The sequence below is a fragment of the Salvelinus namaycush genome, chromosome 9 (genome assembly GCF_016432855.1).
Source record: "Salvelinus namaycush isolate Seneca chromosome 9, SaNama_1.0, whole genome shotgun sequence".
Taxonomy (NCBI): domain Eukaryota; kingdom Metazoa; phylum Chordata; class Actinopteri; order Salmoniformes; family Salmonidae; genus Salvelinus; species Salvelinus namaycush.
This window is the reverse complement of record NC_052315.1, coordinates 19,508,401-19,634,135: the sequence shown is the minus strand read 5'-3', so window position 1 is coordinate 19,634,135 and position 125,735 is coordinate 19,508,401. Positions and strand designations below refer to the sequence as shown.

At 44.8% G+C, this 125,735-nt stretch overlaps 4 protein-coding genes across 6 annotated transcripts; 2 read left to right on the top strand and 2 right to left on the bottom strand.

Moving 5' to 3' along the window:
- Positions 1 to 7,127: 7,127 nt before the first annotated feature.
- Positions 7,128 to 13,220, bottom strand: LOC120053184 (voltage-dependent calcium channel beta subunit-associated regulatory protein-like). The gene is made up of 6 exons (XM_039000346.1): positions 13,204 to 13,220; positions 12,576 to 12,747; positions 12,026 to 12,196; positions 10,980 to 11,214; positions 10,062 to 10,263; positions 7,128 to 8,993 (listed from the first exon to the last, which is right to left on the bottom strand). Exons 1-6 carry the CDS (start codon positions 13,218 to 13,220, stop codon positions 7,475 to 7,477), a joined length of 2,316 nt encoding a protein of 771 aa, XP_038856274.1. The 3' UTR covers positions 7,128 to 7,474.
- A 1,409-nt stretch (positions 13,221 to 14,629) lies between these two features.
- Positions 14,630 to 25,456, bottom strand: LOC120053800 (voltage-dependent calcium channel beta subunit-associated regulatory protein-like). 3 transcript variants are annotated; one of them, XM_039001056.1, is made up of 6 exons: positions 25,377 to 25,456; positions 24,244 to 24,473; positions 23,285 to 23,357; positions 21,391 to 21,539; positions 18,112 to 18,173; positions 14,630 to 15,985 (listed from the first exon to the last, which is right to left on the bottom strand). In XM_039001056.1, exons 3-6 carry the CDS (start codon positions 23,330 to 23,332, stop codon positions 15,693 to 15,695), a joined length of 552 nt encoding a protein of 183 aa, XP_038856984.1. In that variant the 5' UTR covers positions 23,333 to 23,357; positions 24,244 to 24,473; positions 25,377 to 25,456; the 3' UTR covers positions 14,630 to 15,692. The 3 variants fall into 3 exon arrangements, with proteins under 3 accessions (XP_038856984.1, XP_038856985.1, XP_038856986.1); XM_039001057.1 differs by having other exon boundaries at positions 24,244 to 24,420; positions 25,377 to 25,442; XM_039001058.1 differs by lacking the exons at positions 24,244 to 24,473; positions 25,377 to 25,456 and having other exon boundaries at positions 23,285 to 23,905.
- Positions 25,457 to 26,236: 780 nt separating this feature from the next.
- On the top strand, positions 26,237 to 48,991 carry LOC120053799 (ATP synthase subunit delta, mitochondrial-like). The gene is made up of 5 exons (XM_039001055.1): positions 26,237 to 26,463; positions 27,440 to 27,593; positions 41,977 to 42,065; positions 46,238 to 46,381; positions 48,594 to 48,991. Exons 1-4 carry the CDS (start codon positions 26,347 to 26,349, stop codon positions 46,358 to 46,360), a joined length of 483 nt encoding a protein of 160 aa, XP_038856983.1. The 5' UTR covers positions 26,237 to 26,346; the 3' UTR covers positions 46,361 to 46,381; positions 48,594 to 48,991.
- A 16,550-nt stretch (positions 48,992 to 65,541) lies between these two features.
- On the top strand, positions 65,542 to 97,072 carry LOC120053798 (midnolin-like). Its single transcript, XM_039001054.1, has 8 exons — positions 65,542 to 65,815; positions 68,262 to 68,490; positions 71,764 to 71,851; positions 72,076 to 72,138; positions 82,266 to 82,793; positions 83,978 to 84,110; positions 84,324 to 84,653; positions 93,518 to 97,072. Exons 1-8 carry the CDS (start codon positions 65,740 to 65,742, stop codon positions 93,778 to 93,780), a joined length of 1,710 nt encoding a protein of 569 aa, XP_038856982.1. The 5' UTR covers positions 65,542 to 65,739; the 3' UTR covers positions 93,781 to 97,072.
- The last annotated feature ends 28,663 nt before the right edge of the window (positions 97,073 to 125,735 follow it).

The window sequence follows — 125,735 nt, the reverse complement described above, 5'->3', positions numbered from 1 at the left end:
ATTTCACTGACATAAATTAATTTGGTCTGCTTTTCACTTCTCCAGCTTCTTTAAAGAACAGCTGTAATTGGTTACATGAGTGTGCTGTTGCAGTCAACCCTGCAGGCTGCTCTAGAGCCACAGCCCTGTACTGCAGATCGCTTCACCTTGACTTTGATGTATTATTCTTACTGGTCTATTGGCTGGTGGGAGGGTTGGCTGCAGCCTACTTTGATAAGATGATATGTGGCTCCTGCTGTGACGGGCTTGTTTTAGTAGAGCTGGCCTGGCCACGGTATTGATCCAGGGTGTTACTTTATCCTGAACTCGAGCACAACAGAGGAATCTTCACACAGACCCAACATGCTTCTCAAACTATGCAACAGTAGATTTTTAATAAAACCAAGAGCAAAATAGAAAGAACAGAAGTTATAGCTTTGCTGTAGGGTGGTAAATAAATCCACACGTTAGTGCTAGTCTAGGGTTGCAAAGGGAGGGTTTATTACTAAAATCTTTCTAAGTTTACCAGTAAACAACCATCATTTTGGTAACTTTAAAAATTTTGGGGAATTTTATCAGATGACATCTAGTGGCCTTTTTGGGTTCTTCAGATTATAACAGGTGTGGTGTAATTATCTCTGGCCTTCTGTGGCTCTAACAAATGTAGACTATAAAATAATCATATAAGATGATTCTAAAATAAAAAATAGAATGACAAAGCTGTAAAATATTATCCTAAATATAAACCATCAACTTAGTGAATACCATTGGTGTTTAAATATGAGGGTCTCAGCATGAAATATCCTTTTTTTTGTGCACTTATTTATTTATAGAAATATGTCTTTGTTTGAAATGTTTTGTCGCCAAATTGGTGGCAGTTGTGAAAAAAAGTCAATTGTTGCAAGAGTTCCATAGTTGATTTTAAATAATGCCATTGTTGATTAGATGCTTTTTTAAATTAATTTGGCTATTTTTCTTAAATCTTACAGTATGGTTTATCTACTAGAAACTCATGGACAATATAAACATATAATAAATGAATAGTATATATGAATACATGTTTTAAAAGTTACCATAGATTCTATTAATTACTGAAGATTCCGGTAACTTTTGGTAAATTACCAGTAGTTTAGCAACCCTAGTGCTAGTGGTTTATTATTTATTATAGTGATAATGTGACTAAGATTTACTCCAATGATTAAAATAACCTATCAGGGAATCTGATGGAATGCTGGCATTTATCATTCTGTCATATTTGCTGATATTGATGGTGGCTAGGTGATAAGGTTCTTATGGGCTGGGTTTACACAAGCAGCCCAATTTTTTTCCCACTAATTGGTCTTTTGACCAATCACATCAGATGTTTTCACAAGAGCTCTTTTCCAGAGCTGATCTGATTGGTCAAAAGACCAATTAGTGAAGAAATATCTGACTTTGATTGCCTGTGTAATCTCAGCCATGAAGGCTGAGACTGCTACCATACTTTCCCTCCCCTCTGCTATAGACTGGGAATCCTTATCACTGTGGAATCATCATTAATTGATGTGCTTTGGCTCTGGTGTATACAGTGCATTCTGTATTCTAAAATGTATTCAATTGTTTTTTTCCCTCATCAATCTACACACAATACCCCATAATGACAAACCAAACACAGCTTTAGACATTTTTGCAAATGTATAAAAAAACAAACTGAAATAACACATTTACATAAGTATTCAGACCCTTTACTCAGTACTTTGCACCTTTGGCAGCGATTACAGCCTCAAGTCTTCTTGGGTATGACGCTACAAGCTTGGCACACCTGTATTTGGGGAGTTTCTCCCATTCTTCTCTGCAGATCCTCTCAAGCTCTGTCAGGTTGGATGGGGAGCGTCGCTGCACAGCTATTTTAAGGTCTCTCCAGAGATGTTCGGTCGGGTTTAAGTCCACTCTCTGGCTTCTCCACTCAAGGACATTCAGAGACTTGTCCTGAAGCCACTTCTGCGTTGTCTTGGCTGTGTGCTTAGGGTCGTTGTCCTGTTGGACGGTGAACCTTCGCCCCAGTCTGAGGTCCTGAGCACTCTGAAATAGGTTCTCATCAAGGATCTCTGTACTCTGTATCATGGTTTTATCAGACCAGAGAATCTTGTTTCTCATGGTCTGAGAGGCCTTTAGGTGCCTTTTGGCAATCTCCAAGCGGGCTGTCATGTGCATTTTACTGAGGAGTGGCTTCTGTCTGGCCACTACCATAAAGGCCTGATTGTTGGAATGCTGCAGAGATGGTTGTCCTTCTGGAAGGTTCTCCCATCTCCACAGAGGAACTCTGGAGTTCTGTCAGAGTGACCATCGGGTTCTTGGTCACCTCCCTGACCAAGGCCCTTCTCCCCCGATTTCTCAGTTAGGCCGGGCGGCCAGCTCTAGGAAGAGTCTTGGTGGTTACAAACTCCTTCCATTTAAGAATGATTGAGTCCACTGTTCTTGGGGACCTTCAATGTTGCAGATCTGTATTTGTGTTCTTGGGGACCCAGATCTGTACCTCGACACAGTCCTGTCTCGGAGCTCTATGGCCAAATCGACCTCATGGCTTGGTTTTTGGTCTGACACGCACTGTCAACTGTGGGACCTTATATAGACAGGCGTGTGCCTTTCCAAATCATGTCAAATCAATTGAATTTACGACAGGTGGACTCCAAGTTGTAGAAACATCTCAATGGATGATCAATGGAAACAGGATGCACCTGAGCTCAATTTCGAGACTCATAGCAAAGGGTCTGAATACTTACGTAAATAAGGTATTTCTGTTTTTTAAATTTGCAGAAATTTCTAAAAACCTGTTTTCTCTTTTTCATTATGGGGTATTGTGTGTAGATTGATGAGAACATGATAATTTAATCAATTTTAGAATAAGGCTGTAACGTAACAACATGTGTCGACCCTCAACACCTGGAGGGAACAACACACTGGAGTGGGAAGGAAAGATGGGAGAGAGAAGTGAGGGAGGTTGGAGGAAAGAGTTGCAGTCACCTTGCCTTTCTCCTCTTCTCGTCCTCCTCCTATTTTTCCTCTGAGTACCATTAAAGGTTGAAATGAGACAAACCACAATCATTAATGCTTCATTCATTTATTTACTGATTGGAAAACCCCAAAATATCATTTTAAATTGTTTGGTTCCTCAAGGCTCAAATAGGTATGGGTCAACAAAGGCTAAGTTGTTTATAAAGCTCTACTTTTTTGAACCAGTTCTTTGAGAAATTGAGCAGTAATGACTAACAAGCAGGAATACAGAAATATATATATTTTTCTTTCATGGAAATAAATCTCACAATCATAGCATATCAGTTAGCATTGCATGACTCCTAAACAAAGGTAAATGTCATAGAATACAAAACCTCTAGAAGTACCAGTGCTGATTTAAATGTCTATGTTCTGCCTCAAACAAAGTGTCGACCAACAACCATGGAATCATTTGGTACAGTAGTTCTGAGAAACATGGAGATATGTATTAAAATGGTTCATTGTCATGCAAACCTATGCACCGTAATGCATCAATGCATTGGACAGGCTACTTGTTAGTATACAAAAAGTATTTGACCAGTGTCCCCAGTTACGTCTACACCTAATAAAAGACATACACTACATTAGCTCCTCCAACATTGTGCTTGTATCTCACAACAAAGTAACTTTTTGTACAAATGTACTAATTTGTTTGCCCCTCTAGTCTTTTTCATTAAGTTGGTGTTATCACCCCGTTTCTTCCATCAATTCAACTAAATGGCAGAAATTATGCACTATTCCTCTCATTTCTGACAATAATCAGAGAATGCTAAGTAACCAGTAACCTCAAAGGCATCTGATCTTGTTTGTTTCTAAGATGACTGGCTGAAGGATCGGTCTTCTTCCTTCCTTGATGATGTTCCAACACCTCCATAAAGGCACCTGGTAATGACACAAAATGGTGCTGAAACATGTGAAGCCCCTGGGTTTCCCATGGTGACGTAATGTGTACTGATGTGTGGGCTAAGTGAAGGAGACAGAAAGGAAGGATATCACTAGCCTCTCCACGCTAGAAGACAAATCCAAGCCCTCTCACCACCTTTCATCTTGACCATTGTTTGTCTAATGAGGGAAGGTGCCTTCTGCCTGTGAGTCCACTCTGCTATAACAAGGAGCTGTCTGATATCCATGTTAGAGGAAACAGATCTGATTCCCCAGGGCTGTGAAGTAGCACAATCACACCCAAACATAGGGAAATGACAGCTAGACATATCTCCCTCTTTCCCAATTACAGAAATGTCTATCTTTATTGCAATGGCAGGTAGCCTAGCAGTTAGAGAGGCGAGCCAGCATCCGGAGGGTTGCCAGTTCGAGTCCCAGGTCTGCTGGGAAAAATCTGTCAGGAATGGAGCTGGCAACCGGAGGGTTGCTAATATCAAATCCTAGATGCCATTGCCTGCCGTTGTGCCCTTGAGCAAGGCACTTAACTCCCCCACAACAACTGCTCCACAGGTGCCCAGTGTGGCAGCCCCCTGCTCCAACCTGTGTGTGTGTATGTATATATATGTATTTGTGTGTGTACAGGTAACTGCCAAAATATAGGAAACACCAACATAAAGTGTCTTAATAAGGTGTTGGGCCACCATGAGGCAGAACAGCTTCAATGCACCTTGACATAGATTCTGTAAGTGTCTGGAACTCTTGGAGGGATGTGACATCATTCTTCCATGAGAAAGTCCATCATTTGGTGTTTTGTTGATGGTGGTGGAAAACACTGTCTCGCGTGCCGCTCCAGAATCTCCCATACTGTAAGATTTAAATTGGGTTGAGATCTAGTGACTGAGATGGCCATGGCATATGGTTTACATCGTTTTCCTGCTCATCAAACCATTCAGTCAACACTAGTGCCCTGTGGATGGGGGCATTGTCATTCTGTGGGAGCGTTTCCATGGCAGCCAAAATAATGGCCTCCCCAGCACTTTTATACATTTATTTATTTTAAATTGTTATTTAACCTTTATTTAACTAGGCAAGTCAGATAAATGACCCAAGCATGCTTGGATTTTAATCGTTTAACTCAGATACCACACCTGTGTGGAAGCACCTGCTTTCAATATACATTGAATCCATCATTTTGGCAGTTATCTTTATGCGTGTCTTTCGGAGTGGTTGGGTTAAAGCAGAAGTCTAATTTTGGTTGGACCTTGTGACCAATAAAGTGATCTTAATCTTAATTGTGTTACACCCTCAGCCAGAGACCAAGCAGAGAGGACTACTACTAACGGAGAGGGACTCCCCTTCGTTTTTTTGATTCATATTCAGCACCTTTTCCTGCAGCACTTTCCTCTGAACGTAAAGCAATAACTAGCTTCTGAGGAAACTGGGGATAAAGTTTACAGTAATGTACTGTTAAACCAAAGTTTCTTTTGAATTTACGGTAACATACCCTACCTTTGATTACAGTAACTTACAGGTAAGTGGCTGCCAGTAAGTTACCGTAAAAACAACAGGATTTTTTTACAGTTTGGGTAAGACAGCTGGAAGCCGGAGCTGCTGCTGCTGACTGTGGCATGTGGGAGAAGCAGCACACTCCCAGCCATTACACAGCTAAGTGCAAAATAGTTTCCAAGGTACTTCTGGAATGGACATGCCATTCCTTGCCTTCTTTTGGCCCATAAAACATAATCTGATAATGCAGTTATACTTGAATGGCAGCATTGGGTGGCAAAGTCTACACAGAGGAAGTCAGAGGAGAAAATGTGGAATTTGTTCTGGTTTGGAAGTGCAATCCTTATAGCCCAGGGGGATCGCTGCTGCGTTGTCTACTTTCACAGGAGAAGGAGGGGGAAAAAAGAATATAAGCAAACAAAAAAAGCCTGTTCAGTGAACCCATGCACGAGAAAGCATGAAGAAATTCAATGAACGCAAATGACTGCGAGAGCAACATTGGCCCCATTCAAAGCCTTAATTTAAACTATTACAGCTATAGACCTGCACTAACCAACACTGTTGGGGGAGGCCAAGGGAGCCTGCCTTTGATATGTGCTCCTAACAGAGTTGTCAGTAACACTATTGCGATCCCTCTATTTGCAGACAAGGTTTTTCTGGCACAGAAATTAGGCAAAAACCTGGAATTTAACTCTCACCCTGGCCTCCTGTAAGCCACTTATTGTCACAAGCAGAGGAAATATAAAACGAGGATAGACACATTTAAATCAAATCTGTCAACAATAAATACAATGGCATTGAACAACATGTCCTAACAACCATAACTTTTCTGGAAAGCAGTTTTCCCCTTTAAGAACATCTTTGAATAGAAACATGAGTCCAGACATTCAGCAACAAGGACATTTGATGAAGGATAATGCTCTGATCCAGAGTGGATATGATGAGGCTGTAATTATATAAATGCTGTAATATAGTCAGTGTCCAAATTAGGAGAGCCTCGGCCCGCGTCATATCCATTTAATGATAGCGTATGAGAAACAATTCATCTTCTCCATCAAATTCATGGTTGACTGTTTTCTGTTCCTAGTACCATAGATTCTGATTCAATTACATAAAGATTCAACAGAAATCTGTCCGAAAACATTCAATCATACATTACAATTTACGGAATTGCTTCAATTAATGACCAATACGGTACTGAAGTAGTAGATTACTATATTCATATGTCCCGAGAAACATGTGGACAATGTGAAATTTGTCTTCAAAAAAATATCAGGGATACCTAATCATTTGTGAAACAATTATGATAAGAGTCAAAATGCCACATGGAAAGAATATGATATATGTCAATGGCCAAAGACAACAGATATCCAGAGCCATATGTAACAAATGAAGTGATGAAAAAGTAATGTAAACGTAGATAAACCTATTTTGATATTCAGCCAGGACTGGCCTATAGGGCCCAGGTAAACTTTGTATCCAGATCTTTAGATGTTTAATAGCACCTGGTTTCACAGTGGATAGACTAGTGCAGAGGGCATACTGGCTCTTAAAGGGAAAATCCAGCCCCCAAAAAATCCATAATTATTCTACTTTTTTTTCATTAATCGGCTGTTGATACAGTCCCAAAATGTTATTGGCCTTTCAAGAAGCAAAGCGTCATCATGATGATGTGGCCGGTGACACTGCTTCTTGAAAGTCCAATATCTTGGAATCCTGACTACTGACATGCAAAACATTTTGGTACAGTATAAACAGTGGACTAATGAAAAAAAATACCAAAAGATAGTTTGAGTGGCGTTTCCCTTTAACATCGTCACTTCTCTCAGAGGAGAAAGGAATCATAGCAGTCAGAGACACCACGGTACTGTAGACACTATCTAGGGGTGGATTCTTCAGCTAGCCTACATGATACTGTATAGTGTAGCCTGTTTTCATGTTACGGGTCTGGAACATGCTAATTCAGACAGATACAGAGACATCGCAGATACAGAGACATCGCAGTTACCTGGCGCAGACTGAAATCAAATCAAACACAAAGATCAGGGAGGAGTGGAGGAGGACTGGAGACATGCTACACTGGGCTGTGGTCGGGGGAGGCGTGAGTGACTGTCACCACACACTCAGTCACCGCCGCCGGGTCCTTTGTTCGTCGCAGGCCCGTGTACAGCCGCTCGTCCAGGGTGGCGCTCAGCTTGTCCGTCAGCTCGGCTGTGATGGTCTGTGGGCCGTAGCCCTTGTCAGGGGGCTGGGGGGGCTCGTCAGGTGGCTCAGTGGGGTGTTCTGCCTGCCTAGTGTCCTCCTCGGACTGCTCCCATAGCAGACCCTCTCTCTCCGGGACAGGGGGAGGGGGAGGGGAACAGGACGCCATCCCTTTGTCGTCTGTGATGGTCACGGTGCTACTGCCACAGCTACTGCTGGGACTCTCTCTCCTGTCTCCTTCCTCCACCTCGGCACCTTCTGCCCCTCCCGCCACCACCGCCTCAGCCTTGGGCGTCTGGGGGGTGCTGGGGGTCCCCTCGCTGGCCTCCTCGTCAGGCGCACTGATGATGCGTGGAAGCGTGCTGTGGTAGCCTGTATCCAGCGGGTAGTTGACGCTATCGCCTCGTCGGAGGGGGTTCCGCTGCCTCTCAAAGGAGTGGTACTGGTAGCGAACGCCTGGGTCACTGTACTGCTTGTGGCGCTGCCACTGCTTGCGGAGGTGGATGCGTGAGCGATGTTTCTTCGGCGTCTCCTGCTGGTCAAACTGGGGGTCGTGGCGGAGGAACTCATGGAAGAGCGCGTCCGTCTTCTCGTCGATGCTGTAGTCACGGTGGTGAATTGATAAGGGAGGGTGGGGGTGCGGCTGCGGCTGCGCCTCTCGCGGGGTGAACATCTGACCGTACGGAGACCAGCCCAGGGGAGACCTCGCCGTTTCTATGGTCATGCCGCCCATTGCACCTGTCGGCGTCTCCTCGTCTGGCTCTTCCTCGAAGATGCGGGCTTCGAAGCTCTCGACCACCGTGCCAGTGCGCCCTGCACTGGTGAAGTAGTGTCTCTTCTCCAGGGCCGACCTGTCTATATTGCCACTGCTGCCACTACTGCCAAACAGTCTCAGCTCCTCTGGCGCCCGTGATGGAGCCTCTATAGACGTATAGCCACTGTCCATCTGCATTAACTTACGGTTCCCTGACTCCCCGTCACTGCCCCTCTCTGACTCCACACTGTCCTGCTTCCTCCCTTTCTCCTTCTCTCCCATCCCTTCATCCATGGGCAGCTCCACATCCCCCTCGGGCCCATCCCCGATGTCCTGGGAGAGGTAACTGGGCAGCCCCCCCCTCTTGGTCTGCCCCCTCAGAGAGCAGACACTGTCAGCATCGCTGCGGACAGAGTCCCTGTCGTTGTTGTTGATCTGGTCTGAGGAGCCGTACTGCTCCAGGGAGGCCCGGAGCGTCCAGATGTCTCTGTACAGGGCCTGGTGGTCTGATGCCGAGCTTTCCTGTCTAAAGTCCCCCAGGTTCGCTGCCTCATCCTGGGGCTCCGGGGACAAGCCGATCACCTCCAGCCTCTGGCCCCTGCTGCAGCTGGGTTCCACCACCACCTCCACCTCTAACCTGTGGTGACACACACAAGTACGAAGACAGGCGCACGCACGCACGCACACACACACACACACACACACACACACACACACACACACACACACACACACACACACACACACACACACACACACACACACACACACACAGACACACACACACACAGTACAAGAGTCAGTCACAGAGCACTCTCATGATGCCCATACACACATCTGATGTCTGATGTTTGCAGCCGCTGTGATTACAAGTGGTCACCATGACTTGCAATGGTATTAGCATGTTTTCCACGAACCACTGAATTGCAATGCACCAATGTCATGTGCTTTGCAAATGTGTTGAATTTCCCTACATTATGATCTTACTGGTCACGGTTATTTAGGAGGAAAATGTTTTATTTGTACAATTTCCGAAAGCTAACCAAACAAAAACATAATTACTTTTACGAGACGTGCTTGTGTCGTCATGTGCATTAGTAACACAATTTAACTTATTTACATTTGTTTTTACCTACACTTGTATGTTGACTCCATATTGACGTTGAGGTTTTAAGTTTTGACTGACTTTTCTTAGAAGATGTACAATCATCGCAAATTGAATTATGAGGCATTTCAGGCCCCAAAGTGAACATAATTGTACATTCGCAAACTCCATTAAAAACGAGGGCTGAGGGGCTTACGTTGCAAACTTCCCTTGCTTGGCTAATCAGTTGGACCGACGACAAATATGGCCGCAGGGATTCCCCCAAGGGCATAAGCGAGGGTAAGCGGACGAGGGTGTGTCTTTTATGAGTTGAAACGGAGTCATTGACCCTGACAACTATTCCTGTCCATGACATCACTCTGCGTCAGCGATGGAATGGGCTAGCTGTGGGTAAAAGTTGCCGGTAGGCACAGATCTAGGATCAGCTTACTCTCCCCAAATCCTGACCTTAACAGGAAAAAAATATGCAAAACTGACCTTCTATCAGTGTCTAAAGGCAACTGTGACTAATTCTTCCGTTAAGGAGAGAGGCACTATCTACCGTAGTGATGACGGAAGCAAAGCAGTGGGGTGGAAGGATGGCGAGGGAATTAAAGATACCTGCCGAGGGAGGGTGGTGGCGTGGAGGGGGAGGAGTGGGGCAGGAGGCAGGCCGAGGCGGAGGGGCGGCAGGGGTGATAGGTGGCGTCCTGGGTGCTGGCAATGTACTGGATGAGGTCAATGTGGTGGGCGTCGCTATCCTCCTGGTCCATGCTCTCGCTGGCAGCGCGCTGCCGCTGGAACTGCCTCCTCTTAGGGGACCCTGACACACAGAGACAGAGGACCTTAGACATTAGTCCGAGGGTACAGAGGGACATGGGATGGAAAAGGACGTTGGCACAAACATTCACCATAGTGAATGTTCAGCATATCTGAAGACAGCATCAAAATTGATCTGGAGGTGACATATGTGTCACAATGATGTTATGAAGAAATCCCAGCAGGCTTTGAGATATTTTGGGGGTGTTAGTCCTGTGTGCTCTGTTGTTCCCTGAGTATAGGGGAAGCGGGAAAGGGAGTGGTATGTGTGTTTGTGTATGAGGGGATCTGTGGGGAGGCTTCAGTTAGACTCACAATGCCTTGGAAGAGAAGAGCCCTACGTCATAAAGCCATCTGTTAGAGTGTGAGCACAGTGTGAGAGCCCTGTGTACATGTTTGTGTGTTATTGTGCACTATGCACCTTGCCAGTCCGGTGAAGCCTCTTAAAGTGGGACCTCATTCTTAAGAGGCATTGTCTTTTTCCACAAGGGAACAGGAGCCGGTTTCCCAAAAGCATCTTAAGGCTAAGTTCATTGTGGTTCTAATGATGAACTAAGCCTTAAGATGCTTTTGTTAAACCAGGCCCAGATAGAAATAGAATTTGTACACTAAATCCAAAAAACAAACGATCATGTAAATCCAAGCTGATGCTCCATCAATCTGTACATAAGCATATCATCATAACATAATAATATATATTAAAAGCCAAGTGTCCTGTACCTCTGGTGTCCAGACTGGAGGCCCGCTGGCTGCTGTCTAGTTTCCACTTCTTGATCTTGAAGTATGGGCTGGCTCCCTCCAGGCTGGCATGGCGCCTCAGCTTGGTGAAGAACTGCAGCACCGGCCCCTGCCCCACCCCTGCGCCAGGAGATGCACCTGTCACAGACGTCACCGACGCCCCTTCACTCAAAGACGGACTTCCCCCATTCCTGGAGCCAGACACCATCACCTCAATCTGGGGGAGAGAGAGGGAGGGGATATAAAAGGGAGTTGTCCATATTGTGTGGACAACAATAAAATATGACAGATACTCTAAGGACAAATGGAAGTTGATATAAATATGTGATTTTAATCTCTCTCCTTCCTCCCAAGGTTAAGAAAAACAGAAATTATACAATTTTCCATGCAACTGTTAACTTTCTCCTATTTTACCACGGTGAGCAGCCAGGAGCGATGAGCAAATGTGGGGAGCAGCAGTGTCTGTAATCTCCCCTGACAAGGCTGTTCCAGAGGCTCTCCCTTATTTATCCATCATCCTCCACCACTGTTGTCATTAAGACAGAGAGACTAGGGACACTGTGGATGCACACTCCTTACTTCTCCTCTCACACATCAGAGGCTTCATAATAACCTCTTGGCTTCAATGTTCACTCAAGCTTAGTGTGTGCTACTGTGTGTGTGCAACAAATTTGTATATTTGCAATCATGTCAATTCTCTATTTAAATTATCTAACTCTAATTCTATATGCACATTTCAAAGCTGATCCAAGAAATTAATAAAATAAAAATTATATTCTCTATTCAGACCCATCATACACATGATTAGTGGCTAATTGTATTCCATAGTAAAATGTTAATTAAAACATAAAGGTTTAGATTCAACCCAACAACGCTGTCATTCAGCCCTGTCATATGTAGGTAGACACTTTGTATGTGATGATGAATGATTAACCGAGTCCCTTAACGTAGTGTTCAATATTGCACATAATATAAAATGTAATTGGTTGATTGTTGGGTTGATTGACAGATAGGGGTAAGTGACTCACGCTGCTGCTGCTGGGCTCCTTGGGACCCGGTGCCAGGGGACTCTCACTGAAGCTGGTGTCCACCACCGAGTTAAGGGTGTCCCCAGGGAGGGCTGAGCTGGGGCTGACACTCAGACTGGTCAATGCTGTCTGGGGCAGGGGACACAATGGCCGTCGGGCACACAAAGCCGGCTACACACACACACACACACACAAACGCAAACATATGCGCAAACACATGCACATACACAGAATACACACCATCAAGGCACAGCCAGGAGGATACAAATACACAGACTGAATTCTACATCGGGACTGGGAGAGGTCGTTAGCCTACTAGCTAGTGACAAATCAAGTTCAAGCAAGTCCATCGCAAAATGACTGAGAAACCTCAGACAATTGCAAAATCAATGTATATGGCCCATTGGAATGAGGAAGCAGAATTATCCATAGGCTGCATTTGATAGGCTTGATACATGTTGTGGGCCCCACATTGATGGATGGCCTAATGGGCCCAGTCATGACTAATGATGTATCACTGCTAATAGCAGCACAGTAGACCGGCTGTCACCTGGAAGATGGAGAGGCTGGACTTGGCGGCGGGGCGGGTCGTCATGGCGATGCTGTTCTCGGATGACTCACACTCGTGGATGGTGACGATCTTGAGGGCCAGCGGCGGGATGTGGAGGTGTGTGAGCCGCGCATTCTTCAGGTGGTGGAAGTCACCCTCAGTCAACGTAAACCTGAGGTGGAAAGGGGTTGAAAAACATGACAAACAGTTCAGAGAGTTGGAGGCTGACACAATAGAAGTGCTGCTGTCACTTTCAAGGAATGTTATTCTATCCTACTCCCTGGGACCTGCAGGGAGTGAAGGCTTTTCTTCTCAACTATCACTACACCTGATTTCACTAATCATCAATTGTTTCATTTCAGTACTGGGCAGGAACACACTGAGGAATTCTCACTTCAAACTCAAGGCTCAGCTGTATTGTGTATTTTGCCCTACAGAGTTTGTCTCAACCTCATTTGCATATCAGACTGAGGTGGGGCTCAAGCAAAGAATTAAGACAGTCAGAGAGAGAGAGAGAGAGAGAGAGAGAGAGAGAAAGAGTTAGAGAGAGGGAGAGAGACAGCGCATGAGTGGAGAAGGACCGCCTCCTCTCAATGAAGCCACGGAAGTTCAAGGCCGACCTCAGTACCTCAGTACCGCAAGCATGGTTAGCAGAAAACAGGATCCCCCATTATAGTGAATGGAAAAATGGTAATCTTCACGGTCAAAGTTTGTGTAAATAAAATAAAAATCAAAGACAATCATGGTACCAATAATTGCTTCTAAAAAAACAGATATAAACTACATACACACAAGTATGTGGACACCCGTTCAAATAAGTGGACTTGGCTATTTCAGCCACACCCGTTGCTGACAGGTGTATAAAATCGAGCACACAGCCATGCAATCTCCATAGACAAACATTTGCAGTAGAATGGCCTTACTGAAGAGCTCAGTGACTTTCAACATATCACCGTCATAGGATGTCACCTTTCCAACAAGTCAGTTCCTAAAATTTCTGCCCTGCTAGAGCTACCCCGGTCAACTGTAAGTGCTGTTATTGTGAAGTGGAAACATCTAGGAGCAACAACGGCTCAGACGCAAAGTGGTAGGCCACACAAGCTCACAGAATGGGACAGCCGAGTGCGTAAAAATCGTCTGTCCTCGGTTGCAGGACTGTCTCTGAAACTGTCTCTGGAAGCAACGTCAGCACAAGAACTGTTCATTGCAAGCTCCGTGAAATGGGTTTCCATGGCCGAGCAGCCGCACACAAGCCTAAGATCACCATGCACAATGCCAAGCGTCGGTTGGAGTGGTGAAAAGCTTGCCGTCATTGGACTCTGGAGCAGTGGAAACACGTTCACTGGAGTGATGAATCACACTTCACCATCTGGCAGTCCGATGGACAAATCCGAGTTTGGCGGATGCCAGGAGAACGCTACCTGCCCGAATGCATAGTGCCAACTGTAAAATTTGGTGGAGGAGGAATAATGGTCTGGGAATGTTTTTCATGGTTCGGGCTAGGCCGCTTAGTTCCAGTGAAGACAAATCTTAACGCTACAGCATACAATGACATTCTAGACAATTCTGTGCTTCCAACTTTGTCGCAACAGTTTGAGGGAGGCCCTTTCCAGTTTAAGCATGACTATGCCCCCTGTGCAGAAAGCGAGATCCATTAAAAAAATGGTTTGTTGAGATCGGTGTTGAAGAATTTGACTGGCCTGCACAGAGCCCTGACCTCAACTCCATCGAACACCTTTGGGATGAATTGGAACACCGACTGCGAGCCAGGCTTAATTGCCCAACATCAGAGCCCGACCTCACTAATGCTCGTGGCTGACTGGAAGCAAGTCCGCGCAGCAATGTTCCGACATTTAGTGGAAAGCCTTCCCAGAAGAGTGGAGGCAAAGGGGGGACCAACTCCATATTAATGCCCATAATTGTGGAATGAGATGTTTGACGAGCAGGTGTCCACATACTTCTGGTCATGTAGTGTATGTCCTTAAACCAATTAATTAAAAATCGCACAAAGAAGAAGTAATAAGGATAATTTATTTGCTAATGGCAGCCTGTAGTACTCCGGTCGCCCTTCAACTTGATTTACTCATTAAAGGGGGTAGCACTGTGCTAGCCTGCAACATCACTTCCTGGTGTAGCTAAAACTGCACGGTATCAAAGATTGTCTATTATATTGACAAGATAGTCAAGTGACCGCTCTAAGAATGGAAATACATGTCCTCAAAGATGGAAGGCAAGCAGGAGTAGGCAAGATCAGGTGGGACCATTCTAACCAATGAGAGGGTAGATATGCGTATGAACAGCAGGCCATAGAGATAGATATCGGAGTCATCTTTGTAACTGTACCATTATAGCATCTGTGACAGTGCCATTTAGGCCTTCTTATTTTTCATTGGCTGATTGCTCCCAAGTCATAGGAATCCCCACGCAGTTGCCTACTTTAAAATGGTGGAAGCCCTCAATGGCAATGTCCATGCTACAGGCACAACTCCAATATTAAAAGTAGTTTTTTTTCAAAGTTGCATTCTTGACAACCTAACTATTCCGAAACTTCTACAAGCCTCACGTAGCAAATTAGCAATTACATTTTTTGTTGACCAAATTCGACACTCACTTATTGACCTCCATAAAAAAAATCCAAACTTCGTGGGCTTATTTTCATGGACAGATTTTGGGCTGAGTAAAACCTCTCGCTTCACCTCTTCCTCTCTGATTTCATGTCTCCCTGAGAAGCCATCATAACCGACATTTGGTTTCAATGCACTATTGAGGCTTCACATAGGAATGAATGGTGTCATGTGATCGATGGCTTTGTCCATTCATATATTCAGTCATTGGATCATACAGAGCTTTGTTACCATACCATACATAATACATTATGAAAGTAGGCTACACTGCACAATTATGTTATGCGAGTATGTCTGCATTTTGGAAATCCTTTCTATGAATAATGTGTGTATGATGCATCTTCAGAGCATCAGTCCCTATTATTACCCTATAATAAAGCATCATAACAGCTCTTCCAACAGCCTTTATAATGTATTACACAGATGGCTCTTACAAAGTGTCTCCATAATGTCTTCTAATGTAACAAAGTAAGAGCCAATCTTTTCACAGGTTTTAAACACACAAACAGCTTGTTGCTAAGGCCGTCGTTGTATTATATTGTAGAATATGAGCGTATTCAGAGAAGTCTACTGCGGGGGAGTGAGTGGGTGTCTGGCGGAGGAATCTGCCTGACCTACGGCCTTTCTCCTGGGCCTTCTTGCCGTGGTCGAAGAGTGCCACCTCATTGAAAGAGACGCGGCGGCCACCCTGGGTGCCTGTGGACAGGAAGCGCTCTGTCTCCATGTCAACGTGGGAGCTGGCGGCCGATAGGCAGTCTGACTCGTCTACACGGATGGTGATCTGTCCTGGGGGGGTGGGAGAGGGAGGGAGGGAGGTCAGGGCCTGGCGGAAGGTTTGTCCCAGGAAGAATCTAACCTACAATCCAGGCAAGCACCATGCTAAGTGTGTGCATGTATATATGTATGACATGCACTTTTCAAAATAGAACTTTGTTTGTTCTAATATATTCAGGACAAAGCAGATCTGATATTGTGTACTAAATGTCCCTTGCCTGTAATTACTTTGTCTCGCTTAATGAATGTAAATGTACTCCCGAATTATCATTCCCAGGAGAGAGCTGAGATCCTCAGATAAACCACATTGAAATGTCTGTATATACAGTGCATTCGGAAAGTATTCAGACCCCTTGACTTTTTCCACATTGTTACGTTACAGCCTTATTCTAAAATCGATTAAATTGTTTTTTTCTCATCATCAATCTACACACAATATCTCATAATGAGAAAGCAAAAACAGTTTATTTATTTTTTTGTGCAAATGAAACCAAAAAATAAAAAAACTGAAATATCACATTTACATAAGTATTCAGACCCTTTACTCAGTTCTATGTTGAAGCACCTTTGGCAGCGATTACAGCCTCAAGTCTTCTTGGGTATGACGCTACAAACTTGGCATACCTGTATTTGGGCAGTTTCTCCCATTATTTTCTGCAGATCCTCTCAAGCTCTGTCAGGTTGGATGGGGAGCATCACTGCAAGGCTATTTTCAGGTCTCTCCAGAGATGTTCGATTGGGTTCAAGTCCGGGCTCTGGCTGGGCCACTCAAGGACATTCAGAGACTTGTCCCAAAGTCACTTCTGCATTGTCTTGGTTGTGTGCTTAGGGTCATTGTCCTGTTGGAAGGTGAACCTTTGCCTCTGTCTGAGGTCCTGAGCGCTCTGTAGAAGGTTTTCATCAAGGATCTCTGTACTTTGTTCCGTTCCCAGTCCCTGCCGCTGAAACATCCCCACAGCATGATGCCGCCGCCACCATGCTTCACCGTAGGGATGGTGCCAGGTTTCCTCCAGACGTGACGCTTGGCATTCAGGCCAAAGAGTTCAAGCTTGGTTTCATCAGACCAGAGAATCTTTTTTCTCATGGTCTGAGAGTCTTTTACGTGCCTTTTGGCAAACTCCAAGCGGCCTGTCATGTGCCTTTTCCAGAGGAGTGGATTTCTTCTGGCCACTCTACCATAAAGGCTTGATTAGTGGAATGCTGCAGAGATGGTTGTCCTTCTGGAAGGTTCTCCCATCTCCACAGAGGAACTCTGGAGCTCTGTCAGAGTTACCATCGGGTTCTTGGTCACCTCTCTGACCAAGGCCCTTCTTCCCCGATTACTCAGTTTGGCCGGGCGGCCAGCACTAGGAGGAGTCTTGGTGGTTCCAAAATTCATCCAATGATGGAGGCTACTGTGTTCTTGGGGACCTTCAATGATGCAGAATTGTTTTGGGACCCTTCCACAGATCTGTGCCTCGACTCAATCCTGTCTTGGCGCTCTACAGACAATTTCTTTGACCTCATGGCTTGGTTTTCTCTGACATGCACTGTCAAATGTGGGACCTTATATAGACAGGTGTGTGCCTTTCCAAATCATGTCCAATCAATTGAATATACCACAGGTGGACTCCAATCAAGTTGTGGAAACATCTCAAGGATGATCAATGGAAACAGGATGCACCTGAGCTCAATTTCGAGTCTCATAGCAAAGGGTCTGAATACTTACGTAAATAAGGGATTTTTTTTTTTTTTTTTACTGTTTTCTCTTTATCATTATGGGCTATTGTGTGTAGATTGATGAGGGAAAAACATTTGAATTAATTTTAGAATAAGGCTGTAACGTAACAAAATGTGGAGAAAGTCAAGAGCTCTGAATACTTTCCGAATGCACTGTACATGGCATGACTGTGTACTGTAGCAGAGGAGCATGGCTTCACTTTCACAGAACCTTTTGTTCTTGGGTTAGTACAGTACATGGCAATATGGCCAATGCCCATGGGTGTTTACTGGAGACGACAAAGAAACCCAGATGAAGGCAAGCCGAAACATTTGTGACTTTAAATCAATCATTTGCATTGAAGCGAGAGTGTTTTGTTCAGCTTCTATACATTATTTTTCAAGCGTTGACAAATGAGAAACAGGGGGTTTTGATTTACCATGTACTGGCTGAGACTCCTCCATGTAGCTGGTGTTGGTTTTCTCAGGGTCATCGCTGGCCCTGCAGCACAGAGGAGCACCGATCAATGCACAGACATCTTTACCCCTGAAGTCTATAGCTACGTCTCAAATCACACCCTATTCTGTATGTAGTGCACAACTTCTGACCAGAGTCACATCAAAAGTTGTGCCCTACATCTAGAATAAGGTGTCATTTGAAATATAGCCATATGCTTAGCCCTAGACTGTAGGGCTGACAGGAGCACATATAGAGGACAAACATACTCTAACAGCAAGGTCAATCTGACTAGTAGCAGCATAATCAATGCACATGTAAATCATGTCAGGTGACATGGAAACCTTCAGGGAAAATGGGCCTCTTGACCTCTTCAGTAGAGAATGGGATGTTACTTCTATACTATGGGTTTTCTTTCTAATACTAATACTGAGTATTATTTCTTCTAATAAATATTACAAATTAGATCTCTATTAATGCCTACTATGATACAAATGAAATATATGCAGTTCTCTTCGTAATAACTTCTCTAAGGGGAGGAATTCTCCCTATTATATTATTTGTAATTGCCCTAAATTCACTGATGCACTGTGTTTTTGACTCCCACCACAGCCTTATTCTGGAGCAGGAGAACAGCTGAGATCTCTTCTCTGTCATAGTGTCTGTGGTTCCTTTATGCTATATTAGAATGCTGTTCATCGACTACAGCTCAGCATTTAACACCATAGTACCCTCCAAACTCGTCATTAAGCTCGAGACCCTGAGTCTCGATCCCGCCCTGTGCAACTGGGTCCTGGACTTCCTGACGGGCCGCCCCCAGGTGGTGAGGGTAGGTAACAACATCTCCACCCCGCTGATCCTCAACACTGGGGCCCCTCAAGGGTGCGTTCTCAGCCCTCTCCTGTACTCCCTGTTCACCCATGACTGTGTGGCCATGCACGCCTCCAACTCAATCATCAAGTTTGCAGACGACACTACAGTGGTAGGCTTGATTACCAACAACGACGAGACAGCCTACAGGGAGGAGGTGAGGGCCCTCAGAGTGTGGTGTGAGGAAAATAACCTCACACTCAATGTCAACAAAACAAAGCAACGCCTCTTCAACCTCAGGAGGCTGAAGAAATTCGGCTTGTCACCAAAAACACTCACAAACTTTTACAGATGCACAATCGAGAGCATCCTGTCGGGCTGTATCATCGCCTGGTACGGCAACTGCTCCGCCCACAACCGCAAGGCTCTCCAGAGGGTAGTGAGGTCTGCACAACGCATCACCGGGGGCAAACTACCTGCCCTCCAGGACACATACAGCACCCGATGTCACAGGAAGGCCAAAAAGATCATCAAGGACAACAACCACCCGAGCCACTGCCTGTTCACCCAGCTATCATCCAGAAGGCGAGGTCAGTACAGGTGCATCAAAGCGGGGACCGAGAGACTGAAAAACAGCTTCTATCTCAAGGCCATCAGACTGTTAAACAGCCATCACTCTAGAAGAAAAAGAAACGCACACCTATTAAGGCGAGGTGCTGGCTAGCGGAGTAGAAAACTTGAAAATAAAGGAGAGCCGCACACTCTAGGAGCTCAGATGCAAAAATGTAATTACCAATGTTTCGACAACCAAGCTGTCTTCTTTAGGGTATAATCACAAACACTGCGGGTTGACTCGTTTATATAGTGTCAAAAGACACACAGGTGTCTGTAATCATGGCCAAGAGTGGCCTAATATCATTGGTTAATTCTCAAATATTAAAATGACATACAAAGAACAGAATACAGCCATCACTAACATTGAGTGGCTGCTGCCAACATACTGACTCATCTCTAGCCACTTTAATAATGAAAAAATGTATGTAATAAATGTATCACTAGCCACTTTAAACAATGCCACCTTATATAATGTTTACATGCCCTGCATTACTCATCTCATATGTATATACTGTACTCTATACCATCTACTGCATCTTGCCTGTGCCGTTCGGCCATCGCTCATTCATATATTTGTATGTCCATATTCTTTGTCATTCCTTTACACTTGTGTGTATAAGGTAGTTGTTGTGAAATTGTTAGGTTAGATTACTTGTTACATATTACTGCATGGTCGGAACTAGAAGCACAAGCATTTCGCTACACTCGTATTAACATCTGCTAACCATGTGTATGTGACAAATTAAATTTTATTTTATTTGATATTTCAGTAAAAAGCCACGAGAGGGTGTGGTATATGGCCAATATACTATGGCTAAGGGCTGTTCTTAGGTACGACGCAACACGGATGACTTATTGCTATTATAAACTGGTTACCAACGTAATTAGAGTAGTACAAATAAATGTTTTGTCATACCTGTGGTTTACGGTCTGATATACAATCAGCATTCAGGGCTCAAACCACCCAGTTCATAATATCTGTGTGAGAATGACTTTAGGGATTTCTCTGGCTGCCCAGCTCTGTGCTTTCATTTCCTCTATGTGTGTGTGTGTGTGTGTGTGTGTGTGTGTGTGTGTGTGTGTGTGTGTGTGTGTGTGTGTGTGTGTGTGTGTGTGTGTGTGTGTGTGTGTGTGTGTGCATGCGTGCGCTGCAGCTAGAGCTTATGACAGTGTGAGACGCAAAATGAATCAGCGTTGATGGCTGCTATGAAATCTCATTACACTCATCATTTGTACCAGTCTGCACTACTCTACCCCGGCCAGCCTGCAGCCTGCCACTGCCTGACTCTGCTGCTGTGTACTGAAAAGAGAGGAGCATGGAAATGGAATAAACATATCATATACAAATAGAAGTCTGTATCTCTTAGACATAACATATACAGAAAAGGTGCTATTTCTAAATGAAGACGATTAAAAATCACTTACAAATGAATATAATGATGTTTCCATGTTAGATCAACAATGGTCTGTAGACAGACAATAGAACTCAATAATAACAGAATGCACTGTACAGTCTTTTTTTTACCATACTTACAACATGCATTGTTACATCTCTGCATGCACTCTTTATGTCAGAGGGATAGACACACATGTGCATACAGGATTTGAATGGTCTCCATCTCACTCATAGACATGCATAGTCACTAAACCATGCATACTAGTGCCGTGGTTACTGTACCACCAACGGAATTTTACTCTGCCCGGAGTACCCTCTCATGTGCATTTTACCACTAAGCCTATGGTCTCATGAGTCTTTTCAAGTACCCCGTGTGGATAGGCCAAGTACCCCCAGGGTCCTAGTACACCTGGTTGGGAACCACTGGACTAGTGGTCTGACCTGGCATGGCGGCAGTCTCCATCACAGCAACGTCTGCAGACGATCAGCAGGACAGACAGCAGGACCAGTGTTCCCCCCAGGAAGATGGACAGGAGCACCAGCAGTAGGACATAACCACCCTGTTGTTTACCAGGCTCAAATGGGACCCCCTGGAAAAACATGGGAGAGAGGATGAGGGAAAGCAGGAACTGTAGAGACTAGAGACAAACCTGTAGGGATGTGAAGGACTGATGGAAGAATGGAATATAATAGAACTAATCAAGGTGGTTAAACAAGGGATAAAAAGAAAAGAACCCTTGGAACTTTAAAACATGTCCCCCTTCAGACAATTACCTTTCATCTCCATATATTATTCAATCTATTGTTTGAGATTGAGGTTTGGTAGATCATACCCTGCCTGTGTGTCATGCTACTGTGGTTAGCGGTGAGTGGGCGGAGGGAGAGTATGCACAGGTGTGCTCATTGTTCTGGGGTTGAGACGATAAGTGCACGGCTATAAGATCCTGAGCGGTATGGGGGTTTACTGAGAGGGAGACGGGGCGGAGACCTGAGTCACTAAGACTGTGTGTGTGTGGAGGGAAGAGAAGAGCAAAAACACAGAGCCATGCATCTTCCCACATGAACATCAAAGCCCAGAGAGAAGCCACTTGTAGAAGGGCCTCTTGGCTAACTGTTCCCCTGGTCCCTTTGTGAGCAGGCTATTCAGGTGAGACAAGGCAGCAGGAGCGCTAAATGGAGAAAAAAAAAGCAACACTGCACTTCTCTACACTTCCCTCTGTAACAGTTTTTCTTTTAATTGCTTTATCTTGTTAGAGAGCAATTATTACACTCCATACATACTTCTACCTATTGCGTAAGACCAGGAATGGTTAGTCTCATCACAAAAAAAGCCACATCTCAGTCAGGAAGTGTTCGGATGTGAAAAACAAACAATGCTACGAGAAAGGCCTCCCTAAACAGCCCACTGGGCAGAGGCATTACCTTACCAATTACAGCATGCAGCTTAAAGCCATTGATTTACCCCCCACTGGTTTGTAAACCATGAATCTATAAACGCCACAGAGGTATTAATCCATTGGGGCCTGTGCTATTAACCTGTCTGCACCTAAGACAGGAAAATATGCTCTGAGGGGTGGGCTGGAACTGACTGAATACAAAAGGGAGGAGATTTTAGGGTGTCTAGCTGTCTGACTAAGACACAGTTTAGGTTTTATCAAAAATGTCAGACTCTGAATGAGGTTGGACTCGATAGAATTATGTGTAGTCTATCTAAAAGCTTTTGGATCAGCCAAGGCAGAACGCCTTTTCCACTGGCAAGATAGTAAAATTTTACCTTGCCAACACCACAAGTCACTCTGGCTCTAGGGTGTGTGCTGTGTGTGGGTAATTGAAAAGGCAACATAGCTGAGCATTGGCATCTGCTCTGTTGATGCCCTACTATCAAAACAAATGCTTGGAAACTAGCTAGTTCAATCAGAAACGAATTTCTGCAGCTTCTTTGATCCATGGCATTGTTAGATGCAAACCGCTCAAGAGAAGCAGCAGTACACAGCTGTTATACAGTGGTATGCTGCTCATGTACATCTGTTTAATACCACAGACACATAGTAACCAAGGTTAACAACTGTACCATACACTCAGCAATATGCATGTTACCCCAGCGTTAATGACCGCTGACACTGATGTCAGATTGTAAATTCTCTAAAAGGGGAAATTAAACTCGAGATTAGATCAGGGATTCAATTATTTCAGGCACAGACCAGGATGTTCTCTCTATTAGCCAGTCAGGCTGTATAGAAGGAGAACACAGTCAGCTCGAGCAGTTAGCAGAGCACGCACACACAAACACACACAACGGAAGGAGGATGAGGAGGGGGTCTTGGCAATGACTTACGGTGGAGTTCTCGGTGAGGTTGATCCAGACGGTAGACTCATTGCTCATGGTCCAGGCGAGCGTGAGCGTCCCCCTGAGACAACAGACAACAGGAAGTTAGGAAGCTCCCGGAACACACCACAAAACACTCCACAGAGATTTGGACACCGGTTCTGCTCTCCTCACTGACACACATGCAGTCAGAACACAGGCAGCTGGGTAGAAATGTTTGTTTGATATCACAGATATCTACTGTAAATATATCTGCAGATACTTGTTCCTCTTTAAAATAATTGATGAATATGGAGAAAAGCGAAACAGAATAATACAGGCCAGTCATAGGCCAACTTTATCAACTTGTTAGAAAAGTGCCTTTTAAACTGAACAAACACAGTAAAGAACATATACCAATATATATGTACATATACTGTAACTTCACATATTTGTTCATACATGAATGACTACAAATGTCAACATCTCCAGACATGAGAGACTATAAAAGATTGTGGCAAAAAGCAGAACCAAAACTAGCTTGTGCCTGCTGAATGGTAAAAGAGTCATTAGCCAGGCGGCCAAGCATCCATGCTGTAAATCTCTCTCTCTCTCTCTCTCTCTCTCTCTCTCTCTCTCTCTCTCTCTCTCTCTCTCTCTCTCTCTCTCTCTCTCTCTCTCTCTCTCTCTCTCTCTCTCTCTCTCTCTCTCTCTCTCTCTCTCTCTCTCTCTCTCTCTCTCTCTCTCTCTCTCTCTCTCTCTCTCTCTCTCTCTCTCTCTCTCTCTCTCTCTCTCTCTCTCTCTCTCTCTCTCTCTCTCTCTCAGTGCCATCACATTACTGTGAGATAACTGTGGTGGTCCAACAGCTGAGGCCTGATGCGTTCCCTCACACACAGCAGATCATAGCCATTACTGCTTCTGACCACACACACACACGCGCACACACACGCACCTGACATGTGCTGGAGCTGCCTGTCGGAGTGTCTTACCCTGATGGAGGGCTGTGTGCAGCAGCTCTGGATGTTGGTATCTCCCTGCTCAGTGCTTTCTCAGCTCCCTTGCTGCATTCTCAGCCTGCCTCTGCCCACCCACCTGGCTGGCCAGCCTCCTCAGGGCTGTTTTGTCCTCTCAGCATAGGCTTGCCTAGGCTCTGACCAGAAGCTCAGCTGCTTAGGAAGCAACAACAACAAGGCATAGGCAATCACCCATGGCTGTGCCTCTGCCCAGTCGTGATTCATAGATTAGGGCCTAAAGAATGTATTTAAATTGACGGATTTCCTTACATGAACTGTAACTCAGTAAAATCGTTGAAATTGTTGCATGTTGCGTTTATATTTTGCCTATATGTTATGTAGCCTACTGTAAAACCATGCATGCAAATAAGTCACTCATTATTTATAGTTCACCACCTGTCTGAATGCTGTTACATGCATAATCATCCATGATGTCTATGATTTACAGTGTGACTGCTCAGTTGACTGCTTTGGTGGTAGTAAACTGAAAATGATTATTGATCATTCTCCGCTAGTCTTTTACATCTCATATCAGCCTTCTCTTCTCTCCCTATCTCTGCTGCATTCCTCATAAACTGCTACGCAATAGACATTTCAAAATACTTTGAATCCCAAATGTTACCTTATGTTGTTTGCCTTAGTTGTTATAAAGATCACATAACATCTGAATTTGATCGTCTCTTTCTGATATTTCCTTTGTACAGTCCATGACGTTGGGATGAATTGGATTTGATCAACAGAAAAGTATAGCGATCGCTAATAGCGTATCGACTGTATATTCCTATAGCAAGAACGCGTCTCTGCGCGTGCCTGATAATCTACAGGCTATTCTATTCTATATTTGATTATATTTATGTCAAATAATTTTTGAAAAACGGCCCTTGCGCTGCCAGCTGTTTCCATTCTTTCTACAGGGACTGTCTGCAATATCACCGATTTAAACTGGTATTCAATGAAAACAGTGGGATGGATTTTGAAATCTTCATGCCGACAGTAATCGATTAAATAGAATACTAAAATCTCCTGATTTTACTGTGGAACCGATAGGCTAAGGTTTGATGTCCATCACAAACGTGAATTTGCATTAAAAAGAAAGAAATGCCACTCACCTAATTAAAATTGAGGTGGTCCATGTGAGGGAACTTAGTCAGAAGCCAATAGCGCCAAAACCTTCGCGGAACACTTAAAGTCTGATTTAAAAGCAAAAACTATTTATGAATGAAACCCTATGGCTGAAGACACACCCACCACCCGGGACGCACCACGTGACGTAAGTGATTGAAGAGCTGGAGGAGGCGTGCGCTGAAGATCATCAGCATCCATCCCTTCAAAGGTAGGCTGTTTGGGGGGGTGGGGAGACCTTATGAACACGCTTCTGGTGGAACAGAATGAAAATATGTAAATTCACATTAAATTCGGAATGAAGAATTCTAATAGGGCTAGAATAATGGTTGATACGTTTCCGTTCTGAATTTCCTTATGTAATACCTAATATTACTTATTATTTATAATATTATATATAGAGCTCTAATATTTTATTATATGGGCTATACTTTATATTGAACATTATTATCTGAGCAACCATAGTGGATACTGTAGTATCAGGCTCTGTATTATTTTGCAGCTTTTGGTAAAACAGAATCACACTTTAACTTTGATTTTGTTCACCTTGGTGGGTCAGTGATGATTTTATCAATCGTCTCATCAGTGGAGCCTGTTTGACATTCTAACGGCGCCACCCCCTGGCTGTGAAATGTTACACACTACCACATATGCCTTCACTTTTTCAATAAATCTGTCTATTTACAACGGCAGATAACCAAAATATGAAATATTCCGTGTTAAAGATCACACCGAACAAGACACCTTTTCAGATTGAACACTGATGTATACGAATCCTTGGATTGAATGTGTTGCCTCTAGAAAATAACTACATTTCCCGTCATCCTTTGAACACTCATACGGCATTGTGGGTCGGTTCAATCAATGTCCTTGTCCTATCAGACGCACACTGTTTGACTGACTTCGCGCAAGGGCTTGGGAATTCGTTTGTACTTGAATTATATTCATTCTAACAAAATGATGGCAGCCAGGTTTCTCCGTCGCTCTCTCCCTGTATTGAGGCAAACAAGATGCTACGCCGACGCGCCTTCAGGTTCTGCCCAGATGTCCTTCACATTTGCCTCGCCAACTCAGGTAAAATAGTCCGTGGTTGACAAGGCTTATGTTATTGGCCTACGGTAGGTTCCTAGCTAGCTATCTCCATTGATATAACGTCACTCTCTTAATAATAAAGACACATTATCCAACCATACTTATGTAGTTAGCGACAAATGCCTGTGGCGTGCACACCGCTCAATGTCTAGCTAGTTTAACTTGGTAACGTTAGCGTACCTACTTTTTATCTGTGTATGTAACAGTTAGTTGTAAATTGACGCTCGTTCGTGTATATTCTTCCAACCAAGCCTCGACAAATCAGTTTGGCATGCCTAAATTGTTCTGTGTAACAATGTGTCCCTGTGTTGCCACTTGCTAGCTAACGTTAGATTGCAATAAATAACCTGTTTGTCAAAGCTAGTTAACGTTACCACAATGGGTCACAGGCCCTTGCACTTTCTTATTATTTCACCTTGGGACTAGAAATGGATTACAGAACTCTTCAATTGTTAGCAACCATTTCTGATTTAATAATTAGATTGGCTAAATCTTTAGGAGTGTGCTGACTCCACCTTCTTAGTCACCCACATAACTAACTAACGTTAGCTATTCAGTCAGTTAGCTAGGTACAAGTTAGCGTTATAGCTAGCTAGATGTCACTGAAGTGTATCTGACAGTAATTTACTAGCTAGTTGGAAACAGTCTTACCTAGTTACATAACTCAAGTCAACATTAAATATGAATTGAAGAGAATTCTGTTTGCTTTTCAACCTGTCAGACAATAATGGCATTATCTAAGGTATGATAACATAACTGAAATGTACCTTACCAGAACCTCATTGACAACTAAAATATAGTAACATCTCATTAAATATGCATGGACTTTATCCATTAGAACAATTATCTAGTACTGCATGCAGATACTGTATATTTCCACAGATAATATTCAACTTCAATTCTAAGAAAATCAATAATAGTCAATGTACTGTAATGTATGTGTTTCTCCTTCTCCCAGGTGTACTTCAAGGAGGCCAGTGTGAAACAGGTTGACGTACCCACGCTGACTGGCGCTTTCGGTATCCTCCCTGCCCACGTCCCCACGCTGCAGGTTCTCCGGCCCGGAGTGGTCACCGTGTTCAACGATGATGGCTCCGCAACAAAGTTCTTTGGTGAGATTTTGCTTGATGGCTCAGTGGTCTGATAACCTCATATGATTTTATGCATCAAACGTAAAGGGCAAAGAGGAGGCGCATCAGTGTACCGGTTGGCCGCATGGGGTGTGAGTAGCTCTGTTTTGTACTGTCAACTGTGGTTATATGTAGAAACCAGATTACAAAGTTTTAAAGCAAGCCTCTTGATTAATCAAGTCCCCAAGAAACTGGGAGAGTGAGCAATCTGTTTGTTAAACAGCGCCGCGACATGAATCCAACAGACCATTGCCGCCTTCGAAGGAAATGGCAACTTGGAGACGCAAACAAAAGTTATGAACAGTTAAATCTGTCCAGGAAAACATAGCTTTAATACTCTCAATGCACACCAAAACTGCTACAATTGTTGGGGGGGAAATTAGCTGATTCGCTCAAAGACAGAGGATATTGTGTCATACGCACAAACAATGCGTGCGCATGAATTAACAAAATTAGCCTTTTGGGTACAAGGTTGTGAACTTTAGAAGAATTGGACCAGCAAGAAAACACAATCCGATGTAACATGAGAGCATTGTCCTAACCAGAAGGTTATGAAAAAGGAGACCTTCCAGCAACTTGGTCAAACTGATATCAGAGGAACTTGTCGTGGGTATATCACCAGAGGATCTGGAAGGATACCATTGGATCGGAGTGAAACAGAAGAATGCTAAATACCCACTCATGGGTATCATCAAACTATGGAACTATCAGACCAAAGTCAAGGGGGAAGTTGGTCAAAATCCAGGGCCAGACTATTTGATTTGTCCAGGACCTGTCTGCTAAGGAGGAAAGAACTGGGAGCTGGAGAGGGACATGTTTGGCTTGTGAAAGTGGGCAAGAAGGATTTATCTATAAACAATCATTATATTTTCCTTTATTGCTATGTCAAACAAGATGACTGATTTAGGTCACCTGCCAAAATAAGAGTTATTTTTTGGGGTTTGCTCTAATATAGCATGATTTCTATTGCTATCTGAACTCCAGAGTTGACATCTGAATGAATGAAATCTGAATGACAATGAAATCTGGGATGTCTGAGGTGTTTACCAGGTTTATTTGCAGTGTTTTTCTTTTTCTTTAACCTGTAGTTGTTAAAATTAAAATATCATATTCATGTTCAGAAATGTTATTTTCTTTCTTGTAAATACTTTATGGGATTTTTCTAACATTTAGTGTTTATTTTTTATTTTTACTCAGATTTAACTTTAACTGAGTGTGAGATTATCATTCCCCTAAAGTATGCATAAAAAAGATCCCAAATTATGTAATCTGTCTGCTTTCCTCTGTCTACATTTGTAATGGTAAAAGGTCTTTATTTTTACGTTTACGCATTTAAGAAATGTAGCTCTGTTCGTTCTCCTTATTCTGTCGCTAAGTGCATTTTCAACAGCATTTTCTGTTGGTATAATTCTGCATGATACAGGAGAATGACCCTATATCATGGTTCTTTGAAGACTGTATATTTTTTTGAAACACGTCTTGGTACGTTTTTATAAGGTAAAGAAAATACAATTTCTGAACTTAACAATTTTAAAAGCTTCTATAGTTTCTTCAGATTTATATCAGTAGACCAAGAATCACTAAAAAATAGATATCACCCAAAAATAAATATTAGGCGCTGTTAAAAAGTTCCACGCGAAAGTATGGACTGCTTTCCCGTAGAATTTGAGTTGACATTCTGGGACAGAAGAAGCGCCCCTATTTACTCAAATGGCGTCACTCAAGTCAGTGCTTCTGAGTTCCATGTATCAAACCGTTATATTAAAACCAGGAAAATCTGGAGTCCTCTGCAGCTTTCAGACCCATAAGTGGCAACCAAAAGAATGAAACTCATAAACAGAATGGCAAGTCTTACCATACAAGAACATGTTTCAATATAATAGACTAACAAAATGAATGTAGTTTTATCAATAATGGTTGTTGCCGAAAAGGCTTTCGACAGTCTTGAATAGCCTTTCCTATTCTAATCTTCAACTTTTCAGCTCAAATGATACATGTCATAAAAATACACTCTGATTTTAAACTGCTTTAGAAATGGGCACGAGACAGGAATGCCCTCTCTCCCTCGTCCTATTTGCACTGGCAATTGAACCGCTTGCAGAAAGAATTAGACAGGACCCAAACGTAACAGGTATTGGTAAAGATTAATATAAACTAAGCTTATTTGCCAACGATATAACTGACTGATATTAAACTCAATGCCCCCTTTTTTTATATATATTTTGAAAATAACTTTATCCTGAGATGATAAAAAAATAAACTATAGGAAAAAGACAACCTCAGGATCTACAGCAATCCTTCAACACTAGAACTGCCTGGCCTTTCAGGCTATAAGTACCCGCTAGAGAACATTGCCTGGCGTCTACTTAAGCATATGCATCAGATGCATATTATCCTGAAAGGTGCAGCAAGCATAAGCGCCAATGCTTAATAAATAAAGGATTAATAGCATGAATAAATAAACTGCAAAAAAACAAACGTCCCTTTTTCAGGACCATGTCTTCCAAAGATAATTCGTAAAAGTCCAAAACTTAACAGATCTTCATTGTAAAGGGTTTAAACACTTTTCCCCATGCTTGTTCAATGCACCATAAACAATTAATGAACATGCACCTGTGGAACGGTTGTTAAGACACTAACAGCTTACGGACGGTAGTCAATTAAGGTCACAGTTATGAAAACGTAGGGCACTAAAGAGGCCTTTCTACTGACTCTGAAACGCTCCAAAAGCAGGGTCCCTGCTCATCTGCGTGAACATGCCTTAGGCATGCTGCAAGGAGGCATGAGGACTGCAGATGTGGCCAGGGCAATAAATTGCAATGTCCGTACTGTTAGACGGCGCTACAGGGAGACAGGACAAACAGCTGATTGTCCTCGCAGTGGCAGACCACGTGTAACACCTGCACAGGATCGGTACATCCGAACATCACACCTGCGGGACAGGTACAGGATGGCAACAACTGCCCGAGTTAAACCAGAAACACACAATCCCTCCATCAGTGCTCAGACTGTCCGCAATAGGCTGAGAGAGGCTGGACTGAGGGCCTGTTGTAAGGCAGGTACTCACCAGACATCACCGGCAACAACGTCGCCTATGGGCACAAACCCACCGTCGCTGGACCAGACAGGAATGGAAAAAAGTGCTCTTCACTGACGACTCGCGGTTTTGTCTCACCAGGGGTGATGGTCGGATTCGCTTGTATCGTCGAAGGAATGAGTGTTACACCGAGGCCTGCACTCTGGAGCGGGATCGATTTGGAGGTGGAGGGTCCGTCATGGCCTGGGGTGGTGTCTCACAGCATCATCAGACTGAGCTTGTCATTGCAGGCAATCTCAATGCTGTGTGTTACAGGGAAGACATCCTCCTCCCTAATGTGGTACCCGTCATGCAGGCTTATCCTGACATGACCCTGCAGCATGACAATGCCACCACGCACAGAATGAGCAGTATGGATGATTTCCTGCAAGACAGGAATGTCAGTGTTCTGCCATGGCCAGCGAAGAGCCTGGATCTCAATCCCATTGAGCACATTTGGGACCTGTTGGATCGGAGTGTGAGGGCTCGGGCCATTTCCCCCCCCCCCCCCCCCCCCCCACAGAAATGTCTGGGAATTTGCAGGTGCCTTGGTGGAAGAGTGTGGTAACATCTCACAGCAAGAACTGGCAAATCTGGTGCAGTCCATGAGGAGGAGATGCACTGCAGTAGTACTTAATGCAGCTGGTGGCCACACCAGATACTTACTGACTCTTGATTTTGCCTCCCCTTTGCTCAGGGACACATTATTCCACTTCTGTTAGTCACATATCTGTGGAACTTGTTCAGTTTGTCTCAGTTGTTGAATCTTATGTTCATACAAATATTTACACGTTAAGTTTGAAAATAAACGCAGTTGACAGTGAGAGGGTGTCTTTTTTTTTTGTTGCTGAGTTTATTAGTGGGAATATGTGTTTGGGGAAAAAAAGTTATTTGTTAGTCAAGGATATGTTTTGTATAATTCTACTGTCCTAGAAAAACAAGGCCTAGAATTTATTTTAGTTTCCTTTACAATAAAAACATTAGTGTAATCCATTTGATCAACTTTATTTGTAGATTTGATTAGTTAAGTTAAACAGCTTCTTTTGACATGGTAGAAACAAAAAATGTATTAATATAACCAGACAGGTGCCCAAGTTAAATTTATTTTCTGTATTCCTAAACAAAAGCACCAGTGCATGAACAATTGTAAGGGATGAATTACATAAATGGCATATTTTTGCTTAGTAGCCAGAGCAACGCTGCTGTGTGAGCTCTTGTGCTGAATGCATGGACAGCGCGCATATACTTGCAAAAAGTGACATTTGGAAATAGAGCTGCACGTCTTGAATTATGACAAAGGTAAGTGTCATAAACACCAGATTTTGCTTTCTAATACTATATAGAAATCAATGTTTTACCTCCATGTGACTCTGAAGGAGGATTTGATCGGGATGATCCTTTCCTTCATCTTTAAATTTAAAGGTGCGCCCATCTCTTTATGTACAATTTGACAGCTGTTAAGCCTAATATTGTCACTCATCAGATTGTCAATTTAGACTTGTCTATAGGCTCTCTTATTGTGTGAAATTAGTTTCGATGTGCAGGCTAACTGGCATATTTTGATTCCCGCTCAAGTTGGATTGTAAGGCGTGCGTACTGGCGGTAGAGAAGTCAGGCGCAGGAGAGCAAAGACTGTTCCAACGGCGCAGTTTAATGATAAAAGTCACTGTGAACAAAACACAATAATCATAATGGGACAAAACCCCAGACATAACATGCACAAGCACTTACAAAAAAACAATACCAGACAAGGACATGTGGGGAACAGAGGGTTAAATACACATGTGCTTCTACACCTGCATTGCTTGCTGTTTGTGGTTTTAGGCTGGGTTTCTGTACAGAACTTTGAGATATCAGCTGATGTAAGAAGGGCTATATAAATATATGATGTAATTGATGGGATTGAAACCACGTGTGTTGGGAAGACAAGACAAAAACAAATGGAAAATAAAAGGTGGATCGACGATGGCTAGAAGATCGTTCCGAACAAGGAGAGGGACCGATTTCGGAGGAAGTTGTGACAGTACCCCCCCCCCCCCCAACGCGCGGCTCCAGCAGTGCGTCGGCACCGGGGACGACCCGGAGGGCGAGGCGCAGGGCGAACCGGACAAAGACGGTGGAACTCCTGCAGCATTAATGGGTCCAACACGTCCTCGACCGGAACCCAGCACCTTTCCTCCAGACCGTACCCCTCCCACTCCATGAGATACTGAAGGCCCCTCGCCCTGAATCCAGTATGGAGCGAACGGAGTACGCCGGGGCCCCCTTGATGTCCAGAGAACCTCCCGCACCTCAGGCTCCTGGAGCGGGCCAGCCACCACCGGCCTGAGGGGAGACGCATGGAACGAGGGGTTAATACGGTCATCGGGTGGAAGCTGTAACCTATAACAAACCTCGTTCACTCTCCTCAGGACTTTAAATGCCCCACAAACCGCGGTCCCAGCTTCCGGCAGGGCAGGCGGAGGGTGCAAACACCGGGGCCTCTCTGCGGTGGCGATCTGCTTTCTCCTTTTGGCGCAGCACGGCCCGCTGAAGGTGAACACGGACAGCCTCCCATGTCTCCTCTGCGCGCCTGAACCATTCGTCCACCGCAGGAACCTCGGTCTGACTCTGATGCCATGGCGCCAGAACTGGCTGGTACCCCAGTACGCACTGGAAGGGAGAGAGGTTAGTGGAGGAGTGGCGAAGCGAGTTCTGTGCCATCTCGGCCCAGGGCATGAGCGCCGCCCACTCCCCCGGCCGGTTCTGGCAATAAGACCGCAGAAACCTGCCCACATCCTGGTTTACTCTCTCCACCTGCCCATTACTCTCGGGTTGAAACCCTGAAGTAAGGCTAATCGAGGACCCAGGCGCTCCATGAACGCTTTCCAGACCCTAGACGTGAACTGGGGACCTCGATCAGACACTATATCCTCAGGCACCCCGTAGTGCTGAAAGACGTGGGTAAACAAGGCCTCCGCAGTCTGTAGGGAGACCGGGCAGAGGGAGGAGACGACAGGACTTCGAGAACCGATCCACAACAACTAGGATCGCGGTGTTACTCTGTGAGGGTGGAAGATCGGTTAGAAAATCCACCGACAGGTGCGACCAAGACCGTTGTGGAACGGGTAAGGGGTGTAGCTTCCCTCTGGGCAGGTGTCTAGGAGACTTACACTGGGCGCACACCGAGCAGGAGGAAACACAAACCCTCACGTCCTTAGCCAAGGTAGGCCACCAGTACCTCCCGCTCAAACAGTGCACTGTCAAACCGATCCCAGGATGACGTGTGGGCCCAATAGATCAACCGGTCACAAACATCAGACGGGACGTACAGACGGGAGCGGGCTCTGCATGTAACGCCTGCTCAATGTCCGCGTCCAGCTCCCACACTACCGGCGCCACCAGGCAGGAGGCGGGAAGTATGGGAGTGGGATCCATGGGCTGCTCCTCTGTGTCATACAGCCGGGACAATGCGTCTGCCTTCACGTTCTGGGAGCCTGGTCTGTAGGAAAGGGTAAAAAACATGGCCCACCTTGCCTGGCGAGGGTTCAATCTCCTACCTGCCCGGATGTACCCCAGATTGCGGTGGTCAGTCCAGATGAGGAAAGGGTGTTTAGCCCTCTCAAGCCAATGTCTCCACGCCTTAAAAGCCTTGACGCAGCTAACAGCTCCCGGTCCCCCACATCATAGTTTTTCTCCGCTGAGCTTCTTCGAGAAGGCACAGGGGCGGAGCTTTCTGTGGCGTACCCGAGCGCTGAGAGAGCACAGCTCCTATACCAGCCTCGGACGCGTACACCTCCACTATGAACGCCAAAGAGGGATCTGGATGGGCCAGCATGGGAGCCGAGGTTAACAACCCTTAGGTGACCAAAAGCCCTGTCCGCCTCAGCCGACCACTGCAAACGCACCGGGCCCCCCTTCAGCAGTGAGGTAATGGGAGCCACTACCTGACCAAAACCCCGGATAAACCTCCGGTAGTAGTTGGCAAACCCTAAGAACCTCTGCACCTCCTTTACCGTGGTGGGAGTCGGCCAATTACGCACGGCTGAAATGCGGTCACGCCATCTCCACCCCTGAGGTGGAAATGCGGTACCCTAGGAAGGAGACAGACTACTGAAAGAACAGGTGCTTCTCAGCCTTGATGTACAGGTCATGCTCCAACAGGCGACCAAGCACTCTGCGCACCAGGGACACATGCTCAGCGCGTGTAGCGGAGTATATCAGAATGTTATCAATATACACCACTACACCCTGCCCGTGCAGGTCCCTGAAAATCTCGTCTACAAAGGCCTGGAAGACTGATGGCTTATTCATCAACCCGTACGGCATGACGAGGTACTCAGTGCCCTGTGGTGGTACTGAAAGCTGTCTTCCACTCGTCTCCCTCCCGGATACGCACCAGGTTGTAAGCGCTCCTGAGATCTAGTTTGGTGAAGAAGCGCGCCCCGTGCATTGACTCGATCGCTGTGGCTATGAGCGGTAGCGGGTAACTATACCTCACAGTCATCTGGTTCAGACCCCAATAGTCAATACACGGGCGCGGACCTCCCTCCTTCACAAAAAAGAAACTCGAGGAGGCGGGTGAAGTGGATGACCGAATGTACCCCTGACGCAAGGATTGAGACATGTTTCCATAGCTTCCGTCTCTGCCTGTTACAGGCGTGACTCCTGGGAAGTGCAGCATCTACCAGGAGATCTATCGCGCAATCGTCCCGTCGATGGGGTGGTAATTGAATTGCCTTCTTTTTAGAAAGGCGAGAGCCAAATCGGCATATTCAGGGGATATGCGCACGGTGGAGACCTGGTCTGGATTTTCCACCGTAGTAGCACCAACGGAAACCCCTAAACACCTCCCCGGGCACTCTCATGACTACCCCGTGAGAGCCCTCTGTGGCCAAGAAACAGTGGGGTCATGACAAACTAACCAGGGTAGGCCTAGCACCACGGGAAACGCAGAAGAGTCAATAAGGAAGAGACTAATTCTCGCCTTGTGACCCCCCCTGTGTCACCATGCCCAGAGGAGCGGTGGCCTCCCTGATCAACCCTGACCCTAATGGTCGACTCTCTAAGGCGTGAACGGGGAAGGGTACAGCCACGGAAATAATGGGGATCCTTTAACTCTGGGCGAACGATTTATCTATAAAATTCCATCCGCGCCTGAATCGACGAGCGCCTTATGCTGGGAATGCGGGGAAAACTCAGGGAAAGTGACACACACACACATGTGCAACAGAGGGCTCTGGGTGAGAATGGTACCGGCTCACCTGGGGTGGTGCCAGAGCGCCCTGCCTGCTGCCTCGATACCCAGAGGAACCAACCCGGCACTGACCGGCAGTGTGACCTCTGCGGCCACAGATGGTGCACGAGCTGGAACCCCCTCCAGTCTCCCTGCACACCGCCCCTCCCAGCTCCACAGGTATTGGAGAGGGGGTGTGAGGGGATGGAACCAACAGACCCTGATTTGAACGTCCGTGGATAGCCAGCAGGTTATCCAGCCGGATGGACAGGTCCACCAGCTGGTCGAACTTGAAGGTGGTGTCTCTGCAGGCCAACTCCCGACGGACGTCCTCGCGCAGACTGCAACGATACTGGTCGATCAGGGCCCTGTTGTTCCATCCCGCTCCGGAAGCCAGGGTCTGAAACTCCTGGGCGCTCCTCGTCCCCTGCCTCAGATGGTAGAGGCGCTCACCTGCCGCTCTACCTTCGGGCGGGTGGTCGAAGACTTCCCGGAAACGGCGGGTGAACTCCTCAAACTGGTCCAACACTACATCTCCCTCTCTCCACACGGCGTTGGCCCACTCCAGGGCTTTCCCGGGGAGGCACGAGACGAGGGCGGACACCCTCTCACGTCCCGAAGGAGCCGGGTGGACAGTTGCCAGGTATAGGTCCAGTTGTAATAGGAACCCCTGGCAGTTCGCAGCCATCCCATCATATTCCTGGGGAAGGGAGAGACCAATCCCACTGGGACCAGGAGAAGGAGGGGTGCGTAGTGGAGATAACGGTTGTGCTGGTGGAGGCGCTGGGAGAACTCCCTGTCTCTCCCAGCGGTCCATTTTCTGGACTACGCGGTCAATGGCGGTGCCAAGATGGTGGATCATTGCTACGTGCTCCTCCACCCCTATACCTGGGGTACCTGCTCCTGCTGACTCCATAAGTTTGGTCCGGTATTCTGTAAGGCGTGCGTACTGGCGGCAGAGAAGTCAGGCGCAGGAGAGCAAAGACTGTGTTCCAACGGCGCAGTTTAATGATAAAAATCACCGTGAACAAAACACAATAATCATAATGGGACAAAACCCCAGACATAACGTGCACAAGCACTTACAAAAAAACAATACCGGACAAGGACATGTGGTGAACAGAGGGTTAAATACACAACATGTAATTGATGGGATTGAAACCAGGTGTGTTGGGAAGACAAAACAAATGGAAAATGAAAGGTGGATCGGCGATGGCTTGAAGACCGGTGACGTTGACCGCCGAACGTCGCCCGAACAAGGAGAGGGACCGACTTCGGAGGAAGTCATGACATGGATAGAGTCAAGGATATGTCTTGCATTATTTTAAAGGCCTATTGCAACATTATGTTTTAATTTCTATTAGGATACATTTGATTTTATTTATGGTTACAGTAAATAAAACAATCCTGTAACTGCTTATTTTTACAAAGTTAAACGTAAAAGAGAACGGTATCAACCCGCAAGGCGCGCTGTCAAATGTATTTGTTGCTGATTTTAATAGGCATAATTCACTCATTACACAATTTATCTTTCTAAGTTTAAATCAACCTCTAATCAACGGCCAATTTTAAATTTAATTGTGAAGTAACGTGCACAATTATCACCTGTTCATCCATTTGTCATTCAGCGAGGAGTGCGACACACTAGCGCCTGGATGGGTACCAACAACCTACAGCACATGATATCTAAAGGCGTCCTAAAATTCAGAATCAAATGGCATAATGATCCATAGTATTTCTGAAATTCGCCCACATGGAAAACCTGAAGGCATAGAAACTGTAAATGACTTAATATGAAATAACATTTCAATGACAGAATTAAAAAGGAATTTTGGACTGACCAATGTAGACATTTACAAATACAGCTGAAGTCGTATGTTTTATTTCTTTCGTCACATTCCCAGTGGGTCAGAAGTTTACATCCATCAATTAATATTTGGTAGCATTGCCGTTAAATTGAACTTGGGTCAAATGTTTCGGGTAGCCTTCCACAAGCTCCCCACAATAAGTTGGGTGGATTTTGGCCCATTCCTCCTGACAGAGCTGGTGTAACTGAGTCAGGTTTGTAGGCTTCCTTGCTCGCACACGCTTTTTCAGTTATGCCCACATTTTCTATGGGATTGAGGTCAGGGCTTTGTGATGGCCACTCCAATACCTTGACTTATTTGTTCTTAAGCCATTTTGCCACATTTGGAAGTATGCTTGGGGTCATAGTCCATTTGGAAGACCCATTTGTGACCAAGCTTTAACTTCCTGACTGATGTCTTGATGTTGCTTCAATATATCCACATAATTTTCCATGCTCATGATGCCATCTATTTTGAAGTGCACCAGTCCCTCCTGCAGCAAAGCACCCCCACAACACGATGCTGCCCCCCCCCGTGCTTCAAGGTTGCGATGGTGTTCTTCGCAAGCCTCCCCCTTTTTCCTCCAAACATAGTGGTCATTATGGCCAAACAGTTCTATTTTTGTTTCATCAGACCAGAGGACATTTCTCCAAAAAGTACAATCTCTGTCCCCATGTGCAGTTGCAAACCGTAGTCTGGCTTTTTTTATGCCGGTTTCTGCGCAGTGGCTTATTCCTTGCTGAGCGGCCTTTCAGGTTGTCGATATAGGACTTGTTTTACTGTGGATATAGATACTTTTGTACGTGTTTCCTCCAGCATCTTCACAAGGTCCTCTGTTGTTCTGTGATTGATTTGCACTTTTATCACCAAAATACGTTCATCTCTAGGAGACAGAACTTGTCTCCTTCCTGAGCGGTATGACGGCTGCATGGTCCCATGGTGTTGATACTTGTGTACTATTATTTGTACAGATGAACGTGGTACCTTCAGGTGTTTTGGAAATTTCTCCCAAGGATGAAGCAGACTTGTGGAGGTCTACAATTTTTTCCCCGAGGTCTTGGCTAGTTTCTTTTGATTTTCCCATGATGTCAAGCAAAGAGGCACTGAGTTTGAAGGTAGGCCTTGAAATACATCCACAGGTACACTGCCAATTGACTCAAATTATGTCAATTATTCTATCAGAAGCTTCTAAAGCCATGACATAATTTTCTGGAATTTTCCAAGCTGTTTAAAGGCACAGTCAACTTAGTGAACGTAAACTTCTGACCCATCTGTAAACAATTGTTGGAAAATGTATGTGTCATGCACAAAGTAGATGTCCTAACCAACTTGCCAAAACTATAGTTTGTTAACAATACATTTGTGTAGTGGTTGAAAAACAAGTTTTATTGACTCCAACCTAAGTGTATGTAAACTTCTGACTTCAACGGTACATGCAACTTTTATCACAAGTTTGAGCTGAAATCTTTTGGACATCAGAGCAATGTGGAGGGAGTCAGAAAATAATACTAAAATGATGGGTCAGATATATAAAAAACCTTGCAGAAAGCCTATCCAACTGAAGATGGAGTGTTGGAACATAATTAACTAAATTAAAGTTAACAAAAATGTAAGCTCTGTATGTTTCATGAGATAGGAAATGGGTTGGACTGTACTTTTCTCATCAATCATTTTGAAACTTTTGCTTCACTGGAAATCAAGTGATCCTCCATTGTTGCGACTGTGGAAGAATCAAATGCATTATTATTTGAATATTGAAAAGGTTGTGGGTAACCAAGGCAGTGGAGCAGTTCGAGGTCATATGGAGTAGTCTTGCAGGTGCTGGCAGCATGTGGGTCTGGGCAGGGGTGATGTTGTTGATGTTTGTGTGCGTATGTTTTATAGTGTGTAAAATCTCTTATCACACACAAGTCTATGCTGTGAGACCAGGATGCTTTTCAGGATCGCCCAGTCCACAACACGACCCATAGGCTCTGTCCCTAACCTCTAGCCCCTTGAATGAGCTCTAACTAAAAGGGTTAGAGCTCGATAGGTGTAGCAACATGGTGGGAATTCCACTGTTTTTAACCCTTTATAAAATGGTGGGTGAGTCTGTCTGACCTCTGACGTTTATGGCAAGAGGGACTAGTGGTCTCACCTAAAATGTATTTGATTCACTACGGCTAGATTTTTCCTCTGACACCCATATGTGTACAAATACCAGTGTGTGTGTGTGTGTGGTAGGCCGATACATAATTTTGGAAGCTTTGATTACATTTTTAATGACCTTGTGGTATCAACTTAAGTATCTGATTAATAAAAGCAAAGATTTCTAAGCTACTTACGTACCAAATGGGGACAGTGCTTGCGCATGCCTTCTGTGTTTCTAGGTGATCGCAATGGTCAGTTCCATATCAATAACTGGCCATTTTAATGTGGACAATACGGCAGGGGTCAGTCCTGTCTCGAATTGTAGGGAAGACGATGACTGCATCCTTGACCTGGAGAAATATAACTTAGCCTACATTTGAAAGTGTCACGCTACTTCCCCTGCTTTGAAATCCACTACAACAAAATGGCACATTTGCAAAAGTGTCTGCACTAATCATTTTTAAAGGGTGTATGTGAAACGAGGTTAGGGAGTAGAAATAGACGGTAGTATGAATATCTATCGTTATGTGGATCCATACCAGTATACCTTAAGACTACATATTGCCCGTCCTTACTTTAAAGTCCCAGTGCAGTCAAACTTGTATTTTTCCAGTTTTATTTATATAGAGATACACCTCTCTCCATTCACGGCGAGGTTGGAGTAATACTGTGCAATTCAGAAAATGTATAATGCCCCTTTTTGCTGTTTGTACAAATAAAAATAAACTGCCTGAAATTTCAGCCTGTTTTGGTGGGATGGAGTTTTGGCATTTCTGGTGATATCACCATGCGGTAAATTATTTAATAAGCAAATAACAGTTCAAACCCATCTACTAATAACCGTTCCTTTTCATTTTTTTCCACTCAAACCCAGTCTTAGCAACATTATTGCTTGATTGTTCTTTGCTATTTTTTACAATTTGTTTTTAATTCATCACAAAGGGCTTTAATTGTTACCCAGAAATGATTTGATATTGAGAACTGCTTCATTGGACCTCTTTTAACATGGAACTTCCAGCAGGGGTCAGACCTGTCTTGAATTGTGGGGATGACTGCATCCTAGACCTGGAGAAATCTGACTTAGCGTAACACTTTCAAATTGTAGTCTACTTCCCTGGATTCAAATCGGCTAAAAGAAAATTCTGCATGTTAGTGACAGCACTGAACTTTAAGAGACTGTTGCAATCTGTGCATGAAGGCAATGCATTTATTTAATTTCAATCGAGTAAGTTGTCTACATGGTGCTGGGTGGAATATTTTATTTATTTCACCTTTATTTAACCAGGTAGGCTAATTGAGAACAAGTTCTCATTTACAACTGCGACCGGGTGCTGCTATGGTGACCAGTGAGCTGAGAACGCGGGGCTTTACCTAGCAGAGACTTGTAGATGACCTGGTGACGAGTATGAAGCGAGGGCCAGCCAACGAGAGCGTACAGGTCGCAGTGGTGGGTAGTATATGGGGCTTTGGTGACAAAACGGATGGCACTGTGATAGACTGCATCCAATTTATTGAGTAGAGTGTTGAGTAGAGTGTTGGAGGCTATTTTGTAAATGACATCGCCGAAGTCAAGGATTGGTAGGATGGTCAGTTTTACGAGGGTATGTTTTGGCAGCGTGAGTGAAGGATGCTTTGTTGCGAAATAGGAATCTGATTCTAGATTTAATTTTGGATTGGAGATGCTTAATGTGAGTATGGAAGGAGAGTTTACAGTCTAACCAGACACCTAGGTATTTGTAGTTGTCCACATATTCTAAGTCATAACCGTACAGAGTAGTGATGATGGATGGACGGGCGGGCAGGTGCGAGCAGCGATCGGTGGAAGAGCATGCATTTAGTTTTACTTGCATTTTAAGAGCAGTTGGAGGCAATGGAAGGAGAGTTGTATGGCATTGAAGCTCATCTGGAGGTTAGTTAACAGTGTCCACAGAAGGGCCAGATGTATACAGAATGGTGTCGTCTGCGTGGAGGTGGATCCGAGAATCACCAGTAGCAAGAGCGACATCATTGATGTATACAGAGAAGAGTCGGTCCGGTATGATGGGTGGGTGACTGAATGGAATAGGTTGCTTTACTCAAATTCTGTCTGTTTTTCAGTGAGCAGTGGGTCAATCACAGTGAATGCAGACTCCTCGGTGCAGCTGCTGGCTGAAGAGGCTTTCCCCCTGGACCAGCTGGATGTGGCTGTAAGTATCCAGCACCCACTCATAGACCTATTTATTATCTCTATGGCAATGGGTGGGCAGGCTTGTCTTCCAGGCCACTGCATCACACCTGATTCTAGTAATCAACTAATCATAGTTGTATAGTTGGACTGGGGTGTATTCGTTACGGGAACCGTTTACCATTTAAGAACCAAAATGAAACGGAGGTTCCTACCTGAATTTATCAAATAGAAACTCATTTGCTTTTTCCTTTTGTAGTAAACGGTTTCTGTTGCTAAACATTTTGCAACAGACAAAATATTTTGAAACAGCATCGGCGAAATGATTACACCCCTGGGGCGTATACAATTCTGTTGCGAAACATATTATTTAATGGAAGCAAACAACTGATGGACCTACCTGAGTTTGTCGTGTTCTTTTTTTCAACTTTTTGGCTAATGGTTACACACCTGGTGTAGTGTGTTAGAGCTGGGCAGGAAGAAGGGCCGCGGAGGGATACCTTACGTTTCCTGTGCCAATGGGAGCAGATTGCCCTTAAATCATTGAACCAGAGCACTCACAAGATGCTCTTCATCAGAGCAATAACAATTGCATGAACATTTCCCATCCTCTACATTAGGATTGCTTTGTTCTCTGAAAAGCTAGGCTAGAGTTGTGATTGGCATCATTCAGCCCATGCAGTCAGTCATTGATTGAAACCCCTTTTATAAAGATGTTAACTGTGTGCAGCTCTGCTCAGTCAGACCTTAGCCATAGTTTTGCAAAAGGAAACCTTCCATGAAATGACGAAATCCCTTACTCAACAGAATTCTGCACAGCATTGGCTCAAATGTCAGTCAAAATATGTATTTGTGTGAAATGTCCCTAAGGCCATGTTGCTCTTTACTATTCACAGCCCCATCAGCCGACTAAACACGTTCATCGTAGAGGAGCTCCCCCCCGCCCTCTTTCTCGCTGACCCTGTCCAAGAAGGGCACATACTGTCAAGTTGACTCCAAAGAAATGGATGACTTTTTTTTCTTTCTCTGAGAAACCCTGCTGTTAATAAGGCAGGAAAGGTCAGTCACTGTTGAGTTATAGCAGATGTGCCAAGTTCCCACTGGGAGACCTTTAACTCCCAGCTATGTTTGGCATTTCTATGCTTTAATCGCTACTGTAACAAATGGGCCTTTCACAGGAAAGAGGAAATGTGAATTTGTAATGCTAGTCTCTCTCTTCCAGACCTGCCAACATGCACACAATTTCAGGTTAAAGTACGCTGGAATGAAAAACTAGCCTAAAATTGGCTTCTCATTGTCACCTTGTGGTTTTTGACCCAACTGTCTGAAGTTGGAACTGAGCCAATCGGAAGACTTGGGCGAGGAAAAAAAATCTCTAGCTCTACCCTCCTGCCCCCCCCGTCTTAATACTGTTTTGCTCCCTCGAGCTCCACTTCGTCCATTTATACCACTGTGATGAAAATAGATAGGGAAAATGGACAACGAGCCTTTTGCTAAATACTTTTTCCATAATTGGGTCTTAGTCGAGCACAACCACTTATTTCGTACTTGTCTCCTTCGCTAAGGCATCATTACGACGAAAGTAGTTAGCTACGGCGTTTAGTAAACTAAGAGAATACTTTCTTGTGAGCACTTAATCTCCGCAACAGTAGGTGTGAGCGCGTTGGTGAGAAAGGAAACGTGGTGTTGCGATAGTTCAATGCGCATTGCTGCATGGATGGAAACAGACATGGCAGAGAGCTGTTCTGCTGATACCGTCCTTCACAAAAAAATCATGTTTGCCTACCTTTAAAAATATATATATATATTAGCCCCCTAGAGTCGTTGTCTGCTCCCCGTGGGAATTGAATTAGCATAATTAAAGAATCCCCATCAATCTTGTCAGTTTAAAATATTTTTTGCATGGGCTGCGTCTCAATCCACCACATCTGCCGACGTTGCCCGTCTGCGGTGAAAGGTGACAGAACTAGAGCGGTGTTCTCACAAAAAAGTCTGTAGAGTCCGAAAGATTTGGCTCCCATGAACAAGATGTCAGTGAGAGCCTCACGATAGTGCTCTATGACCCCCACAAGCATCATGGGACTCGTTTTGTAGTCGGTACAGCCGATCTGCCAACTTCTGTATGTAGTGTCCGAACAGATTGGGCACACGTTAAGTTTGCTGAAAATTAACGCAGTTGACAGTGAGAGGACATTTCTTTTTTTGCTGAGTTTATATATGGAGATATTTTAATGCCTAAAATAAGGGGTTAAATGCTTGTCAGAATAAATACAAATAGTGATCCTTATCTCTCAGCTATAGGACAGACACTTCAGAACAAACTTCCTATTTCCATTTTTTTTTTTTTTTATCGATGTATGAAGCTGTTGTTCAAGGTTTCTATGGGCGAATGGCACTAAGGCCAAATTCTATGTTTCATCAAATAAAAACAGTCTGATACTTTTTAAGGGGTCCTAAAATTCCAATAGTCATATCATGGATCATTTAGCGATCTTAAAACAATTCCATATTGTCTTAATAGACACCGCCACGGCTTAGATTCTATTAATGTATTTTTTGTTCACGCTTATTGCCTGTTGTGCAATTCAAGGACCTAAATAAAAACGTTGACACAATTATAAATTAATATTTAGAATATTATCTTGTCAAAGGTATGTTTACTTCAACTTTTGACAGCCTATGGATTTTCCGAAGGCACAATTTTATTTTTCCTACACTTTGATCTAGTAAAGCAGAAACGTACCAGGTTTGTTTAAACTTCCTATTCAATTAGTCTATCTTGCAAGGAGAGGACATGTTACGCTGACCATATTACCGCCACACCGGCGGTCACAAGTTGTGACAGCGGTCAAATTCCCTGTGACTGACTGTTTAGTCACGGTAATTAGGCTTCTCCAAGCTCTGATGCTGCTGCTGGTCATTAGTACCCAACTTGCTAACTGCCTAGTACTCAACACACTATCAAATTGGTTGTTGATCATTGCTAGACAACCATTTTCAGGTCTTGCCATAGATTTAAGTCCAAACTGTAACTCAGCCACTCGAACATTCACTGTCTTCTTGGTTAGCTACTCCTGTAAAGATTTGTCCTTGTGTTTTTGGTTATTGCCTTGCTGAAAGGTGAATTTAATGTCCCAGTGTCTTGTGGAAATCAGACCGAACCAGGTTTTCCTTTAGGATGTTGCATGTGCTTAGCTCCATTTATTTTTTTGTCCTGGATAAATTCCCTAGTCCTTAACGATTACAAGCATACCCATAACATGATGTAGTCACCACCGTGCACGAAAATATAGAGTGGTACTCCAGTAATGTTGTATTTTTGGGGCAAATCCAATAATGCTTGGTGTTCATGGAAGAACAAAAAGTGAATTTCTTTCATGTTTTTATGCAATATTACTATAGTGCCTTGTTGCAAACAGGGAGCATGTTTTTGGAATATTTGTAAAATTGGCAAATGTCTACAATAGGCTACTAATGATGTGATAGTCAGTTCACCAATGACAAGGCATGTTGAATGAATGGTAGTAATCACACCTAACTTGATGGATTAGGTCAGGGATGGAGATCTGGAACAAGCCCATAGGCCTAGTTCAGTTTCATAGTACAAATTGCCTACAGTAAACTAGACTACTACATTGCATCCAGTAATTTAATTATTAATTAGAATAATCATTTCCCCTACATTTAACCTAGAACAATGAGTTATTGATACCACCTCAATTTCATTTAGGATTAAACCCACTGAAAATAGTTTGTTTGTCTGGCAGAAGCATAAAGAACAGGCTGTCCTTTTTTTGTACTATGTTCTTTGCTCAAAGATTCATCCGTACAGGATTGGATTATGCAGCTTTAGCATCGCTGAAGCAGTGTTTCCCAAACTATGCTTACAGGGACCCGCCGCCTAGCTCTGACCCTTGTCTAAGGCTGTGTTTACTCATGCAGCCCAGTTCTTTTGCCAAATTATTGGCATTAGAGTTGAATTGATTGGTCAAAAGACCAATGGTGAAACATTTCAGAATTCGGCTGCCTGTGTAAACGCATCCCAAAAACTATTAGCCTTAATTGGTTATTCAGTTGAATGTAAAAAAAATTGACTGGTACTGTGCTAGCATATTTAGTATGCATGATGTCCAGCACTTCGTAGTATGGATATTGGGATATGGTTGTTGTGTATCTGACCTCTCTGATCTTTAGGCTGCCAAGGTCAACTTGGAGAAGGCCCAGTCTGAAATGGCGTCTGCGTCTGACGAGGCTGCCAGGGCCGAGGTTCAGATCAACATAGACGCCAACGAGGCAATCGTCAAAGCCCTGGAGTAGGCCGTGCGACTGGTCTCTGTGGTACGTATTGCAACCATGTACCTCTGTGAGGTGGTAGAAGTGTAGAGAATATGAGCTTCACATCTGATCTAGACGCTGTTGGAAAAGCTTTAAAATGCATCCAATCCTCGCTCATCTCCTCCTTGCGATCAGTGTGTATTTTAGCGGTCAGTGTGTATTTTAAAGGCTTACACTTGCCGAGCTAATCGCCTACCAGCTATTTTTTATGAAAGCAGACAACACATAGTGACTTAATGGGTGGTGACATGTTATACACATTTCAGCCACTAGGTGCAGAGTAGATCTTGTTACCAAGCTTTGACGTTGGCTAACAGAATTGCCATCATGCGTTCTATTTGAAGGAGAGATTTCCATGACTTGATCACTGATCTCATGCAAGTGAGTTCAGAGCTTGTTTCAGTATGGGCAGCGCTATTGAGTACTTTCACCATTCTGAAGTAGTCAACTAGGTGGAACCATAGAGAATGATAGAGGCCTCTGGTAGCCAAAAGGCTTTATTGGCATGGGTAGCGCCATTGAAGGATTATAACGTTTTAATGTAGTCAACTGGGTTGGACTTTCTACTTCATTGGCTGATCCATCCTGGTGACCCTGTTGGAGTCATGTCCAACCGGGTCATCAGGAGGGATCGGACAATCAATTTTCAGCGAACTGAAAAGAGCGACCCATGGATATGTGTGCTTTGGGGACCTTAACAAAATGTGACTGGCTGAACGGGTGTTGTATGTGGAGGACGAGGGCTGCAGTAGGTATCACAGATGGGCGGGGAGTGAGCCCTAAGAGGGTTTTATAAATACGCATCAACCAGTGGGTCTTGCATCAACCAGTGGGTCTTGCAATGGGTATACAGAGAAGACCAGTTTACAGAGGAGTATAGAGTGCAGTGATGTGTCCTATAAGGAGCATTGGTGGCACATCTGATGGCTGAATGGTAAAGAACATCTAGCCGCTTGAGAGCACCCTTACCTGCCGATCTATAAATGACGTATGGTCATCTGAATCTAGTTTGGCAGCTGGGGTGAAAGAGGAGCGATTACGATAGGGAGAACCAAATCTAGATTTAATCTTAGCCTGCAGCTTTGAGATGTGCTGAGAGAAGGACAGTGTACGTTTGAGCCGTACTCCCAAGTACTTTTATGAGATGACTATCTCAAGCTGTAAACCCTCAGAGGTTTGTAAACACACCTGTGGGGAGAGGGGCATTTTTCTTAACAAACCACATGACCTTTTGTTTTGGAGGTGTTCAGAACAAGGTTAAGGGTAGAGAGCTTGTTGGGCACTAAAAGCTTTGTTGTAGAGCATTTAACACAAAATCTGGGGAGAGGCCAGCTGAGTATAAGCCTATCATCTGCATATAAATGGATGAGCGTGTCTTATTGCCTGAGCTATGTTGATGTAAATTAAGAGCATGGGGCCTAGGATCGAGCCTTGGGGTACACCCTTGGCGACAGGCAGTGGCTGGCACAGCAGATGTTCTGACTTTATACACTGCACTCTTTGAGAGAGGTAGTTAGCAAACCAAGCCAAAGACCCCTCAGACACCAATACTCCTTAGCCAGCCCACAAGAATGGAATGGTCTACCCTATCAAAAGCTTTGGCCAAGTCAATAAAAATAGCAGTTTTTTGGTGTCAAGTTTCAGGAGCTCCTTTAGCACCTCGGACTAGGTGACTGCCTGCAGAGAGAAACTTTGTAGAGGGGCAGGGGGAAAAGAGGGAGAAGCATCGGGTATAGTTGCATTAGAAGGGGTGGGAGATTAGGAAATATTGGACGGACAAGGAGGCATGGCTGTGGCATAGGAATCCTGACTTAATGAAGTGGTGAATTGAGCTCAGCCATGTGGTTGTTACTGACAAGAAGCACATCAACTTTAAGGGACATGGGAAGCTGTGAGGAGGGTTTATTTTCTTTAGCCGTTTTCCAGAACTTGGGGTTAGACCAACAGAAGTGGAGTAACTGCAGGGGCTGGACCTGTTTTTTAAATTTATTTGTGTTTTCTTTATGGGGGCGTGTTTTGTTTACAATACCACTGAAAATATCAAAGGTCCAAGTGTCCTTGACCGAAGGGATCAAGCTGAGTGTATTCCATTTTATCTCTATGGTTCAGTAAGTATTTGAACAGGGTCTTTAGCACACCCCAATGTTATGTCAGACTGTTTTTATTTCTGGATGACTGTATACTTACCGTAATCATATTTTCGCCTTTGTTCCAGGTGTCGTGTTGGTATAAAGGAAATGAAAATTCTCCAACTGTTTCCTGGACCAGTCAAGTCAGTAACTGCAAGATCTCATGCTTGCTTTGTACAGTGGAATGAAATGACCAATAAATGTATTTGGATTTACCTGCCAATAATTCTGTATTTTTGTACCTTTTTATGTAGGATTCAATGACTGGTATTGTGTGCTACATCTTGTAAGGGAAAAGAGACCAAACATAGTACAATGTGTACAATGTATTTTTCCTGTATTTTGTGGTTATACTTAATGCAGTTCTCCTTTCCGCCACTTGGTGACAGTGTTTTCGTAGACCAGTCACAGCAAGTAGCAAATGGAGCGAAGTCTGTTCCATTGTGGTGAGACAAACCCATTAAACCAAGGGTAGCTGTTATAATCACCTTTGTTGTTTTGGCTATGTTGTGATTTCTCAAGCGTTATAATTAATTTAAGGCATCAAATGTTATTTTTGTCCATACTGATTTTGGTGGTATGCTTGATTTTGTTTCACATTTTGAAAGCAGGTGGTTAGCTTTGGTGTTACTCAATGTCTGTAATGTATGTGGAGGGGGGGGGGGGGGGCTGTTGACCGTTTAAAGATCTCCATCACTCCCTCTTTGTCTCTCGGTGTGGGCATGTTCTGTGAGTCAATATGGTTACCTCAGGTTTCTTTGGTGCTACCTATTAAAACAGCAAGTAGTGTAAAAAAGGCCTCTGGTCTCAACCATAGGTTTCATCTTAACAGGAGCACTCCAGAGTTTTAATCATGTTCTGACTCAAGACTTTCAGTCCTCCAACCACAACCGGTTTTATGAATGTCCGCTCTCGCCAGGCCTCTTCTAATTTACTTTAAAAATATATATATATTTACTAGTGAGCAAGTACAGTTGAAGTCAGAAGTTTACATACACCTTAGCCAAATACATTCAAACTCAGTTTTTCACAATTCCTGACATTTAATCCAAGTAAAAATTCCTTGTCTTAGGTCAGTTAGGATCACCACTTTATTTTAAGAATGTGGAATGTCAGAATAATAGTAGAGAGAATGATTTATTTCAGCTTTTATTTATTTCATCACATTCCCAGTGGGTCAGAAGTTTACATACACTCAATTAGTATTTGGTAGCATTGCCTTTAAATCTAACTTGGGTCAAACGTTTCAGGTAGCCTTCCACAAGCTTCCCACAATAAGTTGGGTGAACTTTGGTCCATTCCTCCGGACAGAGCCGGTGTAACTGAGTCAGGTTTGTAGGCCTCCTTGCTCGCACACACTTTTTCAGTTGTGCCCACAAATTTCCTATGGGATTGAGGTCAGGGCTTTGTGATGACCACTCCAATACCTTGACTTATTTGTCCTTCAGCAATTTTGCCACAACTTTGGAAGTTGGCTTGGGGTCATTGTCCATTTGGAAGACCCATTTGCGACCAAGTTTTAACTTCCTGACTGATGTCTTGAGGTGTTGCTTCAATATACACTGCTCAAAAAAATAAAGGGAACACTAAAATAACACATCCTAGATCTGAATGAATGAAATATTCTTATTAAATACTTTTTTCTTTACATAGTTGAATGTGCTGACAGCAAAATCACACAAATTATCAATGGAAATCAAATGTATCAACCCATGGAGGTCTGGATTTGGAGTCACACTCAAAATTAAAGTGGAAAACCACACTACAGGCTGATCCAACTTTGATGTCATGTCCTTAAAACAAGTCAAAATGAGGCTCAGTAGTGTGTGTGGCCTCCACGTGCCTGTATGACCTCCCTACAACGCCTGGGCGTGCTCCTGATGAGGTGGCGGATGGTCTCCTGAGGGATCTCCTCCCAGACCTGGACTAAAGCATCTGCCAACTCCTGGACAGTCTGTGGTGCAACGTGGCGTTGGTGGATGGAGCGAGACATGATGTCCCAGATGTGCTCAATTGGATTCAGGTCTGGGGAACGGGCGGGCCAGTCCATAGCATCAATGCCTTCCTCTTGCAGGAACTGCTGACATACTCCAGCCACATGAGGTCTAGCATTGTCTTGCATTAGGAGGAACCCAGGGCCAACCGCACCAGCATATGGTCTCACAAGGGGTCTGAGGATCTCATCTCGGTACCTAATGGCAGTCAGGCTACCTCTGGCGAGCACATGGAGGGCTGTGCGGCCCCCTCAAAGAAATGCCACCCCACACCATGACTGACCCACCGCCAAACCGGTCATGCTGGAGGATGTTGCAGGCAGCAGAACGTTCTCCACGGTGTCTCCAGACTCTGTCACGTCTGTCACATGTGCTCAGTGTGAACCTGCTTTCATCTGTGGTGAGCACAGGGCGCCAGTGGCGAATTTGCCAATCTTGGTGTTCTCTGGCAAATGCCAAACGTCCTGCACGGTGTTGGGCTGTAAGCACAACCCCCACCTGTGGACGTCGGGCCCTCATACCACCCTCATGGAGTCTGTTTCTGACCGTTTGAGCAGACACATGCACATTTGTGGCCTGCTGGAGGTCATTTTGCAGGGCTCTGGCAGTGCTCCTCCTGCTCCTCCTTGCACAAAGGCGGAGGTAGCGGTCCTGCTGCTGGGTTGTTGCCCTCCTACGGCCTCTTCCACGTCTCCTGATGTACTGGCCTGTCTCCTGGTAGCGCCTCCATGCTCTGGACACTACGCTGACAGACACAGCAAACCTTCTTGCCACAGCCCGCATTGATGTGCCATCCTGGATGAGCTGCACTACCTGAGCCACTTGTGTGGGTTGTAGACGCCGTCTCATGCTACCACTAGAGTGAGAGCACCGCCAGCATTCAAAAGTGACCAAAACATAAGCCAGGAAGCATAGGAACTGAGAAGTGGTCTGTGGTCACCACCTGCAGAATCACTCCTTTATTGGGGGTGTCTTGCTAATTGCCTATAATTTCCACCTTTTGTCTATTCCATTTGCACAACAACATGTGAAATTTATTGTCAATCAGTGTTGCTTCCTAAGTGGACAGTTTGATTTCACAGAAGTGTGATTGACTTGGAGTTACATTGTGTTGTTTAAGTGTTCCCTTTATTTTTTTGAGCAGTGTAGATACTTTTTTACCTGTTTCCTCCAGCATCTTCACAAGGTCCTTTGCTATTTGTTCTGGGATTGATTTGCACTTTTTTTCGCACCAAAGTACGTTCATCTCTAGGAGACAGAACGTGTCTCCTTCAGGAGCGTATGACGGCTGCGTGGTCCCATGGTGTTTATACTTGTGTACTATTGTTTGTACAGATGAACGTCGTACCTTCAGGCGTTTGGAAATTGCTCCCAAGGATGAACCAGACTTGTGGAGGTCTACAATTTTTTTTTGTAGGCTAGTTTCTTTTGATTTTCCCATGGTGTCAAGCAAAGAGTCACTGAGTTTGAAGGTAGGTCTTGAAATACATCCAAAGGTACACCTCCAATTGACTCAAATGATGGCTTTAGAAGCTTCTGATAGGCTAATTGACATGACATTTTCCAAGCTGTTTAAAGGCACAGTCAACTTAGTGAATGTAAACTTCTGACCCACTGGAATTGTGATACAGTGAATTATAAGTGAAATAATCTGTAAACAATTGTTGGAAAAATTACTTGTCATGCACAAAGTAGATGTCCTAACTGACTTGCCAAAACTATAGTTTGTTAACAAAACATTTGTGGAGTGGTTGAAAAACGATTTTTAATAACTCCAACCTAAGTGTATGTAAACTTCCAATTTCAACTGGATCTGTTGATAGACAGAGGCCCCCTTGCACTGTTTATTCAACAACTGTCATAACCACATTCTCAGCAAGGTTATACTAAATGGTATACAGAGTACAGTCCTGTGATTCACAGTAGTGGAAACACCAGTTTCCATTAACATGGGATATTTTTTTAAAGCCTCCACATCTTGCATACTCTATTCTCCTCCCCTACTGGTCTGTTGGCTGTGAACTACTCTCTACGTATTAGTTTCTTAGTAGTGACTCCAGTTTGTGACGCTGTGGATCGAGATGTCATCTAGAGGGGTATGTCACTTTTTTGGGAATTCCAGTTATTGTACAGATGGAAGGGGAGGACATTTTGGGATTTGTCCTGTGGCAAATGAATGAGATCTGAGGAAGCTGTAACTGAATCAAGTGAATGCAGAGAACAGGGGTAGAGGGTTCTTGTTTTGCAATAGCATTGCTCAATGTGTCATAATATGATGCCATAGGCTGGTTAAACGTTTTGTCAGTCCCCCTTAACTGCACCAGGCTTATTGAACTTCTATTTCAGTCTATGCTGGTAGATGGTGACTCATTTACTAATCTCGTTTAACCCAGAACTAAAATCTTGCATAAATGGTACCGTAGCTATGACCAAATGATGTTTATATAGGAGATAAGTCATCTCATGAACAGACTAACTTCAGCCCAAAAGCCACTCAAGTGTCTCTTGGGTATAAAGGGTGCACTGGATACTTGTTTGTAAGACCTCTTTATTGGTATAAAAGCAATGTACATTTAACAAAAATATCAGTGCAACAAGTGTTGGTCCCATATTTCATGAGCTGAAATAAAAGATCCCATAAATTGTCCATACACCCAAAGCTTATTTCTCTCATTTTGTGCACAAATTTGTTTACATCCCTCTTAGTGAGCATTTTCTCCTTTACCAAGATAATCCATCCACCTGACAGATTTAGCATATCAAGAATCGTATTAAATGGAATTACCATTACACAGCACCACAGCACCCCGCACCTTGTGCGGGGACAAAAGGCCACTAAAATATGCAGTTTTGTCACAACACAATGCCACAAATGTCTCAAGTCATGAGGGAGCGTGCAACTGGCATGCTCACTGTAGGAATGTCCACCAGAGCTGTTGCCAGAGAATTGAATGTTAATTTCTGTACCATAAGCCACCAACATCGTTTTAGAGTATTTGGCAGTACGTCCACCGGCCTCACAACCGTGTGGTCGAGCGGTTTGCTTATGTCAACGTTGTGAACAGAATACCCCATGGTTGCGATAGGGGTATGGGCATGCATAAGCTACGGACAATGAACATAATTGCATTTAATCAATTGCAATTTGAATGCACGGCGATACCGTGACGAGGTCCTGAGGCCCATTGTGAGGCGCTTTTTTAAGGTATCTTAAACCAACAGATGCGTATCTGTATTCCCAGTCACGTGAAATCCATAGATTAGGGCCTAATGAATCCTCTCTGAGGATGTGCAATACAAAATGGCTGAAAGGGTGTGTCTCTGTCTGGGTCTAGGCGTGGTTGTGACTTGGCTGGGGTCGATGTGTAAAATATCCCTGGCTCTTCCTGGGGCTGCTGACAATGTTTTTGTTTCAGTGTTTCATTCCAATAGGACGGGTGTCACATTCTAGAGGGATTTGGGGAGTGCCAGGGTGAGGCTGTGGGCACAGGGGTCTAGAAGTGTGTTAACCCCCTCCACTTACTAACACTTGTGTGATTCACTGTGTAAGTGGGGGCAAGCGCTCATCGAGCAAGCAGTATGTCCTTTCATGCTCCCACTAAAATAGTAGGCCTTTGTACATTTAGATTTAGTCAATAAATAGGTTGGTAGAAAATTACTTTGCAGCAGCGTTAAAAATATAACATTGCCCCAACGTTAATTTGCCAAGCCATTCATGTCCATTTGGCCAGTGATGTCATCATGTTGGGAGGGAGAGGGGACTTTGCGATGAGCAAACACTTTCATGTTTTTGTATGTCCTAGTAACCTTTTCATCCTGTGATGTGTTATCATTACTGATCACGCACAGTCAATTATACGTGTTATTCACAGCGTATTACTACCATTATACTGCATGGCGGCCTGGCCCATTGGGAGAGCCTCTTCTAGGGCGACAGGTAGCCTAGCAGTTAGAGCATTGTGCCAGTAACCGAAAGGTTGCTGGTTCGAATACCTGAGCCGACAAGGTGAAAAATATGTCAATGTGCACTTGAGCAAGGCACTAACCCTAATTTGCTCCAGGGGCGTCGTACTACTATGGCTGACCCTGTAAAACAACACATTTCACTGCACCAATCCAGTGTATGTCACAATAAAACACACAGAGAAAGAACCAGTCAAAGGTTTGGACACACCTACTCATTCCAGGGTTTTTCTTTTTTACTGTGCCTTGCAAAAGTATTCATCCCCCTTGGTGTTTTTCCTATTTTGTTGCATTACAGCCTGTAATTTAAATAGATTTTTATTTGGGTTTCGTGTAGTGGACGTACACAAAATATTCCAAATTGGTGAAGTGAAATGAAAAAAATAACTTGTTCCAAGAAATTCGAAAAAATAAAAAACAGATAAGTGGTGCGTGCATCCCCCCCAAAAATCCATTTTAATTCCAAGTTGTAAGGCAACAAAATAGGAAAAATGCCAAGAGGGGTGAATTCTTTCACAAGCCACTGTACTGTTTTCTACATTGTAGAATAATAGTTTTGATGTCTTCACTATTATCACTATGAAATAACACATGGAATCATGTAGTAACCCAAAAAGTGTTAAACAAATCAAAATATATTTTAGATTCTTCCAAGTAGCCACCTTTTGCCTTGATGACAGCTTTGCTCACTCTTGTCATTCTCTCAACCAGATTCACCTGGAATGCTTTTCCAACAGTCTTGAAGGAGTTCCCACATATGCTGAGCACTTGTTGGCTGCTTTTCCTTCACTCTTCAGTCCAACTCATCCCAAACCATCTCAATTGGGTTGAGGTTGGGTGATTGTGGAGGCCAGGTCATCTGATGCAGAACTCCATCACTCTCCTTCTTGGTTCAATAGCCCTTACACAGCCTGGAGGTGTGTTTGGTCATTGTCCTGTTGAAAAACAAATGTTAGTCCCACTAAGCGCAAACCAGATGGGATGGTGTATCACTGCAGATTGCTGTGGTAGCCATGCTGGTTCAGTGCGCCTGAGTTCACTAGCCTTTTGTCTTAGTAATATATTTTGGCTGTGTGAAGCTTTCCTGTCCAGTTTACATCCCTCTCCTTGGCTCTTCCTCCTCCAACTCTCCATCAGTCACTCCCATATGAGCTGTCCATTTTCCTCTGTATCAAGGTTACAGTACTAAGCTGTTCTGGTTGCTCTCTCTCTTTCCATAACACAGAGCACCACAAAGGAATGCATTTGTGTTACACACACCCAAGCGTGCGTCACACAGATACACAGGCACGCACACACAGACATCTAGGACTCTCAAGAGAGTCAAGTGATGGCTCAGACATGTCAGTGTACTTTTAATAGCCTGGTAGGTCCAGACAAGTATAATGTGGTTATATGATTGGAAGGAACTTTTATTGGGGGGTAGTGCCAAAGGGAACGGATACCAGGGGGAACACCTTTATGGGTATCTTGTTTCTCTTTTCTGGCTCATGAGTTATTTGGAAACTTTTGACAAGCAGTGAAGTTCAGTGGACTTTAAAACATAATTTACCCACGATGCGTGGTCTGTCACTCACGTCACCTCCTCCGCTCCCACTGGCTAGCTAGGTGACCCTCCTCTCCCTGTGTGACTGAGTGCTCAGTGGTTCCCCAATCACATGCCTCTCTGCTGAAGCACTTGGAAAATATGTCATCGAGCTAGTTTCCACCGAGGACAACCAAGGCAGGCAAGCAGGCATAACTCCTTTAACACACTTAGACCAGCTCTGGCAGGGCTCAGATTCCAGCGCTGTCCTCCTCACGCCTGCATGCAACCTCCGTCCGACAACTTCCAGTCCAGGGCACAGTGGCGCTGGCACCAATGTCAGCTCCGGAGGCCTGTCGTGTGGCTGTGGCCCGGCACTAAGGGCACAGAGGAATACGGTTATCACAGTTATCACATGCTGATTGGCCAGTGACATTGTGTGGGAAATGACAAAAACAATGATGACAGGGACACCCATGCAGGTTTTTGGCACTATCTCAATTGATAGCAGTGAACCTGTTTGGACTGCAGGACTCCCCATAGATAGACACGTGTAGATTGGTATAGGCTTAGAGACCACCACCAGCTTGTCCTTCAGAATATATCCCTGTCAAAAGGGGGAATGTTCCATAGAGGATTCCCAATGATATCCATCCTTCCTCCTGCGTCAACCTCCTATAACCTGGCTCGCACCCCCCACCCCCCCCCCCCCCACGTCAGCCCATTTAGGATTTTCCACCCTCATGGTCTTGAAAACCACATTCACTGCTTATCTCTGCATATTATGGCCTGTGCCCTAGCAACCTAATACGTCAGACCAAACAGGGCTACAGGGACAGATATGGTTCAATTTGCCCCTTTCCATTGCAACTTTCTGTTTGTCAGAGAACATATTGTATTTCAGTGGTTATGAGTGTGTTCAGCCCCGCCCAGGGCGGTCAGGCATCCCCAAAATGCCGTCATTGGTCAGTGCCCCACGTGTGTTAGGAAAGGACGGAGGTCATTCCAGAACTCCCTACAAATAGATTCTCAGGGGATTTTTCCAAAATGCTCTGAAAGATGGAAATGTGTGTTTGAAGTGGTACTTGGTACTGATCATTCATTGACAGTCAAAGTAAATAATGTAGTGTTGCATCTATGAGAACATACTGTCAGGCCAGGAGTATTACATTATCCATTATTAGGTGTCTGACTCCCTTGCCAAGTATTTTCTTAAATAATTAATTTGGCTAATTTTAGGCCTGCATGATAAACACATCCTTAACAAGCAGTTAATGTCAGATGTCAACTGGACGGTAAAAATAGACACATCTGACTAATTAACTCTGAAGTTTTTGTTGGCTGACTGGCTGTATCAAGTAACGTCAACAGAAATAATACACCAACCTGACTAAACATAGCCAGATAGCTATCTCGCTGGACTTAGTCTGCAGTATTAACCTTGACTAGGGTCTTTTTTTCAGACTATTCTAGACAGTGTGAGGATTTTGTGCAACAAAAGATCTGTTAATATAAATTATTCAGAGAATAATGCAATCCTTGAAATAAAACATTTAGAAATGTCTCTGGTGCGGAGAATTCTCCCCTCACAAGTTTTATAGCTACGGGATGCTTTTCTCTGGCAGTGGGTAGTTAAGAAGTCGAGCCACAAATTCCTTTTCGGCTGCTTATGAACTCAAGTCTGTCCTTTTGATCTCTCAAGTCTCCCCTACATTAGTCATATGATATAATAGTGTAGATATAGACGGTCAGTTTGAAGTTGCTGCTCTGACTCACTCCTGGTTAATCTAATGTAATCTCTCTGGAGTAAATGCTGTTACTGCAGATGGATATCATTTTCAGTACATGCCTTCTCAGAAATGATCTATTGAGAGCATTAAGTCATCAGTTTGTGCAATGTATATGTAACTGGGGAAGTTAAGGGTGAGGAAGATGGCTACATTTGATTTGCATCTATTTGTACAGTAGTACAGTCCCTTTGTGGAAGTTACTGGCATATCCTGCTAATGTTAGACTATTCTCGAAACACCTGACTTCCTAGTCTGCAGTCTAGAGTGCAATAAACCCTCAGCTGTAGATTTACAGCCCACACTAGGCTGTTATCAAATCAAGTCAAATGTTATTTGTCACATACACACATTTAGCAGATGTTATTGTGGGTGTAGCAAAATGCTTGTGTTCCTAGCTCCAACAGTGCAGTAAGATCTAACAATTCACAACAACACACACATCTAAAAGTAAAATAATGAAATTAAGAAATATATAAATATTAGGACGAGCAATGTCGGCATTGTTGCATTGACTAAAATACAGTAGAATAAGGTATATGCGTATGAAATGAGTAAAGCAGTATGTAAACATTATTAAAGTGGCTCGTGATTCCAAGTCTATGTATATAGGGCAGCAACCTCTAAGGTGCAGGGTTGAGTAACCGGGTGGTAGCCGGCTAGTGATGGCTATTTAACAGTCTGATGGCCTTGAGATAGAAGCTGTTTTTGTCTCTTGGTCCCAGATTTGATGCACCTGTACTGATCTCGCCTTCTGGATAATAGCAGGGTGAACAGGCAATGGCTCGGTTGGATGTTGTCCTTGATGATCTTTTTGGCCTTCCTGTGACATCGGGTGCTGTAGGTGTCCTGGAGGGCAGGATTCTTCAGCCAAATTTCTTCAGCCTCCTGAGGTTGAAGAGGCGCTGCTGCACCTTCTTCACCACACTGTCTGTGTGGGTGGACCATTTCAGATCGTCAGTGATGTGTACGCCGAGGAACTTGAAGCTTTCCACCGTTTATCAGAGAAGGGGGAGAGAGAAAGGAGCTGGCAGAGGGAGAGAGGAAAGTCAGGGAGGATTAGGGAGGCGGGGAGAAAGAGGGGGCGCCCGAGACCGAACCAGAAGGAGACAGGAATGAATGACGTCTCTCTCCAGTGACGACGGAGTGCTATTTGAAGCGTGTGATAGGGAGAAGGCCGCAGCCAGCGCGCTCTACTCCCCTGACGTCACAGATGAAATCAGGCTGCTCTGTTAGCCTTGGCTGGCTGGGCAGGCGGGGCCCTGTGACTGATAATGACCTTCTGTATCAATGATTAGATTACTGCAGCCAGGAGAGAGGAGAGGATACAGGGGAGATGTCAGTGTGCTGCAGGTCTGCAGCCAGTCGCTGCAGAGCAGAGCCCCTGCTCTGAGAGAGAACCATGAGAGTGGGAGATGCAGAGAAAGAGAGAGATTGCGACGAGAAATGGAGTAAATAAAGACTGCATGAAGAGAGCGAGAGAAAAAAGGGGGAGGAGGAGTGCCCATCCAGTGCTGATTAAATTAGCCTAGCTCGTCCAACGCTAAGCCCAGGATAAGCAAGGATTAGTGGCCAGGGGATTCTGCAGAGTTCAGGCATGTAGGTGTGGATGTGTTCATGCATGTGGGTGGGAGGAGGGTGAGTGGGTGGTTTCTCAACTTGTTTGGACCGAGATAGGAAATGGGTGTATCTTGTACTGATCATTGTGTACTGTACACAGTATATCTGTGCACAGTATCTGACAGCCCTGATACTGCCTGATTCAGCCCTGAACCTTAGTCACTGTTACTAGCCGGCTACCACCCAGTACTCTACCCTGCACCTTAGCGACTGCTAAGTGTACATAGTCATTGAACACTGGTCACCTTAATAATGTTTACATACTGTTTTACCCACTTTACATGTATATACTGTATTCTAGTTAAGGGTCATCCTGTATAACTACTGATGTACACACCTTTTCTATTCATATACTGTCCATACTGTCAGGACATTGCTCGTTCTGATATTTCTTAATTTCTTTCTTTTAACTTTTTGGATGATGATGTGTGTATTGTTTTGTATTGCTCGGCATTACTGCATTGTTCAAGCTAGAAACATAAGCATTTTGCTGCACCTGCAAATTTGTGTACCTGTACACTTTGATTTGACGTATTATATGTACTTTGTTCCTTTAGAAAACACAGGAACAGCAACATGGCAGTGTCTATTATGTCAATGATTGCTGGCTGGAAAGGTGTTGTATAACTAATGGGATTCATATTCATAAGGCCAGTCTCAAAGAAGTCACTAAGACTTAACAGAAGAAATGAGTGATGTACCAGAAGTTCATTCCTCGGTGCCAAGGTGTCCCATGTTCTACTCTGCCGGGCACTTCTTCCCATTCCATGAACTGACGTTTAACCTTTTTCCAGTCCACACTATGTCCCTATGACACACTGCATCTGGCTGCCAAACAAACAAATAAACAAATTGAGTTAACACCCTCCCGGCGTGACCAATTTCAACGCTATAACGGTTCTTATTGTGCTCGGGTAGTCGGGGAGTCTTTTTGTGGGGCCTTTCAATGTGACAACACGGCAGCAATTATCAGGTCCACTTTGTGGGGGTGTTAAGTTTACGCCATTTGGATCTGGCTGTGCTCTGTAAGAGTGGCTGCTGGGATGGAGAGGTGATGTCCGGCTGAGGAGCGAGTCAGGGTGTCCGACTGTCCGCCTCCCGAACTGGGATGTGCTGTGAAATAAGATAAATGATTATGGCTCAGGACATGATCTGAAAACAACACCACCAGCTTTGAGTCATTTCCTGGTGTTTGTCCAATGATGTAGCAGCAGTACACTACATACTGAACCAAATAGTTAGAATTCAAGTCAGAATTCTTAGTCATGGATGGTGAGGTAATTGATGTTTTGATAGCCATCATTGACAGTGCTGCCTGGAGGGCCAAGCTCATAGCTCCACACTTCTCTTCCTGATTGACACAGCCCTGCCTATAGACACTGGTCCAGGTGTAAGAGCTAGTCATGTTACTCAACAGTTGAATGACCTATCATTGACAAATGATTTCTTTGATTACACAGTAGACAATGTACATGTATCCTGCTATAACTGACACTTAGGAATGTGTTGACCAAGACTGTGATCGTGTGATGACACCTCAAATGTTGTTCAACGGCAGTTGAAAGAAGAACAGTGTGCCAAGGTACACCGTAACTGCCATATGTTGTATGGAGTAAATGTCAGCCTGATGGTGAAATGCTTGGACTATATCCATCAAGAGGCTACCAGGTTTCTGGTTCAAAGTTAAACTCACTAGTGAGAGAGTATATATGAATGGATTTTTGTTGTTGTATGAATTTGTAGTGTACAGTACACATACATTTTTAAAACATGACAAATGGTGTTGATGACTTATTCTGGAAACCATGTTTGACTTACTAGTCTAACCATTTATAATGTGAACATTGAATAACCTAGTTGGCATGTTTGACAATTTTTCAATCGCATGTTCTGCGTTGTCGTCTGGAAAACCACTGATGTGTCATCAATCGTCTGTGACTGAGCTGTGAACCACTTCAGTTGAAAGGAGTTCCTCCTGGTGCAGGTGTGGGATCATAGCCTGACTGTACCCCAGCCCAGCCCAGCCCTCCAGCCCTACTACTGTACTTCCCAGGCTCTCTCTTCAAACAGGCCTGGGGGTCAGATAACTGGTTGTAGTAGTGAGTGGGAGCTTTCCTATAAGTAAATTCCATGTATTCTAAGAGGTTTGATGATCTGCCATGGGCTATATGATCTGAATAACAATATTCTGCCCTCCAGTATACAGGTGCACCTATGACTTACTTGAATAACTCAAGTTCTGACTCATCTCTAAACTCTCAGGTTGGTTAACTTCCCACACCGTAAATCTTTAAGGCTCACTCATCTGTGTCTGTGTATCCACTTACTGTCTTTATATACAGTGTCATTAGGCTGTGGCAGGTGTGTCCCACTGCCTTGCCATGTGATTCAGGAGGATATCATCGCTTGAGATTAACAAGCCGTGAACCGCTCAAATCCGGCTTGTCTCTTTCTCCGAAGCCGAGGGCGGCCCACTGGTGACTTTGATGGACTGGAATGCCGTTCACCCACACACATATGCCCACACAGGCCCCACACAAACACACAGACACACAGACACACGTTTACAGTGTCACACTCCCACAAACATACTCACACTCACTGTCACACACATCTGATATCAAATGTGAAATGTTTACAACCCACCCACGCCACTCCCATGCTCCCTTGTCAATAAACTCTTTCCTGTCCAGAAGTATGTGAGAAGTTGCTTTGTATACTGTATATGGTAACTCTGTTAGTATGCCTACACATGGTTACCCAACCACATACAGTAATCCGTCTGTATGGCTGTTTTCTTATGATCTTCTGATCCCTATGATAATATTTGCCCTATAAGCCCCTAGAGTCTATTGACCCGTAAATCTAAGTAACATCATTAAAAAATCCCCATCAAAATCCAGCAATTTAAACTAGATATGTTTTTTATATGGGCTGTGTCTCAATCCACCTCATCCGCCTATGTCGCTCTTCCGCATCTGCGGTGGAAAGTGGCAGAGCTACAGTGCTGTTTGACAGCCCAGGAGACATCCCAAAAATTGGTCTTCTCACAAAAACGTCTGTAACATCCGAATGGTTTGGCCAGAAGCTTCACGGGACTCGTCTGAAGTCGGTAACGCTGATGTACAAACTTTTGTCTGTAGCGTTTGAACCGTTTGGGCTACAAATATGACCCCACTGTAGAAAGGGGAGACCCTCACGAACACGATGGTGTTCTCCGTTTTGCTCTACGACCACCACAAGTGTCACAGGACTCGTCTAAAGGTAACCCATACAATGAATGGAAGTGTGGAGCTAGTTTTGTGCCAACAACAAAAAATATCACTTCACTTCACATATCTTTGGAAGATACCTAAAGGGATCCTAAAATTCTAGCTAAATGATCTATGATATGACCTTCTTTAAACAATTCCATATGCCAGCTTAGAACCCCCCTCCCCCAACGGATTAAACTTTTAAGAAATAAGCAAAGGGCGATGGTAGAATGTGTCACTCCCTCTAAAACAAATGCCCGCTTCTCAGCCAAGAACGTTTTTTGCCCCCTGAGGAGAACAGGCTGTTTGATTATGAAACCCTTTTTTTGTCCTGTAAACACTGGACAACCAGCATATGTATCTGTGTGTATCTGTGTGTGTGTGTGTGTGTGTGTGTGTGTGTGTGTGTGTGTGTGTGTGTGTGTGTGTGTGTGTGTGTGTGTGTGTGTGTGTGTGTGTGTGGGGGGGGGGGGGGGGGGGTGTGTGTGTGGGTGGGTGCGTGTGTGTGTGCGGGTGGGTTGTGTGCAATCATGAGGTAGCCTATAGCCTCAGAGCTTCAATAGGAGCAGTGTTTCACCATATTGTGTGTGTGGTGCTCAGTGCCATAAATGTATTCTCTTACACTACATATATAAAAGTATGTGGACACCCCTTCAAATTAGTGGATTTGGCTATTTCAGCCACACCTGTTGCTGACAGTTGTATAAAATTGAGGACACAGCCATACAATCTCCATAGACAAACATTGGCAGTAGAATGGCCTTGCTGAAGAGCTCAGTGACTTTCAATGTGGCACTGTCATAGGATGCCACCTTTCCAACAAGTCAGTTTGTCAACTTTCTGCCCTGCTAGAGCTTCCCCGGTCAACTGTAAGTGCTGTTATTGTGAAGTAGAAACATCTAGGAGCAACAACGGCTCATCTGCGAAGTGGTAGGCCACACAAGCTCACAGAACGGGACAGCCAAGTGCTGAAGTGCGTAGCGCATAAACATTGTCTGTCCTCAGTTGCAATATTGACTACCGAGTTCCAAACTGCCTCTGGAAGCAACGTCAGCACAATAACTGTTTGTCGGGAGCTACATTAAATGGGTTTCCATGGCCTAGCAGCCACACACAAGCCTAAGATCACCATGCCCAATGCCAAGCGCGGGCTGGAGTGGTGTAAAGCTCGCCGCCATTGGACTCTAGAGCAGTGGCAACACTTTCTCTGCAGTGATGAACCGAGCTTCACCATCTGGTAGCTCTACGGATGAATCTGGTTTTGGCGGATGCCAGGCGAATGCTACCTGCCCAAATGCATAGTGCCAACTGTAAAGTTTGATGGAGGAGGACTAATGGTATCGGGCTGTTTTTCATGGTTCGGGCTAGGCCCCTTAATTCCAGTGAAGGTAAATCTTAACGCTACAGCATACAATGACATTCTAGATTATACTGTGCTTCCAACTTTGTGGCAACAGTTTGGGGAAGGCCCTTTCCTGTTTCAGCATGACAATGCCCCCTTGCACAAAGCGAGGTCCATATAGAAGTGTCTTGCGATATCGATCGGGGAGAACTTGACTGGCCTGCACAGTGCCCTGACCTTAACCCCATCGAACACCTTTGGGATGTATTTAAACACAGACTGACTGCGAGCCAGGCCTAATCGCCCAACATCAGTGCCTGACCTCACTAATGCTCTTGTGGCTGAATGGAAGCAAGTCCCCGCAGTAATGTTCCAACTTCTGGTGGAAAGCCTTTCCAGAAGAGTGGAGGCTGTTATAGCAGCAAAGGGCAGACCAACTCCATATTAATGCCCCTGATTCTGGAATGAGATGTTCAATGAGCAGGTGTCCACATACTTTTGGTCATGTAGTGCATCTCTCAGACTCCTCCAGCAGTGTGGTGCTTGTCTCTCATCCCCCCTCTCTCATCCCTTCTCTCTTTCTCTCTCACCCCCCACCCCCCTCTGTCTGGTCCTGGGAGAGGCTGACTCATCATGCTGTGATGCTTGGGACTGTGACTCGTTTAGAGGCATCTCTGCAGCGTCTCTGCCTGTGGGTTCATCATTGAAACACTTCAGCCTCACTTGCCTCAACAAGACTGTGTCCCCTGTCTTCAAGGAAATACGGGGCATCGGGTTTATCAAATCATTTTGTTTCAAACTATATTGGCATCTTTGTAAAGTGTGCTACCATGCTGACACACGACACAAATTAATATAACTACTTATAATCTAACATTACTATCTACATAGCAATTTACTGTATCACATCTACTTGTGGACTTCAGGTAAGGCTTGGTCTTAGCCTACCACATGAACAATGAATCACTTGTATTAATGTGTAATAACTGTCAAGATATGATTCCTGGCATAGGATTGCCATTGTTTGAGGAGCAACCTGGAAGTCATTAACTGCAGAACTGGTCCCTTGCCAAATAAACCTTTATTTATATTCAGGTAGGCTGTATCCATGCATTGTGTTGTTCTGCACCGGTTGCCTAGTGATGTTTTCTTTTCTTTTTTTTCTGTCGTCAGTGGAAGGTTACACCCCCTCCCGAAATCGCTACTTCGTTTACTTTTTGTTAAGGTCGTAACTCAGTTGAATATGATTTATGTTTTTGTTCTTCGGGATAAAAGTCCTTACCCTTGTTTAGACTACAATAGATGCGCAATCACAGACACTACAAATCCCGTGCATGATTTCAAGCTTTGCCCAAGCACATTCTTTCCAAAGGTGGAGAACGAATTAGGCAGTAGATCTTGGAAACGAACTCTCATGTGAGGAAGAATTCCGTGGCTACCTTAAATGGCATCCTGACATAGCAAGAACCGTAGTCTACTCTCCACCCATAACTGAGAGGGCACGTTTAAAAGGTGTCTCGCCTCCCGAATTGCACTTGTAATACGAAAGACACTGGTGGGTAAACGTCATACAGGCATTTTAGGACAACTGGAACTCAAGCAGTGAGCAAGAGGAGTACAGAGCTGTCCTTACTACTACAGTCGAGTCGCACACATTTGTCTGCGAATTTACTGTCACAGTGGATAGCCTACTGACCTATCTGGATATAGCCTACTTCAGTCTTTCTCATAGCTTGGGAAGATTTACATGCAAAAGCTGGGGAAACGTGTTGGAAAAACCCAAGCTTTATCGCAAAGCTTTAAAGTTCTCGCCACAATAATTGGTAAGTTACATTCAAACGTTGGACTCATGTCAAACCTAAGAGTAGTCTATGTACATTGATGATTCTAAAGTTTTAATAGCCTACCTTTGAATAAAGGTTAGAAATTTGAGTGGGTTAGATTTGGACATGTAACTCTTATCTTTGTTATGTTTATAAAAGGCCACCTGGGGCTGACATTGATACATTGTCTCACCGTTTGTTTTGGTTACATGCATTGCATTCAAATGGAGTTCTGCCAACTTCTAAGAGTTTCTAAATTATGCATCTACATGTAGCCAATTGACTTAATAATGAAATTTATATTGACAATGGAATTGGTGTTATCTGCAGACAGTGAATGTGGTGTTTTTTATTGACCTATAGGATAGCTGATGACAGCAGGCATCCATATGTTATGCAATTATAAGCCGACAACACAGCCTAGCCTACCTTCTATGTAGATGCCAAGTGCAGAGTCTGTGATATTATATCATTATCCAGACCGACCTTAGTCAGCTGCAGCTGTACTCAGAGGGAAATTGCCGGTAGGCTAGCCTATTTTTCATTCGAAATGTGTTATAAACACCTTCAACAACAAATAGACAAGTTAAGACTCCCCAAGTGCCTCCATTGACCACTGGATGGCGAGCGAGTATCTTGTTTTTATCAAGCTCCTATCATAAACTCTGTCAACATTTGCTCTACGTGGAATACATATTTCACACTTTACTATGTAGGCTACGATATTTACAGTAGTCAAAGCGGCCCGTTTTAAACGTTTCTCTTAAAGCTATGTAGCCCATGATTCGGTCAAAGTAAGCTTTTTCAGGATCGGCTTAAAACTGTGGTTGGAGAATACAGTTATTTTAAGTAACCTGATGTCTGTGACATTTAGGGGTTGACAGGTATAGCAGTTGCCCAAGTAGGGTATGTGAGTTTATGTTGCAGAAGAAATAGTATGTGCATTCAGAGAAGTCAGTGGATAAACATGGGGATAGTTTCACAGCAATTGGCAATGCGCAATTACGCACAGAATGTGCTGTCGAAGTGAGTAGCCAATATTGCCACTTTTTCTTGTAAAGCTGATTGTAGGAATTGCATGACGTAGGAACCGAACCCTGTATATCTCCAGTGTACATTATATCCCGAGAACATCTCAAAGAGCTGATGAAGAACCGCACTTCCTGAAGGGAATACCCCATCTAATGCGTAATTTGCATACCGTGCGCGATTTACTTTAATGGTTTTGGATGCAGCCAGATGAAGGAAGGAGATGACGTCAGCACTGTACTATTAGTAATGACGATGATACCCAACGTGTGTAACCTGAAGTTGCGCAACATTGTATAGTACATTTCGTGACATAGTTATAGGAAATGGACAATGTGGCAATTTAAGTGCATTGTGCAACCTACGTGCATTGTTGCCATTGTAGCCTGCATAACCTAGAATAAAACATAGTCCTACATTTAAAGGCCTACCCACATAAATTATCTATGTAAGAATATGAGGTAGGATGTTTTCATTAATGCAGTCTTCGGTATTGGATTTGAAATTCCACCACATATAGAGTTATCTTCTGTGACTAATATATTATGAATGGCTAAAGTTGCCTGAGTGCTGGAACGATCCTATTGCTTGACACGCCAAGGCCTGGCCCCCTTCAAGCCGATTGGTTATTTGTGACAAAATGGTGTGGGAGAGAAAATGGGAGGCATCTGTTCGCCACGTGGGTGTAAATCTACTTTTGCCATTGGCTTAGATCAACTACGTCTTCGAGAACTTCTCTTGTGGTTGGGTAGAATGTCTGCGGACTGTGAGTGTATTTTTTTTTATCGTTGTGGAAGTGAGCTACTTTGAGACAATGTTCATTGTCGATTTTCATTCGAGCTGCTGTGGTCATGGGTGCCCAGTGGATAGCTATACAATATTAATCTTACAAGGCTTTTGCATTCTGTAGGTCTTGTATTTGGCTTCAAGGCAGCTTTCAGTCCCATGCATTTAAAACAATAATAAGGACAGAAAGCTATAGCCTGTGTTGCGCATGTTCTCTTAGAAAGGCAATAGTTATTTGCGTAGTTGATGGTCCGTGGCATATTCCCTGTGAAACAAATACTTGTATTGCTGCTTGGCATTCATTCACCTCTGAAGCGTTTAAAAACCTGGAACATTTGGAGTAGTCGTTGGAACCTCTCTTGAGCAAGTTGCATACACAAGAAAAGCGCAATAAAGCCTTTCTCTATAAGACTAGTTCTGGGAATATTCTCATGGTCGTATCAGAAGAGTGAGGACTCCGGTTTATTCAACCTCTCGGCACACAGAGAAAGGCACCAGGAGAGAGAGAGAGCCTCTTTCTCTCTTTTGAATGCAAGCAGTTTCTCTCTCTGAAAACAAGGGACACTGCGTAAAGGGTCGGCTCTTTCTCTCCAACCCCGTTCAACTCGCATTGTCTCCCCCCTGACAACAGGCTATCGAATGGACCAACATCCTAGCGCCCGGAGCTGCACCAGCCGCGGGGCTCCGTCTTGCGAGGCCGTCCCGAGTGAACCCTCCATGAATTTGTATATCCATTCCACAACCGGCACACGCTTCGAGCTCGCTCTTCCCCTGGAGGAGACTGTGGAAGGACTGAAGAGAAGACTTTCTCAGAGACTCAAAGTACCAAAAGAAAGACTCGCCCTTCTACATAAAGAAACGTGAGTAGACTACATCTATAAACGTCAGTATATCCCACTGTCATACGGTATAACATATGTATACATTATATGGTATTTGCGATGTTCAAATCTCTGATGTCTACAGGAATATTTTGCATTTATTTAAACGGTAGAACATTGTGGAGATCAAGAATAGCATAGGTTGGGTATCAGCATTATATTCAAGGGAAGACGATATTGACCAGTGTTACCAGTATTGGAATTAGGCATGGAAACGCAAACTGGTCAGTCACGGTTTGGAGCCGTAGCCTATTGATGAGGAACTTGTGGTGCATACTTGTATTGATTCCTTCAGCGTTCATTATAAATACCATTACTGATTAAATATATTTGACAAATTATTAACAGCTAAGATTTATGCATTTGCTGAATGAAATGCATACGAGCAATGGTTCATGTTTACTTAATTTATATAGTTACCGTCTGACCATTGTATTTGATCTTAAATAAATACACAATTATGCTGATGCTTTGGGTTTAGAATCTAATTGATGCTATCGATACGCAAGTGGGGTGCGCCATTGTATTCCATGGTTAGTGTTGTGTGAAGGTTAGGTGAAGACGAACGCAAGGCATCCCTCTAATTTCTCCCTTTTTCTCCCTTTGTTACACACAACTTTCTACAATCACCTTGCATACCAGCGAACGCATATTCACTGATTTCTGCTCACGTTTTATTACGAGGAAACCCTCTGGAGACAATCCCAAATGAATGGAGAGAACATAATTGCCATTTTGAAAAGGGGAGCTCTTGAGTATATGACGATAGTTTAACAACGCTTTACAATCGTGTGTTGCACATTTTTTATTTAAAGCAAACTGAAACTGTTTTAGTCGGTTTTCAATTGAGTCGGATTTTCGTGCGTTAAAACCTCTCTGGGACTGCGGGACGCTTGCGTCCCACTTGGGGAGCACCCCCCACTGATTAGCATCGCTAGCATAGCGTCACAATTAAATAGTAGCATCTAAATATCATTAAATCACAAGTCCAAGACACCAAATGAAAGATACAGATCTTGTGAATAAAGCCATCATTTCTGATTTTTAAAATGTTTTACAGGGAAGACAAAATATGTAAATCTATTAGCTAACCACGTTAGCAAAAGACACCACTTTTCTAACTCCATCAGTTTCTTACTCCATCAGGTGCTATCACAAATTCGACCAAATAAAGATATAAATAGCCACTAACCAAGAAAAAACTTCATCAGATGCCAGTCTGATAACATATTTATTGTATAGCATAGGTTTTGTTAGAAAAATGTGCATATTTCAGGTATAAATCATAGTTTGCCATTGCAGCCACCATCACAAATCTCACCAAAGCGACTAGAATTACTACAGAGAGCAACGTGTATTACCAATTTACTCATCATAAAACATTTCTTAAAAATACACAGCGCATAGTAATGGACAGACACAGATCTTGTGAATTCAGACAATATTTCAGATTCTCTAAGTGTTTTACAGCGAAAACACAATAAATCGTTATATTAGCATACCACATGTGCAAACGTTACCCGAGCATTGATTCAAGCCAAAGAGAGCGATAACGTTATCATCGCCAAAATATATTAATTTTTTCACTAACCTTCTCAGAATTCTTCCGATGACACTCCTGTAACATCATATTACAACATACATATAGAGTTTGTTCGAAAATGTGCATATTTAGCCACAAAAAAACGTGGTTATACAATGAGAATACTAGCAAAACTGGCCTGAAAATGTCAGGCGCCATCATTGACAGTGATCTTGTCTAATGAATAACTATTCATAAACTTGACTAAAAAAATATAAGTTGGACAGCTATCGAAAGACAAATTAGTTCTTAATGCAATCGCTGAATTACATTTCTAAAATTATCCTTACTGTGCAATACAGGGTTCGCCAAGCGAAGCTATACCAAAAAAAATGGCGGAATATGCGTTTAACATTTTTCTACAGAACAACGATTTATCATCTTAAATATTTCTTACTATGAGCTGATCTTCCATCAGAATCTTGGGCAATGTATCCTTTCTCCGGTCTAATCGTCTTTTGGTCGAAAGATGTCCTCTTGTCCGTCGAAATGGCCACTAACGTTCGACCGGTACTGGAAACGTGCCCGGCGCTTCAAAGTGCATCACAAAGAAATGCCTCAAAATCGCACTAAACGGATATAAATTGCTATAAAACGGTTTAAATTAACTACCTTATGATGTTTTTAACACCTATAACGAGTAAAAACATGACCGGCGATATATAAGTGGCTAAACCAAAGCTTGGAAAGAGAGCCAGTCCGACGTCCATCGTGCGTCAGGCGCAGCAGGAAAAGAAAGCCACTTCCGCCTTGTGCTCTTTTATACAGGCCCTGATTGCGCAATCGACTCCATTCAAATTGTCACCTCTTACTGACATCTAGAGGAAGGCGTGGGCAGTGTTTGTATCCTCATAGCATTTACAGGGACATTAAAACTGACCTGGGACCAGAGGCCAAGATTTCTGAAATCTCACTCCCTGTCAGGAAAAGTGCTGTAGAATGAGTTCTGTTCCACTCAGAGACATAATTCAAACGGCTATAGAAACTAGAGAGTGTTTTCTATCCAATAATAACAATAATATGCATATTGTACGAGCAAGAATTGAGTACTAGGCAGTTTAATTGGAGACCAATTTTCGCTAAGTCGAAACAGCACCCCCTATATCCCCAAGAAGTTTTAAATGACAATGTAAGAGCTGTGGTATGATAAGGGAGGTCTTTGTCACTTGATGCAAATCGCCCTGTCGCATTGTTTTTCTTTTAAATAACAACCATCCCACAACCCCCTAGAATAATCGCCTCCAAATCAAATCATCCCCTAAAACCGAGTACCTTTTTTAATCATCTCTCCAAATAGCTGAATTTAGGCGCTGCTGACTCCCTTTGTTCAGCTGGAGGTGACATTTAGTTCACACTGTACAATACAGTAGGATAGGCTTTTCACAAAGCAACTCTTCCACTAGCTTACTGTCACGGTTAAGAAGAGTGACGTTAAAGTGACAATGCTAGTGGTCTATGTGATTACATTATCATTCATCAACCTGAACATGACATTAACTTTTTTCCACTTATTTTTTTTTGACTTGATGAGGTCCTGAAAAGGACCACTCAGAGTGACAAATGAAATGGCTATCCAGTAAATAGGCGGAAGTGTTCCTAAATGCAGGAGTTAGTCAGTTAAAATGTCAGTTTGGCTGTAAACTAATATGGTGTTTTTTTCTCCCCCTCAGGCGTCTGAGTTCAGGAAAACTCCAGGACCTCGGGATCTCTGATGGGAGCAAGTTAACACTTGTACCTACAGTTGAAGCAGGCTTAATGGTAAGGATAATCAGACACCTCAACCGTGTGTGTTGTGCTATAAACCCAGGTGGGTTTTTTGGCCTCAAGATAATAAAAGTGTTATTAATATCAGACAGGTTAATGTAGGTAATTAAGTCTGTGTTGATCTCATCTCCTTCATATCTTTGAATGCACAAGCCTTTCTCCTTTGTCTACTAGGCTTACAAGTAAATCATGTTTTTCTCCTTGTCCTTTCTTTGAAGTCTCAAGCATCAAGACCAGAACAGTCAGTGATGCAAGCTTTGGAGAGTTTAACAGAAACTCAGGTAAGAACTCTTTCAAGTAATTTTATTTAAGTGGCCTTCATGAATAGATCATTTAGTATACCTGCTTTAGAAATCATACAATTATTACATAATTGATTTGAAATCCTCCTGGTTTAATGTGAAACTTTAACAGGTTGCCCCTGGAAAAACATGGAGAATTATGTTTTAAAGTGAATGAGATCTGTTTGCATGTCAAGCTGGAGCAGTCAAAAATAGTTTAGAGAAGAGCTAAGATAAGAGTGAGGCTGCTGATGAACACAAGGCTCTTTCCATGTTTAATGTTAGCCCCTTAAACAAGCAAGCTGGCCACTGTGGATACTAAAACCAACACCCTCTGGTCTCCTGGCAACTTCTACGCTGTGTGTGTGTGTGTGTGTGTGTGTGTGTGTGTGTGTGTGTGTGTGTGTGTGTGTGTGTGTGTGTGTGTGTGTGTGTGTGTGTGTGTGTGTGTGTGTGTGTGTGTGTGTGTGTGTGTGTGTGTGTGGAGGCAAGCCCAGGCAAACCCCACCCAACTGATTGAGAGTTGAGTCAAACCCCCATCCTTGCAATGCCCTGGCTGGCTCTCCCCTCACCATAGAGAGCTGCCTCCACGAAGCCAACACAGATAGACTCAACTCATAAACAGAAATTAAATTGACAGATGGGTGTTAAGTACATAGTGCCCGTGAACTTGATGTACCTTTGTGGAACTGTTGAAATACAGTAAGAATATGAGTCAGTGGTTTGGTGTGAGTAGTGAAAGTAGTGAAAGTAAAGGGATCAGGTCTGATCTCACCTCCTCAACCTCACAGCGGGTGAGAGAGTCGATGGCACTGACAACAGCGATGACGTACTGTCTCAGCAGCTGACTTACTCCAGGTCTGTTGTTAAGTCTGTGATGCACATAGTTGCAGTAAAAATATGTTACTAATGTTAGATAAGACCTTGTCATAAAATGGACCAGTAGCACACCTATATTTGGTGGTTGTGTGAATGTGTTATTGAAGTAGCAAGTTTTACTTCCTACTAACGTCAAGATAATGAAATAATAAATAATGAAGTTTGAGGACAGAAAACACGTACTGGTAAAACACATAGTAGCAAGTCAAAACCTCAGTGTGGCTTCTCTCCCGCTGATATTTTTCACTGGAAATCCTGGCGTTAGTGTGTGTGTGAGCTCAGCGCCTAGCCTGCCTGCTCACAGCACAGCGGTGACGACAGATGAGTGAGTGTGTTTGTGTGGGTGGGTGGGTGGGAGTTGGGTGTGCTGGAAGCACGCCTTTCTCATCATGCGGTACGCCTTTGCTGGGCGGCCCACACTGACTTCTGTTTCCACTAGTCAAGGCTTTCCCATAATTCAACAGTGCCAACCTCAAACAGTCTCTACCCTGACTTGCCTCAGCTCTGTATTCAAAGCCTATCGGCCTCGCCTCTCCTCCTCTCGAGGGGGGGGGGGGCGGGGGGGGGGGTAGGAAAGGGCATATACAGCAGTTAAGACCTATAGTCATTTTGAGTCATTTTGGTATGACTTTCTTCTTCATCAAGCGCGCCTCTTGTCTCCAAGACTTTACTGTAAGAATGTGAGCTGGTGGAACTATTGCCTGGTGAGTCATTCAATGGGCTCATATGCACAGACAAGAATGAAAGCCCAGTAAAATAAGAATGCCAGTATAAAACTGATCTGATGTGTTTCTATCAGGGAGAATTGATTCCTGCTTTATAATTCATGACGCGGAAAGGGACGATATAGATTGGGGAGAGATTACAGATACCGGGTAAGATTAAAAAATAGGAACACAAGCTTTCCCATTCGCTTCCTCCTCCAACTTGGGGGCTATCAAAAATCAATCAATGCACTGAGCTCTTAGAAGTGTCTGATAGGTTAACAGATACCCCCCGTATTCCAAAATAGCCAGGCTAGTGGCTGGCTGGTAACATTCGGAAAATTGGTAGCTTAAGCTTCTCCCTCCCTCACCCTCTTCCCTCCCCCCAAATATGTGTGGTCTGGTCGAGGTTGGAGATCAGGTAATGTGCCAGGAAGTCCAGTGTGTTCATAGAAGCCCAGCTTATAACAGTTCTAGTCTGCTTCTGGAGGAGTACTCAGCACCCTGCCCAGTCGGGTGGCTTCCCGGGAGAGATCTATTTCAGACTTCGTGGAGTAGGATAGAAAGTGTTTTATGGAAAGGAAGGCCAATTATCGGAACTCATCCATGGCCCTATCATTTGAATGTGCTGTGGTTTGCAAGTCTTGTTCTCTGCCCAGTGCCTGCCTGCTGCCTGCAGTCGACTGTATGTCCTGCTGTATTTTGACTGTGGTAGAATAGGCTGGACTCTGTCAAGGGCATTGGCTCCCTTAATTCCTCTGCTTGACATCCCAGGCAAATTTTCTCCTGACATCTAATCTCCATTAAGCCACCACCTCCTGACAGTCCGTCAAGACTGGGCTGGTTTTCTCCCTCTGTCTGCCCGAGATAGACTTAGGCGGAGCTGAGCCTGGGATTGTGTCTCTGTGGAGCAAACTGTATTTAAGAGGCTTTCTTCTGTTGATGAAAGAATGAGAAAATGCCCCTTCGAGCTTGAACTCAGACAGAGTATAGTGATGTAATGTCTGTGTATGAGAAATATGGTAGGTCGATGAAGAGTAATGTTTACCATGGCTGGTTATAGTCAGCTTCATTAGCTGCTATTGCTTGATGTTGTTTTAGTTTGGAAAATAAGGATTGTCCAGTCCTTTGTATGTTATAGTGAGTGTTTGCTCATTGATGCTTGTATGAAACCAAGCCCCCTAACCTAACCATCCCCCACACACTGCCCTTCCCCCACCTCACCCTTTTGTTCCACTTTTGAAGCATAAACCCCAGTCAAATCCACAAAACCTGCCTAGCTGACCGACCCTCCAATACAAAACAATGGCCGAGAGTCAAGCTTTAGGTCTAGGTCTCCCCGATGACTGTTTTCCACATAGGCTGGAGCCAATTGAGTGAAACAGTGCTACGAGGCCATTTCAAAATCAATGTATAGCCCAGCTGGAAGGATAGGAGGGAGGAGAAGATTGCCATGTTGTCCTGGAGGAAGTACATATATTGTCTTTGGGGAGGCGATGTCTTGGCCAGGTCCCTGAGGAGTACATTCTTACATTTCTGTTCTACGTTTTCTCACTTCCTCCTCCCAACACCCTCCTCCACCAGCCAACGCTGGTCTCTGAATAAGACCCAGCATTGTTATTGTGTCTGAAAACGGACAGATGCAAATAGTGGGATCTAACAATATATGAGTAACCTCTGGGTCACCCATCTTGTCATTTCCAGTCACTGCACTCCCCCAGGGAGCATGCCGGGCCGGGCCAGGCAGGGGGAATGCAGGGCTGGAGGGAGGTATAGATGGCCTTGCTGAGTCACGCCATTCGTTTTAAGGTGTTGCGGCATGTTGTGTACAGGTTGTTCTGAACCACAGAGGGAGGATGTTTGGAAGGACAGGCGTGACTCAAAGATAAGGAGATGGGCAGAAGGAGGGTGGGTGATAAGGAGGAGGAGGGGAAAGGTCACCAGGAGGTAGAGGAGTGTTCTGTGTGTTGGTGGTGGAGCGTTGCTATCGCAGGTTGCTCTGTCTGATAAGGCCTTGTCTTGTCACAGCTCTATTAACTATATGGTCCATTCATGTTATAGTCATATTTTACTGTTCTTTTCTAGATAAGGTATTAGAAGTACATCTGAAAATGTGTGTGTGTGTGATGTGCTCGTGCGTGTGTGCGTGCACATGTGTATGTGTCTGTTTGTGCCTGTGTGTGTGTACGATACTGCTCAATGCAATTGGTCAATATGTTTATTTTTCCAGACCCCTGCCCAATACTCACCTTATCAAGATGGTAGTTAATCAGCCAGTCAGACACTACTGGAAATCATTGTTCTTTAATTGTATTGAGGATTCGGGAGTGGATGGAATTGAAAAATGACTGAGTCACCATGTGAATATGAGAGCATCAGCCCATCTATAAAACCAGCCTGCTGTCTTCCTACTTCAAATCAACGTTTTTTATATGCAGGCAGGAGTCTGGCCTTTAAAATTGTAATTTCTCCTCGTAAATGAAGGCTATTAATTCGGAGCTGAATGTATAAATCTAATTGTATATTGACTGATTGAAAGACAATAGTGAAAAGAGGGACTATTTGTTTCTGTTCCCTATAAATCCTAGCCTGAGAACGCAATAATAAGCTGGTGGAGTGTCTCTGCACCTGTGTAATCTCTTTGTGATTCAGATAGGCACATAGAGGAGGGGTGTCAAGGTGTGTTTGAGAAATGGGGGAGATGGATTTGCTGATATTTTCTTTGTCCTATTGTGCGTGTGCATTTAAAAAAAAAAGTGTGTGTGTGTTCCTGTATGTGGGAGACAGTAAGAGCGAAAGAGCTCTTGAGCGTGTGTCCGGTGAAAATATACTGTAGTGTGTGTATTATGTCGTGACAATCATTGTTTTTCATCGGCTGGCCACCTTTGTGCTTCAAGTGCTCCTGCAGCATGGTGATCATGACTGACTGGGCTAGTGTCTGGGAGGCGGTGGAGGCCATGAATATCTTGTTAGATAAAACAGATAGCCCAGATAGCCCATCTCCCTGTGTGCAAAGAATACACACAAACCCTACCGGCTACCACATCTCAGCGCTGTGGAAAAATAACGAATGGGGTTTCAATCTACTCCAAATGTTGTTTTATTCATCTACACTGCTTTCATTTATCTGTCCTGTTGTAGAGCCAGCGTGTGGTTAAGCCTGGCCCTCGTTCTCTCTCTGTCTCCCCCTCTTATCACAGAGACTCGGTCGGAATGTATTCATCAGTTGGAATCATAGGCCTTGTGCAGTGGTGTTGCACCATCTTTGATCGCCCAGAGAATGGAGAGAGTGTGTATGAGAGAGGGACGCATTTGCAATAGCAGCAGGTGCTGTGATACAGCAAGGCGAGCGAATAGACTCAGTTTTTAAGTGGATTGCTTTGCGTCTGTTGCCTTAGAACCTTCAAAGCCATTGTGGTTGACTGGAAACAGAGGTAATGTAGAGGGCTGGGGGGATGGAGGGATGGAGTGGGGGTGGAGGGCTGGAACCAGGAACCTGATCATTATGCCATTCTGTCTCTTTTTTTTCACCCAGCTCATCAAATTCACTGATGGCCAGCTGGCTTTCTGTTTCTCATTCGCCCTCTTTGCTTTCTGTTTCCTATCAGGCACTATTACAGATGGCTATCTCTCCAATGATGGGGTCTTTTGAAGATGGGGGCTGCTTTTAGGATTTGGGGCATGGTGCAAGCGCCATAGATTTTTTTTCTTATCTTTTGAGAATCATGTTATTGCTTCTTAACCCAGCGCCAGTCTGCACAAACAGCGTATCAATTGTGTCCTAGTTTGATCAACACATCTAGGTCGATAGGTGAGTTAATAAGCTGGTTTCTGAATTTCACCTCTCCCCTTCCCTCCTTCACCTTGCTGTTTGATAGGTTGACCAGGAGCTTCTCAGCCGTAATGCAGCTGAAGGAAAAGGGTGATTCCTTCGCTTGAACCCTCCCACAGATCCCTGTCCTCTCTGGTCTCTGATGCAAACTCTGCTCAGTTGTTCATGAATGTCAGCTCAGTCCTGTTCCCAACTCCCTCTCTCTCTCCCTCCCTCCCTCCCTCCCCACTTCTTTCTGCCTGTCTCTCAGTACACTTAGTGTGCAAAGGAAAAACGCCTGCAAATGAGTTCCTTGAACCACAGGGACCCCAATAACTAAACCGGTCAGCCCCAGAGGTGGAGGAAGAAAAGAGAAAAGCATCCAGAAGCACACTCTGAATATTTCATCATCACCTCTCTGACACCCCACCCCCCTTCTACATCCTCTCTTTCTCCCTCATCCCCTCACCCATCCCTCCTCCCCGGTCTCTGCTTATCATATTCTCCCTTCTCTGCATAGCAACCAAAGCCTGCTGCTACAGCTACACAAAATGCCACCCAGTCGCTACTCTCCCAAAAACAAAACAAAATGGCAGATAGAGCAAGATGGTGGGAGGTGAGGTTGAACTGAACAGAGAACTGGGTGTTGTTCATATAGTGCTATTGTTCCTTCTCAAACACCCAATTAGCTGATAGGCTATCATTGACTTATCACAGCACTGTCTATGAAATGTACCGATCAGAGTACACTTTTTGTCAGACAAATGGACAACTGGTTTGCCCTCGCTCTTCGCTACGCATACCATTCTCGCTGCGTCAGGACAATAGGAACAATGAGGAGGCCATTCCTTTCTGTCTAAACATAACAAAACTGGGGCCCTAGCTCACTGTCATTCTCCTCTACTGGAGCTGTCCTGACTGACAGGAGCGACTGTCTTCCTAGGGCTTAGGAATTTGTAAAGACACCAAGGAGGAAGGAGGTTAAAGGCTCAAAGACTCTGAGAGAGGCTCTTTGTCTGCTTTGTTCTAGAAATCCTATATTTTTTTGTTCCTGACATCAATGTAATACTGACTTGTCTCAAGAGAGCAGAAAGGCGTGTACGGACAGGTTTTCTTGGTAGTGATACGCTATCTGAGACATGGATATTTTTACATGATGGTTTGAACAGCGTCTCCTGCAACATGTACCCACTGGCTGTTAACTGTTAGTGTTACCTCCCATCTCTCCGAAGACTGACCTATTTAAGGTGTTCCAGTCCACAGCCTCTGGCTCCACCCCCGGCTCAACCCCCGGGCTCACAGCTGCAACCTGTCCCGTTTCCCGTCCTGTCTTCCCCTTTCAATCTGAGATGAGGTTGCGGAATGACTGATCAGACCCAGGCTGGAATTCCGAGCCCAGGGTCTTACTTGGGTTCCTCATTTATTTCTGGTTGGAAAATAAGGCATGGACCACAAAGACCTGAGAGTGAGCGGTTTAAGGGCAGGCTGAGAGTTCTGGAGCCATTGCTTAAGTCGCTTAATGCTTTTGTTTATGTGGGCTCGTGGCCTTTTCAGTTATTACCTAATGGGAACATTGTGGTGTGTGTGTGTGTGTGTGTGTGTGTGTGTGTGTGTGTGTGTGTGTGTGTGTGTGTGTGTGTGTGTGTGTGTGTGTGTGTGTGTGTGTGTGTGTGTGTGTGTGTGTGTGTGTGTGTGTGTGTGTGTGTGTGTGTGTGTGAACATACTCGTTCGTGGGGTTTGGGTGAAAACTTCAGAATCAGACTTGGCTTTATGAGTCAACGACTGAGATGCCAGGGCCAGGAGTGACAAATGTACCAAGGGAGTGAGGGATGTAAAACGTAAAGAGAGAGAAAACAAGAGGCGGAGCTTGCATATATGACGGTCTAAGTTGAGGTTTGCCATGTGGGGTTGGGAGCTTAGTATGAACGTATCATGAATCTCAGCTTGGTGTTTGTTGAATAATCCACACTAGTCTTTAAAGGGAGATGGAATGCCTCGTTCTTCCTCTCTGTCTCGCTCATTCTCTCTCCTCTCTCTCAGCAAAGCCACACTGATGTGTCATCCCCTCTCTCTTCTCCACCCAGATCAAACACAGCGCTGTGACTCCCTCAAAGGCTTTGTGTGTGTGTGTGTTCTTTTCGTTGTCTTTTGTGTGTGTGATGGGGTTTGCAAACTGCCTACTCATTCTCCTGACAGCTGTCAGTCAGGGATACAATCAACTACCCTCTCCTTCTGTTCCATCACCCTCTCCTCGCCTGCCTCCCTCTCTCTTTTTTCCCTGTCCCCCTTGGTTGACTCACAGGTGACCTTTGTGTGAGGAGTTTACTAGAGCCATCTCACCTCGTGCTTGTCCTCTGCTTTCCCATGCCCGCCCTTACTAAGAACAGCACCATTATGTTTCATTAGTCATCATCACCATCATAGTCAGTCCCTGGGTGTTTTTCAAAATGCGTACTACCGTGCTCTGAGCACGCAAATTGGAGCCCGAGAGGGTGGGAGTATGAGTCCAAATCAAAGTATGCGACGAAATGGAGCATGGAGGGCACTTCTCGAATGCGTACTCCGTTTGTACATATTTTGAAGCATGCATTGATACAATATTTGTTGTTATCAATGGCGGCCATTATTTGAGCTGAAGCGAGAGAAAATACACTCCAACTTCGGAATCAAATGTTGCCTATTCACGTCTCATATGTTGCCTGACTACATAATTTATGTTGATACGTTAGTAAATACATGCTGTGTTAATTTTGGCATGTTTACCTGCTTACAATTCCCACTAGTGTGCGTAGCTCACTAGCCCATTGTAAGTCAATAGGGCTAACTGGCTAGCTTCTACTGTTAGCTAGCCATATAGCCGCAAAGAGTTGTTAGCTAGCTAACTACCCACAAATAATTGGCATCTGCCTTGCATAACGTTAGTTTTAGGTCATTTTTGCCTGTTAAACTATCTGGTTGGTTTGCTTTGTGTATATCTTGATTTGTCGCTATTTTTGCAATTGTCCTGGCTGGAAGAAGGTTCAGTGAATGGGGAGATGCAGTGTGAGGTAATACATTAGGGTGAGTGCAAGTGCTTCTCAAATGTAATGTTTTATGCGTTCTCCACACTCCTCCTCACAAGAATGTACTCAAGAGAATGTCCTCGGAAAATGCACTCGGAGCATGAGAGTGTGGAGCACGGTAATATGCATATTGAGAAACACCCACTATATTAACATGACATGTGATTAGGACTAGTGAACAATCATACATTTATATTCCTATGTGTTGGCTCATTGTGAGATGCTGGGAGATAGAGGTGTTGTGTTGGGTGACGTCCCTCCTCCTCCCTCCCCCCTCCCCCTCCTTTGCTCCTCTCCTCCGCTGTGTGTCAATACCAATGTGCAAAGGTCACCGTGGCTGCAGATAGCCGGTGGTCGATAGAAAAATAAATAAGCTGAAGAAAGAGGAAAATGATGGAGGGCAGAGCCTGGTGATTCAGAGGGTTAACAACAGGTCAACACACACAAGCACCCTCCAAAGGCATATGGGTCTGGAGGGAGCTCTCTCTGTTCTCTGTGCTCTTTCTCTCCTCTCTCTCTCGCGCTTTCTTTTTCTCAACTTGTCATCTTTCTCTCTCTTTCTCATCTTTCTCTCTCTCTCGCTCTCTCCCCCCTCTCTGTCTTTCTCTCTCTCTCGCTCTCTCCCCCCTCTCTGTCTTTCTCTCTCTCTCGCACTCTCCTCCCTCCCTCTTGAAGTTGAAGTCTTACAGAAAATAAGCGTCACATTGTGTTAGTGCTGAGAGCCTCTTGTACTTCTGTTCCTATTTGGGGAGAGCCTGAGACGTCATTACCTCAGTGTCCTGGGGGAGACTCTCTGACCCGTCAATGCTCTCCCTTCACCAGAGCAGTAACAAGGTCCCTGGAAGGGTGAGACAACACAGAGATTGTAGGAGCAGTGTGGCACTAATGTGTCCTACGGCCAAGTCGTGACAACACTCTCTGTGGTGTGGCCTGGAGTGAGTGGGTCAGGGCCTCCATTCTTGGCTCCGGGGCCCATTCTCGTGCTCCTAAAATGGGCAGCCCTTCAAGATCTGCCGCAGACCACCGAACAATCGGGTATTATGAGTGTGTGAGGCTGTGGGGCGAGTGGGTCTACGCTGCATCCTGTATCGAAGTTCTGATTTTTCAGGCCGGGGGCCAAACAGAAGGGTGGCCTTTGTATGTCTGGGAACGAGGTTCAGACTCTGGACTATAGGGGCATTGGAAACAGGAGTGGGTGGGCATGGTGTATATGTGTGCACCAGTGTGCGTGCTTGATTGTGTGTGTTTAGATGTGTGTGTGTGTTCCAATAGCTCCTTTCACCCCCCCCCCCCCCCCCCAGCAAATGTTAATAGCCCAGTGTTTCAGTGTCCAGGGCAGTGATTGATTACAGGATGGGATAGTGTGGCGTACCAGCCTCTCTGCTGGGGCAATTCAATGCAGCTCAATGCACTGTTCTGTCTTTCTGCTTTCACATCCATACATGTGCTTTTGTTAAACTCATTAACAAAGCCCCAAGCCTGGAAAACAATGATGTAGAGCTAACAGACCTTCTCTTGGTTTGTATAGACCTACCTATTTCTGGTATATTAAACATGAAGTTAGTATGCATTTAATGTATGTTGCATAAGTATTCAATATATAATGAGTTTTTGTAGTCTATAGTCCGTGAACTAGGTGACTCAACTCTCTCCTCCTCTTCCTGTCTCCAGGTCAGTGACTTCCTGTCCGGCCGCTCTCCTCTGACCCTGGCGCTGCGAGTAGGTGATCACATGATGTTTGTTCAGCTGCAGTTGGCTACCCAGCAGTCCGGAGGGCAGCACTTACAGCACAGGCAGCTCATCGCCCGCGGGGGTACAGAGGGCACCATGGGACAGTCCACAGGCGCGTCTGGAGGGTTCAGCAGCGGGCATCACCCCCGCGCCCCCACCCCCCACCACCACCACTCTCACCCCCACTCCCGCCCCCATCCTAACCAGTCCCAGGCCCACCCAGTGCCCTTCCCCTCTACCAGCACAGCGGCCTTCCCCCCTGCCCCCTCACACCAGCCCTCTCCTCCCATGTACCCCTCTTCCTCTTCCGCCCCCTCAAGTCACTGCAGCACCCCTCCTCCTGCTCCTCGTCCCACCCAGCTGCCCGGCAGTCTGTTTAGTCGCTCCCACCAGCCCTCCCCGGGTCAACCCAGCCCCAGCCCCGCTTCCGACCCCCAGGGCACCCCCACTGCAGCCCCCTGTCCTGAGGTAAGACCCCCACCAACCAATCAACCTACTACTGCTTTATAACACTGTATTACTCAGTGCATACCACACTTACACAAAGGCGGGCCAGGACACAGCACACACCATTATTACCTCGCCAGAGACCAGGAGAGATGAAAGGATGAAAGAAAGAGGGAGAGGAGTTAACGAGTTAGTCTGTGTAGGTTGTTGTCTTGTTGATCATTAGCCGTCTCGCTGGTCAGCAGGCCTCTCTCACTGCAGCCTGGAGCTAGGCGCTATCTGTCAGTCTTTTAATGACAGTTGATTTCCACCAACTTGGTTGTTATTGTCTTCTCTCTCTCTCTTCGCCTGAAGTCAACTCTATGAGTTTTCAGAAACAAAACCAGATATGGGTTGGTGTAGTTTAGAGGCCACATAGAACAATGAAAAAAGAAACTTCTTCACTCTGAAATGTCCCCGTACCTCTCCCCTTTTTGCTCCCCCTCTTCCTCCTGTAGGTTTTCACTTTCAGTTCACATGGCCAAGCAGGGCAGGTAGCAGATAGGTCTGTTGTCAGGGACAGTAAAAGGAGCTCCCAGGATTCAGTTTCTTCTGAGTCTTATGTGTCCCTATACAAGGAACGACATGGTTTACATTAGGGTTACTTACAACATCACTCGCTGTTACAACATGGCTGTTATAAACTGGGTGGTTTGAGGCCTGAATTCTGATTGTCTGAAAGGCATGGTATATCAGACCATATACCACGGGTATGACAAAATGTTTAGTTGCACTGCTCTAATTACCTTGGTAACCAGTTTATAATAGCAATAAGGCACCTCGGGGGTTTGTGACGTTGGGTCGTGCATAAGAACAGCCCTTAGCCCTGGTATATTGGCCCCCCCCCCCCCCAATTAAAAAAAAATATATATATACATACCGCACCTCCTCGGGCATTATTGCTTAATTATAACATGTATGTTACAACACCAGGTTCAAGTCACTGCCACTTCATCGCTTGATAAACTGTTCTATTTCAGTAGCATGTTCTTTGTGTGTCTTACATGACCACGTATTGCATACATGCATCTCATGGTCATAATGCAACTACTAAAATCTACTGTCGAGTGGCTGTATATTTCTTATCACTCACTGCAGGAGAGTGTTGGTTTGTTGAAGGTTTATCTCTAACATTAGACTGATGTCTCCTTTCCTCTCCTCTACAGGCTAACTGTGCTAAGAGCCCCAGCAACGGCACTAGTGCTTCAGTGCACTCCTCCTCCTCCTCTCGTAAACCAGGTGCCATCATCGAAAGCTTTGTCAACCACGCTCCTGGGGTCTTCTCAGGGACTTTTTCAGGTGAGTGAGGGCCAATAGCATTACAATAAGGCTTTAACTCTAAGACTATGGCATAGCACTCTGTCAGCGGCTCAGATTACTGCTGTGTCCTACTGGGTCTGGGTGGGGGTGTTATCTGTGGTTAGATTGGAGATGAGGGGAGTTGTAGTGGTTTGTAACACTCTCTCCATCTCTCTCTTTTTCTCTCTGTCTCTGTCTCCTACCCTCCCTCAGGCACTTTGCATCCTAACTGTCAGGACAGCACTGGGCGGCCCAGACGAGACATCGGCACCATCCTGCAGATCCTCAACGACCTCCTGAGTGCCACGCGCCACTACCAGGGCGTGCCCCCCTCCCTCACCCAGCTCCGCTACCAGACGCAGTGTGGCTCACCCTCCCCCGCCTCCACGCCGCCCTCACCCCCTCCTTCGCCCCCAGCCACCACCTCTGGCATCGCCGGCATCTCTGCCAAAGCTACCTCGGTGCCCGCCAGAAACCCCATCTCATCCCCCCTCCACCCGCTGGTGCAGTGCCAGAGCCAGATCCGCATGTGCAAGCCCCCTGGTGAGCATTGATAACATCCTGCACACACACCACACACACACACACACACACACACACACACACACACACACACACACACACACAAAAGGCCCTTCACTGTCTTTGAGCCCCCTTGCAGCAGAGCAACAGATGTTGTTGTTGTGGATGAGAGTGATTGAAAGGACTCTAGTCAAGAGCTTGTTAAGGAATTTAGATGAGCCGCTGGTCTGTTGTAGAGCCCATAAGAGGATTCATCAACGGCTTTGTTTCTGTTCAAATGCTGTTCAACTTATTATGCCCACGTTTTGCTGGACTCGATAAGACAATTGGATCAGATGCCAGTTCTGATAAACACAATTATGATAAACAAGCTTTTTCTTTCAACTCTCAGAATGACTTTTCAGAACCTTGCTCAAAAGGAAAGAGAAAGAAAGGGAATACAGAGGTTGGCAGAGAGGTTGTTGCGGGGGTTGGAGGAGAGGAGTACGGGGGGAAGGAGAAGCTCCTGTAGGGCTGTTCCATCAGGCTCAGTTGTCTGGCAGACCCAGCCGCAGCAGAAGACTTCTCTTTGTCTCTGGGCTGAGGGGATAGGTTTACCCCTCGGAGGGCCGGACTGGTGATTACTGCCCTCCACACAGAGGCTAGGACAGATCCTCACCACTGATAACATTCACAGGCATGTGTCAGGTAGTCTTAGTGCTGAAGCGCATTGTCCACGCTCTGCTTGTTTAAACTTTACCAGAGGAAATTCAACTGTTCTTCCATGAGTCTGCTCTTGTTGCATGTTGAATAGAGATGGATAGTGGAGGAGGATCTCTGAATAGCTCTGATTAAAGTTTTATGTGGTCTCTTTGTTTGAAAGAAAAACATGAATTCCATGGGAGACAAGGACTGACATCAGCACTTGTATTGTAACTTGGCATTGCGATAGAATGGAGCACGTAATCGAAGCACGGACCGAAAGTTCACCGAACATCCAGGGAACTCTGCAGTACCCAGTGAGCCCTATAAAAAAGTTCTGCACAGTTGAATAATACATGCTTATTTTCTTAACCCAGGAAGCCCCCTTCCCTCACCACTACCCCTCTCCCACTCCTCCACTCAGTCGTCACCCCATGCTTTTTCTCTCTTTCTTTGTCCCACTCTCCCCCGTCTCTCCCGTGAATGGGCCGTCCCACTGCTTCCTCAGTCGCTGTCCAAAACTAGCCTCATCTGTAAAATACATCTCTCTCTGGTCTCGTCCAGCCCAGGACACCATCAATGGCAGCTTGTGTTCACTCTGACTTTAAATAGATAGATTTATGCTAAAAGAATGGAGTGCTAAAAGAATGCACATTGTGTTTGTAGAGAACACACATTAAACCTCCTTCATAAGATTGTTGTTTATATCCGGCCTCTGCTAACTGCCCACAGATTCATTTGTACTTGCACTGAAAACAACTAAGGGCTAAATAAATGCCTTTTGAGTCAGACTGGCGACCGGCTGAATCCACTCGCTTATCAATGAATGAGCTGGGGCTTTTCTGTATGTACGGAAGCTGTCTGTCTGTTTAGCTTCGTGACTTCGGAATGCTTTAGGAGTAACATTTTAGAAGGCAGATGACTAAGTGCTCCGATGAAACCGTGAGACGACGGTCTTATCAGCCAACACCTGGTGAAAGACTTCACAGCTTAACTCTTCGTAGAAGCCCGCTTCCATTGGACTACAGGAATAACCTATGCTTACTGCTTAGTACCTTCTCAGACCTTTAATGTCTGTGTTTCGTTACCTCAGGTTGAGACAGCCTCTTGAAAATGTCACATAGCTCTGCTATCTCCAGAGAGCCTTTACCCTTTCCACTGCAAGTTAATGTGCAGAAACGGGAGGATAGAAGAGGGCTTTGAATAAAGAGCTTTAATCGATCCGGAGATGGCTGGAAAAGCTAATCTAGCTAACTAGCTAGAAAAGTCTAGTTTTGGTTGTGGGGTGGCAGCATGGCTGATTTTGGTGGTGGTGACTGCTGTGTGCAGGTCTTTGTTAGGCCCAGGGCCAGAGGCAGGGCCTGTGGCTAGGTTCTGAGGGGAGGACTTTAGAAGGGGGTGTTAGGCTAATTGTTAGCTGAATTCCTGTGCTCAGTGGGACCCCTAGCCTGCTGCCCGGCCCAGTCCTTTGTCTGTCTGCTGTGACCCAGGCTCCATGCAGGGAACCAGGCTCAGCCATTGTAGGGCAGAGAAGAAGGGAGAGAGAAGGAAAGAGAAAAATAGGGAGGAAAATATGGAGTGAGGGAGCCCTCCATGCCTCAGGATTAGACCTGGTTTTAAGACCCACTCGTCTGCAGCTGCTTGGTTCAACAGATAGGGGAAAAGGGAACAAAATGAGTTGTGAAAAAAAGGAAGGGAGGGGGTAACTCTCCTCTCCTCCCCCTCCTGTTTCTTCCTCCCTCCCTCCCATCTCCTCACTATCTGTCAGGTCAGGTTAGTCTAGCTCTGGCTGAGGGAGGCAGGGTGGAGCTGTGTGTGCACGGAGAGAAAGAGAGTGAAAGAGAGCGAGAGAGAAAGAGAGCGAGAGCGAAAGAGAAAGAGAGTGAGAGAGAGAGTGAGAGAGAGAGTGAGAGAGAGAAAGAGAGTGAGAGAGAGAAAGAGAGTAAGAGAGTGAGAGAGAAAGAGTGAGAGAGAGAGAGCTAGCGATAGTGTGATTGGGTGGGAATGGCTAAATTCCTCTCCCAGCTTGTTTAATCCAGCCCAGAGCGAATGGCCTTTGCAGTCGGTGCATTCTACTGGAAGACAAATCTGTGTTGAAATGTTAACGCTCTGTAGTCTGCCACTGCCTCGTGTTAGCATTGTCAACATGGCTAATTCTGAACCGCTAGCTCTGTTCTACCGTGGAAGCTCTTTGCCAGGTCCTCCCTGTTATTTAACCTCTGTCTCAGTCCTTTCTTCATCTCTGGACTATGTTTGTCTCCTCTCCTTGTTTCTGACGTGTGTGTGGGTATCAGTGTCGACCTGACCAGGTGCCCTGATCCCTCACCCTGCTCACTCTGTCTGTCGTGCTTCTGCATGGTTGACCCACCAAGCTAGGGCACCAGGGCACTATGCATAATTCATTGACCAGCATCGCCAGGCTGTCAGCGAGCATGTAAGCAGCCACCCGGCCAGTGAAACACATACATGTTGATGAGCAACAGTAACCGAGCCGTCTAACCCCGTCCCTGACCTATCAGCCTCGACCTATAATAGTGCCAGCTAACCAACCGTGTCAGGTGCCCTTTCATTGTCTAATGACGAGAGAGGGAGAAAAAAGAAGAGAATGTTAATTGTGTCTAAAAGTCATTTAAGAGCTCGTGCCCCTGCAGGGCTGTCGATGCCCTTTCAACGTCTGTCAAAACGGGGACATTTGCTCCTTTTGACTGGTCTGACTCCCTCAGTTTGGCCCTTTTCCTCTGGGTTTCCTCTACCTCTTCCTCTCTCTGTCTCTCTGTCTTCTTGTTTGGGCTCCGGATGGCTAGGATGGATGGCAGGACAAAGGCAGGGCTATATGTTCTCCAGGCCTGTGTTTACCCTCTGGGCTGTGCTCAGGGCTCAAGCCAACCAGGAATGACATGTGTCTGTGTTGGAGGATGGGCCTGTAGCTGCAGTGATGTATGGATGACTAGGAGAGTAGAGGAGCACAGGGGGAAAGGCAAAGCCGCAGAGGGTTGGCTCTGTGTCATGTTTTGGAAAATGACTTTGGCTTTCCTCAGAGTAATATGCCTAAGAGTGTCAGGTTATTATTGGGGAATAAATGGGAATTGTGTGAATGTATTACGTTTTCAGTTTTAGTGACTCTAGAATAGGTGGGGCTCCACCACTGGATACAAATGGAGGATGCAAGGATCAGGTCCCATTCAGCTCCTGTAGATCTTGGTGGGATTTACGACAAGACTGTAAAAAGCAAGGTTCTTCCTGTATTTAAACTCAGGCTATTTTTGCTGCAGTTTGAGCCTTCACACACTCTACTTGATCCCCTGGGGCCCAGTTTTTTAAAAGAGATCTTTTCGGATGTCAGCTATCAGAATTAAAATGAATAGAATAGGAGTGCCCATTCAAGTCAATGATTTTCCCATTCTATTAATTATATTTCTATGCATGTAATCCTATTGGATAGGCGAAATCAAGATAGATAGCTTTTGAAAAACTGGGCCCTGATGCTCGGCAAACAACACTCTCCTTCCGTGAGATCACAAGAATTATGAAGGCAAACAAACAATCAACAACACTTGGACAACTGTTAATGAAGCGGAATCTATAAGGAAACAATAGGAGGAGAAGCTCCTTTAATCTCCTCTGTATTTGTACTACTGTAGCTGTCTGTCTGTCTGTCTGTCTGTCTGTCTGTCTGTCTGTCTGTCTGTCTGTCTGTCTGTCTGTCTGTCTGTCTGTCTGTCTGTCTGTCTGTCTGTCTGTCTGTCTGTCTGTCTGTCTGTCTGTCTGTCTGTCTGTCTGTCTGTCTCTCAATTCAATACAAGGGCTTTATTGGCATGGGAAACACATTTTAACATTGCCAAAGAAAGTGAAGTAGATACTAAACAAACAATAAAATAAACAATACAAATGTACAGTAAACATTACACTCGCATAAGTTCCAAAAGAATAAAGACATTTCAAATGTCATATTATGCCTATATACAGTGTTGTAACAATGTTAAAGTACAAAAAGGAAAATACATTAAAATAAATATAGGTCGTATTTACAATGGTGTTTGTTCTTCACTGGTTGCCCTTTTCTTGTGGCAACAGGTCACAAATCTTGCTGCTGTGATGGCACACTGGCATTTCACCCAATAGATATGGGAGTTGATCGGTCTCGGTCTTGGTCTTGGTCTTGGTCTCGGTCTCTGTATCTGTCTCGGTCTCTCTGTATCTGTCTCGGTCTCTCTGTATCTGTCTCGGTCTCTCTGTATCTGTATCTGTCTCTCTGTATCTGTATCTGTATCTGTCTCTCTGTATCTGTATCTGTCTCTCTGTATCTGTCTCTCTATCTGTCTCTCTGTCTCTGTGTCTCTGTCTCTCTGTCTCTCTGTCTCTGTCTCTGTCTCGGTCTCTCTGTCTCTGTCTCTGTCTCTGTCTCTCTGTATCTGTCTCGGTCTCTCTGTATCTGTCTCGGTCTCTCTGTATCTGTCTCGGTCTCTCTGTATCTGTCTCGGTCTCTCTGTATCTGTCTCGGTCTCTGTATCTGTCTCGGTCTCTCTGTATCTGTCTCGGTCTCTCTGTTTCTGTCTCTCTGTCTCTCTCTCTCTCTGTCTCGGTCTCTCTGTCTCGGTCTCTCTGTCTCGGTCTCTCTGTCTCGGTCTCTCTGTCTCTGTCTCTCTGTCTCTGTCTCTCTGTCTCTGTCTCTCTGTCTCTGTTCCTCTGTCTCGGTCTCTCTGTCTCTGTCTCTCTGTCTCTGTTCCTCTGTCTCGGTCTCTCTGTCTCGGTCTCTCTGTCTCTGTCTCTGTGTCTCTGTTTCTGTCTCTCTGTCTCTCTCTCTCTCTCTGTCTCGGTCTCTCTGTCTCGGTCTCTCTGTCTCGGTCTCTCTGTCTCGGTCTCTCTGTCTCTGTCTCTCTGTCTCTGTCTCTCTGTCTCTGTCTCTCTGTCTCTGTCTCTCTGTCTCGGTCTCTCTGTCTCTGTCTCTCTGTCTCTGTTCCTCTGTCTCGGTCTCTCTGTCTCGGTCTCTCTGTCTCTGTCTCTCTGTCTCTGTCTCTGTGTCTCTGTCTCTGTGTCTCTGTCTCTCTCTGCCTTGCTACTGCCACAGCCCAGCTGAGATACCCCCCCCCCCCCCCCAACCTGCATGCAGTACTGTGTGTGAAGTAGCCTGTGTGTTTATGAAGTGTATGCAGTCATTCTCGGAAACATTAGAGGGTGCGGAGTGTTTTTTGGCTGGGTGGAGTTCTGGGATTCCACAGGGGCTTTTGGGTTTGTCTCTACCCCCCCCCCCCCCCCCCTCCATACCACCCCTACTACCACCCACACCCCACCCATGTGGTTTGTTCTGCTGTGCTCATCTGTCCCTGCACTATGTTGTACGTGGTCCTCTGTGGCCTGCCCTGAGCAGCTGGACAGCAGGGGGGGAGCTGGAGAGGGTTTTGTCCTCATAGCTCAGTCAGCTACAGCTCTGTGACTGTGGTGCACTCCTGTCAATGCCTTTAGTTACTGTAGGCTTTTACTGGGCCTGTGAAAGTGTGTACTGAGGACACACACAGCTCCGCTCCAAGGGGGACGGGTAGAGATGATACAGTGCTGATGGAGGAGCAGCACAGGGTGCAGGAAGGTTGCATAACCAGAGAGAAAGAGAGGGAAGGAGGAAGAAAGAAAGGGAGGGAATGCCCTCTGTTGTATGTTCCTTGTTCTCTCTGCTCCTGACCGGTCCCTTGCCTAATATTTGCCTGTGGTGGCTTCCAAGAAAATATGTGTTATTACTTCCTCCTCCTCAGTGCTGAGTGCGTCAGAGAGCTGTGTTTGTCAGGCCATAGAGAAACCAACAATAAGGAAGATGTGGAGGGTTTCACCCTGCTAGTGTTTGCGCTATGCCTTTGTGTTCTTTCTCCCTGCCCCCATCCACCTCTATCATTCCCTCCCTCCCTCCCTCCTGTGTGTGTGTGTTCTATAAGGAGTCCGCGCCCCAGGCGCCAGTCACTCCTCATTAAGCAGGGCTTGAGCTATGTGACCCACGCCTGACCAGCTTTGAGGTGCAGGAGACAACCCCACGTTTGTCTGTGGCTTTAGACTAGAGAGCGAGGGAGAGAGAAGAAGGGAGAGAGATAAATAAAGGGCAGCTGGAGAGGAGAGAAATCCCTTTTCTCTCTGAGAGAGAGTGCAAAAGAGAGAGAAAGTAGAGGGCATGTGGTGGGGTTTATTTTCTGTGTAATTGAAGGGAGCTCTGTAATGACTTAGCCGAGGAGAGGGAAGGAGAGGAGAGGCGCAGGGGGAACAAAGCCCCTGGCAGAATGTATAGCCTTCACATGCAGGCAGCTGAACAATGCCCCTAACACACAATAACCCACTAGTTACCCCCTATAATATATACCAGGCAGGAAATATAGTCCTGTGGCATAGGACCTCATGTAGACACACAGTCTTATCTAGTGAGGAAAACGTAGAATAACTTGTGCAAAATAGAACTTGTACTATTTAATTCAGTGCTCCTCCATTCAGCTCTATTCTTCCTGAAGCACCAGCAGGGCTGAGAGTTAGTTAGCATGCATTGCCAGGAGTAGTGAATATTTATAGCCAGAGAATCGCTCTGCTCAATCCGATAAGCAAATGAAGGGAAGAGGTAAATGAAGCCCACACAGAGTCAGGAATTCATTCCGATGGGGGAGGAGGAGAGAGGGCACAATTGATTGTGAAAAACTGCCAGCTACATATGATCCCTTACCCTCGCCTCCCCCATTCCCCATCACCCGTGGGGCGGAATTCCACTGCCCGCGCCCCTCCCCTCCCCCATTCCCCATCACCCGTGGGGCGGAATTCCACTGCCCGCGCCCCTCCCCTCCACCCTTCCGCCCCACCTAGCCCTCTCTGGGGAGACTGGCCCATGAAGGGGGGTGGTGGGCTGGGGGTAGAGGGGTAAGGGGAGGCAGTGGGAGGGTGATGGATCAATGAGCTGGGAGTAGGATGCTGCAGCCATAAAGAAGAAGCCAAGCTCTCTTCCCTTACAATTTCCATTCGCTTGCATTTTCTATTGAAAGCCAATAGCAGTGTCCTCGGCTGGAGATAGGTGGCTGCACTAGAGCTAAGGTTTAATCAATAGGTCTTTTTCATTTGCCATCGATCCATGTTAAAAGCTACTGCTGCTGTGGCCGCTGTGTGTGTTTGTGTGTTAGTGTGTACACACTAATGTGTTTGTGTGTGCATGAGTGTGCCCGTGCATGTGTGTGTGTGTGTGCATGTGCTTTGTGTGTTTGTCCGTGTTTGTGTGTTTTCGAGAGAGAGGGCTTTGGGTTATTGACATTCCAGGCCATTCTTTCATTCCGAGACCGATACTAATGGAGCTAGCTAATAGATTGTGCTTGCCTTCCTCCCCAGCTCCCGAATATATTTCTAAATGAAATGAAGGTTGAGTTGTGTGGTGTGGGTAGCCATTCACAATGGAACCAGAGGCCTCTCCTTGAACATCAGCCTCTCATATAAGCACATCAACAGCTAGAAATGGACTTAGTCACACAGCTCTGACAATGGCACTCATTTGGATTGCCAGTCGTAGTTATGTGTCTGCATATGATAGGCAGAAATTAGAGGGTGTGTAGTGTGTGTGTGTGTCTGTGCAAGAATGAGTGAGTGTGTTCTCTCTGTGATTGTGAGATTTCAAGGAGACTTCTGTCCCAGTCATTTTCTCCCAAACAGTGTTAGGGGGGTTGTGAAGAAGGACACAGGGCTAATAGAACACAGTGGGGCGTTTCACTGCACACTCCAGACACTAACCACTGTATGTGATTAGTTGTGTGTGTGTGTGTGTGTGTGTGTGTGTGTGTGTGTGTGTGTGTGTGTGTGTGTGTGTGTGTGTGTGTGTGTGTGTGTGTGTGTGTGTGTGTGTGTGTGTGTGTGTGTGTGTGTGTGTGTGTGTGTTTCAGGCCCTTAAGAATGACCACAGTAGCATGTCTTTTTGTCTCTCTCTGTCTGAGTTGCAGCATAGTCATCCCTCCAGTCTGAGTTTATTTCTTCTCTGCCTGGCCTTAGATAACACTGGATGCACACTGAACAGAGCTCTCTGTTCCCTCTCCCCTCCATTACATATACAACCTCTCCTACCAATGCTTTATTTATTTACTATACTTTATACATCTTGCAAAGCAGGGTGTATCAAAAGGTAATGGGAAAGTATGATTGTTTGAAAAAAGCTGGTTTGGTCTGTTCATTGACCTTCTGCTTTCCTTTCCTCCCTCCTCCAGGTGACCGTGTGCGTCAGACAGAGAACCGTGCGACTCGCTGCAAGGTGGAGCGTCTACAGCTCCTGATGCAGCAGAAGCGCCTGCGCAGGAAGGCAAGGCGGGACTCCAGAGCGCCCTACCACTGGCTGCCCAACCGCAAGGCGGGACGCAGCAACAGCAACAGCAGTGTGTCCAGCGAGGGATCCATGGACCTCGACTTCGACGACTCTGTGTGGAAGCCCGACGTCAAGGCCGACATGAAGTCCGAGTTCGTCATGGCGTAATGATAAAGACGAGGATACCGATTGGCTGGATAATGGAGAACCGAACTCTGGGATTAAGCGAGAGAAAGTTGGGGATGGTTTCGGAGGTGTGGAAAACAGGCTGGAGCAGAGTGTGGAGCATGAAAAAGAAAAGAGAGAGGGAAGAAAGCTGGTCATGGTCTTCTCTCGGTAGGACAACCAACTGTCACACCAAAAGGCTCCCTGCTGACTTTCATCTTGTCATGTCCTCCACAGCCTCCTACCATTAGAAATAAACAACAGAAACAGATTTTTGACATTTAGACTGGGAACGGATATGTCTGGACTTACGAGACTACAGTTATGCATATAGACTGCAAATACGTACTGCCTATGAGAAGAGAAAAACAGAACTGAGCATAGCAGACTTAGATGGTGGTGGTAGTGGTGTTTTGGTGTGTTTTTTTTCCCACCGATTTTTTTCAAGCAGAACTCTGGAGAGAGATCCACACTGGACTTGTGAGCAGGAGTGATGGTGGCTGGGGCCGTGGTGTAACTACACAGGACAGACAGACAACCGCTGGCCCCAGAGCCATCCCTGGCCTACTCTAATGGGCATTCTAGGTCTCCACTTCACCGACCAGAGTCAACTTTTTACTTATAGGGTTATCTTTTTATTTTCATTTGAAATGTATTGTTATTTTATTTTTTTCTAAAGAACTATGTAGCACTGTTCACAAAGCATTCAGGTTTTCATCGACAGTTTCAAAAGTAGTCGTTGATTTGCCAATTTTTCATGATTTTGGAACAGCAGGTCAGAGTGTGCAGGAAGTAGGATATGAGGAGCAATGACTCATGGGAAATGAGCATTTGACTAAAGTTCAGACTATTACATGAACGGCAACCTCAGTGACATACAGTAGGATATTAATAGGAATTCATTCATTAATAAACAAAGATAATATTAATGGAGTGCTTTAGAGGATTTTAAAATCATGATTTAAAAATGTATTTGGAAAGAAATCTGTTTATTTAACTTTTCATCTGCTGTTTTAAAAAACATTAGTCCAGTTTGGCTTGGGTCAAGCCATTCATTAAATTGATAACTAACAAACGTATTCATCCAATCATTCATCAGCTCATTCCCTCATTAGGGTCATATAGCCACAAACAAATAATGGAGAAGAAATCCCATTGAATCCAACTTGTGTCTTACAGACCTATTTCACTTATAGGTGGGGATCACAAATGTGTGTGTGTGTGTGTGACATTTGTGTATATTCATTGCGAGGGCTGATTCATCCCTTTTGTCACTCAAACCATGGAGGTTCGGTACAGACGATTCCTTACCATTGAGATGATGTAGACACATGTCCCATATATTCCTTTTTGAACCTACATCACACTTTAACCAAGGCCCTTGTTAGAAAAATGTGATTACGTCAAGCTACTTTCTACTATTGGAAAGGAGAGGTGGAAGAAAGCTAAGAAATCCCAAGCAGGGAACCTGTCTCCACTTTCATCAACTAGTGCCTCCACCAGTGGATTCCCTCACATATCAGATTAGGCCTTTGACAGACTTTCTAAGAGATTTGCTGCTACATGGGACTTTGATAGACAGGGAAAATAGTAACATTTCTTTGCATGCAAAACGTGTGAATTATCCTGATCATTTTGTTGTTGTTGGGAGAAAACAAATAGAGGAGAAATGGGTGCTTTGAAGAGGAGGTAAAACATGCATGAATAATGATCAGCTGCTTTTGTTGGTTAGGTTTTTATGTTCTGAAAAACAACAGCAGTGTCCTGCTCCAAGTATTCTCAAAGCAAACCAAAACAGAAGACTGGACTCATATCTTACCCTGAACTGAACATTCCCTGGACTGTGATGATCATGAGCAAAGAGCAACTGACTTTCCTCCCTGAACGCTAGTTCAACCAACACCGATCTCCTCAACACAGAGACAAGTACCCAGGCAGCAGCCAACTATAACCCCCCCCCCCAGCCTACTTAATAACATAGTGTTCAACAAGGTGCATGTTTGGGAGTAACTAACAGGGAAACCCTTTGGACCAGTGTACACATCCCCGAACCCAAACTTGTATGGAGAAACACACAATGTCTGACCACCCTACCATGATTGCACTCAAAGAGTTTGCAGTGAGAGATTACCTTGTTTGGTGAACCTCTTCTTTTTTTAAGTGGCCTTATCTTTCACTAAACAAGACAGGTGTGGACTGGGGGGACACGGTTTCTTTCTTTACCTGTATTTTGTCACAAAGCTATTGTCACTGAGGATTCGGGCATCTCTTGTTTGTGCTTTTAAAGGGTGGAGTCTTATGTCAAGGCTTCTGTGCCTTAAACGTTGCCCTTGCAGAGTGTGTCAGATATAAGATGAACAAATTATTTCCTTTGATTAATGAATTAATTCATATAAGAGTCTGTAACGACACGAGAGCTGTAGTTTTTAGGAGTAAGCACGTTGAGTGAATTAATATTGATGTGTTTGTTCCTCAATCGGTTTTCCCATTTTCTCTCCATTGTGTTGCCATGTTTGTTGGTCTACTTTGTCCAAATCCTCCACTCTGTCCTGCCCACCAACAAGCTGAAAATCAACACATTGACAAAACAAAGTACCTGAGGTGGAAGTTTTGACTGCAATGTGCAACTATGGCAACAAAGTGGCCTGACTGACTTGGCAGGTGTCCTCTGAGGACGTGAGATGACATGACATGCACTTCCTGTCTCCTTGGATAAGACATTTCAAAGGACAAATTACTCCCCCCTAAATTTAATAGAATTTTGTATACATGTATGAAATATACTCTGTGTGTGCCTCACTTATGTGTGAAATTTAAAAAAAAAAAAATCAAAAAAAACAACTAAATATTAAAAGATGACATGGGATGAGATGGGACAAAAGAGGGGATGGGGAGGGCATTTAAAAAACAGTTTGTTCACGTCATTTAAGTTGCCTGTTATTTCTTGTAGCCAACCATTGAAAATAATGACAAGAGTCAAGAATACAATTTACAATGTTCTAGCTATAGACCGGTGTAGCACATGTGTGACTTTATTCATTTATGAAACCAAAACGGTAACTGTGAATGATGTATTTCTTTGTGCATTTGTATAAGTGGGACAAGGTGGTTGGGACATAGCAATGACTAATTCCTATGTCCTATTTGATGGAATATAATGGAAATCATGTTTCCCCAAAAAACAAAAAAATATATCAATATATTTTTTTCTTAAGCAATACATTTCAGTGTGACTTGTGATAGAACATTTTTCTTTTTTAGGTAATAAATAAAAATACAAAATGAGTAGACCCAATTGTCCGTGTCGGTGTTCAAATCCTTATTGAAGAATATTGCGTTTTGAGTATTGAGTGAAATGTACCAAATAAGAGTTGTATTTCGTACGAGAGTCTGTTTCTTAAGGTAATCAGATAGCAATTAAATTATTAAAAAGCAGAAGAGCTAGGAAGTACATTAATAAAGTATTAATTTACCCATCATATAGAATGGCAATATGTTAGCTAGTATATCTGCTGGCTCATTTTACCACTAGGGAGAATGATAGATGAGGCGGAGAGGAGAGAGAGAGAAGCTCCCAGGGCTGAAAGAACAGACAGATGAGATCTCCCTATCTGTCAGTCAGGCTGAGGATGAGAGGGAGTAGAGAAGAGAAAAGGAGTGACAGATTGGAGAGAGATAAGAGCAGTAAGCAAGTGGAACATGTGCAGCGAGCTCTCTGACGCCTGCAGTTACATCGTCAGGTTCTGAAGCACACACTCTCACATTGGGGAAGGAAGGCTGCTCAGAACAGAACAGCATGACTTGGTGATGCGGAAATGCCTGAAAGACTTGTACTTGAAAGGACAAAGCTACTGTATGTCAAGGCATTGCTGCTCAGAATATGTCAGGCTAATGCTGCAACACAGTCCCTGGATGGATGTTATTTACAGGGCAGAAGCAGCAAAGCTGGGACATTTTGGAAATGGCTGTTTTGGAATTGGTAATGTGTGTTGCTATAGTGATCTTGTAACGAGGTCTGTTAAATTATGGACGATAATTTTTTGGAGCTAATACCTGTGGGTGGGGGTACAGTAGAGTAACACTTAAGAGGAAGAAGCAATTTGTTAAATGTTATCATTAAGTGCTAAAGTGCTGTGTAGAACTATGAAGTTCGGAGTCCTTTTGCAATTACTAATAATCTACTTTGACCAAATATCTGGTTCTTCTTTTATCTCTGACGTGTTATCAGAGCATAATGCTTTTGCTATCTGATTAGAATGCAATAAATAGCAACTGTGCCAACCTCCAGCCAGCAGATGTATAGCCTTGGTTGCACCTCCATGTTGATGGTGAAGATAATAGCAAAGGACTGTAGAGATCTATCCCTCACCCCTTTCTTTCTCCATGATGATAGATGCAGATAATCAAACCCTCCCACTTGCTGCCCTTCTCTACCCACCAGGTACACGGCGTACAGCAGTGAATAAATCCTCGACATACCACTTTAATAAGGAAGCCCATAATGCAGAATATCAACGAAAGATTAGACATTGATCAGCGTCCTCCCATTTGATTCAGGATCAGTTCTCAGTACTAAACTCTCATTGACCCTTTTAGCTGAGAATAGGACTAGAACTCAGAAAATATAAGGGAAACCTCTATCATAATAAGAGAAGTAACTATTCCGATGATATACAGTATGTGAGTCCATGTGGGGGAGAAATGTAAAGAGACCCAGTGTTGAACCCTGGGGTACCCCGGAGTTATTGATTTGGTCACCCCTCAGAAAACAATAGAATGTATGGATGATAATGTAATCGGGTAGAGTAGAATTGGTGGCATCAAACGTCTAGCAGGCAGACATTCCTTGGTGCAGGTGTGTAAGAAATTAGGTTTGCCTGTTACCATAACTGTCTGTCTGCTCTGGCTTTTGATCAGTTAGGAGAAACCCATAGCTGTAAACAAACAAAAACACAACTGAGAAAAAAAGATGCTGACATACATTTTGTAACGGCAGTCTAGCTCTTCCTCCTCCTCGGACGAGGAGAGGCGAGAAGGATCAGAGGACCAATACGCAGCGTGGTAATTTTCCATAATGAATTTAATCAAAACAAAACAATACACTATACAAAATAACAAAAGAACATACCGTCACAGTCCTAGCTGGTGCAGAACACAAACACAGAGACAGGAAACAACCACCCACAATCCCCAACACAAAACAAGCCACCTATATATGATTCTCAATCAGGGACAACGATTGACAGCTGTCTCTGATTGAGAACCATATCAGGCTGAACATAGAAACAGACGAACTAGACACACAACATAGAATTCCCACCCAGCTCACGTCCTGACCAACACTAAACAAGCAAAACACATAAGAACTCTGGTCAGGACGTTACAGTACCCCCCCCCCCCCCCCCCCCCCCCTGAGGTGGGGACTCCGAACGCACCCCTAAAACTCAAGGGGAGGGTCTGGGTGGGCATCTGTCCGCGGTGGCGGCTCCGGCGGTGGACGAGGACACCACTCCACCACTGTCTTTGTCCCCCTCCTTAGCGTCCTTTGAGTGGCGACCCTCGCCCATGACCTTGGCCTAAGAATCCTCCCCAAGGCCCCCACATGATTTAGGAGGTAGCTCAGGACAGAGAGGTAGCTCAGGACAGAGAGGTAGCTCAGGACAGAGAGGTAGCTCAGGACAGAGGGGCAGCTCAGGACGAATGGCAGCTCCGGACTGAGTGGCAGCTCCGGACTGAGTGGCAGCTCCGGACTGAATGGCAGCTCCGGACTGAGTGGCAGCTCATGACTGGAGGTCAGCTCATGACTGTAGGGCAGCTCATGACTGTAGGGCAGCTCATGACTGTAGGGCAGCTCATGACTGTCTGGCGGCTCATGACTGTCTGGCGGCTCATGACTGTCTGGCGGCTCTGGCAGCTCCTGACTGTCTGGCGGCTCTGGCAGCTCCTGACTGGCTGGCGGCTCTGGCAGCTCCTGACTGGCTGGCGGCTCTGGCAGCTCCTGACTGGCTGGCGACTCTGGCGGCTCCTGACTGGCTGGCGGCTCTGGCGGCTCCTGACTGGCTGGCGGCTCTGGCGGCTCCTGACTGGCTGGCGGCTCTGGCGGCTCCTGACTGGCTGGCGGCTCTGGCGGCTCCTGACTGGCTGGCGGCTCTGGCGGCTCCTGACTGACGGACGGCTCTAGCGGCTCCTGACTGACGGACGGCTCTAATGGCTCGGGACAGACGGGCGGCTCTAATGGCTCGGGGCAGACGGATGGCTCAGACGGCGCTGGGCAGACGGATGACTCAGACGGCGCTGGGCAGGCGGATGGCTCAGACGGCGCTGGGCAGGCGGATGGCTCAGACGGCGCTGGGCAGGCGGATGGCTCAGACGGCGCTGGGCAGGCGGATGGCTCAGACGGCGCTGGGCAGGCAGATGGCTCAGACGGCGCTGGGCAGGCAGATGGCTCAGACGGTGCTGGGCAGGCAAGCAGCTCAGACTGCGTTGGGCAGGCAGGCAGTGTTGAGCAGACGAGCAGTGCAGGCGGCGTTGGGCAGACGGCCGACTCTGACTTGCTGAGGCGCACAGTAGGCCTGGTGCGTGGTGCCGGAACTGGTGGTACCGGACTGGAGACACGCACCTCAAGGCTAGTGCGGGGAGCAGGAACAGGGCACACTGGACTCTCAAAGCACACTATAGGCCTGGTGCGTGGTACCGGCACTGGTGGTACCGGGCTGAGGGCACGCACCTCAGGGCGAGTGCTGGGAGAAGGAACAGTGCGTACAGGGCTCTGGAGACGCACAGGAGGCTTGATGCGTGGTGCCGGAACTGGAGGTACTGGGCTGGAGACACGCACCATAGAGAGAGTGCGTGGAGGAGGAACAGGGCTCTGGAGACGCACTGGAAGCCTGGTACGTGGTGTAGGCACTGGTGGTACTGGGCTGGGGCGGGAAGGTAGCGCCGGATATACCGGACCGTGCAGGCGTACTGGCTCCCTTGAGCACTGAGCCTGCCCAACCTTACCTGGTTGCATGCTCCCCGTAGCCCGTCCAGTGCGGGGAGGTGGAATAACCCGCACTGGGCTGTGTTGGCGAACCGGGGACACCATGCGTAAGGCTGGTGCCATGTACACCGGCCCGAGGAGACGTACTGGAGGCCAGATATGTAGAGCCGGCTTCATGGCACTTGGCTCAATGCTCACTCTAGCCCGCCCAGTGCGGGGAGGTGGAATAACCCGCACCGGGCTATGCACACGTACAGGAGACACCGTGCGCTCTTCCGCATAACACGGTGTCTGCCCGTACTCCCGCTCTCCACGGTAAGCATGGGAAGTGGGCGCAGGTCTCCTACCTGCCTTCGCCACACTACCCTTTAGCCCTCCCCCCCCAAGAAATGTTTGGGGTTTCTTCACGGGCTTCCAGCCACGCTTCCGTGCTGCCTCCTCATACCACCGCTCCTGGGCTTTAGCTGCCTCCATCTCCTCCCGAGAGCGGCGATTCTCTCCAACCTTAGCCCAGGGTCCTTTACCCTCCAAAATTTCCTCCCATGTCCAGGAGTCCTGTGTAGTTGGCCGCTGCTGCTGCTGCTGTCGCTGCCCGTACTCACGCTGCTTGGTCCGAGTTTGGTGGGTGGTTCTGTAATGGCAGTCTAGCTCTTCCTCCTCCTCGGACGAGGAGAGGCGAGAAGGATCAGAGGACCAATACGCAGCGTGGTAATTTTCCATAATGAATTTAATCAAAACAAAACAATACACTATACAAAATAACAAAAGAACATACCGTCACAGTCCTAGCTGGTGCAGAACACAAACACAGAGACAGGAAACAACCACCCACAATCCCCAACACAAAACAAGCCACCTATATATGATTCTCAATCAGGGACAACGATTGACAGCTGTCTCTGATTGAGAACCATATCAGGCTGAACATAGAAACAGACGAACTAGACACACAACATAGAATTCCCACCCAGCTCACGTCCTGACCAACACTAAACAAGCAAAACACATAAGAACTCTGGTCAGGACGTTACACATTTGCTGAAAATATCACATTTTTTACATTTTTTTTTTTTTTTTTACATTTTAGTCATTTAGCAGACGCTCTTATCCAGAGCGACTTACAGTAGAGTGCATACATTTTATTACATTTTACATACTGAGACAAGGATATCCCTACCGGCCAAACCCTCCCTAACCCGGACGACGCTATGCCAATTGTGCGTCGCCCCACGGACCTCCCGGTTGCGGCCGGCTGCGACAGAGCCTGGGCGTGAACCCAGAGACTCTGGTGGCGCAGCTAGCACTGCGATGCAGTGCCCTAGACCACTGCGCCACCCGGGAGGTGGAGGACCACTGCGCCACCCGGGAGGACCACTGCACCCCCTGTACATTTTGATGTCTTTACAGTTTGTGTATTTGTCACGAGGTTGAAAGGTGAAAGGTCTGGGATTGAGCAGGCATCAGGAAGCAGAGGCAGAACACAGAAGACAGTTTAACATTTATTTTAAGGCGTATTTTTTTAAGGCATGTTCCATTTCAACACATTTCAGTTTCTCCATTCCATTATTTTGCTTTGTTTCCAAAGTTTTCATGAATATAATTTCTCTTCCTCTTAATTTTTAAAACCATGCTAGTTAAAATACAGACATACAAACCAAACTCAAAAAACTGAAAGGGTCACAGGAAGCAATGCAGCCCAGAAGGCAGGCGTCCAGTTTATTAAAGATCTCACTTCAGCTCAAACAAAATCCATTAGCCATGTGCTTTTACCAAAACAAGACATCCCATGCTCTGGCAAAACCTAGCCTCCAATATGCCTCCAGATTGCATTCACATCTTATGGGCAGCACCAAGAAACACGCAACAGGGGAAATAAATACATGCAGCACAAGTCACATGACCAGGCAATTAACCAATAGAAAATCTTGTTAGGTTAAACATGCAAATGAGTCACACCTGTGACATATTCACCTGCCACTGTAGACGTCTATTACCCTCCTGTGTGTTGTACTAAATGAACAAAGAGAGAGCAGAGATAGAGAGAACTCTGACGTTCACACATACTGGATGTTTACAGTAATGTTACAACCAGGGGTTGATGAATTTCCCAGAAGAGGCCCTCTGTTTTTACGCTGACTTGGTGAACTTCTCTTCCTCCACACATTGAGTCTGCTGACGGCAGGCCTGATGTTACTGTGTGTGTGTGTGTGTGTGTGTGTGTGTGTGTGTGTGTGTGTGTGTGTGTGTGTGTGTGTGTGTGTGTGTGTGTGTGTGTGTGTGTGTGTGTGTGTGTGTGTGTGTGTGTGTGTGTGTGTGTGTGTGTGTGTTTGAGTCGAGAGTGAAACTGAGCAGGAGGGAAAGACAGAGACCGTGTGTGTTCACTGAGACCACAGCTGCCACCACAAACTGAAATTCCTGTGTCTCTGGGATACAGGAGTCTCTGGATGCAGTTCAGTACTGTTGGTCGGTTTTCAAACTTTTAACTGTGGTCAGACCAGTCAGCCTCAGTTGTATACCTCACGTGTGACAGAGAAGAGCGCACCAATGGGAAAAACCTTGACATCTCACTAAACAACAAAATTGATGAAAGGGCATTATGTTACATCCTTTATATTGTGTTGTGTTGTGTTTCTGTTTACAAATCTAGGCTTACTTTGTTCAAGGTGATTGGATACATTTTGATGACAACAAAAAAATTATTCAACTCAACTTTTTATGAAGTCTTCCTTTGTGTCTGATGGTTACTCATCTCTGTGAATACCGTGTTGCATAAGAATTATGTCTACAATGAGAACAACCTCTTGTGATGAAATCCTGGCCGAAACCTGCGTCTGGGTAATGAAGCACAAACAAACATTAGAACTGAACTAAAAGCCTCTCAGGTTCTCGTGTACGGATATAGTTCTAATGGCTTCTGCTGTTGGGATTCCATTGCCTTTTGTCCCGTTCTTTTTTATCCCTGCCCACTCAAAAGAGAAGAATGGTGATCTGTTTGAAATAATACCTGGTGGATATTTATGCAGCTGTGAGCTGAGGGGACCTTTGATATCTGTTCAGGCTCTCTTCCTGCAGTCCTCCGTAATGAGCTGCACTGAACAGCACATGGAGGGTCAGTTGAACAGTGGGGGCAGCTGTCCATTCACATCAATGAGCACTGACCTCTCAGAGCTGACCTTAAAGCATGCCCATGTATGACAAAGGGGTCAAGGTTAAAATAGACCTAGCGTAAACAGGATGTAGACCAACACAACCATGTGGCGGCCACTATTCAACTGTCAACTGTCAGTGGTGATAGGTGTGGGAGAATAACATTTTACAGATATATCACTATGTCTCATTTCTAGGGATAGAAAGATGAAGGAAAGTTCAAATGTTTCTGAGAAGGATCCACATCAGATTGAGTCGTGTTCACTTTTAAAAAGGGTATAGGAGCAGTATTTATTTATTTATTTCACCTTTATTTAACCAGGGAGGCTAGTTGAAAACAAGTTCTCATTTACAACTGCGACCTGGCCAAGATAAAGCAAAGCGGTGCGACACAAACAACAACACAGAGCTACACATAAACAAACGTACAGTCAATAACACAGTAGAAAAATCTATGTACAGTGTGTGCAAATGTAGAAGATTAGGGAGGTAAAGCAATAAAAAGACCATAGAGGCAAAATAATTACAATTTAGCGTTAACACTGGAGTGATAGATGTGCAGATCATGATGTGCAAGTAGAGATACTGGGGTGCAAAAGAGCAAGAAGATAAATAACAATATGAGGATGAGGTAGTTGGGTGGGCTATTTACAGATTGTCTTTGTACAGGTACAGTGATCGGTAAGCTGCTCTGACAGCTGATGCTTAAAGTTAGAGAGGGAGATATAAGTCTCCAGCTTCAGTGATTTTTGCAATTCGTTCCAGTCATTGGCAGCAGAGAACTGGAAGGAAAGGAGGCCAAAGGAAGTGTTGGCTTTGGGGATGACCAGTGAAATATACCTGCTGGAGCGCGTGCTATGGGTGGGTGTTGCTATGGTGACCAGTGAGCTGAGATAAGGCGGGGCTTTACCTCGCAAAGACTTATAAATGACCTGGAGCCAGTGGGTTTGGCGACAAATATGTTGCGAGGGCCAGCTAACGAGAGCATACAGGTTGCAGTGGTGGGTAGTATATGGGGCTTTGGTGACAAAACGGATGGCACTGTGATAGACTTCATCCAGTTTTCTGAGTAGAGTGTTGGAGGCTATTTTGTAAATGACATCGCCGAAGTCAAGGATCGGCAGGATAGTCATAGTATACTGTAGGATAGTAATCTGTGGAGCCTACTGTTCCTTTATGCAAAGTTCAAAAGTACCACAAAGTGAAGGTGAGCTTCTCATGGTAATTTGGGTTAACATTCAGGCTTGACATTCTGGTTTGTGTGAGGTCCTCCACGTCCCCACCTGCTAAAGGTGTTGTGGTCACGCACAGTAGAATTAGCTGGTGGCCTCTTCTGCGACTGTGCTGAGCACTTTTTATTTAGAGGCGTTTCTTTCTAGTAAAGAGCAGGGCTTGGCTTGGCATGTAGTTGCTCCGGTGACCTTTAGCAGCTGTGGTGAGAAAGATGGTGAGCTGAGCTTATTTCACCTCGACAGGCCCTGCTCCCATCCGCCCTCCTCGACACTCCGCCCGCCTAACTGCTACCACCTCTCGCCTACAAAGCCACAGCCAGTCACAGGGTGCCTTTACAAATTAATGATCAGTGGCTGGTTGGCAGGCTACTCACATGTTGCTCATCCTCCCATTTACTGGCTGTGACACGGCCCCTAACCTGACCTACACACAAGCCCTTAACACTCCCACCACATCGTGTTCAGCGTAGGCTGAACCTCTGTTAGACACTCTGGCTCCTTGCCTAATTAGGAAGCTGTCTAACTTAATTGTAATGTGTACTGCTGCTCCGAGCCGACCAGGCCTGCTGTACAAATCATGTGTTTTATATAGTGGACTGCTCTTCTGAAAGGGCAGGGCGAGGCAGGCGATGTTTTGGTTGCCTTCCAACAGGTGCTATTCAGCAGCCTGAGTACAGTACTGTAGGCCGAATTCATTAGCATTTTTCTTTCCCAGAATAGTGCCACATTTACCACCCTCATCAGTAAATGTGGCACTATGAGTTATGGAATGGCATTACAGTGGGGAGAAACAGCTGAGGTCATTGATACATAGCGCAGCACAGGGCTGGATATAAGGGAGCTGGCCTGACTCCAGCTCCACACTGCAGCCGAGGCCCAGGCAGAGGAAGGAAGGTCCTCCTGTCTGCCCCTCCCTCTCTGACAGCAGGGCAGGGATTCTGCAAACAACCCAAAATACGTGAGATAGCATAATAAAAGAGCATACAGCATACATGCAAGAATAGAATGTCACCGCTGCTGCATTCTTAGATGCAGCATTGACTCTTTACCAGGGTGTCTACCTCGAAGTAGTCTCGCTACGAGCTCTTTGCTGTGTATGCACTGCTTTCACATTCTCTAGGCTGGCCTCAATGGAAAATATGATAAACCCACTCATGGCCAAACCGCTGCACCCTGCTCAAAGGTCTCTGTCTAGGCGTTGAAGTACGAGAGAGAGCAAGAGAGAGAGAGCAAGAGAGAGAGAGCAAGAGAGAGAGAGAGAGAGAGAGAGAGAGAGAGAGAGAGAGAGAGAGAGAGAGAGAGAGAGAGAGAGAGAGAGAGAGAGAGAGAGAGAGAGAGAGAGAGAGAGAGAGAGAGAGAGAGAGAGAGAGAGAGAGAACGGCCTGTCTTAATGACATAATGGTTGTCTGCTCAGCAGTTTTATATTATCAGAGGAAGAGGAGGTGGCTGGGAAGACAGATGGTCCTAAGTACCTATGACACAGATCTCTGGTGAACATCACAGACAGACACAGAGAATCTCACACCCTTGAAAACACACCTAAAACATGGTTTATTGTTTGCGACCCGTGTTTATATATGTAATGGCAATGCCAAAGAGCACTTTCAATCACATGAAAGAGCAGATTTTGACCAAGATAGACCACTTTTTGGTTTTGTAGCTACAATTTCACGGTCTCTTGAAATAACATGTCAAGCTGTCTAAACATTTGCCTGTTTTAAGTAGGGATAATTTGTTGCTTTGCAAATGGGTGGAGATTGGAATGTCAGAAAAGAGTTTTGGAAAGGGACAGAAGCGTGTGTGCGTGCGTGTGTGCATGTATGTGTGTGTGTGTGTACACTCACACACGTTTGTATATTCTCACGTGTATGAAAGGAATTCACTTAACTCGTCATCAGGACGACAGACATGCTTATGATAATCACAGCCATGTCCTTAACCATGTTTATTTTATTTAGGGAAAGCCCTGAGCTCGTTGTTCATAAAACCCCTTATATGGTATTGTAAACACCTCTTAGTAACTCCTCTGGAGCACACACACAAAAAATGAATGAACACAGGAAGCCCTACTCTGGCAGGAAGTGGAGAGTGCTTCCATGGTAACAAACTGAAACCATAAGCAGCGAGGAAGGCTCACCTTTATCGCTATCTTGACGTCATTTCTAGTACAGAGAGACGAAGAGGGAGCAGCTGCGAGAGACCTAAAACAAACAAAGTCTCGGATGAACTTTCAAATGCTTATAGAAAATGATGAGCGCACTGCCAAATGTTTTGACAGCATTGTCCTTTTAAGAAAATGTCTCTCTTGGCAAAGGCCATATGTTCACTATGTACTGTATCCAATCAAGGACAGTGTTTAAGTACTGCAGTCTAAATAATGACAGCCATTGCTCAAGTGTGACAAATACTACAAACATGTTCTTGTGTAACAGCACGATAAGAGGGCAATAATAACAATGCATTGTGATTTTCTGATGTCATTGTTTAAATGTATTGTTTAAGTGACCTTATGACCTAGTCACCCACATTTTTGGTGTTGTGATCTGTATTGAAAACACATATCCAGCTAGCCATTATCAAAATGATGCATCACAATCTGAGAAGTTCACTGGCTTGGTGTCAGTGTTGCTGGATATCAGTTAATAACCATGTTTCCATCCACAGTTTTATGCGAGTAAAGTCATACTGTATTACAAAAAATCACGACAGCTGTGATGGAAACAGGAAGTTTTGGTACAATTTTGTAAATGCCGACAGATCATTTGTTTGTTTGACAAATGTATAATGCGAGAAATGGAGGTGGAAATGCCTTTATGTGCAAGTATTGATATAATAACCATCATATTGAAGTAAACTTGGAGTCACACGATGATATGTTGCGTGATCCTCACACTACGACTCGGGAAACCACGTACTGTAGATTATTGCAGTGTTTATTAGGCTACAGATGAAATAAATGATGGTGAACTTCGCAGGGTGTTGAAAGTACACAGTGATCTTGATGCTCCTTTCCAATAAATATTCAGGGTCTTATTCTGGTGACGTGATGATCGATGCTTGACTGCCGTTTGACAAATAAAAATATTCTTGCTCTTATCTATAATAATCTCATAATGTACAGTCGGAAGTTTACATACACTTAGGTTGGAGTCATTAAAACTTGTTTTTCAACCACTCCACAAATGTCTTGTTAACAAACTATAGTTTTGGCAAGTCGGTTAGGACATCTACTTTGTGCATGACAAGTACTTTTTCCAACAATTGTTTACAGACAGATTATTTCACTTATAATTCACTGTATCACAAATCCAGTGGGTCAGAAGTTTACATACACTAAGTTGACTGTCCCTTTAAACAGCTTGGTAAATTCCAGACAATGATGTCATGGCTTTATAAGCTTCTGATAGGCTAATTGACATCATTTGAGTCTATTGGAGGTGTACCTGTGGATGTATTTCAAGGCCTACCTTCAAACTCAGTGCCTCTTTGCTTGACATCACAGGAAAATCAAAAGAAATCAGCCAAGACCTCAGAAAAAAAATTGTAGACCTCCAAAGTATGGTTCATCCTTGGGAGCAATTTCCAAATGCCTGAATGTATGGCGTTCATCTGTACAAACAATAGTACGCAAGTATAAACACCATGGGACCACGCATCCGTCATACCGCTCAGGAAGAAGATGCGTTCTGTCTCTTAGAGATGAACGCACTTTGGTGCGAAAAGTGCAAATCAATCCCAGAACAACAGCAAAGGACCTTCTGAAGATGCCGGAGGAAACAGGTACAAAAGTATCAATATCCACAGTAAAACGAGTCCTATATCGACATAACCTGAAAGGCGCTCAGCAAGGAAGAAGCCACTTCTCCAAAACCGCCATAAAAAAGCCAGACTACGGTTTGCAACTGCACATGGGGGCAAAGATTGTACTTTTTTGAGAAATGTCCTCTGGTCTGATGAAACAAAAATAGAACTGTTTGGCCGTAATGACCATCATTATGTTTGGAAGAAAAAGGGGGAGGCTTTGTACCGAAGAACACCATCCCAACCGTGAAGCACGGGGGTGACTGTTACGAACGTTATAAGGAGTAGACCAAAATGCAGCGTGGTATGTTTCCATCCTTTATTTTGGAATAGAAAACTAAAAGGAACAAAACAACAAAACGAACAAACGAAACATGAAGCTAAATAATACTGCTCACAGGCAACTATACATAGACAAGATCCCACAAAGCACAAAGGGGAAATGGCTTCCTAAATATGATCCCCAATCAAAGACAACGATAAATAGCTGCCTCTGATTGGGAACCATAACAGGCCAACATCGACATATAGACACCTAGATGACCCACCCTAAATCACACCCCAACCTAACCAACATAGAGAATAAAATCTCTCTATGGTCAGGACGTGACAGTGACAGCATCATGTTGTGGGGGTGCTTTGCTGCAGGAGGGACTGGTGCACTTCACAAAATAGATGGCATCATGAGGATGGAAAATTCTGTGGATATATTGAAGCAACATCTCAAGACATCACAAATAGGTCTTCCAAATGGACAATGACCCCAAGCATACGTCCAAAGTTGTGGCAAAATGGCTTAAGGACAACAAAGTCAAGGTATTGGAGTGGCCATCACAAAGCCCTGACCTCAGTCCTATAGACATTTTGTGGGCAGAACTGAAAAAGCATGTGCGAGCATGGAGGCCTACAAACCTGACTCAGTTACACCAGCTCTGTCCGGAGGAATGGGCCAAAAAGTCACCCAACTTATTGTGGGAAGCTTGTGGAAGGCTACCTGAAACGTTTGACCCAAGTTAAACAATTTGAAGGCAATGTGTCACGTTCTGACCTTAGTTTCTTTTTATGTCTTTGTGTTCGGTTGGTCAGGGTGTGAGTTTGGGTGGGTAGTCCATGTTCTGTTTTCTATGTTGATGTATTTCTATGTCTGGCCTGATATGGTTCTCAATCAGAGGCAGCTGTCGATCGTTGTCTCTGATTGAGAATCATATTTAGGTAGCCTGTTTTCCCCATTTTGGTTGTGGGTGGTTGTTTCCTGGGTTTGTGTTTGTGTCACCATTCAGGACTGTTTCGGTTTTCGTTTTCATTCACTTTGTTATTTTTGTATTTTGTAGTGTTCAGTTTATTATTAAAATATGACGAACACTTACCACGCTGCATATTGGTCCGATCCTTCATACTCCTCAGACGAAGAGGACGAGAATCGTTACACAATGCTACCAAATACTAATTGAGTGCATGTAAACTTCTGACCCTCTAAGAATGTGATGAAAGAAATAAAAGCTGAAAGAAATAATTCTCTCTACTAATATTCTGACATTTCACATTCTTAAAATAAAGTGGTGATCCTAACTGACCTAAGACAGGGATTTTTTTACTAGGATTAAATGTCAGGGATTGTGAAAAACTGAGTTGAAATGTATTTGGCTGTGACAGGCTTGCCAAGTCTGTTGACTCATCCAGCTGTAACGCATATAATTCACTGGCTTGTATGCGAAGCAGTAATTGTTTCAAAACATCTCCTGCCATGTCACTGATGCATCGTGAAACAGTGTTGTTTGATGAAGGCATTGTTTGTGTAGTTTTTTGGCCTTTTCCCCCACCATTGTCCCAGCTATATCCGCGGCAGCAGGAAGAATTAAGTCCTCCACAATAGCATGAGGCTTGCCTGTCCTAGCCACTCGGTAGCTCACCATATAAGACGTTTCTTGCCCTTGAACGGTAGTGTATATCTATATTTGTACCAAAAAATATATTACATTGATGGAAGCCACAATCTATCTGCAATATTAAAGCTGATCTACCCCCCCCCCCCCCCCCCCCCCCCCCCCTTAGAGCGGCTGTATGCTATATGACCCTGAGTGGTTGAGCCTGCTCTGAGGCTGATGCTCCCTATTGTATCTGCTCTCCTCGCCTGACCTCTCTCCCCACTGGCTCATTAAACCAGCAGCATTCACACCAACGCTACAAAAATTCCTCACTAATTATGGCTTCACTGATGGTAATTATGCCCTAATGCTGATGAGGCTACTGGTCTATTAGCATGGAGGCTTGGAGATGGGGCTCAGACTTTGTTTGGCCCTCAAGGCTGAATCCATGAGAGAGACTCTACTTAGATTGTGTGTTAGGCGAAGGGCGGGGGGTGTCGTTGGTAGGGGTAGAGTGGAGGAACTGATTGTGATATAGGCATGCAGTGGAGGTGGGGGGGGGGGGGGGGTGCAGAGGGGGGACTGGGGGCTCTGGGGTGCGGAGGAGGAGGGGGGGTTGACTTAACCCTGAGCCACCCACGCTGAGCCTCCTCTGAAATGCCACCTAAATCTCTCCAGGAACCCCTCACCCCCCAGGACACACAAACACATACACCCTGCCCCTCACCTACTCACCCCCTGCACGTCTGCTTGTTTGCCTCCTATAATCATCCAGACAGATTTGTTCTCCTCCCCACCCAGAACCTCTTTCTCCTGAAACAGCCAGGGGTGTTCTGGTTGCTGGGGTGGCCTGGGTTTCACTCCTCTCAGAACATGTCTTCCACTCTCAGAACATCCCCACCACTGACGAACCAGACACTCTGGGAGTCCACCAGGAAGTGATGTAAGTCAACAGTACCAGAGTGTTACACTGACTGTCAGTTATGATCCAACCAAGAACATAAATCCACTCAGAAGACCAATCTTCAGAAAACATCTGTGTGTTCTGTTCAGCATGGTCTTATGCTTCAGAGCTGGAACTGCCAAATGGACTGTCATTAGAACTAGTCCATGTCATCAGGTTACACAGGCCCACTAATCATCAAAGGGCCAGCGCGTCTTATGACTTCTCGTAGGGAATCCTGACAAGGTGATTTCATTCTATCGTAGCTGAAGTATACCCATGGAATTGGTCGACAATAGACAAGGCATTGCCACCAGTGACACATCCACTAACGCCGGTGAGCTGTCCCTCCAACAATATTGTGCCTCATGGTGGAGGGGTAGGTGCCCCAGCTGATCAATGGGGATTGTGTGGTGGGGCAGGTGCAAAATGTTGTGACTGGACCAATAGTTGTGACTGATGATGTGCCTGGCCTCGTACGTGTGTTGAGGGGGACCCGGGACACTCAGGGGAATAGGTCTGTATTGGCGGGCTCTGCAGAGAAGCTTTCTGTTACATCGATCCGCAAACGTCAATTAGATGGACTCAAATAAATGTGCCCTTAACCTCCCCCAGTATATGCAGAAACTGGCCATGTAAACGACACCAACACAATAGCCTTGTCACAAGAGCTGTGTTGCCGGGTGGAATTGAATGAGAGCTTTTTCCACAGATTGTTTTTCACTTTGACCCTGTGAAGGCTGTCGGACACAAATATATTAGTGTAAAAACAAACGTAGTCATCTGTCGTTGGCCAAATGAACTGTGTGTTTTTGTTCCTGGTAAGGAGACTCGGTTCATTCTCTGTATGATTACTGCTGACTTTTCTGGTAAACAACTTTCAGCAGAACTTTAAATAACCGTGTGGCCCCCTGTCATAGCTGTAGTGGAAATAGGATGAGGTGAAATCTTGACATAAACGTTAACATTCACGGAGTTATTTTAACATCCTGACACAGTTTGTGACCATTGTCTTACAAATGGTCTGTTGAGAAATAGAGAACTAGCATAAATTATGATACATTTCTGTTATGTTGCATCAGATATAAATTAAATTAGGAAGGGATAAAAAGCACCCAAACAGTTGTATATATTATCTCTACTGAACGCAATTGCTACATACAGCAAAGACAAACAAATCTATATTATCTCTATTGAACAAAATTATTACATACAGCAAAGACAAACAAATCTTGCTAAGAAAAAACAGAAGTTAAGCTTTGTTCAAATACATATTTAAATCAAATCAAATCAAAATGTTTTGTCACATGCGCCGAATACAACAGGTGTAGACCTGACAGCGAAATGCTTACTTACAAGCCTTTAACCAACAATGCAGTTTTAAGAAAATACCTAAAAAAAGGTAAGAGATAAGAAAAACAAATAATTAAAGAGCAGCAGTAAATAACAATACCGGGGCTATATACAGGGGGTACCGGTTCAGAGTCAATGTGTCAATGTGTGGGGGCACCAGTGTCGAGGTAATTGAGGTAATTATGTACATGCAGGTAGGGTTATTAAAGTGGCTATGCATAGATAATAACAGAGAGTAGCAGCAGTGTGGGGGGGGGGGGGGGGGGGGCAAATAGTCTGGGTAGCCATTTGATTAGCTGTTCAGGAGACTTATGGCTTGGGGGTAGAAGCTGTTTAGAAGCCTCTTGGACCTAGACTTGGCGCTCCGGTACTGCTTGCCGTGAGGTAGCAGAGAGAACAGTCTATGACTATGGTGGCTGGAGTCTGACAATTTTTAGGGCCTTTCTCTGACAACGCCTTGTATAGAGGTCCTGGATGGCAGGAAGCTTGGCCCCGGTGATGTACTGGGCCATACGCACTACCCTCTGTAGTGCCTTGCGGTAGGAGGCCGAGCAGTTACCATACCAGGCAGTGATGTAACCTGTCAGGATGCTCTCGATGGTGCAGCTGTAGAACCTTTTGAAGATCTGAAGACCCATGCCAAATCTTTTCAGTCTCCTGAGGGGGAATAGGTTTTGTCGTGCCCTCTTCACGACTGTCTTGATGTGCTTGGACCATGTTAGTTTGTTGGTGATGTGCACGCCAAGGAACTTGAAGCTCTCAACCTGCTCCTTTACAGCCACATAGATGAGAATGGGTGCGTGCTCGGTTCTCCTTTTCCTGTAGTCCACAATCATCTCCTTTGTCTTTACTTGGATAAAAACAACCATCCTTTTCATTTATGTGGAATTACTGCTCTATTTACATACAAAAATGCCATACCATGGTCTGGGGGCCAGTTTGAAAAGCACAAGATTACAACTGACCCTGTCAGCTATTTCCAGTACAGATGGGGGTAAAAGTAACACAAACATGCACGTGTCACATGTTGCCCTACCTTGTTTTCCCCCAAATGGAGACCAGCCCTTTTTGTGTGTTAAATGATAATTTGGAATTTGGCGATCTTTTATTTACCATATTATACGTACCTACTTCTATGGTTTGAATTTCTATGGTTTGCACTGCCTCTCCCTCCTTTTGTGCTTTCTAATTGATTTATTGTAGACTCCTCCCCCTTGGCTGGTCCCCTTGGAGATGGGAGTTAGTTAAAAATGAATATTAACTTATTTTCTTTGCATTATTCGAGGTCTAACAACACTGCATCTTTTTTGTTATTTTGACCAGTTGTCATTTTCTGCAAATATGCTCTAAATGACAATATTTTTATTTGGAATTTGGGAGAAACGTTGTCAGTAGTTTATAGAATAAAACCATTTTTAAAAATGTTACCCAAACACATACCTATAAATAGTAAAACCAGAGAAACTTAGAATTTTGCAGAGGTCTCTTACCTTTTTCCAGAGCTGTATGTTAGCGAAACCATCTTGAAGGTAATGGTAGGGAAACTGTCTGACCTCCTGGCTGGATGTGATGAACTGATACTACACCCCCAACCGCGCCTCACCCCCCCCCCCCCCCCCCATGCTGATCATTAGGATTTACTGTGCACTCGTCCACAGATCACAGCCAGCCGCACACGCCGTCTGGGTCGATCCAGGTCAAATTCAATTTGTACGATATTATGTATTGATCTGTGTGCATTGGCCCCCACACAGGAAGGACGATCCTTGACCTACCAGTGTGACTGGCCTGATCATCAGTGTCTCAGTCTCCATCTTAACTCTTGATCAGATTGGCTCAGTGATGTTCCTTCTGCTACACTATTATGGTACAGTTGTTGTTGATGACAGGTACATTGACAGAACGGATACTAAACAAGACCCAGCTGTCCGTTTGAATGTGGATTAATATTGTTGTTTGAACAGGCACGATCTGGAACATATAATGAGTGGTCTGGATTGGATCTCTTGCTTGTCAGCAGGGCCGACCCAAGCCTTTTGGGGACCCTAAGCGAGATTTGACGGCAAGAAGTGAATTTCCTGCAATTCTACACATTTTTCCATTAGGCATAGAGAAATTGTCACGTGCTGACCTTAGTTCCTTTTTTATGTTTCTATTTTGGTTTGGTCAGGGCGTGAGTTGGGGTGGGCATTCTATGTTTTTCATTCTATGTTTTGTTCTATGTTTTGTATTTCTGTGTTTGGCCTTGTATGGTTCCCAATCAGAGGCAGCTGTCATTCGTTGTCTCTGATTGAGAACCATACTTAGGTAGCCTGTTCCCACCTGTGTTTGTGGGTAGTTGTTTCCTGTTTTGTGTTGTGTCACCCGATAAGACTGTTTCGTTTTTTCGTTGTTTCACCTTTGTTATTTTGTATTTTCAGTGTTCAGTTTAATAAATTTAACATGGACACGTACCACGCTGCATTTTGGTCCGATCTTTCATATTCCTCATCAGATGAAGAAGAAAATCGTTACAGAAATACTGCAGTTTTAAAGCACATTTTCTGCACTTCCTACACATTTTGCCATGGGGCAAACAGAAAAATATGCAGTTTTAGAACTAATATCCTACAATTCTACCCATTTTGCCATAGAGTGGAGAGACATTTTTGCAGTTTAAAATCAAATTTCAAAATTGCACCAGGTGTATTCCTCTATTTTTAGTCTCAATAGTTGTCGGAGGCCGCCTAGCGACCTGGCACCATAAGCGACCGCTTATGCCTGGGTCAGGCCCTGCTTGTCAAACTGATGAATAAGACTATTTTAATTGTCCCCTTACTGTCAATATGTCAGTCTGAAATGCCAACCGGTGACTTCTGGTTGCAGATTTACTAGTGGTTGCAGTTCATGACACTCTTATTCACTGGTCATACACTAAGAGATTAGATTTTATTTAATGCAGAAACGACTGACCTTTCCCTCTGTATCCAACCTTATTTTTAATCTGCACCGTTCATTTGTGTGTTTTGTCTTTGGGTGGGAAAGACACATTTGTGTGTTTTTGTCGACATTACCAGTTGATGTTCCAGTATGCCATTTAGCTAGACCAAAAGCCGGCAGATGGCGATATTAAGTTGTTTCATCTTAACGTCCAAAGGGAATGTATGCAGCCGGTTATACACTCATATCTGGTGGTGTAAAGTATTTAAGTAAAAATACTTTAACCTCTCTAGGGTATGTGGGACGGTAGCGTCCCACCTCGTCAACAGCCAGTGAAACTGCAAATTCAAAACAACAGAAATCCCATAATTTAAATTCCTCAAACATACAATTATTTTACACCATTTTAAAGCTACACTTGTTGTAAATCCAGCCAAAGTGTCCGATTTCAAAAAGGTTTTACGATGAAAGCACACCAAACGATTATGTTAGGTATGAGCCAAGTCACAGAAAAAGCCAGCCATTTTTCCAGCTAAAGAGAGCAGTAACAAAAAGCAGAAATAGAGATAAAATTAATCACTAACCTTTGATAATCTTCATCGGATGACACTCATAGGACTTCATGTTACACAATACATGTATTTTTTGTTCGGTAAAGTTCATATTTATATCCAAAAATCTGAGTTTAGGCAAGACGCTACTGTATCACTTGGCAAAAATTAAAATTAATTACTATGAAAATTACTATAAAATCAAACTTTCATTATTAAATCACACTTGAAAGATACCAAATTAAAGCTACACTGGTTGTGAATCCAGCCAACATGTGTCACGATCGTCGTAACTTTGAAGAAGAGTGGACCAAGGCGCAGCGTGATAGAAAGACATCTTCTTTTATTATGAAGACGAACAAACGAACAAAACAACAAACAGACGACCGTGAAGCTATTCAAACAAAATAGTGCTGACACTAAACACTACACATAGACAATTACCCACAATAGCCTAATGCCTATGGCTGCCTTAAATATGGCTCCCAATCAGAGACAATGAATGACAGCTGTCTCTGATTGAGAACCATTCAGGCAACCATAGACTTACCTAGACACCTACACTCAACACAAACCCATACACTCTACCAAAACCCCCTATACCATACAACCACCCAAGACGAGACAAATACACACAAACATCCCCCCTGTCACACTCTGACCTAACCAAAATATTACAGAAAACAAAGATAACTAAGGCCAGGGCGTGACAACATGTCAGAATTCAAATAGGCTTTTCAGCGAAAGCATACGATGCTATTATCTGAGCATAGCACCATAGTAAACAAAAGAGAGAAAACATTTCAACCCAGCAGGCGCGACACAAAACGCAGAAATAAAAATATAATTCATGCCTTACCTTTGACGAGCTTCTGTTGTTGGCACTCCAATATGTCCCATAAACATCACAAATGGTCCTTTTGTTCAATTAATTCCGTCGATATATATCCAAAATGTCCATTTATTTGGCGCGTTTGATCCAGAAAAACACCGGTTTCAACTTGCTCAAAATATCTCAAAAGTTACCTGTAAACTTTGCCAAAAAATGTCAAACTACTTTTGTAATACAACTTCAGGTATTTTTTAAGGTTAATAATCGATAAAATTGAAGACGGGATGATATGTGTTCAATACAGGATTAATGTCGCATGCCTTCTGTTTGATTGAAGAGCATGTCCAGGACACCTGGAGTGCCTCGACTTCAAGATGGCCGTATTTCTTCATTACACAAAGGAATAACCTCAACCTATTTCTCATGACTGTTGAAGCCGTAGGAACTGCAAGCAATTCGCTTAGAAATCTGGTTTTGAAAAGACAGTGACCTCAAAAAAAAATATCTGAATGGTTTGTCCTCGGGGTTTCGCCTGCTAAATAAGTTCTGTTATACTCACAGACATGATTCAAACAGTTTTAGAAACTTCAGAGTGTTTTCTATCCAAATCTACTAATACTATGCATATCTTATCTCCTGGGGATGAGTAACTGGCAGTTGAATTTGGGTATGCTTTTCATCCAAACGTGAAAATGCTGCCCCCTACCCTAGAGAAGTTAAAGTACTTGTTACATCTGCGCCTGCCACGCCCTCTACTGCTCATCCTGTGTCTCCATAACCTGCTGCAACTCCCCCAATGCTCTCTCCCTCTTTCTCTCTCTGTGTGTGTGATTGTGTGGGCGGAGACAGGTGTGTTGGAGGCAGTGCAGATCCCCACCAGCTGCAACCTGTTCCATAATCAAGACCTCCACAAATATTCAGCTCTGCCACTTCCACACTGTCAGATCGTAACCTCTGCTCAGTCAGTCTACGTTTTTAGCCGTTTGTTCCTGCATAGATCCTGTTTTTGTGTTGTGCCTGTTTTCCCTTGACTGACGCTGTTTTCCTCTCTGCTACAGTTCTGTCCGCTCTGACTCGGGTCCCTGTCTCCAGTCCCACGTCTCCTCAGTCCTGCTACCCTGTCCTGGACCCCCCACTCTACTGCTTCCTTGGATTCCTCTCCGGACCTGCTTACCCAGCCCCAACTCCCCTCGCTCCAGCCTCAGCCTCAGCCTCAGCACCTGGCTCCCTGCAACCAGCCCGAGCTTTCCCTGGCCTGCACCCCATCTGCACCCTGTTTTTCAATATATACCGTGGTTACCTTATCCCAGTCTCCTCGTCTGAGTCTGCTCTTAGGTTCACCTGCTCCCCTCCGCGTAACAGTACTATTTAAGTAATTTTTGGGTGGTATCTATACTTTACTTCACTATTTATATTTTTGACAACTTTTACTTTTACTCCACTACATTCCTAGAGAAAATAATGCGCTTTTTACTCCATACATTTTCCCTGACACCCAAAAGTACTCGCTACATTTCGAATGCTTAGCAGGACTGGAAAATGGTCCAATTCATGCACTTATCAAGAGAACATCCCTGATCACCCCTGCTGCCTCTGATCTGGCGGACACACTAAATACAAATGTCTTGTTTGTACTGTAAATTATGTCTGAGTGTTGGAGTGTGCCCCTGGCTAACAATAGATTAAAATAGCAAGAAAACTGTGCCGTCTGGTTTTCTTAATATAAGGAATGTGAAATGATTTATGATTTTACTTGTACTTTTCATACTGACAGTACCAGTCAAAAGTTTGGACACACCTACTCATTCAAGGGTTTTTCTTTATTTGTACTATTTTCTACATTGTAGAATAAAAGTGAAGACATCAAAACTATGAAATAACACCAAAAAAAGGGTTAAACAAATCTAAATATATTTTATATTTGAAATTGGCTGAACGCGATACGCAACATCCAGGACTAGCATTTGCTACTCTAGCGTGGTGGTGGAAAATAGTATTTCATTTAGAAAGAATGCATCTTTTTTTATCTGCATTCTCGCCATTAAATCGAGTGAAGGAGGAAATTGTCACCTTTGCAGCCTGAATGGAGAATGTATAAACTGGTCCATGGGAGATACGAGTGTATAGCCGGCTGCATGCATTCCCTTTGGATGGTAGGATTAAACGACTCAATAGCGTCAACTGCTGGTATTGGGCTATCATTTATCCAGGCAGCAGGTTCTAAATCTGTGGAATCAATATTTCTCCCTGAGGCACTCCATCATACTCGCAAGTAAATTCAAATTAGATAGTTAAGCCCTATTGCAATATAAAAAGTGAAAAAATGTAATTGTGATTTGGACATGCTATTTATGGTCCAACCATTCATCCTTTAGCCCTCCAGGAACTGGAGGAAAGGTTCCGTAAATTCACAGGTTAAATCAATATTTGTTTGACAGGATAAATTGAGATTTGAAAATCTTTTATGACTTTCCTATAAAATTGACATCAAATATTCAGGAGCAGCATATCACTTCACCATTAAGCAGATCTGCGGTTTTACAACGTTGTCAATACAAATGATGCTACCGTCGTACATGATGGCAGTTCAGAGCAATATTTATCCTCGGGAAATGATTTTGAATTATAAATGTGTGAACCCAAGGTCTCACATGGAAGGCAAAGATAAGAAAAATAAGGTCACCATCTAAGAGAAGCCAGTGCTCTATGCGGAGGTGAGCAATGACTATGACATTTCCCAAACTAGGCTAATTCTCCAGAACATTCCATGGTTACACACCATTGCATCATAATGATATGTTCACATACTTTCTCTTAGTCTTGTATCTGTCATCGTTCTGCACACTGTCCATTTTTTACGAACCACAACAAAGGGTTCACAACAAAATAATAACCCTGAACCTGTAGAGTTACAATGAAACGTATCTCTTCGCTGTGTTTTCTTTGTTGTGATTGAAAGTTTCATATGATGGCATCAGGAAAAACTTGGGGCTTAATTCAATCAAACTTGCATTGCAACATTGACGCCATAGCTCTTTACCCTCTTTAGGTCTACAATTAGTCTGGAAACAAATACACAGCATATACATATGAATACAAAAGAAGGTTTAAATCCTCCTCTCTGTCTCATTGGCTGAGATGGCCGTACAGACAGACACACAAACTTCCTTTGTCATTACGAGAGGCCAGCGGACGGGATCCCACAGTGGAAGCTATTGTGAAATTTCCGCGCTAATGTGAGGTAACGGAAGGGATGGGATTCCCTCTATTTACCCTCCACTTCCTGTCTCTGCATGCAACCATGAGGCACCTCCTCGCCCTACAACAGGAAACACCGCCATGACTTCTGACTGACTGCCGCCCAAACACTCAACCCTCAGCTCAAACCCAATATACACAGAAGTAGGTCTGTAGTAGGTGTGTGAATGTGAAATGTATCTGATTTGTAGCTTGGAGATTTGACTTACTGGATTTTTGTCCTTAGTTTTTAGGTCCTTATTTCATAAGTTAACAGTTTAATAACCTGGAGTTTATTTTTGTTGACTCCCCATTTCTGAACCATTTCCTCTTTTACAGTAGGTGGCCTGTGAAAGCAGAACGAACCCCTTGAACTCTTCACTAGTGCGATGCCAGCTGCTGGTCGGCCAGTTGGGTGATTGGACTCTGAGTTGTACTTCCTTCCTTCTTGTTGGTGACTGTCTGTGTCTAGTGTCACAGGGCTTAGTATGAGGCACACACACCACACACGGCAGAATCTGGACTGAATCATACATAGACCAGAGCCAGAAACTGTCCGGAAGACAAGCAGAAACAATAAAGCAGAGTACAGAGCAGTGACCCTGTCCACCACCATCACCTCACAGAGGCCTCACGCCTCTCAGATAGATGGATGGGATTCTATGCTGATTTAAGCTGTTAAGTCATATCTGGTTTGTTTCAATATGCCAGGGTCTTCTGTTGTGCTTCGTTTGAACTTTGTTTTTGGGGAGGGAAATACCAGATTCAATGTTGACTTCAAGTGTCGAAGTGCTTGATAACAAATAAGGGTCGGATACCACTTAACCATAAATCAGGTCATTTAGATCAACACATGATGTCATCTAGGATAACAGCAAAAGGAATACATAATAGGAAAAACTCATATTTAGTCATTTGGCTATGTGCCAAACATAAGAATACTCCCTCCCTACATGTTTAGAAAGTACAGTGCACGGAGTCACACGCTAAGAAAGCACAACAGTTAAAAGAGTTTTTTTCTGTGCTTTCCCCCTCCAGCACGGTGACATTTACCAAACTGGTTGTTGACTTAATGAATCGTGAACAGAGAGGAGTGACAGTCAGGTAGGTAGGTAGTAGTGTCGACTGGCTCCACTGTTTCTCCATCCATCTCACTCATGCCCCCTGTTGAGAGAATACAGTCTGTGACACTACACGACACGGCCCTTCCCCTTTCCACTCCCTAGTCCCCTCCCCTCTGCACCCAGACAACCATTCACATGTCAGTCAGCCCACAACTTTCACCCCACACCAGTCTGGAGCTATTGATCCTCCTTGATTGATCAGGGCCCTATCCATCTGCACAGAGACTCTGGCCACAGTAAAACTCAAGGAAGGAGTGAGGGAGGAAAGAAGGGAGGGAAGGGGAGAGAGAGAGAGAGAGAGAGAGAGAGAGAGAGAGAGAGAGAGAGAGAGAGAGAGAGAGAGAGAGAGAGAGAGAGAGAGAGAGAGAAAGAAGGAGGCCAGTCTAGACTGGACAGCTGGCACTGATAACTAATCTGCCTCTGCCTGGCTTTTTGTAAAACATGAACTGGGCAACCTGATAGCATTAATTAACAATTTCTCCTATTTCTTCTACACTGGGGTTTGCTTACACAGTCACAATAGCTGTTTTGGAGCCCATAGGACTAGTTGTACACTGAAGAGATGAACAGACCTCTGGATAAGAGGCACTTGAACACCAAACATGCCTGGACCATTGAGAATAAGGTCAGATAGTGACAATACCATTGATGATATACCCTCCAAATGTACTGTGGGTATGAGACATGGTGGATGATCTGCCATGCGTGTTGGGGAAGTACTGCATCTCTTTATCTCTTTGCATTCTTTTCTTTGAATAGCTACAGTATATAAGTGGTGGAGGTGGGGGGGGGGGGGGGGGGGGATTTACAACCCTAGCTGTACCTCAACAGCGTAATGAACCCTGCTTTTCCCTTAGCCTGGGGACACCTGCGGTAGGAGATGCAGGGGTGGGGTTGGAGTGGGGAGGAGGTGGAAACATTGAGAAAGAGAGGTGGAGTAGAGGTGAAGACAGAAAGAGAGAGGCTGTATTGTGTGCTCTCAGAGGCTATTAGTGGGGCCCGTGTATGGAGGGGCAGATGCAGCATGGGTCTTGGCTGAGGTAAGCTTGGAGGCAGGCCAGGCAGCCAGAGAAGAGTAAGCATGTGAGCAATGTGATGATTATCTGGAAGAAAACAGAGAGAGTGTCTGTTCCTCCACCCTGCCTGGGCAAGGGGCTCCCAAAGCAGGTGTGCACAGCGGGGAGGAGTGGAGGAAGTGGGGAGGAGAGGAGAAGAAGGGAGTGGTAGTCCGGAGAGGGATAAATAGATAGATAGATAGATAGGGCCTGGTGACAGCGCACATGGCTGCAGGTAGTCTGAGTAGAGGTCAGAGCAGGTGGAGGGGAGAGGCATGCAGGCCTGCTGGCAAGTACTGATGAACCCTTCTCATACAGCTCAATAAGGAACTCTGACACAGAAAGATTGTGGGCCTCTGAGCATAAGGTTAGATCAGGGCTCTCCGACCCTGTTCATGGAGAGTTACCTTACTGTAGGTTTTCACTCCAACCCCAGTTGTAACTAACCTGATTTAGCTAATCAACCAGCTAATTATTAGAATCAGGTGTGCTAAATTAGGGTTGAGTGAAAACCTACAGGAACGTAGCTCTCCAGGAAAAGGGTTGGAGAGCCCTGGTTTAGATAAATGTTAAATTGCGAAACAACAGTATATCGGAGAGGTTGTGGATGGCTGATTGGATCAATGGGAACCCATGTGGTGTATAACCTGATCTGGCTGACTTTCCTCTGGACCTCATCAGGACTCCTGCCATGTCACCTGTTTTCCCCACACATGGACACACACAGGCGCACATGCATGCACAGACACTTACCTCAACCTTTCACTTCCTGCATCAGCCTACGATAGCAGCCAATGTGTGGTGTTCAATGTAGACCTACATTCCATGAGACTTTTGAAAAAAACATGCAGTGCTTGACATTAACCAATTTATTCACTTGTCCTTCAGACAAGGAGTTGACTGCAAATGCTGTTGTGTTGTTTGATGCAAGAAACCACTTTACAAAATAAAATGCATTATTATTCCCATACCATTACTACAGTGAATCAGACAAATTATACTACCCTCTGCCTATTGGCCACTTAGCTTAATCAAGCCTGTCGCAAAATACAACACTGCCCCTTCAAGACAAAAAAAGCTCTTTACCTGACTCGCTTTCAAAGATGTCTAGAAATGTACAAGTTTTGTGCTCTTGTAGGAAGCAATCACTTCCCTATTGCTGACTACTAATGATCTATATATGGGCTAATAACTCACTAACTACCAATGGTTATGAACACAATGTGCACACCTGGCTACATGCATCTCTTGCTTTGATCTCAAAACAAGTGCATCTACTCATGACCGCTCATGCTGTAAACACAGTCCAGTTCAAAGTAAATGGCACAGATCCATATATGACAATGGTCTGTTTGCATATAGGTCTACTGCAACTCTGTTTGTTTATGTCGCATAGGTCTGTGTAGAGTATGGGCTGAGTCGTGCGTGTCAGTGCAATAGAATCCTGCTCCAATGCATTCTGCCTACAACAACATTTTTTGCCTAGTTATTTTTGTTTCGGTATGTTGCATTGAAAGTTGCTAATATTGCATTGATTCGATCACAATTGTCACAGTAAAATTACACGTTGAGTGTTAACAATGAAAACTCTATTTTACTGGGCTGATGGTGCCTGCATCTGATGGTCAGTCTCAGTGGAGGGAGAGAACAGGACCCTCAGCATCCCTCCGCTCTCCCTTTCCTCCACTGACACTGACCAAAAAGGGACACTGTCTTCCAGCTGATTGCAAAACTCGAGTCGCACCACATTCATTCTGCCTCATGCGCACATTCATGTTTTTACTCCTATGAAGAGAGAAAGTTAAATATATTAAAAAAGACCCAAGCCGCTAATAATAACAACAATGCAAGCCTATAAGTAAATTTTCCTACACATTCATTACTGCTGCAGTGCGTGTTATAGCGCTGAGTTGAAATAGAAAGAACACGCATTTTATGGCTTATAAAAGTGTTGAATACAAAGTGTTGACAGTGCTGAGTAAGAACTTAAACATGAACTCACTCATAAAAACAGAAGATCTGTGCTGTATTTGTTGACAGTCTCTCTCTAGTAATGGTTTTAAATGTTTTAAAATCTCAGTATCAAATATTCTATAGCTTTCTTTAATGCCTGCTACATTACTGCAGACACGGTAATCTGAGCGATCCGATTGGCCAGCGGTAGGCCTATAGTGTACTTGATTTCTCTCCAGGCCCGCCCGCTGGGAAGGCAGAGTTTGTACCTTCAGACACATGAAATGGTTCAAAATGGCAACAGTTTTCCTACCCGGCATGCAGGGCAGCTGAATCGATCGGGTACACCTACTGCCAACAGGTTTTATTGTTGTTTTTTTTCAGAAAGGTTGGGTGATCGACTAGCAATGCCTTGGAGATCGACCAGTCGATCGCGATTGACCAGTTGGTGACCACTGCTCAAGAAAGTTGAGTGAAACTCATTGTAGTGTTTCTCTCTGTGGGCTGATATTTATTCTGCACGGCAGTCTACTGCGCACCCGCGCACGAGCACAGCTTAGAGGGAACATTGGTCATTTCCCCCTGAGCTTGCAGATGGCTGGCAGAAGTGAAGTCGGAACAGAAAGTGAACAACGTCCAAAAGAAAAATGGTTGTCACAAATGGTTGTCACAAATACAATGGTTGTCTATTTTTCTCCCAATAAGCAAAAGCAGAATGTATATTTTCTCGGAAATCTGAATAACTTAGTGAAGCTGTAGGTTACAAGATATGACAAAAATAGTCAGACAACAGAATAAGAATCAGTCAGTGAATCTACATTGGCATGACAGAAGAAACTGCAGTGAACCTGGCTGTGTAAGCATCCGTATATTTACATGTACAGGAGCAGGACAGGCCTATAGCACCTTAGTGAGTGCTGCTTTTGCTTATTGACTTCTGGTAAAACAGAAGTGGGTGTACGCT

Bases quoted from the DNA above. Each gene is read 5' to 3' on its own strand.
- LOC120053799 (XM_039001055.1), top strand. From the start codon at position 26,347: ATGATGGCAGCCAGGTTTCTCCGTCGCTCTCTCCCTGTATTGAGGCAA. The intron at 26,464-27,439 runs GTAAAATAGTCC...TCCTTCTCCCAG, and splicing joins CATTTGCCTCGCCAACTCAG to GTGTACTTCAAGGAGGCCAG. The intron at 42,066-46,237 runs GTAAGTATCCAG...TCTGATCTTTAG, and splicing joins TGGACCAGCTGGATGTGGCT to GCTGCCAAGGTCAACTTGGA.
- LOC120053798 (XM_039001054.1), top strand. From the start codon at position 65,740: ATGCAAAAGCTGGGGAAACGTGTTGGAAAAACCCAAGCTTTATCGCAA. The intron at 82,794-83,977 runs GTAAGACCCCCA...TCTCCTCTACAG, and splicing joins CTGCAGCCCCCTGTCCTGAG to GCTAACTGTGCTAAGAGCCC. The intron at 84,111-84,323 runs GTGAGTGAGGGC...ACCCTCCCTCAG, and splicing joins CTTCTCAGGGACTTTTTCAG to GCACTTTGCATCCTAACTGT.
- LOC120053800 (XM_039001056.1), bottom strand. From the start codon at position 23,332: ATGAGCAATGAGTCTACCGTCTGGATCAACCTCACCGAGAACTCCACC. The intron at 21,540-23,284 runs GTAAGTCATTGC...ATGTTTTTCCAG, and splicing joins ACCTCACCGAGAACTCCACC to GGGGTCCCATTTGAGCCTGG. The intron at 18,174-21,390 runs GTCAGACCACTA...TCTGTGCTGCAG, and splicing joins GGAGACTGCCGCCATGCCAG to GGCCAGCGATGACCCTGAGA.
- LOC120053184 (XM_039000346.1), bottom strand. The intron at 11,215-12,025 runs GTGAGTCACTTA...TCTCTCCCCCAG, and splicing joins AGGAGCCCAGCAGCAGCAGC to ATTGAGGTGATGGTGTCTGG. The intron at 8,994-10,061 runs GTATCTTTAATT...GTGTCACCACAG, and splicing joins CCACCACCCTCCCTCGGCAG to GTTAGAGGTGGAGGTGGTGG.